Raw genomic sequence first — 138,745 nt, forward strand, 5'->3', positions numbered from 1 at the left:
TCTCCAGGCATGTCGTGGTTACGATGGATGCCTCCAAGACGGGCTGGGGCACCATATGCAATGGGCATGAAGTCGCCGGCTCTTGGACTGGCCCGCGGCTGCATTGGCACATCAACTGCCTTGAGTTGTTGGCAGTACTGCTCGCCCTGCGGAGGCTCCATCCGTTGATCCAGGGCAAGCATGTGTTGGTCTGGACGGCCTATGCTCCTATGCTCCTGTTGCATGTCACAACTCGCCCGCCGTCACCTCCTCTGGAGTCAGCAGCGCCTCAAGTCGCTGCAAGCCACTCATATACCGGGCGACCTCAACACCGCAGCGGACGCGCTGTCGTGACAGGTTACGCTCAGGGGAGAGTGGAGACTCCACCCCCAGGTGGTCTAGCTGATTTGGAGTCGATTCGGTCGAGCACAGGAAGACCTGTTTGCTTCCCAGGAATCACTTTGCTCCCACTGCCCACTTTGGTATGCCCGGCCAAACTGAGAATAGATGCTAAGGATGGCCGTAAAATATTTACATGTCCCCAACAAGCGATGTCTTTCATAAAGTCAATGGACTAAGTTATTTTGTGGTACTCACGTTGCAGCCAAGTGGACCAACTCATTGAACATTCACTTGACCATCTGAGGAAACTGAGCACCTTTTTTGTTTCTTTTTGTTCTGGTCCCACCTAGCGGCTAGAGTTTGTTTTGTGTAGTAACACTCCTTCGGGACAGTGTTGTGGATGAATCTGCATGTTCTTTGTGCTTATGCCTCCTATTGGTTGGAGTTTGTTTTGTGGAGTATTTTTTGCAAGACATTGGAGTGATTAGGTCATTTGTTGCACTCATGTAACAGATAAATGGGCCGGCTCACTGAACATTAGTTTGACTGTCCAAGGAAACTGAACGGCCTTTTTATTTTTTTTATTTTTTTTGCTGGTTCCGCTAGGGGCTGGAGTTTGTTTTGTGGAGGAACACACCTTCGGGACATTCCGCCTATTGGCTGGAGTTTACTTTATAGATCGTCTTCTGTTGTGTAATTCTGTCTCACAAAATTATGTATAGAAACACCGGACTTGAGCAATCTGATGGCAAAGTTGTCGCGGGGGCTCTTGTAGGCGTACATGGACTGTGTGAGTTTAGAGGGATGGACGCCAGTTGGCGCTGTCATGTGCGGGGTTATTGCGCACATTTTTCTTATTTTTGTTTGTTTGGTTCGGGAGGAAGTTTGGGGTTTGATTGTTGCTCTAATGTTGGAATGTGGTCTTTATAATTTTATTTTTGACACACAATCTATTTTTTCTGTTATGTCAAAATGTCAAATGTTAATATGAGTGGATTGTCTCTCTCCACGTGGAATGTGAATGGATTGGGGCACCCCATAAAAAGAAGGAAGGTTATTTCTCTTCTTAAACATAAGAAATATGTCATAGTGTTTCTTCAAGAAATGCATCTTTCCCCGCAGGAAGCTGAAAAATTTGGGAAGATATGGGGTGGACATGTTTTCTTCAGTGCTGGCTCAAGTAAGAGCAGGGGAGTCATCACACTGATAAGTAAGCATCTACAATTAAAATATCTCAAACAGATTAAAGATAAATTAGGATGAGTCATTGTTTTAGCAGAAAGGGGCAGAGTCTTATTTTGGCTAACATTTACGCACCTAACGTTGATGATAAGGGCTTTTTTATAGATCTTAAAGGGATGTTGCAAGTCACGGGCACCCCTCAAGATATAATATTGGGAGGAGACTTTAATCCTTTGATGGACTCAAAAGATGGTCATTGATCACTGTGAAGCAAAAGTGTGTAAGCCCTCTAGAGCGACATTGACGCTTCACAGGATGTGCAGAAATCTTGGTCTTACAGATATTTGGGGACTTTTGAACCCATCTGTTAGGGACTATAAATAGTTTTCATCAGTCCATAAGATCTAGTCTAGAATAGATTTTTTTAAATATCTAAATCCCTCATTTCATCTGTTGTTGACTGCTCAATTGGAAACATCTTAGTCTCAGATCATGCCCTGGTGAGTTTAGAGGTGTTGCCAAGTATGGAGAAAAGGAAATCATATAGTTGGCACTTTAATGTATCCTTTTTGCAAAATCCTGAACAATCCTGAATGTTAAAGGCTGAAATCAATGTTTATATGGAGACCAACTGGTCCTCAATGTCCTCTGTGGGCGTGGCTTGGGAGGCACTTAAAGCGGTTCTTAGGTGCCAGATCATACAGTATGCCTCATTCACCAAAAAATCCAAAGCATGACAACTTGTGGAGTTGGAAGGGAATATTAAAAGCGCAGAGGTAGAGCTGAAGGGGTGATGGCGGGAGGTGTGGTGCATAAGCTTTTGCTATACGCAGATGATATTTTATTATTCGTCTCCGACCCTACTAGATCTATGCCTTGCCTCCATAGAATTATTCATTCCTTTTCTAAATTCTCGGGATATGGAGTTAATTGGTCTAAATCCGAAGCTTTGGCTCTGACAGCAGACTGCCTAGTCACTGCTTTTCAGCCGGGCGCACTTCATGGCCCAAACAGGGCATTAAGTATTTGGGTATTTTATTCCTAACAAATTTGTGATTTAGTTAAGAGTTAATTTTGACCCTTTAATAAAAAGATTTTTGAGCGATGTGGACAGGTGGGCTTCATTACTTTTATCTATGATTAGGAAGGTTAATGTTATTAAAATGAATTGTATTCCAAAATTCATCTACCTGCTACCAAGCAATTCGATAGCATAGTGAAGTCCTTCATTTGGAATGGTAAATGTCCCAGATTACATTTCAGTAAGCTGCATAGGCCGATTGACAAAGGTGGGCTAGGCCTACCCAAGATTTTGTTTTATTATTATGCTTTCGGTCTCAGACATTTGGCTAATTGGTCGCTTCCACCTGAGAGAGCCCTTCCCTGGTTTTGTATTGAACAGGAAGTTCTTGCCCCTATTCCACCATTGCAAAGCCTTTCTATCAAACTAACCGGAGAAGTTACACCCCGTTATCTCGCATTTGCACTTGGTATGGACAAAAGTGTCCAGAGTGTTTAATTCGGACATTTATTTAAATGTTGCCTCGAGCATATGGCTGAACCCAAAATTCTGTATTAATAAGTCCCCTTTCTGCTGGTCAGAGTGGATTGTGAGGGGGGTTACTACACTCGGTGACCTATGTGACAGTGTTGAGATCCTTTGAAAATTTGGTTCAACATTTTGGGATTCCCATATCTCAGTTTTTTAGGTATTTACAGCTGCGCCACCTGCTCTGTACTATTTTTGGTAGTAGCATACACCCCCCTAAAGCGGCAAACACTCTGGGAGAGGTGATTACTGCTTTTGGAAAAGGTCATGAGGCATCAGTGTATAAATCCCTGCTAATTCAGTGTCTGGGGGAATGAAGCTTTAACTTCTATCAAGAGATTATGGGAGAAAGATTTAAACTTGGTATTGGAGGAAGGAGTGTGGGCTAGGATTCTAAAAAATGTCAAGTCTGCATCTAGAGATGCAAGGGTGCTCCTTATGCAATTCAAGATTTTACATTGATTCTATTGGACCCCCTCTAGATTGTATAGGCTTGGTCTTAAAGACACACCCACCTGCTGGCGATGCCAATCAGAGGATGGAGACACAATCCATATCTTTTGGTGGTGTGTTAAGATCCAAAAATTTTGGTTGAAGGTTTAGAGTTTTGTGTGTGACATATTGGGCACTCGGGTTTCATTTTGCCCCAGACTCTGTATTTTGGGCAATGGGGCAGTCATCGATGTAGACACATAGACACATAAAGAGTTGGGTCCTAACCAGTGTCATGGTTGCCAGACAGATAGTTTTAAGAGGATGGAGGTCGGCTGGAGCACCCCCATTTCAGGAGTGGTGCTGGGAGATAGGGAGGGTGGTGGCTTTTGAAGAAGGGTCATCTAGAAGACTGGGGAAATTGGACTTGTTTGTGGGGAAATGGGGCAGATATCTGACATTTTTGGAGGACTCTCGGGAAGAGGCAGTGGAGAGAGAGGTGTAGTTGTTAATATGTGTGATATTTATGTTTTTTGTGTGTGTGTGTGTGTGTGTGTGTGTGTGTGTGTGTCTATAAGTATGTATGACCACTGGGATGTTGTTGAGGGCCAGGGTGGGGTTGGAGATTGGGAGGGGTAATAGTGGGGTTAAATATTGATTCTGTGTATATATGTTTTGTTTTCTTGTGTTTACTATATGAATCAAAAATTTGTTTTTATCAATTCATGTATTTATTAATTCCTTCAAATAAATGTAACCTTATTGCATTACTTTATCTCTGTGTCTGATTTAGAACTGGCATTCAGGACATTATGATGGTTGTGGTTCGGCTCTGCTCCTCTGCTCGAATGAATGTGGTTCGAGGCACCGGTGTTCACACGGATACAAGACGTCTTATCAGAGCGAATGGACAAATAAATAACGAAAGAAAGGAAAAGACAGATATTCGAAAACATGTCATCTGAGCAGGTAAGTGCCATATCTTATGCTGTTGTTTTGACTTAATTGAAACATTGATGTTTTTAAATAAATTACATTACAAAAGTTAGACAACATTCGTTAACATTAGACACAATGACTGCTATTCTGATAAGGTCAAACATTGTAAAGTATTTATAACTGCAGGATATTCTGGCCAAACAGACCACGGTAGGAATTAATTTATAGATTGTCATTGTTACCAACCAGTGGTCAACATAATTTCAATACTCACATGTCCTTGGCAAGCCCAGGACTAAAGGATTTATTTATATAAATTTTTGACTTTATAAAGAAAAATACACACGTGTGCTAGCAAGTGAAAAGTTCTGCACCGATTACAGTATAATTATTGCATTTTACTACACACACACCCACACACACACACACACACAGACGTGTGTGTATAAAAACCATAATCAATAAAATATCTTACCTGTTGAGTAAGAAAAAAGCCATCTCTGGGTCGCTTTTAAATCCTTTCAGATCTCGGAGTGAAAAGTCAAGCCGATGTTGATTCAGGTTTTATTACGGACTCTGTCGCTTTCCCTTTGTGCTTGTAGACTCTGCTCTGTTTGGGGTTTCTTTGTTTTTACAAAGTGATTCTCTGGATGTTTGCCGTTTTGAATGATCCATGTTCATTTTTTCTTGTTCGTTGTGACAACAAACTTTCAGCTTCAGGTACTCCCACACATGCGCTACAGTAGCCGGATCTTATTTTCTCTGTGTACGGATATGACGTCAACACACACGGGCGAATGGCATATGTATGCAATTTCCCACGAAATCCGTCCCGACAGCTCTAAAATATTTATAATATAATTATAAATTATAAATTTATGCACTCTCTTATTAATAACAATTTGTTATTTTTTAACAACAACAAAAAAAAAGTTACACAGTGTAGCTTTAATTGCATTTCATGTATACACAGGATATGAGCTATTTTCACCATCTAAGTATATGGTCCTTTTGAATTCAACACAGATTTTTTTTTACTTTAAGATCTTATGTAAAGTCGAACTAAACTTAATTTAACTAACACTTTATTTCTATAATTTTTTTAAATTTTTTATAAAGACTAGCTTGCCCTAAACACAGAAATAAGGAGCCATCCATGGTCTTACCTATGCCTGTGGCATTGCATTGTAAATCTAAGAGAAAGTACATAAAGGGGTATAAAGTCTGGACCTCCAAGACTTTTCGACAAATTATGGACAAAGTTTTCCTCCCGTCTAATATACAGTTGAAGTCAGAAGTTTATATACACTTAGGTTGAAGTCATTAAAACTCATTTTTTAACCACCTCACAGATTTAATATTATCAAACTTTAGTTTTGGCAAGTTGTTTAGGACATCTACTTTGTGCTTGACACAAGTAATTTTTCCAACAATTGTTTACAGACAGATTGTTTCATTTTTAATTGACTATATCACAATTCCAGTGGATCAGAAGTTTACATACACTAAGTTAACTGTGCCTTTAAGCAGCTTGGAAAATTCCAGAAAATGATATCAAGCCTTTAGACAATTGGCCAATTAGCTTCTGAATTGGAGGTGTACCTGTGGATGTATTTTAAGGCCTACCTTCAAACTTAGTGCCTCTTTCCTTGACATCATGGGAAAATCAAAAGAAATTAGCTAAGACCTCAGAAAAAAAAACTGTGGACCTCCACAAGTCAGGTTCATCCTTGGGAGCAATTTCCGAATGCCTGAAGGTACCACGTTCATCTGAACAAACAACAGTATGCAAGTATAAACACCATGGTACCACACAGCCATCATACCGCTCAGGAAGGGGACACATTCTGTCTCCTAGAGATGAACGTAGTTTGGTGCGAAAAGTGAAAATCAATCCCAGAACAACAGCAAAGGACCTTGCGACGATGCTGGAGGAAACAGGTAGACAAGTATCTATATCCACAGTAAAACGAGTCCTATATCGACATAACCTGAAAGGCTGCTTAGCAAGGAAGAAGCCAGTGCTCCAAAACCACCATAAAAAAAGCCAGACTACAGTTTGCAAGTGCACATGGGGACAAAGATCTTACTTTTTGGAGATGTGTCCTCTGGTCTGATGAAACAAACATTGAACTGTTTGGCCATAATGACCATCGTTATGTTTGGAGGAAAAAGGGTGAGGCTTGCAAGCCAAAGAACACCATCCCAACCGTGAAGCATGGGGGTGGCAGGATCATGTTGTGATGGTGCTTTGCTGCAGGAGGGACTGGTGCACTTCATATATTGAAGCAACATTTCAAGACATCAGCCAGGAAGTTAAAGCTCATCACAAATGGGACTTCCAAATGGACAATGACCCCAAGCATACCTCCAAAGTTGTGGCAAAATGGCTTAAGGACAACAAAGTCAAGGTATTGGAGTGGCCATCACAAAGCCCTGACCTCAATCCGATAAACAGTTTGTGGGCAGAACTGAAAAAGCATATGCGAGCAAGGAGGCCTACAAACCTGACTCAGTTACACCAGTTCTGTCTGGAGGAATGGGCCAAAATTCCAGCAACTTATTATGAGAAGCTTGTGGAAGGCTACCCAAAATGTTTGACCCAAGTTTAACAATTTAAAGACAATGATACCAAATACTAAAAAAGTGTATGTAAATGTAAGGGGGTTCAGTGGAAAGGAGGAGGCGAGAACCGGCTTGACAGCTTAAATAATAATTTAATAAACAACTTAAACAAACACACAACCAAAAACCACACAGTACAGCTGCCTGCAATTCTCTCTCTCTCAAACTGTCGTCCCCGGCCGCCTTTATCCCTCGCGCGCCCCATCAGGCTGATTGGGGACCGGGTGTGTCTCATTCCAGCCTGGCCCTGCCCTCCTCGGCTCTACAGTAAACTTCTGACCCACTAGGAATGTGATGAAAGAAATAAAAGCTGAAATAAATAATTCTCTCTATTATTATTATGACACTAAATGCTGGGTACTTAGTTGCTGCTTTTCTTAATTATTCGGTAATTAATGTTTTTTTTTATTATTACATTTTAGTTTTGTAATTAAATAAATTAATCTGTTGGAACAATTACATTTTTGAAATTGTGCCAATTGAGCGAGTATTTCACACTGTATATCATGCTGTGGCCAGTGGAAGGCTAGTCTTATATTCCCTCAGCCTATACGCATTTACTGCTTTTTTAATGCAGTGTGTATTAACACATGAATCAATCGTGTTTCACTCAACCGAATGTTAAATGTTAAATGTTTTAACACAGAGCAGTTCTGATGCAAACTGATCCTAGAGAAGTAGTTAGGGGCAGCTTTAAAACAAAGAAATTTGGATGCACAAACAGTCAGCGATCATTCCACATTGTATTTAATTGTATAACCATGCCGTGGCCACGGGAAGACTTCTCCTGGCTTAGGCCTGTGTTATATTATACCACGAAAATGTGTGTTTACACATTTTTAAATGCAGCATTTACATGAATCAATTGCGAGAATCAAAGTTTCACTAATCTGAATGTTACATTTTATTTTTTTACATTTTATCCCTTTTTTCTCCCAATTTGGAATGTCCAATTCCCACTACTTAGTTGGCCCTAGTGGTGGCATGGTAACTCACCTCAATCTGGTTGGTGGAGGACAAGTCTTAGTTGCCTCCGCTTCTGAGACATTCAATCCGTGCATCTTATCACGCGCATGACACCGCGGAGGCTCTGCGATCCATGCACAACTTACCACGCGCCCCATTGAGAGCGAGAACCACTAATCACGACCACAAGGAGGTTACCCCATGTGACTCTACCCTCCCTAGCAACTGGGCCAATTTGGTTGCTTAGGAGACCTGCCTGGAGTCACTCAGCACACCCTGGATTCGAACTCGCGACTCCAGGGTTGGTAGTCAGTGCCAAATATTACATTTTTGACAAAATGTTGCCTTACGAGGACACACCTCTTAACTCTTGATGTGATTGTCATGACGACTGACAATGGCAAAGTGTATGAGGGCTGCTCATGTAAGCACTAGTGCACAACATATCAACCGCTGCAAATGATGACTACAATTGGATTTCACTGAAGCGTTCAGATTTATATTCCTTTACTAGCAATAAATCTCAGGGTGGGCTAAAATGATTCTTGTTGTGCTCTGTCCATCTCTGATAAGCATGGCTCATACTCACTAGAACTACAATATTCATCATGCGCACACATACTACAGTCTCATTGTCTCTCTGATAATCAAGCCTCACACAGTCTAGAACTACAATACCTATTATGCGCACACATATTACAACTCATTGTGCTTCTCTGGTAATCAAGCCTCACACTCTCTAGAACTACAATGCCCATCATGCACTACGCCCCCTCCCCAAAGTTTGCACACTTTTACTGCTGACTTTTCACAATACAGGGAAAGGAGAGGTGTACAAAAGCAACACATTACTTATTTAAAAAATCAACTCAGATATTATGGTCTAAAATAAAGAAATATCGCATTACTTTACTCGTTACTTGAAAAAGTAATCTGATTATGTAACGCGTGTTACTTTAAACGCATTACCCCCAACACTGGTCATATTTCATCAACATTATATCATCATCATCAACAGGTGATCATTAGTGATTGCTTGTCATACATTTCTGATATAGCTTAATAATTGTGAACTGCTCTGCAACAGCTGGAAACACTCACAAGCCCCCACATGCATGGAGAAAATACAGTGCAGCATTTTCACTCTGAAAGACGCAGTGCATGCATTTATTTAATCTAATTATTTAAATTGTATTCTTTTGAAGTATGATAATCACGTTTGGTCATATCGCAATTCCCATCTTTCCGCTCCCAAATTTAAGACCTCTTTAAATGATAATTAAGACTTTTGTTGTATCATTTAAGATATTTAAGACTTTTTATGACCTTAATTTTTGGAAAACTGAATTTAAGACTTTTTAAGGATCCGCAGGAACACTGAGTTCCCCACACAAAAGTGTTTTTTGGGACAGTCCTTAGTTTTTCCCTACTTATTAATTTACTTGTTTAATGAACTGTAATAAAACTGTTATAAAAGCAATATCACACTCACAATCATGCTGTATTGTCCATCTATCAGTATAGCTGTGATTACTTGCAGCCATCTGTGCTATTTTTAATTGTTGGTGTATGCAAACATGCACAAGATGTATGTCTCTGACCAATTTGATGCTTTTCCAGCGATGTGCATCTCAGCGCATGATGATACTGTACAGCGTGTGTGTGCACGTCTTGTTACAGTGTACTTTGGAATATGTGTTTGTGTTTTTTTTCCGGCTCATGCTAGCGTGGATTGCTTGTGAACCAGTCACAATACGATTCAAGCTTTGCAAAGGAACTGTTTTTGAAGTAGGGGGCAGTTAAAAACACTTGGACCCGATCGCAAAACAGTAAGTGAACAGATTCATTCATGAATATTTCAAATGTCATGACTGTGTGATAGTTTATGGTGCTGAGCGTTAACAGCTGTGCTTGAGATGAACAGTTTAATATATTCAGATGCAATGTGTTGGATGTGCGTTATGTGTAAACCCTGAAATTTAGTTTTATAATGTTGAGGGTCTTGTTCATTCTCTTCCGACTGAGTTTGCTGTATTTGAGGGGCTGCACAATGTTAGCCAATCACAACAGTGGGCATTTACACTGAATGTTTAAAGAGGCACTTAGGCCAAAACCGAGCATTTCAGACAGAGGGCCAGAGACAGGGTGGAAAATTATCATATACTACTATATTATTACTTTTGGTGCAAAAAAATTACTAAAATAATCAGGGAAAATAATACACATAAAAAAAGAGTATGTCATGACCCCTTTAATATGTTTGCCATGATATATTCATTTATAAACAACTATTCAGAGTTTTCTACTGAAAAATTGCTGTTTTAGAAGTTAAGTCATGGGAATTTTGCATCAAGTAGGGTTTATTTAGAGTACTAACTATTGCAGAAGTCTGAAAGCGTTGTCATACTGTATCTATGTTTGTACTTATCAGAAATCAAAAGACTGGCTAACTTAAATATAAATTACGAATACTGCACTGTAATTATATAATATTTGTATAATGCAAGCACATGTTATGGTAATACAGATGTACAAGTAAATTACAGACAATGGATCTGTTCCAAAACTTAGTGAGCTGCCTCTGGAAGCAGCATTAGAAGGCATCATAGGTGCACTCCAAACATGAAAGCTGTTCCAAAAGGTTGGTATACCTTCTTTTAGCCACATTTTAAGGCAATGTGATGCGTGGAGTAGCCGCCTATGAAGATCATTCCAAATCAGTCTCTTATGAGACTGCATGTCAGGTATGACACTGAGGCAGCTCACTAGGTTTCAGAACAGACCCTCTAAATTGAACTAAAATGATTAATTATCTCATTTTAATTTATAATTTAGTTTAATAGTTTAATATCCCAGATTATGGTTTATAATACATAAGGATATAACGTCATGGTTACTTGTGTAACCTCCGTTCCCTGATGGAGGGAACGAGATGTTGTGTCGATGTAGTGACACTAGGGGTCACTCTTGGGAGCCCGAGACACCTTCGGTCTTTGATAAAAGGCCAATGAAAATTGGCGAGTGGTATTTGCATGCCACTCCCCTGGACATACGGGTATAAATGGAGCTGGTATTCAACCACTCATTCAGGTTTTATGCTGAGGAGCCGATATAAGGTCCGGCCATTTCAGCGGGTAGTTCAGCATTGTGGCAGGAGGGACACAATGTCTCACAAGTAACCATGGACACAAGTAACCATGATGTTCCCTATCTGTCACTCACTCGATGTTGTGTCGATGTAGTGACACTAGGGGTCCCTATACGAAACGCCACAATTGGCTGAACTGTGTTACATGAACTGGTGGTGTGTGGAGGCTTAACCCAGTCGTGGCCTCTTTTCCCCTTCTCTTTTTTCCACTCCCTAAAAAAGAAGGGGTATTATCCGACTGGGCCACCAGGTCTAGTCGGGGAGTGTCCCTCCCAAGGGGAAGACACAGTGGAGACCACACCTCGCCCAAAGAGAGGGGGGGTATTTAAGTGGAAGGATACGTCACACGGTCTTTCCAACCATGTGGAGAGTCTTCAAGGTAGATCCTGCCCAATGGGGGAGGAGTTACTAAAAACATGGAGACTGGGGCAAAGGGGCTGTGCCCAAGGAAGACGCAGTTTGCCGACAGGGAAACGAATTAGCGGAAGATATATATCACATGGGGTTAGCCTTACAGGGAACTGCCACATGCAGAGCACTTACCCCAGAACAGGACTCTTATTTAGCATGTGTACTGGGCCGGCAGCGAATCTCTCTGAAAACTCGACTGCCACAGGGCTCAGAGGAAGTCAACCAGGGAACAAACTTGTGAACACTACTGGGAATTAATGGCGCACGTCTTCAGCTTAAAAGGAGGTGGAAGGTGCTATGTGCAAGCGATACACCCGGCCGGCTATTCCGGGCTTATCCACTTGTGTTGTGTGCCACTACCTGGGACGAAACCGGTTCCACCCGGAGGTTGTAGTTCCTTGCAAAGGTGTTGGGTGTTGCCCAGCCCGCTGCTCTGCAAATGTCTGTTAGAGAGGCACCTCTGGCCAGGGCCCAGGAAGCCACTACACCCCTGGTAGAATGGGCTCGTAGCCCTACCGGAGGCGGCATGTCCTGGGCGAGATATGCCATTGTTATGGCGTCAATGAGCCAGTGGGTGATCCTCTGCTTGGAGACAGTGCTTCCTTTCCGCTGTGCACCAAAGCAGACAAAGAGCTGCTCAGAGATTCTAAAGCACTGCATGCGATCCAAATAGATGTGTAAAGCGCACACCGGACACAGCAACGACAGGGCTGGGTCTGCCTCCTCCTGGGGCAGTGCTTGCAGGTTCACCACCTGGTCCCTAAAAGGGGTGGTGGGAACCTTGGGCACATAGCCCGGTCGGGGCCTCGGGATCACGTGAGAGTAGCCAGGACCGAACTCCAGGCAAGTTTCGCTGACAGAGAACGCTTGCAGGTCACCTACCCTCTTGATGGAAGTGAGCGCAGTCAGGAGGGCAGTCTTCAAGGAGATTGCCTTAAGCTCGGCTGACTGCAAAGGCTCAAAGTGGGCTCTCTGTAGACCCTGAAGAACTACAGAGAGGTCCCATGAGGGAACGAGGTGCGGTCTGGAGGGATTCAGCCTCCTGGCACCTCTTAGGAACCTGATGATCAGGTCGTGCTTCCCTAAGGACTTACCGTCGACTGTGTCATGGTGTGCTGCTTTGACAGCAACGTACACCTTCAATGTGGAAGGGGACAGACTCCCTTCCAACCTCTCCTGCAGGAAGGAAAGCACTAATCCGACTGCGCATCTCTGGGGGTCTTCGTGTTGGGAAGAACACCACTTAGCGAACAGACGCCACTTAAAGGCATACAGGCGCCTTGTAGAGGGGGCCCTAGCCTGAGTGATCACGTCTACCACTGCAGGTCCACCATCCAGGGACCAGACATGGAGATTCCAGAGATCTGGTCGCGGGTGCCAGAGGGTGCCCTGTCCCTGAGAAAGAAGGTCCTTCCTCAGGGGAATTCGCCAGGGGGAAGCTGTCGTGAGGAGCATGAGGTCCGAGAACCACGTCTGGGTGGGCCAGTAGGGTGCTACCAGGACGACCTGCTCCTCATCCTCCCTGACCTTGCACAGGGTCTGTGCAAGCAGGCTCACTGGGGGAAACGCATATTTGTGTAGGCCAGGGGGCCAGCTGTGTGCCAGTGCATCTATGCCGAGGGAAGCCTTGGTGAGGGCAGTGGGAGGATTCTTGGGAGGCGAACAGGTCCACCTGTGCCCATCCGAATCGACTCCAAATCAGCTGGACCACCTGAGGGTGGAGTCTCCATTCTCCCCTGAGGGTAACCTGCCATGACAGCGCATCTGCTATAGTGTTGAGGTTGCCCGGGATGTGAGTGGCTCGCAGCGACTTGAAGTGCTGCTGACTCCAGAGGAGGAGATGGCGGGCGAGTTGTGACATACAATGAGAGTGCAGACTACCTTGGCGGTTGACATATGCTACCGTTGCTGTGTTGTCTGTCCGAACTAACACATGCTTGCCCTGGATCAACAGCCGGAACCTCCACAGGGCGAGCAGAATTGCCAACAACTCGAGGCAGTTGATTTTCCAATGCAGTCGCGGACCCGTCCAGAGGCCGGCGGCTGCGTGCCCATTGCAAACAGCGCCCCAGCCCGTTTTGGAGGCATCTGTCATGACCACGACGTGCCTGGAGACCAGTTCTAGAGGAACACCTGCCTGTAGAAACAAGAGGTCGGTCCAAGGGCTGAAAAGACAGTGACAGACCGGCGTGATACCCACGCAATGTGTCCCGTGGCACCATGCCCATCTTGGGACTCGAGTCTGGAGCCATTGCTGAAGCGGCCACATATGCATCAACCCGAGCGGGGTGGCCACCGCTGAGGATGCCATATGACCCAGGAGCCTCTGAAAAAGTTTCAGTGGGACCGTTCTTTTCTGTCTGAACACCTTCAAACAGGCCAGCACCGACTGGGCGTGCTCGTTCGTAAGCCGCGCCGTCAAGGAGACTGAGTCCAACTCCAAACCGAGAAAAGAGATGCTCTGAACCGGGAGGAGCTTGCTCTTTTCCCAGTTGACCCGAAGCCCTTGTCGGCTGAGGTGTGAGAGCACCAGGTCCCTGTGTGCACACAACATGTCTTGAGAGTGAGCTAAGATTAGCCATTCATCAAGATAGTTGAGAATGCGAATGCCCACATCCCTTAATGGGGCAAGGGCAGCCTCTGCGACCTTCGTAAAGATGCAAGGAGACAGAGACAGGCCGAAAGGGAGGACTTTGTACTGATACGCCTAACCCTCGAATGCAAACCACAGGAAGGGTCTGTGTCGAGGAAGGATCGAGACGTGGAAGTACGCATCCTTCAGGTCTACCGCCGCGAACCAATCTTGATGCTGGACGCTCACCAGAATGCATTTTTGCGTCAGAATCTTGAACGGGAGACTGTGTAAAGCCCGGTTCAGTACTCGCAGGTCCAAGATTGGCCGCAACCCACCGCCTTTTTTCGGTACGATGAAGTAGGGGCTGTAAAACCCTTTCTTCATCTCAGCTGGAGGGACAGGTTCTATCACACCCTTCCGTAGGAGGTCCGCTCTTGACCAAGGTGAAGTGAATACCTCTGAACCTGGGTGGGCGCCTGGCGAACTGAATCGCGTAGCCGAGTCGGACGGTCCGGATCAGCCATCGTGATGGATTGGAAAGCATGAGCCACGCGTCCAAGTTCCGCGTAAGGGGGACCAATGGGACAACGTCGTTGGACGTACCGGCAGGTGGGGCCTCGTGGCGGGGCCTCGCTCGAGATGCCACACCATGTCGTGGCTGTGCTAAGTCTAGGGTCATCGATGCACTTACCTGGCTCCTTGTGACCACCCCGGAACAGCCTAGGATGGGGGAGGAAGAGGCCTGTCCTCATAACCCTTGGAGACTGCCACATCGGGGGCGGCTGTGTGCCACAGCTGGGCGCTCAGGGGTGGAAAGGCCACCGCTGGAGCGCCAATCCTGCAAGAAAAAACCCATGGACAGTAGTCGTGGTGACGACCGTACACACCGGGTATGTGACCCAGGGAGGAAGGAAGCCGCTCTTTTGCTGAACTGTTGGGTACCACAGCCACTTGGGCATGCGGCAAAATCAAACAAAAAGGCAACAAAAGATTTTCTGCCCAGCCCTCCACCGGGGGATGGAGTGGTCTTTTTACCAGCTCCAAGTGAGTGGGTTCCCTCGTACCCGAGTCGCCCATCTCAGGGGCGCTTTGAGGACCTCCGTGGGTTCTTAGGTGCCAGCTGTGAGACGGGTGGCGTCTACTTCCTGTGGTGGGCTCCACGCCGGGGCCGGACCGAAGGGGCGGGCTGCGGCAGAGCCGGTATAGTCACCGCAGGGGGATGCCCTTGGTGATGAGCAGATGGGGTGTGGGATCTTGAGCCACGCTGGGGCAGGATGTGCCGGGTTGCCTCCGTCTGCTGCTTCACCGCCGAGAACTGCTGGGCAAAGTCCTCGACGGTGTCGCTGAATAGGCCCATCTGGGAAATGGGGGTAGCAAGGAACCATGTCTTGTCAGCCTCGCCCATCTCGACCAGGTTGAGCCAAAGGTGGTGCTCCTGGACCACTAGTGTGGCCATCGTCTGCCCGAGAGACCGTGCCGTGACCTTCGTCGCTCGGAGAGCGAGGTCGGTCGCCAAGCGAAGTTCCTGCATCAAATCTGGGGTGGAACTACCCTCGTGCAATTCTTTCAACGCCTTGGCTTGGTAGACCTGCAAGAGAGCCATGGCGTGCAGGGCAGAGGCGGCTTGTCGAGCAGCGCTGTAGGCTTTAGCCATCAGGGATGATGTGAGCCTACAGGGCTTGGACAGGAGCTTAGGGCGTCTGCGCTAGGTGGCGGCGCTCTGCGGTCATCCACGCTAGGTGGCGGCACTCTGCGGGCATAGGTGCACCGCGAGCGCCTTATCCACTGGGGGAATCGCCATGTAGCTCCTGGCCGCCCCGCCATCGAGGGTAGTGAGAGCGGGGGAAATGCGGAATCGGGGCCGGGCAGTAAAAGGTGCCTCCCACGATTTCATCAGCTCCTCGTGCACTTCCAAGAAGAATGGCACTGGCTACTTTGAGCGGTTCAGGGGAGAGCGGAGGGTTCCACTCTCACCTGATGCTCGCGGCCGCCCGGGAAAGCATGTCTGTCATTTTGGCATCGGCCTGTGACTGGGCAATCGTCCCCGAAGGGGGAAGCCCAGCTGAGGCTTCTGCATCCAACTGGTCAAGCCCGCTCTCCGATGCTGCGCATGAGAGCTCATCATCTTTGCGGGCTCTCCGAACAAGAAGCCAGACTCGCTGTGAGACGAGCAGGCGAACTCATCCGGAAGCCCGATTGGGGCAGACGAGCATGCCGGGGAATGGGAGGTCCGCGGGGGGATAAACGGCGGAGACGATCCCATTGGGGTCCCCAAATCGCCCCCAGTGCTAGCCGCGCTGGCCTCATACCCATAGGTAGAAGGACCGAGGCAGGGAGCCACTGGGGTGGCTTGATTTCTTATGAAAGCAAGCCGCGACCGTAATGTTGCCATGGTCATGTTCATCCACAAACGCTGCCTCCATGTGGGTTGTACCCAGACACGAAAGACAGCGATCATGACCATCCGAAGTTGAGAGATAACGACCGCAACCAGGAATAACACACAATCGGAAAGGCATGTTTAAAAAGACGTTCCGTGTGTGCCGCTCTTTTAGAGAAATATATGCTCTTTTAGAGGAGAAAAAGTCCTTTCGGAAAATATACTCTCTTGTTTTTCTGCCGAAGCGCCCAGGGGCAAATACCACTCGCCAGTTTTCATTGGCCTTTTATCAAAGACCAGAGGTGTCTCAGGCTCCCAAGAGTGACCCCTAGTGTCACTACATCGACACAATGTCGAGTGAGTGACAGATAGGGAACTTCATTTAATAACGGTCCATGTATGTTTTGTTAGTTTGATTTTCAATTTTAAAAGAAATAAGGAGAAATGAGAAAACAATGCGTTTTTTAATTAAAAAAAAAAAAAAAAAACGGATAAACAAGAATTCGGCTTGATTTTTCTTTTTTTGAGTTGTGGGTAGGAAATTGATAAACAGCTTGAATATTTGATTTGCACATGTAGGTGGGCATAAAATGGCCCTTTCCACTGATTGATCAACCTGCACCCTCATCAGTACTTCCTCAATGCCATGCGACAGAATAAATTTTATTGCAACTTCATATTATCTCTATCTCATCAAACAACCGGACTAAGAAGTGCCTTTGACACAAACCGGATAAGTCAGGGCAGGGTCTAGACAGGAGTCCGTGCCAGCTTTCTCCTGTGTAGGCATGGGTACGGCACTGTTTTAGAAATCGCCTATTGATGTCCCTCGCATCTGCATGTAAAATTACCCCTTAGTCTACTTCTCATAATGTGTGCGAAGCTGCGCAACCCAGTGTGGCCCACAGTGAGGAGTGGATAATGATTTCAATTATACTATCTCTTAGTATCCACCAAACTTGTGACCTGTTTTATCCCTTGTATACCTCAGATCGGTAGCGACCCGGAACCTCATTAAACCCCCTGTACCTCACAATGCCGCCATCTCTTCAATATTCCTCAATCTATCTGTTATATATAGTGTAAAGTAAAAATACAATTGCAAAATATACTGTAACGCAGTTCAGTGGAAAGGAGGAGGCGAGAACCGGCTTAACAATGAGATAGAGATAATATGAAGTTGCAATAAAATTTGAGCAGCCGATCAAACACTTTGAGAATCCGTTCAACTGTAATAATGGTGGACTTTTATTCTGTCACATGGCATTGAGGAAGTACCGATGTGGGCGTGGGTTGACCAATCAGTGGAAAGAGGCTTTTTATGCCCACCCACATGTGCAAATCAAATATTCAAACTGTTCATCCATTTCCTACTCACAACTCAAAAAAACTAAAATCAAGACGAATTCTTGTTTTTCCCTTCTTTTTTTTTTTTTGGTTTTGTTGAAAAAAATGAAAAAATGTATTGTTTTCTCATTTCTCCTTATTCCTTTTCAAATTGAAACTCAAGATGGCGCCGAGTATGGCTGCTGCGTTGCGAGCTCTGACACAACATTGCAGTTTTTTGTTTGTTTTGTTTACAGTTCTTATGTTTTTTGGCTTGGATGTTGTCTGCCTTATTGTCTAGGATAGACAAATCCCCTTCCGGGATGGCTACAAGTACCTCCCCCGCCCACCATTTGGCAAATCACACCACTCTTCCGTTCTCCTTCTGCCTGCTTACAGGCAGAAACTGAAACAGGAAGCACCCACCCTCAGAATGATCCAGTGCTGGTCGGACCAATCAGATTCTATGCTACAAGACTGTTTTGATCACGCGAACTGGGAGACATTCCAGTCCGCCTCTGATGATGACATCGAGGTTTACGCTGATAGCGTAACTTGTTTCATCAGAAAGTGCGTAGAGGAAGTTGTTCCGACCAAAACAATACGGATTTACCCCAACCAGAAACCATGGATTAATAGTGATGTTCGTGCAGCACTTAATGCGCGGACCTCAGCTTTTAATTCTGGGAACGCGGAGGAGCATAAACAAGCCAGTTATGCCCTCCGCAACACAATCAGAGCAGCAAAACGCCAGTACAGGGACAAGATTGAAGGACAGTTCAACACCACCGACTCTAGAAGCATGTGGCAGGGAATTAATATCATCACGGACTACAAAGGGAATAAAAACTCCGCCATGAACACCGCTGCCTCTCTCCCGGATGAGCTTAATACTTTTTATACTCGTTTCAAGGGAAATAACACCGCCCTTGCAGAGAGAGCTCTCGCGGCCGAAGCTACAGAGGTTAGTTCACTCTCTGTCTCTGTAGCGGATGTAACCTGATCCTTCCGATGGGTGAATATCCGTAAAGCCGCAGGTCCAGATGGCATTCCGGGCCGTGTCATCAGAGCGTGCGCAAACCAACTGGCTGGTGTTTTTACGGACATTTTCAACCTTTCCCTCTCCTTGTCTGTAGTCTCCACATGCTTCAAAATGTCCACCATTGTGCCTGTACCAAAGCAATCCAAAATCACTTGCTTAAACTTGCCATCATCAGCAAATGCTTTGAGAGGCTAATCAGAGATTACATCTGCTCTGTGCTGCCTGCCTCACTGGACCCATTGCAGTTTGCTTACTGCAACAACTGCGCCACTGATGATGCCATTGCAATCTACACTACACACTGCTCTCTGCCACCTGGAAAAAAGGAACACTTATATGAGAATGCTGTTTGTACACTACAGCTCAGCATTCAACACCATACTGCGCTCCAAGCTTTATGTGAAACTCCGGGTTCTGGGCTTAAACAGCTTGCTGTGCAGCTGGATCCTGGACTTCCTGTCAAGCAGATGCCAGGTGGTTAGAATGGGCAGCAACATCTCCTCATCACTGACCCTCAACACCGGAGCCCCGCAGGGCTGTATTCTCAGCCCACTCTTGTATTCCTTGTACACACATGACTGTGTGGCAACACATAGCTCCAATGCCATCATTAAGCTGATGATATGACGGTGGTAGGTCTGATCACTGACAATGATGAAACAGCCTACAGAGAGGAGGTGCACATTCTGACCCATTGGTGTCAGGAGCACAACTTCTCCCTCAATGTCAGCAAGACCAAGGAGCTTGTGGTGGACTTCAGGAGAAAAGACAGAGAACAAAGCCCCATCACCATCAATGGAGCACCGGTAGAGAGAGTCTGTAGCTTCAAGTTCCTCGGTGTCCACATCACTGAGGAACTCACATGGTCCGTCCACACTGAGGCCGTTGTGAAGAAGGCTCATCAGTGCCTCTTCTTCCTGAGATGGCTGAGGAAGTTTGGAATGAACCACCACATCCTCACACGGTTCTACACCAGCACTGTAGAGAGCATCCTGACTGCCTGCATCACTGCCTGGTACGGCAACAGCACCGCCCTCAACCGCAAAGCCCTGCAAAGGCAAAGTACGAACTGCCAGACACATCATTGGAGGTGAGCTTCCCTCCCTCCAGGACATCTATACCAGGCGGTGTGTGAAAAAAGCTCAGAGGATCATCAGAGACTCCAGCCACCTGAGCCATGGGCTGCTCTCACTGCTACCATCAGGCAGGCGGTATCGCAGCATCAGGACCCACACTAGCCGACTCCATGACAGCTTCTTCCCCCAAGCAATCAGATTTTTGAACTCTTGATCTCTCACGATCAATATACATCAGCACTGCACTTTATTAATCTTATTACCTCACACCGGACTGTCATAAATTATATTCTCTCTTAACAACACACTGGCAACTGACTATCAACCGACAGCCTGAATGTCAATACAGTACAATACAACCTACTGTATATTTTATATATACTTTAAATACTATTTTTATTGTATGTGTATTCTATATTATGTTTTATGTGTATTCTATATTGTGTGTATTGTATACTGTACATTGTATATTATTATTGTGTTGTGTAATTATGTGTATATTAGATATGTAAATTGTGTTGTGTAAATCTGATGTTTATTGTAAATTGGCATATGTCTCATCACTGTCAAGACTGCTATGTTGCTCGGAACTGCACCCAAGACTTTCACCCACTTTTGCACTTGTGCATATGGTTGTGTGACAATAAAAGTGATTTGAATTGATTTTGTGTCTCCATCTTCTGATTGACATCACCAGCAGGTGGGTGTGTCTTTAAGACCAAGCCTATGCAATCTATAGGGGGTCCAATAGACTCTATGTAAAATCTTGAACTGCATAAGGTGAACCCTTGCATCTCTAGATGCAGACTTGATGTTATTTAGAATCATTGCCCACACTCCCTCCTCCAATACCAAGTGATACATTGGTTAATTTGAATTTGGTTTGGATATGTGTTACCAGGATGGTGTGCCCATTAAAACACAATAAATCCAGCTCTTAATTCCATGATCATTTATTTTCATTTTATTTTCACCCACCAAACATGGAGTTAATTAATTATTTGCTACAGCTGGTGGGACCCAGTTCCTCACAAGACACATCACGTCATCTCATCAGGTGAGAATTCTCAACAGCTGCCCCCAAATAAATAAACATGTTTACCCCATAGAATTCTACACAATTATTTGCTTGAGTCATCTGAAAACTAAGACAGGACTACAAGACAGCTAACCGGATGGATATAATGTTTCCCACCAATAAGAACTTCAGCAACCCTTATCCTGCCATCAGAACTTGGCAAGATCTTTGTAACAGTCCCAGTAGGCCAAAATCCACGAGGGAGTTGGAGATCAACAACTTTAACTACAGCAGCACATGAAATTGGATTCCTATCATGTCTCCACATTTGACGGCTTTGAAGACAAGGAAGATAATCCTTGATGAAACTTGACCAAAATCTGTCAGCAAGAACCTGGCTGTGCCTCCACTTTCTGCGATGTAAGAAGTTCAGAATCCGCATACATCACTTGGAGAAGAGAAGCATCTCACCGCCCCATCAAAAGTATATATGGAGTGATTGGATTGGTGTCAGAAATGTTGGGTGACACATATCCAGGAATTTTTGAGTTTAGCATCTCCTCCACTTCAACAAGCACGATATGTAGGACTTCCTCTATAAGTACTTGTGTACCCAATGTCACCCGCAAGGCAGCTTTAATAGATCTTAATTCTCTCTCCCAGCAACCAAATGTGGGGAATGTGGAGGATTAAAGGTGAATTTAATCTGCTGTTGGGCAAGCATTTCCTGAAGGGTAGGACTAAGTTGACTGAAGGCCATGAAAATTAGTCACCTGATCAGATGTAAGTTCATAAGGACGACCTCTACAAGCTATAAAGCGCCGGAGGGCCAGTAAGAAACTATCTGTATCCAGACTGGATAGAAGCTCTAGGTGAACGCATCGTGTTGTCTGGCATTTAAAAAGAAGACCCCACCTCTTCTCATGCCTATGGCCTACACTGATGCTCAAAGGGCCAAAGCAATCATTCCTGTTGACCAGAAGGGGGGACTTATAAATGCGGAGTCTTGAAGGAGGAAGATCAGCCATCTTAGGAACTGAGGGAGAACCTTTCCACCTACAGCACTCATGGCATGATCATTGGACTGTCTTCACTGCCTGCCATCCATGCAAAACCCAGTACTTCCTTCGGAGTTGGGCAAAAACCCTTTGCAGTCCTGGGTGACATAAGGTTGAGTCCAAATCTGCAATCAGAAGCTTTGTAATTCAGTTCTTAGGGTCCAAAACAATTGGGTGGATAGTTTCTGGCTCCAGGTTTTCACTATAACGGAGGCAACCCCCCACTTTAATAAGACAGGTAACAGTGTCATACTCAGGTCCCAATTCAGCAAGACTACTTTGTGGAGAAACATCCTGACCAACTTTGAGTAGCTTGTACTCCTCAGGAAAATCTTCTTCCTGTGCTTGAGGAAGAAGAAATAGCTCCGCTTGATTTTGACTGAGCTTATTTTCTAATGTTGAGTCTGACGAAAAGTTCTCAATGGTGTATGCAACTAGTTCTGACCAGGTGCTGAATTGAGAATAATCAATCTTGGAAGGGCTCACTGAAACTTGTGCCTGGCCACAAAAAAGAGGTTTCCTCAATTCCACTGCCACATCATCAGAAGATAAACTTGGATATTTTGGCCAATGGTGAGGAGGTGAGGAAAGGAAAGGGGGTCCTTGAAACCAACAACTAGTGGGAGACTTTGCCAGACTTTGTCCCTGGTAATGTCATCTGCCGGATTATTTCCAGTGTCCACATATCTCCACTCTTCTGGACAAGTATAATCCAAGATCTCTGTGATGCGATTAGCCACAAACACCTTATAATGGCAAGAATCAGAGCAGATCCAGGTCAGTACTGTAGTTGAATCGGACCAGTGTAACTCTATGAATGGGCACAGAAAGTTCCTTTTGTAGAAGATTTGCTAACTGAGATCCAGACAAGGCAGCACACAATTCTAAGCATGGAATAGAGATGGTCTTCTTTGGTGCTACTCTAGATCAAGCCACAACAAGGGAGATGAGAACTTCATGGCCATCTGAAAGATGAAGATAGGCAACTGATCCATAGGCCTGTTCAGATGCATCACACAATATGTGAAGCTCTCGTGACTGCCTCCTCACTTGATCCCACTGAACCATACCACCGAGGAACTTGGATTTTGTATAGGTCTGGTAGCTCTTTTTCCTATGCCTGCCAGATCACCCTAATGCCTTCAGGAATGTCTTGATCATCCCATCCACGAGCAGGTTTTATCCACAACTGCTGGAGCAGAATCTTGGCATGTGTAGTAAATGGAATGATAAAACACAAAGGATCATATTGACGAGCGAGGATGCAATATAAAATTTGCAGTGTAAGGATCTTACATACCACTGGGTGATGTTTATATCCCAAGGTGTCCTGCACACAATGCCAACTCAGCCCAAGAGTGCCCTCACATGGGTCGTTTCAATCATGACTCAACCACAAGTCTGTATGAGGCGAGCGTGCTCCTGCAGGTAAGTGCTCAACCACCATGACATTATTACCGGCCCATTGTTGAATCTTGAAACCTTCTTCACTCAGAGTGGAAAGCAATTTTGTGATCATCTCCTTAGCCTCACAAACAGTAGGAAAGCTCTGCAAACAATTGTTCACATAAAAGGATTTAAGGACTCAAGCTTGAATTTTTCAGCTGATAGGCTTTGAACATGTCTCTGGAGTGCGTAGATAGTACAACAAGGATTAGATGTTGTGCCAAATGGTAAAACATGCCATTCATAAACCTCTGGTGGGGCATTTCTAGTCATATTCCGCCACAGAAAGCGTAACAAAGGCCTATCAGAGGGCAACAAGCGAACTTGATGGAACATGGCTCGAATATCCCCACTGATTGCAATTTGGTGCTCTCTGAAATGGAGAAGAACTCCTAGTAAGGAAGGACCTAAGGTAGGGCCAGGTAACAGATAAGAATTCAGGCTTTCATTCTGGTATTGGTAGGAGCAGTTAAATACTAAACGATGTTTACCATTATGTTCCACTAGGTGGTGTGGAATATACCAAGATTCATCAGTGAGAGCAATTTCTCGTGGAGTCAACTTCTTTACGTATACAGCTTCCACAAGCTTTTGAATTTCTTGATCATATATTGCTGCACGTGCTGGATTTTTTGCAAGCTGGCGCTCTGTATGGAGCAATGCTGGCATTACTGCTTGCTGGGGAGCATTCAGTCTAGGTGCGTGTTTGGCTCGAAATAGAGGAGTAGCATATCTTTCAAAACCATTGATCTCTTGGCGTTCTGTTTTCTGTTCCAGGCACTCAAAAGCCTCTTGGTCTTGCCTTGATGTAAAGCAGCTCTTGAAGTCTGGGAATATGGAAAGACATCCATTTGCCACAACCTTTCTACATCCTCCTGCAACTGGTCTTTGGTAGAAGAGGCTAAGAAGTGACACTGGGAAGTAGAACTGATCTCTTTCATCATAGAAGTGGGTCCCTGCAGGGATCCTGCATTCAGGTCCAACATCTCTGCAGCAGAGGAGAGGAGCATGGTTCTTTCTGAACCTTCACTGAGGATGGCGTAAGTCTCCAAAGCCTTTCCCTGGTGACTCAGAATAAATTTCACCACCTTTAAGAGCACAGAATTAAGGCCACTTGGTCTACTCAGATAGAAAACCCCAGAGTCAGGTTTACGAAAATTTACCTCATGCAAGATTCCTAAATGATGGTCTTTGCAAAATGGGCAGCTTTTCTTTAAATCACACTTGGATGAGCAATGTGTCCGACCACATCTCCAACAACGACCATTATCCAGGATCCATTTTCTATTAGCTTCTGCATCAAACTGCTGGAATTCAGGACACTGACTTAGGTGATGAGCTTGATTACTACAGAAAGCTCAAAATGGTCTAAGATCTACTAGTTGTATACCATGTGAGCTGAATCATTCTTCCCTTGGAATCCAATCCAATGGAATCCCTAGAATGGATAGCTGGAAGGCTCTGAATTGAAGCGATCTCCCGCAACACTAGTGATGAGGCTGACCATATATTTTCTGAAGGGCTTTTAAAGCAGTGGTATAAGGCTGAGGATGATGAGCATATGCCAGGGCTAGATGTCGAGCAGTATCCAGCTTTAAGTGGTCTAGGAGTATATGATATTTATATTGTTCTGTTTGCTCAGAAGACAACAGATTTCTCAATGCCATATTCAACACTGCAAATTCTTGAGGATCATCTCTTTTGAAATATGGAAATGAATGAAGACGTGGAACTATAAAGATCAAGATAGAATTCTTTAAAAGCATTATTAATATCAATGGCCGAGGTAATAATTTCACCACCAACAGATTTCACTGAGGGAATGGTAGAAAAAGACTCTCTCTGCTTTATATATCTAGCCAAAAGCTTTCCTGCTTTGTCCCCTGACTCAAAGTATGACTGTCTTGCCCTGAATAGCCAAAACTCCACCTTTCGTGACAAAATAGTATTATATCTGTATTTCAATCGGGTCAATTCTCTGAGGCTATCAGACGACATTCGGTATTTCAGCTCTGCCTCGGCACTTTTAATATTTCCTTCCAAGCCCATGAGTTCTCATGCTTTGGACTTTTTGATGAATGAGGCATGCTGTATGATCCAACCCCTAAAAACCGCCTTAAGTGCCTCCCAAGCCATGTTCACAGAGGATACTGAAGACCAGTTAGTCTCCAAATAAACATTAATTTCAGCCTTTAACATTTGTTGGAATTCAATATTTTGCAAAAGGGATACATTAAAACACCAGATTTCTTTTTCTCCGTTTGTGACAATACCTCTAAACTCACCAGGGCGTGATCTGAGACTAAAATGTTTCCAATTGAGCAATCCACAACAGATGAAATGAAGGGCTTAGATATAAAAAAAAATCTATTCTAGAATAGATCTTATGGACTGATGAAAAAAAAATGTATAGTCCCTACCAGATGGGTTCAAAAGTCTCCATATATCTGTAAGACCAATATATTTACACATCTTGCTCTAGGGGGCTTACATACTTTTGCTACACTATGATCAAGGACTGAGTCCATCAAAAGATTAAAGTCTCCTCTCAATATTATATCATGAGGGATGCCAGCTGCTTGCAACATCCCTTCAAGGTCTATAAAAAAGTCCTGATCATCAACGTTAGGTACGTAAATATATGGCAAAATCAACCTTTGCCCTGAATTTCAGCTAAAACAATAATGACTCTTCCTAATTTATATTTAATCTGTTTGAGACATTTGAATTGTAGATGCTTACTTATCAATGTAATGACTCCCCTGCTCTTACTTGAGCCAGCACTAAAGAAAATTTGTCCACCCCATATCTTCCCAAATTTTCTGCTTCCTGTGGGGAAAGATGCATTTCTTGAAGAAACACTATATCATATTTCTTACGTTTAAGAAGAGAAATAACTTTCCTTCTTTTTATGGGGTTCCCCAACCCATTCACATTCCATATGAATAGAGATAATCCACTCATATTAACATTTGACATTTTTACATATTAGAAAAAATAGATTGTGTGTCAAAAACAAGATTATAAAGACCACTTTCCAGCATTAGTGCAACAATCAAAACCCAAACTTCCCCCCGAACCAAACAAACAGAAAAAAGAAAAACGTGCGCATTAACTCCGTGAACGACAGCGCCAACAGTCCATTCCTCTAAACTCAATCAGTCCATGTACGTCTACGGAGTACCCGTGACAACTTTGCTATCAGATTGCTCAAGTCCGGTGCTTCTATACAAATTTTTTGAGACAGAATTACATAACAGAAGAAAATCTATAAAACAAACTCCAGCCAATAGACAGAATAAACACAAAGAACGTGTAGATTCATCCACATACTGTCCCGAAGCCGTGTTACAAAACAAGCCCCAGCCTCTAGCGGAACCAACACACACACACACACACACACACACACACACACACACAGACACAAAAACTTTCAGTTTCTTCGGGCAGTCAAATGAATGCTCAGTGAGCCAGCTGTTCCATGAGTGCAGCAGATTACCTAATCCATCCAATGTCCTGCAAAAAAAAAATATTCCACAAAACAAACTCCATCCAATAGGAGGCATAAGTACAAAGAATGAGCAGATTCATCCACAACTGACCCTAAGGAGTGTTATTCCACAAAACAAACTCCAGTCGCTAGGTGGAGCAATCACAAGAAGAAACAAAAAAAGGTGCCCAGTTTCCTCGAACAGTCAAGTGAATGTTCAGTGAGTCAAGCTCATTAGGGAGCACCATGAAAATCACCAAAATAACTTACTCATTCCATTGACTTTATGAAAGACATCGCTTGTGCGCATGTAAATACTTTTCGGCCATCCTTAGCATCTATTCTCAATTTGGCCAGGAACATCAGTGCAAAAGTGATCTTCCATTGATGTAAGAGTTTCTTGCATTCCTTGAATCGATCATCGAATGATTCTCTCGTCGAATTCGCAAAGTCTGGGAACAAGAAAATGCTGTGGTTCTTCCAAGAAAGCTTTCCTTTACTGTAACACAAGATCTTTATTGGATGATCTAACAAATTTGGCCAGAATTGATCAGGGCCTGTCTCCCTCTGTGGATCTCCGAGCAGGGACTCTGTGAGCTTGCTCGATTTCCAGCTTATGGCCTGTTATGTCGAGCAGACTCAGGAAGAGCTCCTCTAGGAATTTCACCATATCTTGGCCTTCCTCGTTCTCAGGAATTCCAACAGTTCGGATGTTGTTTCGCCGATTACAATTTTCAAAGTCTTCCAACTTTTCCCAGACGCACTACAAATCTGCCTTGGTCGCTAGCGGATTAGCAGCTAATTCCCTCTCCAATGACTCCAGATAATTGATCCGTTTCTCGACATCTGACAATCTTGTAACCAACTCAGAGAATTTCGCCTCCATCACCGTAATCGATCAACATATTACAGCAAGATCCTCTAGGTCCGCTACAACCTTCGTCAGCAAAATAGACATGCTCGCCAGTTGACGTTGAATTTCTCCCGCCGCACTGTCCAGATTGAGTCCCTGGTCTGCGGCCTTGTCAGGGGTATCAGCTTGAGCACGTAAGTGTCTTTTAATGTCACCAGACCCCGAGGATTTTGAATTCTTTGATATATTTTCTTCATAGAACAGTTATGAAACAGAGTGTATCGAATCTCACCGGTTCAGGACACAAAAATAATTAAAAACTAGCAAAGTGCGCAGAGCTCGCTGTTCACAAGTCCGACCCCCACATGGCGTCACGCGACTCTCCGGTTTACCATATTTTTAATGACACAACATCCTTACTTTTGGTGTAATTGTAATAAAGCCATTCTTTTGTGTCAAACCACATTATTTTACTTATCAACATTAAACCAAAATTACTTTTGATTTTACTTGTGTAACATTGCTGCTGGCGCTGGCAATGACAAAGACAATGGAGTGAAGAACCCAAGTGCAACTGTATTAACAAAAGTGAGATCCAATAACCCTAACTACAAATGTGAACAAAAAACATGAACTTACTTTAACTTGATTTGACATAAACTTGTCTTGACAAATCAAACAAGGTTACATACACACAATACCTGACAATGGACAATGGCAAACATGAGGCTTAAATACATGGAAAAGGGTAACAAGACAAACAAGTTAACCAATGAAAAGACAGAACTGATAACAAGTTAACTAGACAATAAACCAATGAATACAAGACACATGAACATGGAGGGAAAACATGAAATCACATGACCATGGGACCACATGACAAGATCACATGACAGGAACAAACATGGCATGAAACAAAAACACATACAATCCTGACAACTTGTGACCCTATTAACTTATTTAATACAAATTACTGGTCTTTTTGTGCATGATTCATCAGTGCACATTACTCTAAAGAAAATATGGAAATATCTTCATAATCTTTCATCAAAATGTTATACGACTTTTCAGAGGATGTCACCATGTTTCAAATAACTATTTTTCCAAAATCCTCAAACACACATTTAGTTCTGGCTCTATTCTGTTATCGAACGCCCACTTTTCATGATCCAATCATACAAACTACACTCACCTCTAGAATCACTCAGAGTGTTCATTAGATTAGAGCCACAGTCCTACAACACTCCTACTTCCTCTCTTATTACAATCTCACAGTTTTGTTTTTACCCACCATCAATTCCTAATTCCACTTTCTCAAACATAACACAGCAAAACTGCCATCATTACCAGATAGCACACGTACATCTCTGAGATGTCTGTTTTAGATCTTTTCATCTGGAAAGCATCACAGTCTAATTAACATCTGCTAAACATCTTAAAAAGATCAAATTTATAAACATTCTAAATTGAAAACATCTCAAAGACATCTGATAAATGTCTTATTGACATCTGAGACATACTTATTGACATACAGTACTGTGCAAAGAAAGTCTTAGGCACATAAAATGTTTCCTAAAAATATTTGTCTTAAGATGGTTATTTATATCTGCTACTTTAGTGTGTCCATAGGAAATACACATTTTATACTCCCAAACATTCCTTTTGCAAATAGAATAGAATAGAACAGAAGAACAGGGAGCCCTGCAACAGATGTCATGGCCCTAACAAAGCCCCCCACTGAACATCGGGTCAGTCAGGGATTACACGAAGAGACAGAAGTAATTGAGAATAAATAAATAAAAGAACTGTGGTGAATTATCCAAGGAGCTTGGAACATCCTATCTGCCAACAACCAAGAAAAACCGTGTCCAGGTGTAAGTAGGAGAATTTGTGCTGTTTTTATGGCAAAAGTGTTCACACCAAATATTAATTTAGCTTTTTTTCTGTTTACTGTACTTTGTATGACGTTAATTGATTAATGAAAACTATATATGTCAATATTTTTTTAAGAAATCCTCACTTTGAAAATGTTTCACAAGTGCCTAAAACCTTTGCACAGTACTGTACATCTTATAGACGTATTGCAAATGAGCAAACAATGTCTTCCAGATGTTAACACAATCATCAAATAGATGTCTGTGTGGTTGATGTACATGTGCTATCGGGGTTGTCTGTCATTTTTTGTTCCCAGAACGTGTTATAGAGGGAAATGCAGTATCTGTCTAGTTTAGTGGTGAATGTTGAGTGGACACTGTCAGCTGAGAATGTTTTCACATTCATGTTTTATTTGATTGCAATCTAAAACAAATTTTTCTGAGATATTGCATGTTTAGCTTATCATCATCAAACCTTTTATTTGTATCTTTTACTTTGATTAGTTAAATGTTTAAAAGTTGTCTCCGGACACACAAAAATTGCCTTAACTCGTGATATGGCTGATATGAGTTTAATGGAAGACCTGTAATTACTTTTATATGATATTTTTCAGCCTTATCTAACAATACACGTTAGTAAGTTGGTAAGGTTAGTTAGCAGTAAACCACAATAAAAATGTAAAATAAAAACTAAGGCTGTCGATTTAATATGTTAATTTAGTGGGATTAATTGTATAAAAATAATGTGCTAAAAAAATCTATGCAATTAATCATGTCTCCTGACCTGTACTTAAATCCTGTAATAAAAGCATCTCTTTTCCTACCTTTGTGTTTTTACGAGGCGAGTCAGCAGGGAGCAGTCGGTGCGCCTCAACAAACCTGCAGAGCAGTCACAGAATGAGAGCCATGCAAACAGGATGCATTCTTGACAGCTGGACGAAGAACAACTGACTGCAGGGATTTCCAGACACGAACTTGAGGCAGCATCCTAAAAACGCAGCATTTATGATGCTGTTGGTGGAGAGACCACTCAGGACACCATGGAAGTTACAGTCAGTGAGTTATCAATGCTAACTTACAGTATCTTGCTAGCTAGCTAATGTTTACAAATGATATAAACTCAATATTGTAGATAACTAGATAACATGATACCTCAGTTTGAGCTTCCCTCTTGCGTGTGAAATGGGCGGGGTGTGTGAAGTGGGCTATGCTGCAGAGTTATTGGACTGATGGTGGGAACGCAGATCGATTTTGGTCTTGTGGCTTGAGGTCCAAGGCTATTGGCCCTGGCTGGCCAGTTGATAGCCCTGGCTCGCACTGGCCCGATTGTGGAAAATTGGTTACTGAAACCACATAGGAATATTACATATTGTGGTCAAAAACGCTTGTGACCACATCGCATTTGAGGTGTAAATGCTAATCCGTCCTGAAGTGCCTCGGCAGTAGTGAAGCACCGCCCCTCACCTGTCTATCAACTGCTGTGCTATAACAAGAGTTTAAAGTTTGCCATTTATGAGCGGCTTTAAAAGGAAATAACCATCAGATCTGGAAATTTAAAAAAAACGGATACAGGGGGCCTGGGTAGCTCAGTGAGTATTGATGCTGACTACCACCCCTGGAGTCACGAGTTCGAATCCAGGGCGTGCTGAGTGACTCCAGCCAGGTTTCCTGAGCAACCAGATTGGCCTGGTTGCTAGGGAGGGTATAGTCACATGGGGTAACCTCCTCGTGGTCGCGATTAGTGGTTCTCACTCTCAATGGGGCACGTGGTTAGTTGTGCATGGGTCGCGGAGTGTAGCATGAGCCTCCACATGAGGAGCCTCCGCGGTGTCATGCACAACGAGCCACGTGATAAGATGCAGGGATTGATGGTCTCAGAAGTGGAGGCAACTGAGACTTGTCCTCCACCACCTGGATTGAGGTGAGTAACCGCGCCACCACGAGGACCTACTAACTAGTGGGAATTGGGCATTCCAAATTGGGAGAAAAGGAAAAAAAAAAAAAAAATGGATACATACATTATCACAAGAGCTTCACGGATCTTCTTTAGTGTGTCTGATATCAACACAGATGACAAGCACGAACATCTGAAGCTCCTTTAATACAGGTAATACACTAAAATAATGGATAATTCTGCTTGACATGTTGCGTTTGTGCTTAGATTAAATTTCAGTCACATCTGGGAGAAACTTTCTATGGCCAACTTCTTTGGCCACATCCACACTAATACATTTTTGTTTGAACACACTTCTTTTTCTCTACTTTTTGGCCTTTCATCCACACAGCAAAAACTGAGCTTTTCAAAAACGCTCTGCCAAGTGGATACATTTTAAAATGGCGTCTTTGTGTTGTAGTGTAGATGGGGAAGATGGAGATATCTGAAAACGATGACATATTTGTTTTCAAGTGACGCAGTCATGTAATTCATTTAACCCAAAACAATCAAGATGGCGGCCCACACTGTAACGCCATTATTGTGCCTGTTATTCACTTTGAGAGCATTATTAAAGATAAATGTTACTTTGTACAACCTTCACACTGCATTCCTTCATAGCAGACGCAGTTTACATGGAATTGGTGATAAAACACAAGGACAATTGCATTTCAGCCTGTACATGGAATGGTGATTTTTCGCATGCGCATTGAGAGGATTTAAGAGTTTTTATGACACTTTAGTGTGGACGAGCAACTTTTGGAAAACTCTTGAAAACAGTTGGATGGAGAGCGTTTCAAAAATGAAAATGCAGTTTTCAAATGTATCCAGATTAATGTGGATGTAGTCTTTTCTGACTTTGTTGTGCTTTATTATCATGCAGTAACACACTGACATAATGATTGATGTATGTTGTCATGAAACAGAGATCCTCTCCTCCAAATCCACTCATGTGATCACAGGTGACACATTTAAGTGACCAGGTGTAAACAGCTATGTGTCTCACCTGACCACATGTGATCAGATCACCCAAAATGCATCTTAATACTAGGTGTCTAAGAAATTCTTGAATAAGAAGTTCTAAGCCATAAACCAAATCAAACAGCAAGAGATTAACCACGGCATTATATTTGATTCAAAGTAAAAATGTATGTGAAAATTTGAAAAAAAAAAATACATATTTCTTTCCCTTTTCTCTCTCCAGGATTATTGGTAGTGTGATTTTTAATTGGGCATTTAGCTATTAAACACAATTTTATTTATAAATAATGTTTAAATCACACTGGCTCGAAAACCTCAGGGCTCATGGAAATACATAACCATTGTATTTCTCAATGGAGAAAATGAATAGAATTTTTACCTCCGGAACCCTACTGTTGATGCGCTCTATATCAGTCTATCACTACTAATTAAACCATATCCAGTGAATAGGATATACTGTATATTATATATAATATACTCTAGGGGACTACATTCTCGGTTTAGGATCTCCCGTCTGTTTTATTCGTTCTCTTACTCTGTCCTTCCTTCCTGATTTTCCTCATTCATTCGTTCCTCCCTTCATTTTCCCCCTCTCCTGCTGTCATTAGTTACCATGGAGATGTCTCTGTGGCATTATTGTTGGGAGGCATTATTGTTCACTTCCATGAAAAGACTGAGGAGGGGGGATTTGGGGACAGATAGAGGGGGAGGAGAGAGGAGGACTGGAGGAGGGGTCTGTAGTGTCAGCGGACGAGAGCCGGTGCGAGAGATCATGTTCCTAGTTTTCCCTCAGACTTATAAGATGTTTTTTTATTTTAATGTGTGAAGTGAGCTGTGTGTGTATCAACACGTATGTTTTTACTGCTCGTGGGAAAAGGAAACCGGGTGTATATGGCACAGAGATAAGCTGGTGAGTTTTATTCATTTCATGAGGCTGGTGCATTTATAATGTGATTTATGGTTGATGTAAGTGTGTAAATGTTTATTTGTTTGTAATGGGCTTTAATAGTATGAAGCTTTTGCATTACACACATTGGTAGAGCATTATGAATATGTTCTAGTACTAGTATTCAAGCCTGTTGAAATATACATACTCATCATTCATGTTTTATTGAGAGATTTGTGCTGGGCTGGTTTTAGACTGGAGTATAATGTTTTTAGCTTTATATTTATGTAAATGCTCATTCTGTCTTGAACTAATAAGATAATAATGCCTGCTTTCATATGGCAAGGGGTTGTTCAAATCCCAAATCCTAAATATTAAACTTCGGAGTGTAATATGTCCTATTTGAGCTACAGACATGAATGATACCTCAAATCATGCCGCTTGTTAGGGAAAGGTGTACTTCTTTGCTATCACTTTTCTAAGTAATCAGACTGGCCGACAATTGAGTAGGTAAAAAAAATCCCATAGACTTCCATTAAAGGAGGGAGCTGAGTCAAATATAGAGACCAGAATATCAGGGAGACTTGGGTGTGGGCTCTTTTGACTTCAATTTAAAGCCTTATTTTAATCAATATTTACAAATCGTTCTGGTCTTGGATGCTGATTGGTCAATACAGCGTTCCTGTTGTGCTGAAATACACAATACAGTAGCAGCTACGACGTGAAACACCTGTTCATCTACTTTAGCTACTGTGTATAACACTGTACAGCACACATTCAAACCAACTGTTAACCTTATTTCACATGTCATATTTTAATGAAAATGTGTCTTCTTAATATTTTTTAATGTAGAAACCTTGGTTACACGTTATTTTACAGTGTCCTTGTTACAGTGTAATTACACAAGTAATTACTGATTATTACTAATTAACAACATGTACTTACAATAGGCTTAGGGTTTGGTTTAGGGTTAGTTGCTTGTAATGATGCATAACTGACTGTTATTACTATAGTTGATACATTTAATATGTGTAACAAGGACACTGTAAAATAAAATATCACTGAAACCTTTATGGTTGTTGAGGCCAGGGGTGTCATATACCTAATTTTTTTGAGGGGGCACCAATGGGCACGACGCCTTTGGTTGAGATTGTGCTATATTGTGAACATATCTTCTGCTGTGTATCATGCCTAACATTGTCTTTTAGCTGTGACTATGAATTTACAATATAGCACAGCCTCTTGTAACTTATTGCTTAAATATTTGGGTCAATGACTTGACCCTGATTTTTTTTGTCCTGATTTATTAAATTATTCAAAACATAGATGCAATTCACACAAAACAATGATAAACATGGTTTTAATTACTGAGTTCAAAGTCATTTTGATATTTTTTCTGGGGCTTGAAGTCAAAAATATAATGTGGTGTAACCCAGAGAAAGTAAAATAAATACAGTTATTATTAAAAAATAAATAAATTAAAGTCTCATTAAAAGCTGACATTTTTGAAAAATGAATTGTTGGCATTAGAAGTAAAAAGAAGTTATAAACAGCCAAGCAACGGTATACTGTTTGTGAACATTCAGACACCCGCCACACTGCTGTGGGAGGTGTTTAGAAGCACATTTAAATATGAGGACGCTCAATAAAACTTAACTAAACTTAATTAAAACATTAAAATGTGTTATGTTCAGTAAAATAAGTTATTTTAACAACTCTATGATGATTTAAAATAATATATATGCAGTAAATTGTGTAATTTGTCTTGTTTACATTCTGCATTCGGCCATTATATGCACCTATTACACTCTGTTATTGTAATTTATGATGACACTGATACTACTAAAAAGATTGGTGTATAAAAGAGTGTTAATATTCATAATACAGACAAAAGAATGATGATATGTGTTACTTTGGGCAGATGTGTGAATGACTTTCGCTGCAGATGGCACATGAGTGAATGAGCACTTGAGAGTATTTGAGTAGATTTGATTCATTTTGTAGACTAATAAAAAATAAAAAAATCACATGATATTTTCTTACAAAATGTCTCTACATCGTACAGATGTAGGTAAGTTAGCACCAGCTCGCTAATAACTAAACGGCAGTGTTTATTGACTCATTTTGACTGACTGATCAACATAAACAGAATGGGCTGTCGGAGTCAAGGTAGGTGGAGCTTCAGGTCACACCTACTGATGACGTGGACCAATGGCAATAAGAAGGTGTTTAGCAGTCGGTTAGAAGTTTTACTAAAAGTTCAACCAGGTGAGTTGTTACGAACCACCAAAACGAACGCAAAACCACCTTAGTTTTGGCTAGATTTTGTTCTAAATGATGTCATACCCGTTCGTTCTTCGATTTCGTATTGTCATGATTCACTGTTGTTTTGCCTTGTGTTTTGCCCCTGTCATCTGTTTCCCCTGGACTACACTTCCCATAATTCCCTGCCCTCATCACTGCCAGCTGTTCCCCATTGTTCTCGCCTGTGTTTCATTCACTCATTAACCCCTGTGTATATAATGCTCTGATTTCTACCCAGTCATTGTCAGTTGTTATGTGTTTCCCTCCCGTTCATATGTATCGAGTTCCCATCGTGGATGTTTTGTTTGTTTTATTCCCCAGTTCTTAGTTCTGCCGTGTTCCAGAGTTTTCTATGTTAATTTGTACTACACTTTGTTTCTTATTAAACTTCTTAAGCCGCACCTAGATCCTGCTCTTGTGATTCCCTTTGAAACGTTACAGAACAATTGACTGCACAAATGGATCTAGTGGCTATGTTCATTCAGTCGGGAGGACTTACCCATTATGGAGTATTCCCGTCGTTTCTGCACCATTGCCTCACAGATTTTGCAGACTCCCATCTCAAGTCAATATACCGGATTGGTTTAACAGCTCATCGATGGAGGGAATTGCCTGAGATGGGAGACCATACATGGAGGGAGTACATGAGATTAACCCAGGAAACACTCGCTTCTGAGGATCCTCCTCTTTCTGTCCTGATCCCAGCTTCCGAGCCTTACACGCCTGAGTCTGCTCCATGCCATGTCACAGCCACGACTAAGTCTGCTTCACGCCATGTCACAGTCAAGTCTGAATCTGCTCCATGCCATGTCATAGCCAAGCCTTCCGCGACTCCTTGCTCCAAGCCTCCCGCGGCACCTGTCTTGAAGCCTTTCACGGCCCCTGAAATCAAATTCATGTTTAAAATTAAATTAAATGTAACAATAAAATCATTTTTAAATGCAACTTTAATAAGGACATGAAGCATATCAGAAGTCAATGGTCACTTGTCACAGCTGCTGATAATTGGCAAGCACGGCACAGTGGTACATGCCCAGGAAGGAAGCGGGTAACTGCGATGATATCAACAGAATGAGGCAAAGATTACTTGCAATACCTGGAAAACCAGTCTAAAATGTGCAGTAGATATTCTGACATATCAGACCGCTAGATGGTGTCATTGACCAATCAGAATAGAGTATTCCAGAGACCCGTGTAATAAGTGATTTTATCACACTAAAATCATATTAACACACATATTTTTATGTCTTGTGTCTATACTTTTGAAACAGTGATTATTTTAACATTTACGGATTGGCCCCATTCACTTCCATTGTAAGTGTCTCACTGTAACACTGTTTTTTTAAGAAAAGTTTTTAGTGGTAGTCAACATTATGCCACAAATGCTGTCGATTGAGTTTAACTTGTGTTGAACCTGGAATATTCCTTTAAAGCAATTGTTACGGACCTGGAATTGGATTCCCTTCCCTGCTTATTTACTTGTGAGTCACTCAAGAATTCAATATTTGGTGACAGAATTGTTTTACAATTTCAGGGTATTATGTAATTTCATGACTAATTATTACTGAGATAAGATCCCAGTTATAGAATGCCAATAGATTTCAATTGTATTTCTATCCACATTTTTCATTTAAAAACATCTGATCATGATGAATAGAGTCACGCCATAGGAAAATTTCCACATTTGACTTGAAATTGCTAATAAATTCAAATGTAATTTTGAAAAGATTATTTTACTTATACATAATAATAAAAAATTGCCTGTGTAAGTGTGTGCGCACATGTGTGTGTGTGAGTGTGTGTGTGTGTGTGTTCTCCATGGGCGTTGTGTATTAAGGGCCCAATGGACTACTGATGTGTTTATCAGAGGTGTAGCCAGGACATACCACCACACACACACACACACACACACACACACACACACACACACTGTGAAGACAGCAGGTTTTACAGATAGGAGGTTCTGGTGCTATATCTCTCATCATCTCACTGCTGACCCATTTCCCATTCTACACATCTAGTGTGTGTGTGTGTGTGTGTGGCAGTGAGATGAGTTTGGTGGATTGGTGCTCCATGCCCCATACTGAGAGACACATGCACTTACACACACCTGCTTCATTTTCGCAGTCTAATTTCTTTATCATTTTCATGTGCACATTGACCACCAGCATCATTGCACTTCAGGATCGCTTGCTCTCGTTCAAATCTAACCCAAATAAGGAGTATAAACATATGTTTAAAGGTGCAGGATGTGATTTTCAGTAATAGCGTGAATAAAATATAAGTATTTACCTGACAAATATCAATGAAATGTGTCTTGAATCAGCACTAGACTCCGTATACAGCACAGAAGAGTCAAGAGAGTGACTCGTGTTTGTCAGTCATTTTGCACATTTGTTTTTGCTGACATTGGATTAGCTGACATGTCTTTGGAGGGCGTGGTTTTGGAGAGAGGGTGTGTGGTTGGCATCAGTAAAGTAAAAAAGTTGAAGTTGGCAAAACGGCTGAAATGGTTTACAGCACCTTTAAATATGTATTCATGTGTTTAATGTATGTTTATTTATGTATATGAGTAACTTATGACTAATTTTCAAATAACCATTTTCAATATGATTAGTTTAATCCTTTCTTTTTTGTTTTGTTGGGCTGTCAGTAAATGAAGCTGCTGTCAGCTGATCCTCATGATACAGACACACACACACACATTTGCTTCTCAGAGATTGTGTGTGTGTCTAAAGCCCTGTTCGGACAGGATTAGTTTTCTGGAAATATGTCTGTAAAGTAATTATTACTGCGGATGTCTGTAATGTTTACTTACAGTTCGCATGGGATTATCAATGCCTGTAGAAATTGCATCATTTACACGTTGTTTTCATGTCTAAACTGATTACTTTTGCAGCAATTATATTAAATATTAGCTCTGGTAAATATAACATTACCCCACGTCCCCATATAAAATGAATTCCTTCTAAATAAGGCTTTGGATACCAAACATTTTGGCTTTGGCATGATACTATGTAATACTACTATTACTAATTCGATACAAACAGACAGTAGGTAGACTGTTGAAGAAGCGTGATTTATATAACCTTTAACAGAAAAGTACAAGAAATCTGTAATGTACAGGCTGATAAGGCCCATCTTTAAATCGAGCAGGACAATAGAATAAACAAGTAACTACCGTAAACTAGACCTATCTACAAATGCTGTTAAAAATGTATGAAAATGTCACTCGGAGGTTTCTTAGAGCCGTGAGGCGCTGCAAGGATGGGTGGAGGTCGCATGTTACTGAGGAGATGGAGTCTACCTCAGCGGCCCGTGATCACAAATCGCTCTTTTATTACATCAAAAAAGTAACCTGCAGCACCACACCTATTACCATCATTAGGGGAAAGAACGGTGATCCAATCTCCGACCCCCAGGAACAGGTTTGCATATGTGCTGATCATTTCTGTGAGGTCCTGGGGGAGGGGAAATCCCACATCCTACATGGGACAAAGTGGGGATGACCCTGCCGAGGCTGCGGTGCCTCAAATATCGGAGAAAGAAGTCACCCCCTCTGAGTGGTTGGCTGAGGTGCCAACTGTTGAGGAAGTACTGAAGGCGATCCAGAGTCTGAGACCAGGAAAGGCACCAGGCAGTGATGATCTCCCAGGTGAAATGCTGAGGGAGGGTGGCGTTTGTGCACAGACTGCCCTATATGACATCATAACAACAGTCTGGACCACTGGACGGGTTCCGCAGGATTGGAAGGATGCCCTGGGTGGTCCACCTCTTTAAGAAAGGGGACCGCACAGACTGTAACAACTACAGGGGCATCTCACTTCTCAGTGTGCCGGGAAAGGTCCTGGCAAGGATTATTCAATATCGCCTCACTAGGCATGCTGAGGAGAGGCTTGCGGAGCCCCAATGCGGTTTCAGAAAAGTGCGGTCCTGCACAGATGCCATATTTTCTGTCCGTCTGCTACAGCCGAGGTGTAGGGAATCCCAACAAGACCTACATCTCTGCTTTATTGACCTGGACAAGGCCTATGATACCATCAGTAGGCCTTGGCTCTGGGTTGTTCTTCATGCTTTTGGAGTCCCTGACCCTCTGCTCACGATCATTAAGGACCTTCATGATGGTGAGCGGGTCCGGGTAAAACCACATGACCGGGAGTCAGAGCCATTCCCTGTAAACCTGGGGGTGCGACAGGGATGTCCTCTTGCTCCCACATTATTTAACATCTATTTTGACCACGTAGTTCGTGAAGTCTTCAATAGCTGTACCGGAGGAATTTCCATCTGGTACAGATACAATGGGAGGCTGATCGATGCCCGGGTGCTGTCAAGGGATGGCTCCCTATTGCTCAACCATGTTATGTATGCCGATGATCTGGTAATTGCTGCTCACTCAGAGGAGGAGTTGGGGGTGCTGCTGTTGAACCTGGAGCTTGCCACTAAGAGGTGGGGCCTTACCATCAGCCCCACCAAAACTAAGCAACTGCCTGGGTATTTTGTACCATCGGACACTCCACCCCCCCAACTCCCAATTGGTGATTGAGTGGAGAGTTTCCCATTCCTGGGCAGTGTGCTCATGACTGGCTCTGGTTTAGCAGCAGAGGTCTCACTCTGAATCAGTCGAGCAGCATTATCTTTTCATTGGTTGCATAATGTTGTGTGGAAGCTACCTGGTCTGTCGCTCTGCACGAAGCTTCAGGTATTCTCGGCCATGGTTGTTCCCTTCTCGGCCATGGTCATCTTCTCTACGCTTGCGAAACGTGGACCCCGTTAATGGAACATCTTTGCCGGTTAGAAACATTTATGCTGACCTGCCTACGATCCATCCTTGGTTTAACCAGGCTGGATTGTGTGAGGAGCTCACAAATCCTTGAAAGATCTGGACAAAGTCCCATCAGTGAGCTCCTCCGGCAGGCAAGGTTGCGTTGGCTGGGCCATGTAGCCCGCATGCCCAGCCACCACATGCCTAAACAGCTTTTGTTCAGCCAGATTGAGGGGGCTAAACGGGCGCAGCATGGGTTAGAGAGGAGATGGAGTGATGTGGTACAGGAGTATCTGGAGCTGAGTGGACTTGCTGCTGACTGGTACCAGCAGTGTCAAGAGGAGGAGGCTCGTGAAGGACGCTACTGGGCATTTGGAGGCAGTCGCCCTCCAACAACAACGGAGGGCGGAGGAGCGACGCTCACAACAACGAGCAGAGCGTCGGGTGGCTAATGCACAGCAAGTAGGCACAGTAGGGGGTACAGTTGGTCCATCAGCCAGTCGTCTCAGTCAGTTGACCTGTGGCATCTGGGTCTGCCCCGTGACCTCCTGCCAGCGGGCTTTCGACACTTCACGTGGCCTCAAGGTGCACATAGCCTGGCACAAGCATCGTGGCCACTTAGTGGGGAATGGCGGTTGTTGTTGTTGTCGTGTGAACAGGGTGTGCAAAACCTACTACTTCAACCAGTAACATTTTGAAATTCAGTTGTGACAGTATATATTAATATTATATCCCAACAATTATTTATTGTTGTCCAGATTGTCATTATAATATGATACAGTATTATTATTATTACTTTGAGGATTTGTTGGATACAATAGTAATGTAGTTCTGTCTTATTTACTTTCACCTGGAGCTTATATTCTAATGCTACAATGTATTGTTCATCATGTTGCAAAAGGCTGTATTTTATGTAGGTGAAGCATCGTAGGCAACATTCATTACAGTATTGTAACAGTAAACATACAAGCCATGGCGGCTCCTCAGCATACTAGAGCATTAAAAAAACAAAAACAAAAAACAATATTGCCGTTTATCAAGCGTTGAAACTTTGCTTGGTGCAGAATAATCTGGAATAATGTTAAAAATTGTAACAGTCACCTCTTTGCAGCCTGAACTTGTTCATAATGTTAAATCTTTGTGACACCTGCGCTAAAAACTGTCTAGATGCAGTGCAACGAATGAAACAGAACGCAGGTGTCTTGACATGTGTTTTTGAAATATGAAGTTATTTTTAATTTGACACAGTGTCTAAAAATGTGCCGGTCCTACATGAGACACTGAAGAAACAGCGAGACGCGGTACAGCAGTCAAGGACGTTCGTAAAGCGCGTTTACATAGAAAAACAATGGAAAAACAGAGTAGAAGCATGCAAAAACACGTTCCGTGTCAATGGCCCCTCATCCTTTTGCGCATATCTGTGTGAGCACGTGTGGGCAAAACAAGTTCAGAAGGCCTGTATATTTTTTTCATAAATTACAAACCCGAACCCAGAGTCTTACTGACCCGAACCCAGAGTCTTACTGACCCGAACCCAGCGGCTTCGTGAACCGCTCTGAGACCGCAGACAACAGCGTACCCAGAACAACATGTCACCCCTCAAGCAGTTTTTGCAGAGCTTTCCTACTTTGCGTGGTCTGTGTGGTGGTTAAAACCGCTACTGACAACAATGCATTTACTTTGCTCAAATGGACATACATGAATCTTGTAATCTGATTTGGAGATTATTATAGTAATTATCATTTATTAAATTCCTTTATTGATCATGCAATGAATATTCATGTTTAAAGGAAAATTCTAGGTTCAATACAAGTTAAGCTCATTCAGTGCCATTTGTGACATAATGTTGATTACCACTAAAAATAATTTAGACTCGTCCTCCCCTTTTCTTTAAAAAAAGCATAAATGGAGGTTACAGTGAGTCACTTACAATGGAACTGAATGGGGCCAATTTTTTTTTAAGGGATGTAAAGGCAGAAATGTGAAGCTTATAATTTTATAAAAGCACTTTTAAAAGAGTTTTAAAAGAAGAATTCATGGTCAGAGTTTGGTGACGCCATGCGAGGTTCGGACGTGTGAATGGCGAGCTCTGCACACTTTGCTAGTTTTAACACTATTAATGTCATAAACTGGTGAGATTCAATACACTCTGTTCCATAACTGTTCTAGGAGGACAATATGTCAAAGAATTCAAAATCCTCGGGCTCTGGAGACATTAAAAGACACTTATGTGCTCAAGCTTTGTGGATGAATCTGCACATTCTTTGTGCTTATGGTTGGAGTTTGTTTTGTGGAGTATTTCTTGCAAGACATTGGAGTGATTGGGTCATCTGTTGCACTCATGTAAGAGCCGGCTCACTGAACATTCATTTGACTGTCTGAGGAAACTGAGTTGCCTTTTTTTTTTTTTTTTTTTTTTTGTGCTGGCTCCGCCTAGCAGCTGGAGATTGTTTTGTGGAGGAACACACCTTCGGGACAGTTCTGTGGATGAATCTACATGTTGTGTAATTCTGTCTTACAAAATTTGTATAGAAACACCGGACTTGAGGAATCCGATGGCAAAATTGTAGGCGTACATGGACTGTTTGAGTTTAGAGAGATGGACGCCATTTGGCGCTGTCGTACGCGGGGTTAATGCGCACATTTTTCTTGTTTCTGTTTGTTTGGTTCTGGGGGAAGTTTGGGGTTTGATTGCTGCACTAATGTTTGAATGTGGTCTTTATAATTTTGTTTTTGACACACAATCAATTTTTTCTGTTATGTCAAAATGTCAAATGTTAATATGAGTGGATTGTCTCTCTCCACGTGGAATGTGAATGGGCTGGGGCATCCCATAAATGAAGGAAGGTTATTTTCCTTCTTAAGCGTAAAAAATATGATATAGTGTTTCTTCAAGAAAATCATTAGTGCTGGCTCAAGTAAGAGCAGGGGAGTCATTACACTGATAAGTAAGCATCTACAATTAAAATGTCTCAAACAGATTAAAGATAAATTAGGAAGAGTCATTATTGTTTTAGCAGAAATTCAGGGGCAAAGTCTTATTTTGACTAATATTTATGCACCTAACATTGATGATCAGGGCTTTTTTATAGATTTGAAGGGATGTTGCAAGCTGCTGGCACCCCTCATGATATAATATTGGGAGGAGACTTTAATCTTTTGATGGACTCAGTCCTTGATCATAGTGAAGCAAAAGTATGTAAGACCCCTAGAGCAAAATTGATGCTTCACAGGATGTGTAAAAATCTTGGTCTTACAGATATTTGGAGACTTTTGAACCCATCTGGTAGGGACTATACATTTTTTCATCAGTCCATAAGATTTATTCTAGGATAGATTTTTTTTTTTTATATCTAAGTCCCTCACTTAATCTGTTGTTGATTGCTCAATTGGAAACATTTTAGTCTCAGATCATGCCCTGGTGAGTTTAGAGGTGTTGCCACATATGGAGAAAAGGAAATCATATAGTTGGTGCTTTAATGTATCCCTTTTGCAAAATCCTGAATTCCAACAAATGTTAAAGACTGAAACACATACCAACTGGTCCTCAGTATCCTCTGTGGGCATGGCTTGTGAAGCACTTAAGGTGGTTCTTAGGGGCCGAATCATACAGTATGCCTCATTCACCAAAAAATCCAAAGCACGAGAACTTGTGGAGTTGGAAGGGAATATTAAAAGTGCCGAGGCAGAGCTGAAGCGCCGAATGTCATCTGATGGCCTCAAAGAAGTGACCCGATTGAAATACAGATATAATACTATTTTGTCGCGGAAGGTAGAGTTTTGGCTATTCAGGGTGATACTCTGGGAGTGATGATTACTGCTTTTGGAAAAGGTCATGAGCCATCAGTGTATTACTCCCTGCTAATTCAGAGTCTGGGGAACGGAGCTTCATCTTCTGTCAAGAGATTATGGGAGAAAGATTTAAACTTGGTATTGGAGGAGGGAGTATGGGCTAGTATTCTAAAAAATGTCAAGTCTGCATCTAGAGATGCAAGGGTTCACCTTATGCAATTCAAGGTTTTACATCGATTCTATTGGACCCCCTCTAGATTGTATAGGCTTGGTCTTAAAGACACACCCACCTGCTGGTGATACCAATCAGAAGATGGAGACAGAACCCATGTTTTTAGGTGGTGTGTTAAGATCCAAGAATTTTGGTTGAAGGTTCAGAGTTTTATGTGTGATGTATTGGGTGCTCAAATTTCATATTGCCCCAGACTCTGTATTTTAGGCGATGGGACAGTCATCAATATAGGGGATAAACTTGTAAAAAAATTGGGTCCTAACCAGTGTTATGATTGGCAGACAAATTGTTTTAAGGGGATGGAAGTCGGCTGGAGTGCCCTCATGTAGTGCACGGAGATGGGGAGGGCGGCAGCTTTCGAGGAAGTGTTTTGTAGAAGGCTGAGGAATTGGGATTCGTTTGATGGAAAATGGGGCAGCTATTTGGTGTTTTTTGAGGGCTCTCAGGGAGGGGCAGTGGAGAGAGAAGTTTAGTTTTAAATGTGTGTGATTATTTTATATATATATATATATATATATATATATATATATATATATATATATGTTATTTTTTTTATTTTTTTTGTCTATAATCATGTGTGACCACAAGAATGTTTGTTGAGGGTCAAGGTGGGGCTGGGTATGATATATATGTTTTGCTTTTCTTTGTTATCTATATGAATCAATAAAAAAATGTTAATCAGAAAAAGAAGAATTCATGTATTTACATTTACATTTATTCATTTGGCAGACACTTTTATCCAAAGTGACTATGTTAGCTGTAAATTTGTTTAAATCATCGTTTTTACTGTCCTTTTAGGGTGTACAGCGTTATGTTGCAATGGCAACAAAGTTGAAAAAACTGGAAATAACTTTACACAGTACGTGATTTTATCACACTAAAATAATCTTGTGGCTATACTTTTGAAACAGTGAGTATTTTAAAGTTTACGGATTTACCTCATTCACTTCCATTGTAAGTGTCTCGCTGAAACCCAGATTTTTGCTTTTTTAAGAAAAGGAGGGATGAGTCAAAATTTATTTTTGTGGTAATCAAAATTATGCCTCAAATGCTGTCGATTGAGTTTATCTTGTATTAAACCCGGAATATTCCTTTAAATCATGTATCAATGCATTATGAGACCGCTAAATGTTAACATTGCTTTCGCGCTTCACGCGGCACTCTCTGAACTGTGCTGACGTAATATGCTTAATACTGAATTAAATCTGTTATACCGCTGTACTTTTTTGTAACAGTATACCACGCAACACTAGTCTAGATTTAGGAGAATTTTTCTGATTTTTTTCTGCAATTCTTTCCACTCAGCATTTCTGTAGCCACTGTGATGTTTATTAAATAATTCCTTGTGCTCAGATACTATAGATGAGAGCAGCTCAACATATATCTTAACACTGGTTCCCTATCTTTGACACTAGGGGTCACTCTTGGGAGCCTGAGACACCTCTGGTCTTTGATAAAAGGCCAATGAAAATTGGTGAGTGGTATTTGCATGCCACTCCCCTGAACATATGGGTATAAAAGGAGCTGGTATGCTAAACCACTCATTCAGATTTTCTCTTCAGAGCTGAACGGTCATGCTCACTGAGCTGAATTCTCACGACTATTCATTCACCTCTGCTGGATCTGATGCCACATTTCAGCGGCTTCTCCCTCTTCTGCACTGGTGCACTGCAGAGAACGCCCTTGGGCGCTTCGGCAGAAAAAAGAGTATATTTTTCTGAAAGAGTATATTTCTCTAAAAGAGCGGCACACACAGAACGCCTTTTTAAAGACACGTCTTTTTAAAGATTCCTTTCCGATTGTGTGTTATTCCTGGTTGCGGTCATTACCTCTCAACTTCAGATGGTCACGATCGCTGTCTTTCGTGTCTGGGCGCGTCCCACACGGAGGCAGCGTTTGTGGATGGTTCATGTTCTCACTGCGAGAACATGACCATGGCAACGTTGCGGCCACCCCAGCGGCTCCCCGCCTTGGTCCTTCTACCTACGGGTTTGAAGCCAGCGCGGCTAGCAATTTGGGGACCCCAATGGGACCGCCTCTGCCGGGTATCCCCCCGCGGACCTCCCATTCCCCAGCACGCTTGTCTGCCCCGATCGGGCTTTTGCCCAGTCACAGGCTGATGCAGAGATGACGGACATGCTTTCCCAGGCAGCCGCGAGCATCGGGCTAATGTGGAACCCTCCGCTCTCCCCTGAACCCTCGCAGCTCAATGATTGGTTCCTGGGCTCGCGGTGCCACTCAAAGCAGCCGTGCACTGCTTCAGTGCCTTTCTTCCCAGAAGTGCACAGGGAGCTGACAAAATCATGGGAGGCAACTTTACCACCCGGTCCCGATTTCTCAGTTCCCCAACCCTCACTACCCTCGATGGCAGGGCGGCCAGGGGCTATACGGCGATTCCCCCGGTGGATAAGGCGCTCGTGGTGCACCTGTGCCCGCAGAGTGCTGCCACCTGGCATGGATCCCCAAAGCTCCCGTCCAAGCCCTGTAGGTTCACGTTGTCCCTGACAGCCAAAGCCTACAGCGCTGCTGGACAAGCCACCTCTGCCCTGCACGCCATGGCTCTCCTGCAGGTCCACCAAGCCAAGGCGCTAAAAGAACTGCACAAGGGTAGTTCCGCCCCAGATCTGATGCAGGAAATGTGCTCGGCGACCGACCTCGCTCTCTGAGTGAGGAAGGTCACGGCGCAGTCTCTCGGGCGGACGATGTCCATATTAGTGGTCCAGGAGCGCCACCTTTGGCTCAACCTGGTCGAGATGGGTGAGGCCGACAAGACACGGTTCCTTGCTGCCCCCATCTCCCAGGCTGGCCTATTCGGCGACACCGTCGAGGACTTTGCCCAGCAGTTCTCGACGGTGAAGCAGCAGACAGAGGCTATCCGGCATATCCTGCCCCGGCACAGCTCAAGATCCCGCACCCCATCTGCTCGTCGCCAAGGGCATCCCCCTACGGTGACTGCACCGGCTCTGCCGCAGCCTGCCCCTTCGGCCCAGCCCCAGCATGGAGCCCACCGTCGTCAAAGCGCCCCTGAGACGGGCGACCCAGGGTCGACGAAACCCACTGCATTGGAGCTGGTAGTAAGACCACTCCATCCCCCGGTGGAGGGCCGGGTGGAGAATCTTTTGTTGCTTTCCATTTGATTTCGCCACATGCCCAAGTGGCTACGGTACCCAACAGTTCAGCAAAAGAGCGGTTTCCTCCTTTCCTGGGTCACATACCCGGTGTGCACGGTCGTCATCATGATCACCGTCCACCTTTTTTCCCTTGCAGGATTGGTGCTCCATCGGCGGTCTCCCTGCCCCTGCGCACCCAGCTGTGGCACAAATCCGCCCCCGATGTGACAGTCTCCATGGGTTGCGAGGACAGGCCTCTTCCTCCCCATCCCAGGCTGTTCCGGGGGTGGTCATAAGGAGCCAGGTAAGTGCTTCGATGTCCCTAGACTCAGCACGGCCACGACATGGTGTGGCACCTCGAGCTTCGCCCCGCCGCGAAGCTATCGCACCTTCCATGGAAGGGTGCGATAGAACCTGTCCCTCTGGCTGAGATGAAGAAGGGGTTTTACAGCCCCTACTTCATCGTACCGAAAAAAGGCCAATCTTGGACCTGCGAGTACTGAACCGGGCCTTACACACTCCCATTCGAGATGCTGATGCAAAAACGCATTTTGGTGAGTGTCCGGCATCAAGATTGGTTCGCGGCGGTAGACCTGAAGGACGCATACTTTCACATCTCGATTCTACCTCGACACAGACCCTTCCTGCGGTTTTCATTCGAGGGTCAGGCGTATCAGTACAAGATCCTCCCTTTCGGCCTGTCCTTGTCCCCTCACGTCTTCACGAAGGTCGCAGAGGCAGCTCTTGCCCCGTTAAGGGAAGTGGGCATTTGCAATCTCGACGATTGGCTAATCCTAGCTCACTCTCGGGACATGTTGTGTGCACACAGGGACTTGGTGCTCTCGCACCTTGGCCGATTAGGGCTTCGGGTCAGCTGGGAAAAGAGCAAGCTCCTCCCGATTCAGAGCATCTCTTTTCTCAGTTTGGAGTTGGACTCATTGACAGCACGCCTCACAAACGAGCACGCACAGTCGGTGCTGACCTGTTTGAAGACGTTCAAACAGAAAACAGCGGTTCCACTGAAACTCTTTCAGAGGCTCCTGGGGCACATGGCATCCTCAGCGGTGGCCACCCCACTCAGTTTGATGCATATGAGACCGCTTCAGCACTGGCTTCAGACTCGAGTCCCAAGATGGGCATGGCGCCGCGGGACACATCGCGTGGCCATTGCGCCGGTCTGTCACCATCTCTTCAGCCCTTGGACCGACCTCTTGTTTCTACGGGCAGGTGTTCCCCTAGAGCAGGTCTCCAGGTGCATCGTGGTCATGACAGATGCCTCCAAAACGGGCTGGGGCACTGTTTGCAATGGGCATGCAGCCACCGGCTTATGGACGGGCCCGCGGCTGCGTTGGCACATCAACTGCCTCGAGTTGTTGGCAATTCTGCTCACCCTGCGAAGGTTCTGGCCGTTGATCCAGAGCAAGCATGTGTTAGTTTGGACAGACAACACGGCAATGGTAGCATATGTCAACCGCCAAGGTGGTCTGTGCTCTCGTTGTATGTCACAACTCGCCCGCCGTCTCCTCCTCTGGAGTCAGCAGCACTTCAAGTCGCTGCGAGCCACTCACATCCGGGGTGACCTCAACACTGCAGCGGACACGCTGTCATGGCAGGTTACCCTCAGGAGAGAGTAGAGACTCCACCCTCAGGTGGTCCAGCTGATTTGGAGTCGATTCGGACAGGCACAGGTAGACCTGTTCGCCTCCCAAGAATCCTCCCACTGCCCGCTCTGGTACGCCCTGACCGAGGCACCTCTCGGCATAGAACGTGCTGGCATACAGCTGGCCTCCTGGCCTATGCAAATATGCGTTTCCCCCAGTGAGCCTACTTGCACAGACTCTGTGCAAGGTCAGGGAGGACGAGGATCAGGTCATCCTGGTAGCACCCTACTGGCCCACCCAGACGTGGTTCTCGGACCTCATGCTCCTCGCGACAGCCCCCCCTGACGAATTCCCCTGAGGAAGGACCTTCTTTCTCAGGGACGGGGCACCATCTGGAACCCCGACCAGACCTCTGGAATCTCCATGTCTGGCCCCTGGACGGGACGCGGAAGACCTAGACACGATCACTCAGGCTAGGGCCCCCTCTATGAGGCACCTGTATGCCTTTAAGTGGCATCTGTTCGCTAAGTGGTGTTCTTCCTGACGGGAAGACCCCCAGAGATGCGCAGTCAGATCAATGTTTACCTTCCTGCAGGAGAGGTTGGAAGGGCGGCTGTCTCCTTCCACCTTGAAGGTGTACGTTGCTGCTATAGCAGCACACCATGACACAGTGGATGGTAAGTCCTTAGGGAAGCACGGCCTGATCATCATGTTCCTGAGAGGCGCCAGGAGACTGAACCCCTCCAGACCATGCCTCATTCCCTCATGGGACCTCTCTGTAGTTCTTCAGGGTCTACAGAGAGCCCCGTTTGAGCCTTTGCAGGCAGCTGAGCTTAAGGCAATCTCCTTAAGACTGCCCTCCTGACTGCGCTCACTTCCATCAAGAGGGTAGGAGACCTGCAAGTGTTCTCTGTCAGCGAAACGTGCCTGGAGTTCGGTCCGGGCTACTCTCACATGATCTTGAGACCCCGACCGTGCTATGTACCAAAGGTTCCCACGACCCCTTTTAGGGACCAGGTGGTGAACCTGCGAGTGCTGCCTCAGGAGGAGGCAGACCCAGCCCTGTCGTTGCTGTGTCCGGTGCGCGCTTTATGCATCTATTTGTATCACACGCAGAGCTTTAGGATCTCTGAGCAGCTCTTTGTCTGCTTTGGTGCACAGCGGAAAGGAAGCGCTGTCTCCAAGCAGAGGATCGCCCACTGGCTCAGTGACACCATAGCTATGGTATATCATGCCCAAGACGTGCCACCCCCGGTAGGGTTACGAGCCCATTCTACCAGGGGTGTAGCGGCCTCCTGGGCCCTGGCCAGGGGTGCCTCTCTAACAGACATTTGCAGTGCAGCGGGCTGGGCAACACCCAACACCTTTGCAAGGTTCTACAACCTCCGGGTGGAACTGGTTTCATCCCAGGTAGTGGCATGCAATACAAGCGGATAAGCCCAGGATAGCTGGCTGGGTGTATCGCTTGCACATAGCGCCTTTCACCTCCTCTGAGCTGAAGATGTGCGGCATTAATTCCCAGTAGTGTTCACAAACTATGTTCCCTGGTTGACTTCCTCCGAGCCCTGTGGCAGTCGAGGACTCACTGCCGGCCCAGTACACGTGCTAACTAAGAGCCCTGTTCTGGGGTAGGTGCTCCGCATGTGGCAGTTCCCTGTAAGGTAACCCCATGCGATGTATATCTTCCACAAATTCGTTTCCCTGTTGACAAACTGAATCTTTCTTGGGCAGAGCCCCCTCTGCCACAGTCTCCATGTTTGTAGTAACTCCTTCCCCATTGGGTAGGATCTACCATGAGACTCTCCACATGGTCGGCAAGGCCATGTAACATATTTTCCACTTAAATATCCCCCCCTCACTTTGGGGCGAGGTGTGGTCTCCGCGATGTCCTCCCCTTGGGAGGGACACCCCCCGACTAGACCTGGCGGCCCAGTTGGATAATCCCCCTTGTTTTTTAGGGAGTGGAAAAGGGGAAAAGAGGCCACAACTGGATTAGCCTGTCTCTATCTTTTGGGTAGTCGACTTGTCCCCAAAGGGCCGTTCGACACTCATAATTATGTTGGGGGAGGTTACGTGTTGGCCTGGTGCGCTGGCTACGAGGCACACAGTTGTCTGCCCATCACACACCGCCAGTTCACGTAACAAAGTTCAGCCAGTTGCGGCATTTTGTATAGGGACCCCTAATGTCACTACATCGACACAACGTTGAGTGAGTGACAGATAGGGAACGTCCTGGTTACTTGCGTAACTTCTGTTCCCTGATGGAGGGAACGAGACGTTGTGTCCCTCCTGCCACAACGCTGAACTACCCGCTGAAATGGCTGGACCTTGTCTCGGCTCCTCAGCATAAAACCTAAATGAGTGGTTGCATAGCTCCTTTTATACCCGTATGTCTGGGGGAGTGGCATGCAAATACCACTCGCCAATTTTCATTGGGCTTTTATCAAAGACCAGAGGTGTCTCGGGCTCCCAAGGGTGACCCCTAGTGTCACTACATCGACACAACGTCTCGTTCCCTCCATCAGGGAATGGAGGTTCTGCAAGTAACCAGGACATTACTAGTTGTTCTTCTTTAGGTGATTAAAGTTGAATTGCTACACTGTAACCTTTGGTGCATTGGTGCCACCAACAGAATGGATTTTGTAGCTGCCAGTGGCTTATCACTTTGATCGGTCATTTTTCTTCACAGTCCGAAGAAAAAAAATCATAGGATTATTGGCAAATAGCACCATAGAAATACATTTCTCCTAATGAAAAGTCTGGCTTTGTGTAATAGGCCTTCAAACTCAACCACTTTCTCTCTTTCTCTGTTCATTTATTTTTTCCATTTAAAGTCAACATGAAATGGCGCACATGCTTTATTTAATTTAAAATCCTTAATGAGACATTTTTTAAAGTGCAACTGGATATTCAACAAGAAAAAAAACAATGTAGGGTTGGACTTGATTTTATCCATGGAGAATTGATTGGATGATGAAATTGCTCTCTATATGACGGGTGGTAAATAAAAGAAGAGGGTTTGGTGACGTCAGCTGAAAAGAAATGTCCTTCAAATATTATTGAAGTTATTGCATTTTGATGAAAGATTACCAGGAATGTGTGTTAAGAAAGTAAATAGATTTAGTATTGATTTCATGCTGACTTTAAGTGATTCACACACACACACACAAACACACCCACACCGCTGCTTTTGAACAGGTTTGGCAGGTACAGTTCTCTACTGCTGAAAACAGCAGGTGCAGTGGTAGCTCACACAATCTCACCTGTGACAGGTGTGTATGTGCGTGTGTGTGTGTGTGTGTGTGTTTTACATAATCATCAGTCAGCAGGGAGGAGGTTAAAAGACACAAACACACTTTGAGTCAGACCTGAGGTGAGAAGCATGTGAACAGGATTACAAACAAACGCATAAAGTAAGGTTAGTGCTCCACAGTCACATCTACATATTTGTGTTTTTCTGCAGTTCAGTTGTTCAACTCTTTCTTTCTGTAAATGTTTGCTAACCCAGAGGAAATTTTTATTTTTATTTTTATTTTACTTTTTTCAACTCCGCGGTTGCTCTTTCAAAGCTCACAAGACTTAATGGTGGTCTTATGTTTCATTTAAGTATCAACATTGTCTCAGATGGTTCTCCTAAAATACTTTGGATCTAATCGAATCAACTGTTGTCATACATTAAGAGAGTTTGTGGATAGTATACCTCAAATCATTTGATCATGGAAGAATATGATAAGAAATGTTCAAATTCATATTGAGATCTCTGACTTTTGCTTGCAAATTAGTTTGAGACATTGATGAGATCTCTTCTGAAACTCTAGAGGAGACAGACGAGATTACTGAGGTGTTTCTCATGAGAAAAATCTACCTAAGCAAAAGTCTACATTTGCTGCCCATTTAAACTCATTACTGTCTAGAGAAACGATGGAAATATTAAAGAGATCTTCTTAGTGTTTTTTCTTTCCTATAAGAAGTGCACTTAAGTGGCAGATACTCAAACTTGCTGCCATATTGTAAAAAGACAATATTGGGTTACAGTTATAACTACTAGGGCATTAATTTAATGTGATTAATTGTATAAAAAATAATGCCTTAAAAACACTAACACAATTAATTATGCCTCTTGACCCGTATATAAATCCCATAATAAAGGCATGTATTTTCCTACCATCGGAGCAATTCACACTTGAAGTACATGTAACTTTGTGTCAGCAGGGGGCAGTCAGCGCGCCTCAACAAACCTCACAAGCAGAGCAGACACAGAATGAGAGCCGCTCAAACATGATGCATTCTTGACAGCTGGACATGTGGATTTTATATATATATATATATATATATATATATATATATATATATATATATATATATATATATAATTATTATGTATTATTGATATTTAATTATCTGTAAATACTGATATATGCAATTAATTGCGATTAATTTGATTAGTTAATCATCATATCACATAATTTATTTGATTATAATAATTTAGTTTATAATTATAATTATTTTAATCAATTGGCAGTCAGTTGACATTTTATAATGATGTAGTGTTCAGAATTAGATATAATCCTGAGATTTGTTTAATTTATGAACTTTTTTGTACTGTGTTTATATTTGTCATCAAGACAAATGCTCATGAAAATGTTCAATCATTTATGGCGATTCTGTGAGCTTTATGGTGAAGGCCGATCGTCTTACAGTTGGAGTTAAAATTATCTCTGTATTGATTGTCCAATTGTTGGCTGCTGTCTCTCTGGTTGTGATAAAGGTCGAGTCCTTCCTGGATTTTTGCCTGTTAGAGCAAAAGAGTGTGTAAAATGTAATGAGGTGAAACATGGTATAATGAGGCAGTATGGTAATTACATTGTGTAAATAAAAAAATAAAAAAATAAAAATAAACAATAATAATAATAATAATAATAATAATAATAATATATATATATATATATATATATATATATATATATATATATATATATATATATTAAATGTAATAATTCATATAATTAAAATGCATTGCATTATTGTGGCAAATGAGTAAAGCATTGATTAGACAATACAAAAAGTGTCTTTAGAAGTCAATATATTGTTCAGTTGCATATCATTAAACATAAGCCTTTCACTGGCCTACAGTCCAAAGTAATCTATTTTGCAACTGAATTCGTCCATCTGTCCAAGGTAGGTTTATTGTAAGGACTTTTCTAAGGACTCGTCTACTGTGTCAGACAGACACTTTGAGCATCTCACTTTGGTTTTGTTGCGTCAAACACAGCGTTTTTAGGTCGCAGTGCCAAGTTGGTCAATGTAGTTTGAAAAACATGTCCTGAGACTTCTGCATTTAGACTTGCGGGTCTTCCATCTGTGTTTGAACGCAAGAATGTGTCCTCATCTTGTGCTGTCTGCTGTCAGTAAGTTGCGCTTACTGCCCCCTGCTGACTGAAACTCATAAAAACATGAAGGTGGTATTTCAAGCTTGAATTAACACCTTAAATCAACAGCCCTAGTTAAAATGCACACTGCTTCAACAGGATAGCTAAAAACTTTATATGTGTAATCTTGAGACTGATAAAATCACTTGCTTATCTTGTCTGTGCAAATTTACATCCAGTCTTTCAACTGCTGTCATGACCAGAAAATGCCAGTGAAGCCAATTAACTTTCACATGATATGCATAAGAATACCACAAAGTAACGTGATGTAAATGTTCACACACAGGAATTACGTCAGAAATGCATAACGAGAAAATTCATCCACCTAGAAAAGTAGCCCCACCAGTAAAAGGATGATTAAGGGTGCCTGGGTAGCTCATCGATTAAAGACACTGACTACCACACCTGGAGTCGTGAGTTCGAATCCAGGGCGTGCTGAGTGACTCCAGCCAGGTCTCCTAAGCAACCAAATCGGCCTGGTTGCTAGGGAGGGTAGAGTCACATGGTGTAAATTGTGGTCCTCTATAATGAGGTTTGCTCTCTGTGGGGTGCATGGTGAGTTGTGCGTGGATGCCGCGGAGAATAGCGTGAAGTCTCCATATGTGCTATGTCTCCACGGTAACACGCTCAACAAGCCACGTGATAAGATGCACGGGTTGACAGTCTCAGACGCGGAGGAAACTGAGATTCGTCCTCCACTACGCGGATTAAGGCGAGCCACTACGCCACCACGAGGACTTAGAGCACATTGGGAATTGGGCACTCCAAATTGGGGAGGAAAAAAGAAAATCAGGAAACATAAATAAATAAATAAATAAAGGATGATTATGTATATGTCACAGTCTGTCTTCCTCATTTCTTCAAGGACTCTTATTTTGAAGTTTTCCACTGGACTACATCACCCATAGTTCACTGCCCTAATCACTTCCATCTGTTCATCATCATCCGCACCTGCTTTCCATTCCCTCATTATTTTCCCTGTGTATATATACCCTCTAGATTTGTTCATCATTTGTCAGTCCTTGAAGTGTTACGTTAGCATGTTGAGCTTGATCGTTTTTTTCCACTCTATTATTATTGAAGGATTAAAAGAATCTACTCCTGCATCTCCTCTCTTCCTCTTCCACTCCTAGACACCCAACGTTACAGTATACAACTCAAATAATACACATTTTTGAACAGAAGGATTAATATGCTTCAATAAATATTTGAACTTCGTATTTCTGCTTTTAAAGCCTCTGGTACAGTAGCCCCATAGACTTCCATTGTTAGTGCATCACTGTAAACATAATTTTTGTTTGTTTTTACAAACTGATGGATGAGCTGAAAGTAGTTTTTGTGGTAATCAACAATCACAGATGCAGACACTGTAAAATGTATCACATATAGTACATGCCTTTATTTTCATGATTTTATTTCTTCTGTTTTGTGTTTTTGTTCTTCTAGAGTTGTCCCCACCAGTGTACCGACTGCAGTACTCAATAGACTATCTACAGAAAAAGCAAGCCCCCCTCCCAGACCATGCCACGCCCAGCTCCCACAGAGACCCCACCCCCACTCTTCAGCCACGACCAGAAAGCCCACAGCACATAAACCCCACGGTATTGGACTGGATGCGCTCTGTTGTTCACCAAATTTTCTTGTGACAAATCAATTAAAAGTTATTTTCTTATATGGAATATTTCACCCAAATATGACAATTCTGTTACTGCACTTACAAAAATCGAGAGTTCGTGGCAAATTTGCCACTGATTATTTTCACATGAAAATGAGCTTTGCAGCAAACTCTTCGTTGTCACCAAAGGTTTGCTGCAGGTTCACCACTACCGGTGACAAGCTGCAAGCTTCTGGCAAACATTTGTGGTGAATCACAAGCTCATTTGCTTGTGAAAATAATGAGTGGCACATTCATGTCAACAATGACAGTTCATAGTGACCATGTCTGCAAAGCTCCAAAAAGGACACATTAAAGGAGCATACAACTTCCGTGGGATATTCCAAGCCATATGATAAGTTTGTGTGAGAGAAAGGCCAAAATTTAAGTCGTTATTCACAGAAAATCTTCCCCTTCGTCACAGCTCTCAAATAAAAAATGGCAGTGTTAGATGTGTCACATCAGTGATGTTTGGCCATATTTGATTTGCAAACTTTTGTGAGTGTAGGGGAAGATTTTCAGTGAATAGCGATTTAAATTCAGTGTGTTCGGTGGTTGTATATACTTCTCAAATGATCATTTTATGATGCTGTTTTCTCCATTTTGGAGCTTCACAGACATGTTCACTTGGTTTGAAAAGAGCAGCATGAAGATTCTTTGTGTTATAAAGAAAAAATAAGAGCATGCGGGTTAGGAACGACATAAGGGTAAGTCAATAATGACAGAACATTATGTCTTTGGCAAAGTATCCCTTTAGTGGTTCTCTCCTTGAATGTACAGCACGTATGTGTGTTTGCAAAGAGCGCTTGCATGGATATTAATGTGTGTGTTTCATAGAGGGCAAAACAGACAGAGGAAGGAAGTGCAGAGCGCTCAGACTATCTGCTTCCTGAATACAGCTTAATTTATTAAATTACATCATAATGGTATTACATTCGGTTAGATGCATCTCATCAAATATACACTCTACAAATGTATACTAGTTTAAGGCATGTTATAACCGTTTATGAAGATACACAATCCATCTTTTTGTTTTTGTTGTGTATGTAGTTGTATCTAGTTGTGTAACCACAGCACTTTTCACACAGTCATCTCCACTTCCTGTTCTCAAATCAGGAAGCTGCCAGTTGATTTCGGACAGCTGAAGTGTCTCCATCTTTCTTTTATAGTTTGTTTGTTGTCTGTTTCTTTGTTTGCATTCATATTGCACGAGTGGATTTGGATTGATCAGTATGGAGGGTGCCTCTCTGGGGTGTGAATGGAGGAAATGCAAGTGGTTCATTGTGACAGTGACTAATCTTGTGTGAACATTCTGTCTGTGTCACTTAGTGCCCCCTAAGCCTGTGCACCTGCTGCAACGGGGTCACATCCCCCCAGCGTCCTCTTGCCCACTCCCAAACCCTCCTCCAAAACCAGGAGCGAGTGTGGGGTAAGTCATCGAGAACATCCAGAACTCCAGGTAAGTTTCAAGTGTGTGTTTTAAAGCAGTGATACTGACCATGTTTTTGTTGTGTTTTAGATTGTCTATGTTATTAGTGTTGTTTACTACATAGCAAGCATTATTATTACTATTGCTCATAGTTAGCATCAGTGAAGTATACAATCCCCTAGCCCTAAGTAATAGACTATGACGCATATCTCGTCCCAGCTATTTGTGCTACAGACATCAATGATGCCGTAAATCATGCGGCTGTGACCAAATTTACATTATTCATCTGGCAGACAATAAAATAGGTTAAAAAAAAAAAAAAAACATAGACTTACACTGGTGGCCAAAAGTCTGGAATAATGTACAGCTTTTGCTCTTATGGAAAGAAATTGGTACTTTTATTCACCAAAGTGGCATTCAACTGATCACAATGTATAGTCAGGACATTAATAATGTGAAAAATTACTATTAGAATTTGAAAAAAATATTCAGAACTTAAACTACTTCAAAGAGTTCTCATCAAAAAATTATCCACATGCAGCAATGACAGCTTTGCAGATCCTTGGTATTCTAGCTGTCAGTTTGTCCAGATACACATTTCACCTCACGCTTCCTGTAGCACTTGCCATAGATGTGGCTGTCTTGTCGGGCACTTCTCACGCACCTTACAGTCTAGCTGATCCCACAAAAGCTCAATTGGGTTAAGATCCATAACACTCTTTTCCAATGATCTGTTGTCCATTGTCTGTGTTTCTTTGCCCACTCTAACCTTTTCTTTTTGTTTTTCTGTTTCAAAAGTGGCTTTTTTTTTTTTTTTTTCAATTCTTCCAATAAGGCCTGCACCCCTGAGTCTTCTCTTTACTGTTGTACATGAAACTGGTGTTGAGCGGGTAGAATTCAATGAAGCTGTCAGCTGAGGACATGTGAGGCGTCTGTTTCTCAAACTAGAGACTCTGATGTACTTATCCCCTTGTTTAGTTGTATCTGGGCCTTCCACATCTCTTTCTGTCCTTGTTAGAGTCAGTTGTCCTTTGTCTTTGAAGACTGTAGTGTACACCTTTGTATGAAATCTTCAGTTTTTTTTGGCAATTTCAAGCATTGTATAGCCTTCATTCCTCAAAACAATGATTGACTGACATGTTTCTAGAGAAAGCGGTTTCTTTTTTGCTATTTTTGACCTAATATTGACCTTAAGACATGCCAGTCTATTGCATACTGTGGAAAACAAACACAAAGACAATTTTAAGCTTCATTTAACAAACCAAATAGCTTTCAACTATGTTGATATAATGGCAAGTGATTTTCCAGTACCAAATTAGCAATTTAACATGATTACTCAAGGATAAGGTGTTGGAGTGATGGCTGATGGAAATGGGGTCTGTCTAGATTTGATCAAAACTGACTTTTTTCAAATAGTGATGGTGCTGTTTTTTACATCAGTAATGTCCTGACTATACTTTGTGATCAGTTGAATGCCACTTTGGTGAATTTCCTTCCGAAACATCAAAATTTGTACATTATTCCAAACTTTAGGCCGCCAGTTTACATTAAGGAGGGACCGAGCCATATCTATAGACAAAAATATTAAAGAGACTTGGGGATGGGCTCTTTTGATTCAGGCCATTAAGAAACCACCTAGCAACTACCCAAAACACCTTATCAACCACATAGCAAAATGCTCAAAACCACTCAAAATACCTTTGCAACTGTATAGCAGTAACCTAGCAACAACCCAGAACACCCTGGCAACCACATAGCAAAATGCTCAAAACCACTCAAAATACCTTTGCAACTGTATAGCAGTAACCTAGCAACAACCAATATCAACTGCAACTGCATAGCAACATGCTCAAAACCACTAGAAACACCTTCACAACTGCATAGCAACACCTTATTAACAGCATAGAAACATCTTAGCGACAATCTAGAACACCCTAGGAACCTCAATTCGATTCAGTGAAAAACAATCATCTCAAAACCACACGAAACTCCTTTACAACCACATAGCAATGCCTTATCAACCACCCAAAACACCTGATCAACTGCAGAGCAATACTCTTGCAACCATCTAAAACACCCTAGGAGCCTCATTGCAACACATTAAAAAGCAATCAGAACACCTTAGCAACTGTACAGCAATTTCCTAGCAAACACTCTGTGTGCTCAAAACCACACGGAACACCTTCACAACTGCATAGCAATGCCCTAGCAACCACTCAGAACACCCTAGGAACCACATAGAAGCGAAACACCTTCGCAACCACATAGCATTGCCCTAGCAACACTCTAGAATCGTGGCAGCAAGTTTGGCACAGGTAAACACCACACAATTTTTCTTCAGGAAATGTAAAATTCTAGCATCTTTATGTGTAACACATGTATTGCTTTTTTAATTCACTAAGAGTTTTAGTAAGATACTAAACCTTTTTTGTTGTAACTTAATCCATGAAGTATTATTGTATTTTTAATCTTAAGGTTTCCATTTGTGGGTGTTTTGCTAAGCCTCCAGTGGTATGTCAACATGGAGTCTCAATCTACTCCACAATCTGACATGAGCGGTCAGCCTCAGGTCACGGGGTCAAAAGCACAGGATTCTGGGGAGTTATGCTCCATGGGTGGGCTTGAACTGAAACCCTCTGATATCACAGAACTTTTGGCTTTGCCCAGCTTAAACTCCTTACAAGTAGACTGTGTGAATGACATAGAAATGACAGATGAACTTCAAAAAGAGCATACAAAACATAGCAGCAGTGTTTTGGAGAATAATCATAGTGATTTACATGGTGACCACAACGATGAGAGCAGTAACCATAGAGACACGGAGCCCGAGGGACCCCCACTCGAGGACCCCTGTGAGTCTCAGGATCATGAAGGGACGGAACAGAATGGAAAGATCCCGAATCGTGACAGTGGGATTGATAGCCCCTCTTGTGGGGCAGAGGGGGAGGTGTTCCCAAACGAGGACCCTATTGAGGAAGAGGACCGGAGTGATAGCATTGCCACGGAAACGGAGAGTATGTCATGTGTCACCACTAGCAACAAACGGGACTCAACGCAGGATGAAGACAGTGATTTGGATGAAGGGAGCGGTGAAGATCCAGACAGCCTGGAACACAAAGTAAGAATATTGATTAATACAATGTTCTTAAGGGGGTTTTGAAGAAATTGCAGTTATGTTGCTAACAAGTTACTAGATAAGGACTACAACACTTTTCTGATTGGTTTGGCAGGTACACTCACATGCTTGTAGTAGCTGTAATTCTTATTTAGCAGCTTGTTAGCAACATAATTTTTTTTAAAACACAGCGGCTTCAAAATTCACGTTTGAGGTATGACTGTGTAATTTATGTTGTAGAAAAATATGTCCAAGTATCTTCAAGTAAAGTTACCCCAGACCACATTAACAAAGGCGAATTAACCTTCCGCCTTCGACCTACAAATTGATGTCATGGCTAAACAGCTCTATTCAAGCTAGTCTTGTGTAGCCTGACCCATGACTGCAGCATAGGTCTGGGGTCTATAGCTGCTTCAATTGGCCAAGAACCACCCATTTAGACAGGAAACTGACATGTTATGCGACCAATCACAGTCAGTTTTGTCATGACGGGGTGTTTAGGGGTGGAGTTATCAGAAATGTATCATATCATAATAAAAGACAGACATAGGGAAATAAATAATTTATATAATGGCGTGCAGGTCTCTGCAGGCAGCTGCACAGAAAACAAATGGGAAAATAGAGTAAAATATCTGTATAGAGTCTAAGTACAGCACAGAAGACCTAATTTTAAATGAATATGAATTTCACATACATAACTAAGTAAACAAAGTGGAATATGCAGCTCTGCTCATGGATATCCGCTTTACATTCTGCTACGTGCCTCAATCGAAACTCTGAATATCTTTAAAAATTAGATGTCACTAACCTGGTAAACTTGGGCAAATTCTGTGATTATTTTGTCCTCAAAAGCACTCATTGTATCAACACAGAACCTTGTGAACATGACTTAGCATCCAGGCAAACTGATAAAATGAAATGTGCGCGTCTCCTTGCAGAAGTTCCGTCGAACCAGCCAATCAGATTTGCACTGATTGTTCGAGAAAGCCTTTTCCAGTTTTATGTGCTATAAGCATCAGACGGTTAGTACACTGTGACTGTGGGCATGCCATCTGAGGCTGAGACTATATTCAAGCTTGTAGTACCACCTTCATATTTTACGAGTCCCAGTCAGCAGGGGCCAATGAACTGAACTCCAGCTGTACAGGCAACAAAACACACTTAGTGACAGCAGACAGCACAAGATGAGGACATGTTCTTGCATTCAAACACAGCTGGATGCAGCACTACTCAGAAAAACACGTCTTGAGACCTTTGCACTCTAAGTTTCAAACTACATTTTACTTGACACACCATCCTAAAAACGCTGCGTTTATGAAAGACTTAAATCTCCAAAACTGTTTGTCAAGATTTTGATCAAATAACATTTCAAATCAGCCATAACATCTGACGACAACAATGGTATAATAAATGGTGCTTCTTTAGCTCAAATCATGCTAAAAATGCAAGTTTTCTAGCTGGTCTAGAAAATAACCCGTCTCATCCTTATAGCATATAGGTATGGTGACACTTTAATATTGTTTAAAACAGTCAATTTTTAATTAGTTAAGCTATTTTTATCAATGCCTTTTGTTATTTGTAATGAACATTTCTCTCATGTATCATAGAGACTAAATGTGTTGACATTTCTCAGATGATCATATGCATCAGTTATGTGTCATAAATACAGTATGAGGAAGTGAACATTTGCTATTTTCTCACTGTGTGTGTGTGTGTGTGTGAGTGTGTGTGTACAAGAACAACATTAAACTCTCATAATAAAGCATATTACATTTATACACAGTTTACTTTTATATTAATTTCACAGAAACCATTGTAAAAATAACTATCTATCTATCTATAGAGCTGTCAATTGATTAAAATTTGTGTAAAATGGTCTCAGACGCAGAGGCAACTGAGATTCGTCGTCCGCCACCCAGATTCAGGCGAGTCACTACACCACCAGGAGGACTTAGAGCGAATTGGGAATTGGGCATTCCAAATTGGGGAGAAAAGGGGAGAAAGAAAAAAGTTGTCAAATAATTATGTGAAAATGTTGATTAATAAATCAAATGAATTGCATATATTTATTTTTGCCATGAAAGGCCCCCAAATAAAATAATTTAAGATATATTAATTAATTATAAATATACCTATTTAAATAATTATAAATATAATATATACAAATATAATAACTGTATATAAAATATAATAAGATGATTCAAATACATTGCATTATTGTGGCAGATGAGCAAAGCATTAATTAGACAACACAAATAGAGGATTTAGAAGTCAATATATTGTTTATTTCCATATCATTAAACTTAAGACATTGGCCTACAGTCCACAGCAATCCATTTTACAATTGAATTCATCAAACTGTCTGAGATAGACGTATTATAAGGGCTTGTCTAAGAACACATCTACTGTACTGTATGTACACATGCGTCAGACTGACACTTTTAAAGTCTCTCACTTGAGGCGTCACGTCATAAACACAGCATTTATAGGATGCTGTGTCAAGTTAAATGTAGTAAAAAAATAAAACCTCGAGACCCCTGCATTGCCAGCTGTGTTTGAACACAAGAATGTGTCCTCAAATTGTGCTGTCAGTAAGTGTGTTTGTTTCATGTACTGCTGGAGTTGTGCTCACTGCCCTCTGCTGACTGGGACTCCATGCTTGAATTGCTCCAATGGTAGGAATATTCCTTATTATGGTCAGGGGACATGATTAATAGCGTACATTTTTTAATGCATTATTTGTTATATAATTACTTACACTGAATTAACACAATAAATCGACAGCCCTAGTCTGTATTGAATTATTAAACATGTGCTGTGTCTATAGTGAATCGCTAAAGGCATTAAGCGTCTGTAATTAAAAATGCTCACCTGACAGCATGCAGTTTTACATCCCAACAAGGGTGAGGCACTGTATAACCTTCTGTGACACGTCATCTTACCCAACAAGTTCCCCTGCTTCCCGACTCACACGTTTTCATGGATGAGAGGAAGCAGGATATTTTCTGGGATCGCTAATACATTTACACACACACAAACATGCTGGCATTATTCATTTTCAGTCATTAGACATGCAGAAGTATAAAGTGCTTCAAAAGAAAGCAGCAGTTCATCACGGTAGGTGACGCTGAAGGGTGTTTTGTGTCGTTAAGGCGTGACAGGACATAAGCTTTGTGTCTGCTCAGCAAGAATCGCCCTACACACCTAGATATTATGAGCACAATACATACACACACCCAGATACACCCATAATACACACCAGAAACTGTCAGTCTGTTCTCGTTCAGTGAAGGAATGCTCATCCATTGTGCAAAAATACACACACACACAAAAGCTGTCTGCACAAACAGAAACACCTCTCGTTTCCTATGTTTCCTGCCAGTGACGTACACGTGTGTTCAGAGGAAAGTGTGTGTGTGTGAACAGCTGACATGTTGATGTGTTTTAACAGTTTTATTAATCGCTTTGGCTCAATTCTCGAAAGATAATTTTCTTTTTTTTTTTTTTTTAGTTTCTTGTTCACACCAGATTTGTATTTCTTATTCATTTAAGCAAATTGCACGTGTTTTGGCAAAAGAGTAAGTACAAATGTCTACAATTTGCACAATAACTAAATGCACATGGCTTGCTGATCAAAACTGATGAGCTGATTCTCAGTGAAATTGTCATACTCTTCACAACTTCTAAACATTCTTTCATCGTGTGAGCCATCACATGGAAAATTAGCCATTCAATTATCAAAATTTGTCAGACATACATGTATATTCCACAAATATCTATGACATGGAATGTTTGTGATGTCTGCTAAATCTCAGGCCAGACCAACAAGAGTGACAGGATGTCCACCAAGAAGATGGGAACTTGTAGTGTTACGTACTGTGAGGAGGTACAGTTTATTGTTTTTTACAGAACTACCGCAGGTTTTTTCATTGTTGCGGTTTTTTTTTTTCTCTTTTTTTCATGGATGTCATTTTGTGGCAATTTTCTGTTCACTAGATATGACTTTACATGTAAGAAATGTGTAAAAATGGACATGCAAATGTGAATTTTCTGTTTACATGTAACACATTGCTACAAAAATAAATGTACTGTATAAATACAAATGTGCATATCCTTTTTCTGTGTACTATAGTATTGTACAGTATTGACTTTTGATCTCGGTGTGATACACAGTAACATTCAGCTAGACAAAACTGACATTCTTGTATAGTACAGTAAGCAGTCAGTGTAAACAAAAAAGTAGAACAAAAATGAAATTTGTATATAACAAACATTTCCAGGGTTGACTGCCATGGTAAAAAACATCTCAACATTTTGACCAGTAGAGCTCACATGATGACAAAAAAAAAACCTTTTCATTTTAGTGACATTGGCCAATTTACTGACACAATAACTACTGTAGGTTTTGAAGCATGAATTAAATGTTTTGGGTGAGTTACTACATTTTGCAGACATGCAATAGAGTTGTGATGTCCCATAAAACAGTTGTGACAATTGCACTTCCAGTTTAGAGAATGTTAAGACTGTTTCAAAAAACAAGCCAATGCGATTGAGAAAAACTGTAATAGATGTATTATCACAGGATGTGGTATGAGCTGCTCATCACAAATGAGCGTGTGTGTACGCTGTTATTTTTGCCTATGAGTGATAGATGCTATTTGTGTACTGTGCATTTGGCTGATTGACATTAAAGCATGAATATTTAGAATAATAAACATCTATAGAGAAGATATAGAGAAGTTTTTCATGTTTTGCAAGGTTCAAATTGCAAACTGTCAGACCATATTGATAAATCTCACTAAAATATGTCCAAAAATAAATAAATAAATAATGAAATTGTATTTTGTACAAAGGTAATGAAGCTTGACATTTTTAAGACCATTAATATTTTTTTGCATTGTGACATTATTTTCATGACAATTCAGCACTTTTTTGTTACTGTAATGCATCCAGTTATTATTATTTAATTTTGTTTATTTCCTATTATTCCCAATAGTGATTCTCATTCTCAGTTCTCATTAGAGTCCAGATTCCTGTAGTCCCGCATAACCAGAAAACTGTCATGACTAACAGATTACACCTAACCAGCAGCCATCTAGAAAAGTTGTTCCACCTAAACGATTTGGACTTGACAGCTCATAACAAATATTTTTTCCTCTATGTTTTATGTAATCACTTTAACAAAAAACAAGATTCATATTTCTGCTTTTAAACTCCCTGGAACACTTGCCCCACAGACTTCCATTGTACCAGTGGAAAGTGTATTTACTGTAAACATAATTTTAGTTTATTTTTATAAGCTGTTAGATGAGTCAACATTTTTATCTGTGGTTATCAATGGCCTGCCACTGTCGATAGAGCTTAAGTTGTAATTCAAACAATATTGTCACACTAACCTAGAATTTAAACAAAATTCACATGACAAATAGTGACATCATTTCCAACCATTTGGTATTACATCATAGAAAAGAACAGAAAAAACTATAAGTTTATACCTCTCAAAAACAAATAGAAATAGACGTCCAACAATTTTACTGTATTATTAGAATGATCATGGGGGAAATGCATTATTTGTCTCCCACTTGAAGCCTGCAAATCCCTCTGACATTTTACCCTTTGACTTGATTGCTGTGGGCCTAAAGACAATAATTTTTAAGGCATGATTTTCAATCGTAGCATACATTAAAACCGCACAATGATGACTCAAAGACATTTAGATACTACTAGATCTTACACAACTGACCATGACAATCTTTTGTGGTGGAGTGTGTGGTGGACATCAAGGGCTTTGCCTTTTATGTCAGGGAGAGAACTTTTCTGTTAATATTGGTAGTTATTTCTCATTGCCAGTACCTGTTACTTACGGTGTCCCACAAGGTTCTGATTTAGGGCCTCTTTTGTTCTGTATACAAGCTTCCATTCTGCTCTATTTTTCAAAAGTGCAATCTTTCATATTATTGTTACACCAACGACACATGATTTTGTCTGCCAGTCAGATCAGACTGTAGTTGCACCCTTGGTAATCTTTTTAACTGTCATGCTGATATCAAATCTTGGGCTGAATTACATTTCCATCAGCTCAATGAAAAGAAACTGAGGTAATTGTTTTCGGTTCTCCTGCCTTAGTTACCACTGTTGGTAATCGGATATGTCCCTTTACTGCTAACCTGCCTAATAATGTCAAAAATGGCGGTGTCATTCTGGACTCCTCTTTGGCCTTTGACAAGCAGATTAGTGCTGTCGTTAAGCGCAGCTTTTTCTTTTACTCAAATTCCAAGATAAAAATAGTTATCCATGCGCTTGGTTAGATTATTGCAATCCTTTTAATGACGTACAGTACTGTCACATTTACCAACTTAATTGTTCAGTTTTCAGTATATTCTTAAATATGCTATTGGAAACACTCTTTTATTTTAATTGTTTTTTATATTAATATAAAATACATACAAATTAAATTTAAACAATGTAGCCTTCAAGTGTTTCTTAATTAAACATTGCTCCAATATTTTAAAGTAATTATTCAAGAGCCAGTAATAAAATAGAGAACTGAGTAAACGTTGCTTTGTTTTTTCAGTAATAGCAGCAATTAAACAATATAGCTGCGAGCAGCAATTAACGGGGTTCAAGCGGTTTAAGGCCTTTAAGCACATGCGTAAAAATTTATTTACAGGCAATTTACTAAGGAAATACATGGTTTTTAAAGCTTTTTAAAGCTCATAGCACCACCTATGGTCTGATCTCCATAAAAGTCTGCATGCTTGTTTAGAATCATATGTTGAATGTTCTCAGCTAATTTTCGTGAAGTTTTGAGTTTTTGTTTAGGAATTATGGGCTTATTTGTACACTTGACACTGTTATAGCTACCAAAGGGTAAAGAGTGTCCGATTTCTTTCAAATTTCTCACAGACCTCTATGGCCAGGAGTCGAACAGGCCCACCGAGTTTTGTGCCGATCTGCCTCCGTTAGCCTTGTCTAATAGGTGCTCAAACTTCATTAGCTGATGGCGGCCATGTTTTTTGAGATACACCAATGTCCTCATAGACAGTCATGGCACCTTGGACAAAGACACTGCATTTTCAACTCAATCAGACTAACGGTTGCGTAGTTAGAGCTGTTTTCATGTTTTTTTCCTGTTATAGCGCCACCAAGTGGCCGAACTCCGCATTTTTTTACTGTGACCTCAGATTGAGCTCATACACATGTGTACCGAGTTTGGTGAAAATATCTTATTTCGTTCAGGCGTTATAGCCATTTTAGTAAAAATGGCCTGCCCTTTTCGAACGTTTTGGCACCCCTTAGTGACCGTGAGTTGAAACTTATTTGATAATTATTGATAATCAGACTCCAGAGTATATTTCTGCACTGGTTTGCTTCCGATTGGGCGAAAAACCTAGGACTAGTTCGCAAAAGTAGGTTTTTAACATTATCTGAAATATTTACCGAACGTTTTGACAGACACCAATGCTTCTTGAGGCAAAGTTGAATGAGAAGAGCTATCAGGTGATATATATTACTTGTGTTTTTTCACAACACTGCATTATATACAACCATTAACACCTATAAAAATCGTGATAGCACCACCTAGTGGCCGATTTCTTTTTAAAACTTTGAACAACCCTCTCAGACCAAGAGTCAAATAGGTCCACCAAGTTTCGTTCCGATCGGTCACTGTTAACCTTGTGTAATAGCTGCTGAAATTTTATTGGCCGATGGCGGCCATGTTTTTCAACATACATGAATGTCCATATAGACAATGATGGCAGCTGAGACAAAGACAATGTATGCAAATTTTGAAGTCAATAGGATTAACGGTTTCATAGTTACAACAGTTTTTTTGGTATTATAGCGCCACCATATGGCAAAATCGCACCTCTTACATAAGCATGCCAAGTTTGGTGAAGATATCTCATTTCCTTTAAGAGTTATAGCCATTTACGTAAAATTGGCCATTCCTACTTCCGATGTTTTCGGATACTGTAGCTACCTCGAGTCGAAAGTTCAAACTTTTTTTGATAACTTTTGATATTGAGACTCCATAGAATTGTTTGGCGATCGGATAAAAAAACCTAGGACTAGTTCGCAAAAGTAGGTTTTATGAAAAATCCAAGATGGCGGAAAATTTTTCGGAAATTGGAGATATACGTTTTGTTTGGTTTGAGCCAAGGATTCCAATGGTATAAAGCACTTGAGTCTATGACAAACGGTATAGGAGTTATGAGCAGTTTCGCGTTTTTGATCGCTGTGGCGCACCTTATTGACCGATTTGGCCAAGTCCGTGTTTCTGAGTAGCAAGCAATACTACTACCATCTGACCAAATTTCAAGTCTCTAGGCCTTACGGTTTGCTCTGCCCGATCAGTTTTATGGCGGAATAATAATAATAATAATAAAAATCGTAACAATTACAATAGGGTTTCAGCGCTAAGTGCTTCAACCCCTAATAATACAAATCGTAACAATTACAATAGGGTTTCAGCACTAAGCGCTTGAACCCCTAAAAATCTTAACAATTATAATAAGGTTTCAGCACTAAGCGCTTGAAGCCCTAAAAATCTTAACAATTACAATAGGGTTTCAGCGCTAAGCGCTTGAACCCCTAATAATACAAATCTTAACAATTACAATAGGGTTTCAGCACTAAGCGCTTGAACCCATAAAAATCTTAACAATTACAATAGGGTTTCAGCGCTAAGCGCTTGAACCCCTAATAATACAAATCTTAACAATTACAATAGGGTTTCAGCACTAAGCGCTTGAACCCATAAAAATCTTAACAATTACAATAGGGTTTCAGCACTAAGCGCTTGAACCCCTAATAATAAAAATCGTAACAATTACAATAGGGTTTCAGCACTAAGCGCTTGAACCCCTAATAAAAAAAGCATAATATAAAAACATTAAAAAAGTAATCTAATGCAAAATAAATCTACTTTAAATTATTGACATAATCTTTTCTGTGTTATCATTAGATATACATAAATACTGATTCGATAGAGTCAGAGTTTGACTGAAAAGCAAACCTGTCATTGAAATGTATTGGGCTTACAGTCACTGGAGTTATCCAGCCGAGGTCAGTGAGTGCTTTTCATTTTTTCTTGCCAATATTGCTGATTTACTGTACCATGGGACACAAGCTAATGGGAATAGAGTTCAACAGTGCCCACTTTTTCAGCTGTCTGGGTTCTGGAAGTATTTTTACCATACATTTTTTGAACATGCTTTTCATAAAATCCTTCATAAAAGAGTTGTGTGCCATGAACCAAAGCAACCAGCTCCGAGGTGAATCACAGCATTACAAACTTTGATTTTAAGCAAAATTATTTGAAAAGCAGACAAAAAGACAAAGATACTTAAAAGGTCTGTGTACTTAAAGGGATAGTTCACCAAAAAATTAAAATTCTCTCATCATTTATTCACCCTCATGCCATCCCAGATGTGTATGACTTTCTTTAATTTTCTGAACACAAATGAAGGTTTTTAGAAACATATTTCAGCTCTGTAGGTCCATACAATACAAGTGAATGGTGACCAGAACTTTGAAGGTCCTAAATCACTTAAAGGCAGCATTAAAGAAATCCATAAGACTCCAGTGTTTAAATCCATATCTTCCAAAGTGATATGATAGGTGTGGATGAGAAATAGATCAATATTTAAGTCCTTTTTTACTATAAATCTCCACTTTCGCTTTCTTCTTCTTTTATTTTTGGCAATTCACATTCTTTGTGCATATCGCCACCTACTGGGCAGTGAGGAGAATATATAGTAAAAAAGGATTTAAATATTGATCTGTTTCTCACGCACATCTATCATATTGCTTCTGAAAATATGGACTAAACCACTGGAGTCTTATGGATTACTTGGATTACTATTCTTCTAAAAATCTTTGTTTGCAAAATTCCAATATGTACAAATATATAAGTAGTTTAAGGGTGAAGGCAGACCGACTCGATTGCAAAAAGGATTTACTTCCGGAACCAGACTGTTGAGCTCTATAGAGCGCACACAGACATATGCATGTGGGCATTAGAAAACAGCCAGCTGTAGTCAAACAGCGCACAGGTACTGAATTGAGTCAGTTCTTTTAACATTGGTGGCCATTAAAATATTGAACTGGGCAGAGATTCCGTATCCCCCCACCCAGTTTGGGAACCACTTGTATAACAGTTAAAACACTGAAAGAAACATTTGATTTTGTTAGTTGGTGAAGAAAGTTCCAGTTCTATTGAAACAGTACCAGTTGAAAGTTTGGACACACCTGACCGAATTTGTTTCCTATGATTTTAGAAGCCTTTTGATCCAAACGGATATACTTAAATGCTTGAAAACAGTTTTGCAGATGTAAATTGTGTCTACATATGAATTTGTTTGAAAAATTAAAAATGCAATACATTATCTGAAATGGATGAGTTGAAGAGGATAGTGAAAAGTTCCAACATACAGCACATGTGAACTCCTTCAATACTCATGAAGTTGCTTGAAAGAATGAATAGATTGTGCAGAGATTAAGCATACTTTGTTTTGTGTTATTTCATTGTTTTGATGACTTTTCATGCTCATGTTAGGAGTTTTTTAGGCTGTTGTGGGTTTTAAGGTCCTTCAACACAAGCATCAAGCACCACATTGACCTCTTTCTCTCTCTGTGTCTCTCTCAGGGTTTGCAGTGTGACTCTCAGAAGTTGTTGAATATTGCTAAAGAGTTGCTTCAAACAGAAGAAGCATATGTCAAAAGACTCAATCTGCTGGACCAGGTGACAAAACACACACACACACACACACACACACACACACACATGTTGGTGCAGCTATCATTATGAGGACTCTCCATAGACATAATGATTTTTATACTGTACAAACTATAGATTCTTTCCCCTAACCCTAACCCTAAACCTAACCCTCACAAAAAACTTTCTGCATTTTTACATTTTCAATAAAACATTGTTTAGTATGTTTTTTAAGCGATTTAAATTATGGGGACATAGAAATGTCCTCATAAACCACATTTATAGCATAATACCCTTGTAATTACCAGTTTGTAACCTAAAAAAAAGTCCTCGTAAACCACTTAAACCTGCCCCCCCCCCCCCCCCCCACACACACACACACATTCACACTCACACACACACACACACTCACACACTTTTCTCCAATTTCTCCTTTATTTGACAGATTACTCATGTACGTTGCATTATAGCTCACACACTGTTTTTCTTGTGTTCATATTACTTCCTGTTTCCTCCTCAGTCTGTTTCATCTCCTGACTTTGGTTCTTGGTTCAAACTGATCCTTTAGCCTTTCTCTCTCTCATCTGTGTATGTGTGTGTGTGTGTGTGTGTGTGTAGGTGTTCTGTGCTCGTCTGACAGAGTCAGGCATCCCTGCTGATGTCATCACAGGAATCTTCTCCAACATCTCCTGCATTCACCGTTTTCATCATCAGTTCCTGCTGCCTGAACTACACACACGCATCACACAGGAGTGGTGAGAACACACACACACACACACACACACACACAAAACTTTGTGTTGCCCTGTTTATCTACTTCATATCTCATGTCCGGTCTGAAATGTCTGAAATGTAAAATAATGATAATAATTATAATACATGTATTTATAATATTTTATAACTATTATGATCATTAGAATTGTAATAAACTAATCACCTCCTCCCCTTCTGCAGTTGACATTTAATTTATATTTGTATGTTATATAAATGTTTTAACATTATGTTTATATGAAAAATACCAGTACTCGGCTACTTCTAACGTCTTGGACACCAAGAGTGCCCAACGCAATTTGCGTACAATGAGTACGTTTACATGGGCAGTTATAATCGACAGACATGTTCACAAGTCCCTGATGTCCAAGTCCAAGTCCAAGTCCAAGTCAAGTTTTTTTTTTTTTTTGGTAATAGTTCTTTATCTGCAGCTGGTTAGTTTAATAAACTCTGAATAAGACTAATTCAATTCTGAAATATTAAAGCTGACTACTTTAAGGGATTGCCTTGTTTATTTATTTGTGTCTAATAAAGTACGTAAGGTTTTACTTGAATCATGGATTTTATTTTTATTCAGGAAATAATCAGTTAACTAACCATTTATTTATTTATTTACATTAAAAGAGTACAGATTTTACACAGAAGGAAAACTAGCTTTGTCCGTAAATCGTCCTGGTTACTTTCGTAACCTCCGTTCCCTGATGGAGGGAACGAGACGTTGTGTCGATGTAGTGACACTAGCGGTCACCCTTGGGAGCCCCAAACACCTCTTTGGCAAGTGGAATTTGCATGCCACTCCCCCGGACATACGGGTATAAAAGGAGCTGGCATGCAACCACTCATTCAGGTTTTGTGCCGAGCCAAGACAAGGTCCAGGCCATTTCAGCGGGTAGTTCCGTGTTGTGGCAGGAGGGACACAACGTCTCGTTCCCTCCATCAGGGAACGGAAGTTGCGAAAGTAACCAGGACGTTCCCTATCTGTCACTCACTCAACGTTGTGTTGATGTAGTGACACTAGGGGTCCCTATACAAAATGCCACAACTAGCTGAACTGTGTTACGTGAACTGGCGGTGTGAGACGGGCAGACCATTGTGTGCCTCGTGGCCAGTGCACCCAGCCGTCATATAACCTCCCCCAATGCTCTTACGAGCATCGTACGGTCCCCTGCACCTCGGGGACAAGTCGACTGCCCAAAAAATGGGGACCAGCTGCCCCAGCCGCGGCCTCTTCTCTTTCTTCTCCCCAAAAGGAAAAATTGTTCAGCTGGGGGCCATATAGTGTCCGCGTCGGGGTGGTGTCACTCCCAAGGGGGAAGGGACCACACCCTGCCCAAGGGGGAGGAAATTGTGTGGAAATACGTCACATGGTCTTACTGAGTATTGTCAGCAGTGTCTCATGTGGAGAAGTCCCCGTGGTAGGTCCTAACCAGGGGGGGAGGAGCTCTACAAACACGGCGACCGGGGGCAGAGGGGCCTCTGCCCAAGGAAGATGAGAGTTCACCAACGGGGGAACCGTCTCGCGGAAGATACATAACACAGGGTTACATATGGGCAACCAGCGCATGTGGAGCACCTACCCCAGTACAGGGCCAAGTTAGCACACGTACTGGGCCGGCAACGAGTTTCCAGGCACGTGTTGCCAACAGAGAACACCTGCAGGTCCCCTACCCTCTTAATGGAAGTGAGCACAGTCAGGAGGGCAGTCTTCAAAGAGAGTGCCTTTATCTCAACTGACTCCAGGGGCTCAAATGGAGTTCCCCATAGGCCCCGAAGGACCACGGAGAGGTCCCACAAGGGTACGAGACGCGGTCTGGGAGGATTCAGCCTCCTCGCGCCTCTAAGGAACCTGATGACCAGGTCGTGCTTCCCAAGAGACTTGCCGTCAACTGCATCATGGTGTGCCGCTATAGCGGCCTTGTACACCTTCAAGGTGGAGGGGGACAGCTGCCCCTCCAGCCTCTCCTGCAGGAAGGAAAGCACTGACCCGACTGCACATCTCTGGGGGTCTTCGCGTCGGGAAGAACACCACTTAGCGAACAGATGCCACTTCAAAGCATTCAGGCGCCTCGTAGAGGGAGCCCTAGCCTGAGTGATCGTGTCTACCTCCACAGGTGGTCCCGTCCAAGGGCCAGACGTGGAGATTCCAGAGGTCTGGTCGTGGGTGCCAGATGGTGCCCTGTCCCTGAGAAAGAGGGTCCTTCCTCAGGGGAATTCGCCAGGGGGGTGCTGTCGTGAGGAGCATGAGGTCCGAGAACCAAGTCTGCGTGGGCCAGTAAGGTGCTACTAGGACGACCTGCTCCTCGTCCTCCCTGACTTTGCATGATGCAAGGTCTGTCCAAGGGCTGAACAGGCGGTGGCAGATCGGCATGATGGCCATGCGATGTGCCCCATGGCTCCATGCCCATCTTGGGACTTGAGTCTGAAGCCAGTGCTGAAGCGGTCTCATATGCATCATATGCATCATGTGACTGCCGCCGAGGATGCCATATGCCCCAGGAGCCTCTGAAATTGTTTCAGTGGGACCACCGTTCTCCGCCTGAACGCCTTCAGACAGTTCAGCACCGACTGCGTGCGCTCACTCGTGAGGCGTGCCATAATAGAGACTGAGTCTAACTCCATACCGAGAAAAGAGATGCTCTAAACCGGGGAGAGCTTGCTCTTTTCACAGTTGACCCGTAGCCCCAGCCGGCTGAGGTGGCTGAGCACCAAGTCCCTGTGTGCACACAACAAATCCCAAGAGTGAGCTAGAATCAGCCAGTCATCAAGATAGTTGAGGATGCGGATGTCCATTCCCCTTAGCTGGGCAAGGGCTACCTCTGTGACTTTCGTGAAGGCACGAGGTGACAGGGACAGTCCGAAGGGGAGGACCTTGTACTGGTACGCCCGGCCCTCGAAAGCAAACCACAGGAAGGGCTTGCCTGGAGGTAAAACCGAGACGTGGAAGTACGAGTCCTTCAGGTCTACCACCGCAAACCAATCTGGATGCCGGACACTCGCTAAAATGCGTTTTTGCCCGAGAGACCGCGCCGTGACGGTCGCCGAGCGCAGCTCCTGCATCAATCCCGGGTCAGAACTACCCTCATGCAGTTCTCTCAGTGCCTTGGCGTGGTGCACTTACAGGAGAGCCATGGCATACAGGGCAGAGGTGGCCTGTCCAGCGGCATTGTAGGCCTTAGTCGCCTGTGACAATGTAAGCCTACAGGCCCTGGATGGGAGTCTTGGACGGTTCTGCCAGGTGGTGGCATTTTGTTGGCACAAGTGAGCTCATCATGCACCTCTGGGAAGAAAGGGACCGGGGCAGGGTGCGGCCGTGAGCAGGGCTCCGAGCCCAGGAAACAATCGTCAAGCCAGCTCCACGTCGGCCTGCGACTGGGCGACCGCACATGAAGGTGGGAGCCCAGTCAAGTCCTTGGCGTCAGACTGGACCAGCCCACTCTCCGATGCTGTGATCGCCGAATGAGATCGCGAACTCGCCCTGAGACGAGCCGGCAGTTTCATCCCAGCGGGGTGAACGAGCGTGCTGGGGAATGGGAGGTCCGTGGGGGGGTCACCCGGCGGAGCAACTTCCATTGGAATCCCCAAATCGCTCCAAGTGCTAACCGACGCGACCTCAAACCCGTAGGTAGAAGGACCGCGGCGGGGAGCCGCTGGGGTGGCTTTCCCTCTGAGGAAGGAAAGCCGCTACCGCAACGTTGCCATGGTCGTGCTCTAGCAGTGAGAAAATGACCCATCCACGAATATCGTCTCCATGTGGGTAGCGCCCAAGCACGTAAGACAGCGATAGTGGCCATCGGAAGCGGAGATGTAATGACCGCAACCAGGAATTATACACAAACAGAAAGAAATCTTTAAAAAGACCCTCTCTGTGAGTGCCACTCTTTTAGAAGGAAAATATACTCTTTCAGAGGAAGAATATACTCTTTTAGTCTGCTGAAGCGCCCAGGGGCATTCTGTGCACTCTACCGGTGCAAGAGGGGCCGCTGTAATGTGCCATAAATCCAACAGCTTTGCAGAGGTGAATTCATCTCGCTGAAACACAACCGCTTGGCTCCGAAGAGAAAATCTGAATGAGCAAGCCAACTCCTTTTATACCCGTATGTCTGGGGGAGTGGCATGCAAATTCCAAAGATCAGGGGTGTTTGGGGCTCCCAAGGGTGACCCCTAGTGTCACAACATCGACACAACGTAGAGTGAGTGACAGATAGGGAACATTAGGGCTTAAAAGACCTTTTTGTTTTGTTGATGTTTTTCCCCTTTTTCTCCCAATTTGGAATGCCCAATTTCCAATGTGCTTTTTTAAGTCCTCGTGGTCGTGTAGTGATTCGCCTCAGTCTGGGTGGTGGAGGACGAATCCCAGTTTCCTCCACGTCTGAGACCATCAACTCACGCATCTTATCATGTTATCACTGCCACGGAGACATAGCACGTGTGGAGGCTTCACGCCATCCACCGCGGCAACCACACTCAACTCACCATGTGCCCCACTGAGAACGAACCACATTATAGCGACCACGAGGAGGTTACACCATGTGACTCTACCCTCCCTAGCAACCAGGCCAATTTGGTTGCTTAGGAGACCAGGCTGGAGTCACTCAGCATGCCCTGGGATTCGAATTAGCGAGCTAGTGAACTCCAGGGGTGGTAGCCAGCGTATGTTACCACTGAGCTACTACTCTTCTCCCTCTACACCAATGACTGCATCGCCAAGGACCCCTCTATCAAGCTCCTGATGTTTGCAGACGACACTACTGTCATCGGCCTCATCTGAGATGACGATGAGTCTGCATACAGAAGGGAGGTTGAACAGCTGGCTGTCTGGTGCAGTCAAAACAACCTTGAGCTGAACACGCTCAAAACGGTGGAGATCATTGTGGACTTCAAGAGGAACACCCCAACACTGACCCCCCACATCATTCTAAACAGCACTGTGGCAGCAGTGGAGTCATTCAGGTTCCTGGGCACTACCATCTCACAGGACCTGAAGTGGGAGACCCACATTGATTCCATTGTGAAAAATGGCCCAGCAGAGGTTGTACTTCCTTCGCCAGCTGAGGAAGTTCAACCTGCCACAGGCACTGCTGATACAGTTCTACTCAGCAGTCATTGAGTCTGTCCTCTGCACTTCAGTAACTGTCTGGTTTGGTTCAGCTACGAAATCAGACATCAGAAGACTATAAAGGACAGTTTGGACTGCTGAGAGGATTATTGGTTGCCCCCTGCCCCCTTCAAGAACTATACACTTCCAGATTGAGGAAAAAGGCTGGAAAAATCACTCTGGACCCCACTCGCCCTGCCCATTACCTTTTTGAACTGTTGCCTTCTGGCTGACGCTTCAGAGCTCTGAGCACCAGAACCGTCAGGCACAGGAACAGTTTTTTCCCCCAGGCTATCCATCTCATGAACAGTTAAAACTGCCCCATTGAGCAATATCTATGTGCAGTACACAGTTTAGTCTTTTTTATATTTATCCAACACATCCAACCTCTTCTGCCATTTCATTCCTCTGAAAACAAAAAACAAAAAAACATTTGCACTGTACATAACAGGTTTGTATTTGCACTGTACATAATAGATAACAGATTTGTATTAGATTGCTCTACGTATGTGTATGTGTGTATGTATGTATGTGTGTGTCTGTGTGTGTATGTACGTATGTGTATAATTATTTTGTATTATTATCTATGTCTTGCTGCTGTTTTTGTATTGTTTTTGTATGGTTGTACACTGGAAGCTCCTGTCACCAAGACAAATTCCTTGTATGTGTAAGCATACTTGGCAATAAAGCTGATTCTGATTCTGATTCTGATCATGTGGCACTGAGAAAACTGAATCATTTAAGTGAATCGTTTTTTTTTTTTTTTTTTTTTTTTTTTTGGATAGTTCATGTAAATGAACTGGTTTAAATGAACTATTCTCTTATATTTAGCATTGAGAACTCTGATTCATTTAAATGATTCAATTCTTTTGGACGGTTCATGTGAATGAATGAATTAACGTAAATTATTTACTGATTCACTTGAACCCCACACAGCCTTAAATAGACTTTTCTTCTTCTTTTTAAATGAATTATAAACTGTAGTACTGTTTATCACTATATTTTGATTCAGTTATAAAAAATAGGGTGTTTTCTAGTTTATTAGCTTTTATTTGATATACATTTATGTTTAATTTAATATTGTCACCCTATTTGTTTAAACCCTTACAAAAAGTAACCATGATTTTACTATAGTAATATTGTAGTAGACTGTAGTAACCATGGTTAATTTTGTGGTTACCATGGTCTTGCTGCAAATACCATAGTTCAACTATAGTTACTGTAGTAAAACCATGGTTAATTTCCATAAGGGAATGTCACCCTTAATAATTACTAGGGTAATCTGTAATTCAGAACTGATTTCAGAATTAAATGAGATCATATGATTGTTAAATATCTAAAAAACATTTTTGTCTTTAAATACCTTTTGCTAGTAGCTTGTAGTGTAGCTAACTACTTGACTGTATTTTATCTACTTTAAGTTATGAGTAGCATGAGAAGACACAGTTTCAACATAGCTTCCCCAACACTGCTTGTGTAGTTTGTGTGGTGGTAAGACACTTAAAAAGTTGCTTTAAAGTCATTGAAAAAATGGCTCAGAAAGTGAAGTTAAAAGTATAATTTGCTTGCAGATGCCATCTTCCATTTGGGAGATTTTTGCAGAGTGTGTGTGTTGCTTTGATCTTTAAACAGTTTAGCAAGTGTAGATTTTTTTTCCTTAAAATAAAATAAAATAAAATAAATACCAATGCTATTGTAACCACCATTTAAAACATGTGTGTGTGTGTGTGTGCGTGTCAGGAGCTGTAATCCTCGCATTGGGGACATCCTGCAGAAATTAGCCCCGTTTCTGAAGATGTACGGCGAGTATGTGAAGAACTTTGATCGGGCTATGGAGCTGGTGAGCACATGGACGCAGCGCTCCACTCACTTCAAAAGTGTCGTACAAAACATCCAGGTCAGAGCCTGTGTACTACACACTACAGATGATTTCACTTCCTGTATATTAGACTGTGACTTTGGGTCTGTTCCAAAACTTAATGAGCTTCATTACTGTCTCATGCCTACATAATCAGCTGTCTTCTATGGAAACATTCAGGTAGCAACTGTGTGTGTCTTTCAAATAGCGCTCCTCACGAGAGACTCATCTCATAACTTGAAATGCGCTGATGCCCAAAATTCTGGACTCACTGAGCCGAAAATGATTATTTTAAATTAATCTTTGTTGGAATATTTAAATTCTAAATGTTATTATTAGGGATGCACCAAAAATGTTTAAAAAAATATATAAAATAGAGGAGACAAAAAAATATTAAATAAAACCTTTATTGTTAACTACTCTACTGGATAACACAGCAGCAAAATGAACAGTAATTCCAGTGAAAATGAAGCCAGTTCATTTTATTTTTCACATTGTAGTTGGACCTGGAATGTGGAATGAATTCTTTAGTGGATCTCATTTGTACTCAGTCAATTTATATTATTGTAATTTGTTATACACTCACTGAGCACTTTATTAGGAACACCTGTACACCTACTTATTAATGCGATTATCTAATCAGCCAATCGTATGGCAGCAGTGCAATGTATAAAATCATGCAGATACAGGTCAGGAGCTTCAGCCATCAGAATGGGGAAAAAATGTGATCTCAGTGATTTGGACTGTGGCATGATTGTTGGTACCAGACGGGCTGGTTTGAGTATTTCTGTTACTGCTGATCTCCTGGGATTTTCATGCTCAACAGTCTTCAGAATTTACTCAGAATGGTGCCAAAAACAAAAAACATCCAGTGAGCAGCAGTTCTGTGGACGGAAACGCTTTGTTGATGAGAGAGGTCAACAGAGAATGGCCAGAATAGTTCGAACTGACAAAGTCTACGGTAGCTCAGATAACTGCTCTGTACAATTGTAGTGAAAAGAATAGCATCTCAGAATGCACAACATGTCAAACCTTGAGGAGGATGGGCTACAACAGCAGAAGAACACGTCAGGCATTTTATTAGGACCATAGTCCTAGCCTAAATAAAATGCTCAGTGAGTAAAAATATAATAATAATAATAATAATAATATAGTTACATTATACATTAAAACAATTTCAGTCGTAATATCTTAACTTTAAACCCCTCTGGCTTTTATTTTGGCGGAACACTCCAGTATGAACTTAGAGTTTCTGTCTGTAGGTGAGTTCACAGTAGTTTTATTATGCTTCTCATCAGGTGAAATGCTCATTCTCAATGTATGTTTAAAGCAAACTGAACTGTCAAGCATCTTCATCTGAGATCATGTGGAGCACTCAAATATTGTGTGCCACAGCGCTAAAAACAGCAGCGCAACACAAGCCATGTGCGTGCTGTGTGTGTGTGTGTGTCAACAACAGTGCAGCGCTCATTTACTGAAGTGCATACACACTGTCTATTTATTAATTAAATGCATCTTTTGTGATTCACAAAACTATTGAATGGCTTTAAGAGACTTTGAATATAATGCGTGAGCCATATGGACTAATTTAATGGTGCTTTTATGCTTCTTTAATGTTAAACTGGAGCTTGACTGTAACGGCTATGACTCACAATAACACACATTATCTGAGCACTGGAAAATGCTCATTAATGCGCTAATGACCAAAAGAGCGATCACTTCACTTCTGGGGATGTGAACTTTAAATTACAATACAAACAAGAATTTTCTACCTGTGAACAGTTTCTGTTCAAATTTTCAGCCAATATTTTCAACCTTTTTATGCCACTTTCAGCAGCCAAAATTTTGGTGCATCCCTATTCGCAACTGATTACAATACAGGTGACCTGAGAGGAATGATGCAGTACTCTAATGACCATAAATATACATAGCATATGCACATTTTGGGTGAAAGAGTGGATTATAGAGTGGATTATACTGTAAGTATATTCTTGAATACATCTTAAATGTATTTTTCCACCAAGCGAATCATGGTGCATTCTGGGATCGCCTACCCGGAGAAGGATGCATACGATGCTACGTTAGAATTTGTCCGAAATAAGATATTTTTTGAGGCAGCATAATTAAAGTACCTACCTAATGGAACAGCCTTCACTTTGGAAGCGTGCTTATGATGTCTTAAAATATCACCTCCGTAGACAGCTCACTAGGTTTTCGAACAGACCCTCTGTCTCAAAACTGCTCTCTGAAAACCTGTGCGTGTGTGTGTGTGTGTGTGTGTTTGTGTGTGTGTACAGAAGCAGGATGTGTGTGGTAACTTGACGTTGCAGCATCATATGTTGGAGCCAGTGCAGCGTATTCCCCGTTATGAGCTCCTTCTGAAAGATTACTTGAAGAAACTGCCGGACAGTGCTCCAGACCGAAAAGACGCTCAGAGTGAGTTCAAAACATGTTAAAAACACATAAGTGGTGTGTGTGTGTTTATGTGTGTTGTTACTCTGTTACTTCCCCCTCTCATACTATAAAACTACAACCACACAGTCAATAGAAATGCTCTAATTTATTTGCATTTAGCGAAGTTTATTGTGATGCTGAAATGTTACCTCAGAGGCTTTCATTGTAAATGCACTACTGCATGCATATGTGTTTCCTTTTTTACAAACTGACCTGTTAAGTCTAACTAACCTGGAATACTCTGTTTACATCAATTAAGGTGTGTTAGGCATGACACGAATAGGACTCAAACCCCTAAATGAATAATATGAATTAATTAGGGCTGCCAATCAATTAAAATTTTTAATAAAATGAATGACATAACATGCCAAATCCAATTAATTGCATATACACTATATTGCCAAAAGTATTCGCTCACCCATCCAAATAATTTAATGCAGGTGTTCCAATCACTTCCATGGCCACAGGTGTATAAAATGAAGCACCTAGGCATGCAGACTGCTTCTACAAACATTTGTGAAAGAATGGGCCGCTCTCAGGAGCTCAGTGAATTCCAGCGTGGTACTGTGATAGGATGCCACCTGTGCAACAAGTCCAGTCGTGAAATTTCCTCGCTACTAAATATTCCACAGTCAACTGTCAGTGGTATTATAACAAAGTGGAAGCGATTGGGAATGACAGCAACTCAGCCACGAAGTGGTAGGCCACGTAAAATGACAGAGCGGGGCCAGCGGATGCTGAGGCGCATAGTGCGCAGAGGTCGCCAACTTTCTGCAGAGTCAATCGCTACAGACCTCCAAAGTTCATGTGGCCTTCAGATTAGCTCAAGAATAGTGCGTAGAGAGCTTCATGGAATGGGTTTCCATGGCCGAGCAGCTGCATCCAAGCCATACATCACCAAGTGCAATGCAAAGCGTCGGATGCAGTGGTGTAAAGCACGCTGCCACTGGACTCTAGAGCAGTGGAGACGCGTTCTCTGGAGTGACGAATCACGCTTCTCTATCTAGCAATCTGATGGACGAGTCTGGGTTTGGCAGTTGCCAGGAGAACGGTACCTGTCTGACTGCATTGTGCCAACTGTGAAGTTTGGTGGAGGGGGAATTATGGTGTGGGGTTGTTTTTCAGGAGCTGGGCTTGGCCCCTTAGTTCCAGTGAAATGAACTCTGAATGCTTCAGCATACCAAGAGATTTTGGACAATTCCATGCTCCCAACTTTGTGGGAACAGTTTGGGGATGGCCCCTTCCTGTTCCAACATGACTGCACAAAGCAAGGTCCATAAAGACATGGATGAGCGAGTTTGGTGTGGAAGAACTTGACTGGCCTGCACAGAGTCCTGACCTCAACCCGATAGAGCACCTTTGGGATGAATTAGAGCGAAGACTGCGAGCCAGGCCTTCTCGTCCAACATCAGTGTCTGACCTCACAAATGCGCTTCTGGAAGAATGGTCAAAAATTCCCATAAACACACTCCTAAACCTTGTGGAAAGCCTTCCCAGAAGAGTTGAAGCTGTTATAGCTGCAAAGGGTGGGCCGATGTCATATTAAACCCTATGGATTAAGAATGGGATGTCACTTAAGTTCATATGCGTCTAAAGGCAGATGAGCGAATACTTTTGGCAATATAGTGTATCAATATCTGCTTAGAAAAAGAATTGAATATAGACATAATTAAAATAATTCTAAATATACTATATTTTGTCCAGCTGTCAAGAAAGTGTCATGTTTGAGCAACTCTCATTCTGTGTTTGCGCTGCTTGTGAGGTTTGTTGAGGCAGGCCAACTGCCCCCTGCTGACACACCTCGTAAAAACATGAACTCTGTATTTCAAGCTTGAATTGCTCTGGTGGTAGGAAAACATGCACTTTTTTATGTAGTTTAAATCAAAAGTCTGGTGGCATGATTAATTGCGTAAATTTTTTTAACATGTTAGTTTTTATTTAATCTGACTAAATTAACGTGTTAAATCGACAGCACTCTAATTAACTGGATAATTGACCAATATCCCAGGAAACTGATTTCTTACATGGCTGTGCTAGTTATGTGTCCCTCATATCACCTCATAATTTTAACTCAACATCAATATTTCAATATTTACAGTATGTCCATGTCCATTTAATTGGCAAGTAGCCATGTAATAAGCAGAATAATGTTTAGTCAAGTGGTTATTATCGCAATATAAACCCCTTCGTGGGTCACATGTAAGGTGATGAGCATGTATAATTGCTATTTTACTTCGACTTTAACCCTTCTGTGGTCTAGCAGAACTTTTGGACTCATTTAGAACCATTTTGAAAAACAGGTCAAAATGACCCACAAGACCAAGAAAGGGTTAAATGTGGCTCTTCTAATCAGAATTTGATGTTTGAACTCTTCCTGTGTCTTTCAGATGCTCTTGAGTTGATCTCCACCGCTGCAAACCACTCCAACGCTGCCATCAGAAAAATGGTTCGAGTGATATTCTTCTTTCTTCCTTCTATGTCTCACTCTATTTCTATCTATTTGTATTTCTATCTGACAGACAAGACATAATATTTCCATTTCCAGTCTGTGTTTTCCCTTGGGTGAAAGTGCTCGATATCACTCTCACTTCTCTATCTGTGTGTTTCATGTGGCCAGTCACAGTTCTTCTTCTCATTTCATGAGTTTGTGAGAGATAAGGCAAATAATGACATATGCGTCTCTCTCTCTCTCTCTCTCTCTCTCTGTGTGTGTGTGTGTGTGTGTTTGTGCAGGAGAAGATGCACAAGCTGTTGGAGGTGTATGAGAGGTTAGGTGGCGAGGAGGACATTGTTAATCCAGCTAATGAACTCATTAAGGAAGGACACATCAAGAAGATGTCTGCTAAGAACGGCACTGCTCAGGACAGATACCTCTATGTGGTGCGAACATCATTTAGACATTTAAGACTTTTTATCAATCAGGAGTTTAAGGGATCAGTTAAAGGGATAGTTCACCTAAAAATGAAAATTAACACCCTCATGCCATCTCATATGACTTACTTTCTTCTGTGGAACACAAAGATATTTTGAAGGGTATGTGAGGTGTTCTTGTCCATACAATGCAAGTGAATGGGGTCCAAGTGAATAAAGTAAGCATAAAGTTAATCCATACAAATCCTTCTGAAGTCATATGATTGCTTTGGGTGAGAAACAGGTCAAAATATTAGTCCTTTTCCCCTTTACATCTTGACAACTGGCTCAACTGGAACACAGTGCAGGCTTTAAGATGGTGATACTTTGACACTGCACACGGTTGCCAGGTCCTTAATATGGTACGATTATACATCAATAAGACATTGCATTTTCATTTTCTAGTGTTTACCATTAACCCATTGGGCAACCACGGTACATTTTAAAAGTATCCCAAAAAAACTCAATCCATGACTCTATCATTTTAACTCTTATCTGAATTTCCCAAATAGCCCAACTGGGTGTAATCACTGTGAACCTGGCAACACTGTGTCTGGTTTGTGTACAGCACTCTGCACATGCATCAAGTGCAAGGAATGTGCCAAGGAGACTGCAGATGTCGAGATCTATAGTAAAAAAAAAAAGGAGTTACATTTTGTTCTGTTTCTCACCCGAAACCGATCATATTGCTTCAGAAAATATGGACTAAACCACTGGAGTCATATGGATTACCCTTGTGCTGCCTTTATGTCCTTTTTGAAGCTTGAAAGTTTTGGACCCCATTGACTTATATTGTATGGATTTATTCACATGTTTGGACAAAAGCACCTCATACATCCTACAAAATATCTTCGTTTGTGTTCAGCAGAAGAAAGAAAGTCATACGAGAGAGCATGAAGGTGAGTAAATGATGGGAGAATTATAATTTGTTGGTAAAATATTTCTTAAATATATATTTTTTTTCAAATCTAAAAAGATTTGAAACTGATTTGTTTTTGAATCATGGTTTTTGACTTCTTGAAACCAAATCTTAAAGGGATAGTACACTTAAAAGGAAACATTTTAATTTCTCACTTAGCCACCTTCATGTTGTTCCAATCTAACTTTCTTCTGTGAAACACAAATGAGAAATTTGCCAAAGTTCTACCTTTTTCCTTACAAGTAAAGTAGATGGTCGCACCGTAGTGTCATGCCACGTGGCGGCTAGGACAGGGCACAGGTATCAATCATGGGGCACATCGATGCAGTTCAGGTTGCAGACAGTACACACAAAAGATAGCAAGGTTTTTACCTTCTTTAAGAATGAAGAATGCTAAAGTAAATAATCTATGTCCTTTGATAATGATTTGGATTGAATTTAATGGAAAATATGTGAGTTGCGCTCCGTGGTGTGGCAGAAATTTGAGCAGCCTCCTGAGTTGTAACTGGGTGCCGCTGACAGTTGCCGAGTGGCGGTGGCGGTGTGCGTACCTTCATTGAAAACAGTTGTTTTGAATTTTAGAACGCACCATCTGGTGTGCGACCCCCTTTATATTGCCAAGCTCCAAAAACGACAAAAAAGCAGTGTCAAAATAGTGAATATGACTTGTGCAGGTCTTCTGAAGCAATACAATAGCTTTGTGTGAGAAACACCCTGAAATTTAAATATGCACTGAGTGTTTTTTTTTTATGTGTGTGTGTGTTGTTGTTGTTGGATAGTATTTTTGTGAAATGCCTGTATTTGATAATGCATGTGCAGAATGAAGATGCTATTAATGTATTTGTGTGTGTGTGTGTGTGTGTGTGTGTGTGTTTGACAGTTCAATAATATGGTGCTGTATTGTGTGCCCAAGCTGAGGCTGATGGGACAGAAGTTTAGTGTCAGAGAGCGAATCGACATCGCAGGAATGGAGGTATGACTTCAGCCGTATGTGTGCATGTTTATGTGTGCATGTTTATGTGTGTCATAATGTGTTTATTTTCTCTCAATGGTTGAAGGTTCAGGAGAACGTCAAGCAGAACATCCTTCACACTTTCACCATCATCGGTAAACAGCGATCTCTGGAGCTGCAGGCCAGGTGAAGAACCAGACAGTAAACGTCATATGTCCATAAAACACACTTTACATACAGTATGTTTATAGATTGCATAAGAGTTGTTGCAATGTAGACACTCTGAATGTGTTTTTCTTTTGTTTCCAGAACGGCTGAGGAGAAAGACAACTGGATTAAAGTGAGTTCTTGTGTTTGCACAAACACGCACAGTTTACAGTCTGAATATCATTGCATTACATACATAAATATCAAAGCGTCATCTGAGCTTTTCTCAGAACTTTTGCAATGACTTTAAACCACAAAATGTCACAATATGTTTTGTCACCATTTTCAACACTATATCTATTGATTTATGATTTCAAACCTAACAAACGTATTTTTGTGAAAAGTTTTGCTTGATAAGTGTGCTGGTGCTATTTTTCTTTAACCTCCTGAGACCCCCATGTGATTGATGTGTGCATTTTCCATTTCCCTTTTTGATTTGTAACTAGTAGCACCTAATAAACAAGCAAAAAAAATTCTAGAGCAAATAGTTTATGTTTCCAGGAGTGTTGATTATTCATGTTTTTGAGACATTACAGACAATAGATCAGAAATTAGCATAATTAATTCTGATTTAAAGTAATGTCCAACATCATCCAGTCACTGCCAACCATGTTAAAATAAAATGATACATTATAAATTCTGAATCTATGTACTGATTATCATTGTCACATGTCTGTCAAACATGTTGAGTGATCCAAACATCATCTGCAGCCTGAAACTGAACTTTTGATCTGATTTTAGGAGTGAATGCACTTAGATGCATAGAGAGATATAGGATGCTCCCTTGCTCCCTATTTAGTGAATGACTTAACCTCCAGTGTTCTGTCTGACTGCACTGGTCTCAGAACAGTTTGAAATGCACCTTAACTCTATATAAAGCCTCTGAAAGCAACATTTTCCAGCTTTTGGATGAACTCATTTATTCTCAGTGTGATAATGCACAGTAAATATAGGAATGCATTTACTAATGTTAATGAATAGAATCATATTGTACAGTGATAACAAAATAAAATATTATAAAATGTATTTTAAAATGAAGCTAAATGATCCACAGATGTGTTAATGTTGAAACATGTTTTTTCTACTTTTGAGGAAATGCGGTGTGAGATCCACATATGTGGACATCATGTTTATCAGCGTGCTGACTCGTGAAAAAATTTATTTTCTTTTTTAAATGTGGCATATCAAACAAAACTTTAGTCTCTCCTCTTTACAACCAAACAGGTTTTGGTGAAAAACCGTAAAGATATTTCTTACCACAGGCACTTTTGTTGACGCTGCTTCTGTAGGAGCGCTTCACAGAAATCAACGGTGTGCTGTTGTGTCACGTGACTCTTAAATGACAGTCTAGAGTCTTGTGAACAGTATTCAGTCGGTTTGTATTCATTTAAATTATGCATTGCGTATAGCGAAGTCAAAATAGCAAGTCCTCGCATGAGGCCGTGTGGTCGCACGAGGTTAAAATAAATGACACTTGCCTTGATATTTTGAGATGGAATTCTTTTTAGTGTTACTGTATTCATGTTACATGTCAATTAAAGAGATGACAGATAGACACACAGACAAAAGACAACTTTCAAACAGTATGAATCCAAAACTCAACACACTGTTTGCTGGTGTCAGTCTTTATTTCCGACCTTTTCAGTTCAGATACAATGTCAGTCATCAGTGTTTGGCATAGTTATAGCTTTAACTGTAGTTAAATGTCTTCATTACTGGTAGTTCACCTCTGTCTCTCTCTCTCTCTCTCTCTCGTGTGTTTGTAGGTGATTTTGGCCACGATTGAGAAGCACAAGCAGAACAGTGAGACGTTTAAAGCATTCAACAGCTCCTTCAGCCGTGATGAAGAGCACACACCTGACCCACCAGTAATACATCAGTCATTGCTCACTCCATTCACTTCAACTGTTACAGACTAGCAATCAATAGTGCGAGAATAAGAAATTGTTTGTGAAAGAAATTATATTTTACATGAAAATGAAGCCTATTTGGGATGATAAAGATGCATTTTGACAATATTTTCATGACAATTAAGAACAATCTCATAACTGTAATGCATATGGCTGATTTAAATGCTATATTTGTTTGTAATTCTCATTATTCTCAATGATGATTTTCATTAGGTTCTCATTACTGTAATTTATCTGCATTACAATAATTTGGCACAATGCAAAAATCTAAATGTCTTAAAAAAGGCTTCATACAAATGTAATTTCTTTTTTCATCCTTTTGATCTCTTGTAGTTCTTTTAGGGCTGAAAATGTATTAAAAGTTTTAATCAAATTAATTAGATTATGTCTCAATTAATCGTATTTATAGCAATTAATCGCATATCAATATTTACAGAGAAAGGCCCCAAATAAGGATAATCTAGTATATAGTAATTAAAATACAATACAATACAAATTGGCTTTAAAAGTCAAAATATAGTTTATTTTATTTCTATATCTTTGAACTATTATTGACCTACTTCTGTCTGCATTATTTTTAATTGTTGGTCTATGTACTCATGTGTCAGACGGACACTTTTGGAGTGTCTCACTTTGGTTGCATCACGTCTCACTAATATTCATTGTCTTTAGTCATAAACGCTGTGTTTTTGGGACACTGTGTCAAGTTACACGTAGTTAAATCTAGTCTAGTTAAACTATAGTTTGCATATACAGCTGGAGTCGCGCTGACTGCCCCCTACTGACACAGATTCACAAAAACATCAAGCTTGAATTGCTTTGATTGTAGAAACATTCCTTATTACAGAATTTATGTATGGGTTTGGGATATTAATTGCGTAATTTTTTTAATGCATTATTTTTCATATGATTCATTGCACTGAATTAACCTGTTAAATCAAGAGCTCTATTTTCTTTATGACTGTCATCCTGTGAATTCACTTGACTAAAACTGAATGTCAAAGACTGATGACTTTGTTGTATAAAACAGATTATGATGTCAAACACTCATGTCATTTCATCTTTTGAACACAGAGCCCAGTGATTAACACAAACACATGTGAGACAGACGGAGCCCAGCATGAGCGGGTGAGACACACACACACACACACACACACACACACACACACACACACACACACAGAAGATCTTCATGTGGATAGATGACACTGTGTTAACCTGTGTGTGTGTGTGTGTGTGTGTGTGTGTGTGTGTGTGTGTGTGTGTGTGTGTGTGTGTGTGTGTAGAAGAGTTCAAAGAAGAGAGAGAAGGAGAGAGAAACATGTAAAGGCTGCAGCGAGACCTTCCATTTCACCAAACGCAAACACCACTGCAAGAACTGCGGTGCGGTACGTGTGTCTGTGTATCAGTGTGCTTGTATTGTATATACAGTATACTGACAGATAATTTCAGCTTTATGTTGTACTTGTACTTATTTGAACTTAAAGTTAATTGCTATTGTTGTGCTGATTTGGATGCTCAAAAAACAAGCTTTGATACTTTTCGAGGGATTAAATCTACGATTGGCCTACTTATAGTTGACTGCATATTGAGTTGGAAAACATCAAACAAATGACACACCTTTCAGTGCTGAAGACTACCATATTTAATATCAACATGAAATCAAAATTGACCCTATTGACTTTATTAAAGCAAAAGTTCACCCAAAGATGAAAACTCACCCTCATGTCGTTCCACATCACTGTCTATCTTCTGCAGAACACAAAGGAAAGTCACTGAATGACTCATTGGCTGAATTCAATTCCATAACAGAACATAGAGATTCACTTTGACACTTATTAAAGCACCCATCAACACATTTTTATACAAATTTGGGGATATTACATAAAAAAATGCTAGATGGAAACACCAAGATATAATGAATACTGTAAAATCTCCAAAATGTGCAAAAACAAATTGTACGCTCGCTTGAGGTGAATAAATTAGGATTGAAACACATTTACTGAATATATTCTTATAGAATTTATACAGTTATATAGATGCACATTAAAAAAGTCATGTGACTTTGCCTCAACAAGAGATGTGAATACATAATTAGCTCAGAGAATATCATTAATATCATGTCAGATGTTGCTGTGGTTATTGTGAAATAAAAATGATTGTGTATTATTACCTCCCAAAACTGTGTGACACACTTTCACTCCAGTAATAAGACATCTGTCGCTGAATGCTAGCAAACATCATGTTCATCAGAACGTTTTGTCTGCATGCTCTAAACCGCAAGTCATTTATTACATGCAATTAAAGAGACAGTGCCTACAACTTCCATTTTTATTTCTTTTTTGCACCAATTTCAGCAGAAGTGACGATTTATTTCTCTTAAACACATGGAAACTATGCTTTATTCACAAATTGTTTTTGCAATATTCTAATATTTTGCATAAATTAAATTCTTAATTTGGATGGAATCATGACTATTTTGTATGATAAACAGACCATAATTTAAGTCCTTATTTACTATCAAATCAAATCATTGTAAACAGAGCACAAATCCAATATGGCAAAACGTCGCTAGCATCAAACCTCAACGTTTGGTCATGAGACGCACAAGAACCAGTGAGGTTTAATGTTATTGATGTTTCGCCATATTGGATTTATGCTCTGTTTACATTGATTTGATTTGACTTTAGAGCGAATAACGACATAAATCACAGTCTGTTCGTCATGCAAAGTGATCGTATGGCTTCAGAAGACTTGGAATATCAGAATCAGAACCAGAATGAGCTTTATTGCCAAGTGATCTCACGTACACAAATAATTTTTTTTGGTGATAGGAGAAACAAGTGCACACAGAACATTACAGTGAGACAGAATATAAAACAAGGTAATAAATAGACACAGAATAAATAGAAATAGACTATGATGCACGTGTCGCATGCACTACTCATATGACACTTTTGGGTGCTTTATTAAGCGTAAAAGTGAGTCATTATGTACTGTCATTGTACTGAAATCAACCAACGAGACTTTTATTAAATTATTTCCTTTTGTGTTCTGCAGAAGATAGAAAATCGGTATCACTTTCTATGAAGCCCATATTTAGAATGGATTGTAAAGTCATTATAATGCATTAGTAATGTCTAATAAAACACCTTATAATATGTTATAAGTTCTCATAAATGTAACCACAATTATAATGCATTATTATTATTAAGTTTTATCTTAGATTATAATGCATTATAACACAAGCAACGTGCACTTTTATCTGCAGTAGTTATAATGTATTAAATATATTTGTAATATATATTATAGGTATGCTTTAAGTAAAGTGACAAAAGCAGTGTCTTCTTATAAACATCCATAAGATATTTTTAAGTGGTTATATGACATTACGAGTCATGCTGTAAGTTATGTGCATTACACATGCACAACATACAAAATAACACACATTCAGTGTAAATTTTGAGATATTACGAAAAACACTTGTAAAGCTACAAGGTTAAAATATATAAGAAACTCTCAAGAAAAAAATATGTATGTTGATCACACATGTAAACACACCCAAAAATAAAACAATCATCAAACTGATTCTATACTGGACTCTATTCAATAAACTTTAATATTCGTGTATCTTATTTGGAGACTTATTTTATAAATAACTTCCATTATATAAGTTTGACTTGTAATGTATTGTATGTTACAAGTTTATGTTATGGCTGTTCATAAGAAAATATTACTTTTGTAACTTTACTTAAGTAAAATCACTTCATAAAGTATTTTGACCATTTACACTATACAGCACTTATGCCATTAACTTTATTAACTTCTGCTGTGTTAAAATGAGATTATGAGAAGTTATAACTTATTATGTGGTGCATTATGACACCTTACTAATGCATTATAAATACAGGCTTCATAGAGTGTTAACAGAAAATAATTTGGGTTTGGAACAACATGAGGGTAAGTTATTGATGACGGAATTTTAATTTTGGATGAACTATCCATTTAACCCTTTATGCTCTGAAAGATTTCCTGTTTCAGTAGGCATACCCAAAATTAAAAGCTTATAACTAAAATAACGCCTGCGTGCATTGTAAAGTAGAGCTTCTAAACTTTCAAACGATACCTATTTTGTGTTAGTCAGCACTGTAGGTAATTATATTTCTTTCTTGCGGGCCTGCGGGCGGGCCCATCTGAGCTTAAAGGGTTAGTAGATGTTCCTAGTGTTATTGTGCATGATGCAGTGACAATTACTGCCTGTTATTTCAAATCAAAATATAATTTTTTTGTCTAAATGTAATAAGTTTGCCTCTAAAAGGACTTTCCTTTTGGCCTGGTGTCACTGAGGCTACACAGGCTATTAGTTAATGTTCACCAGTAGCCAGATAGCTATTTAGTCATTGTTTTATGCTACTGTTGTAGGTAATGCAGCCTGTGTAAAATTTTGCCAATAGTTAATGTAGTAATTTAATGCTGGTAAACATAATAAAGGTTACGGCAGTAATTACATTCCATTCTGGTATGACACGCCTACTTTTCACCATCCGATCGATTCCTGATAGAGAAAATCAAGTCCCGCCCTAGATTATTTTCTAGTTTCACTCTGAAGTATGTAGCATCACTGACAGAAAATGGTTTGTGAATACTTTTTCATGCTAAAACAAAAACAAACAAAACCACAATACACAACATAGAAAGCAATAATTTGAAGATTTTCTGACTGGGAATGGTTTGACATGTGTGCTGTTGCTTGTTGTTGTGTCTGTAGGCCATCTGTGGGAAGTGTTCAAAGTTGTTGGAGAGCAAGAACTCTCGCATGTGTAAACAGTGTTTTGAAGCCCTGCAGGCAGCTGAAGGGACATCAGGGGGCAGCAGTGAGTCCAAGAAAAAAATTGAGGTAAAACAACTTAACAGTTAATAAAGTTTGTAATGAGACACAAAGGGGTCTTTCTCAAGTGGCTGCTTACCAGCCTGAAAAGCCGAATCCTTCATTGAGCTGCATTCACAAAGCATTTTTCCCCAGTCTTATTGGAGACATTTGTGCCATAGAAAGTATACCTGTTTAAATCTATTGGATTGGTATCTGACATAAAAATGGAACTACATTAAGGTAATTCACAATGTTTTGTTCAAAAGCAAAATGTATGTTCTGTAATTGAAATCAAATGAACTGCACAGCTAATGTTTAGGGTCACAGAGCCAGTGCGCACACACTCACACACACACTGTAATTACTCACTCATATGCTTTACTTAGTAAGCGTCTGCCCTGTCGCAGTCATATGGAGTCAACTAATCCTCTCTCACACACACACACACACACCCACACAAACACAGAATAAGTCCCAGACTGCTATTTTAAGACACGTTGTTAGAAACACAAATCAACAAAAGTGATTTGATTTGATTTGAAAACAAGGGAGATATTTAGATTAATGGCTTTTTGACTCTTCACAATCCTTTTATTTATTTATGTTTGTTTATTAAAATTTTTGTCAGTCATATAGAAATAGTTTTCTATTAACAATCAGAATATTGTTATTTTGTTCTTGTGTTAGACTACTACTGATACTGTATGTCAGCCAGACATCTGCCAATAACTTTGTTTCCCTTTGTGTACTAATCTATCAACGGCTTTGTCAATGGATAATGTTTTTTTTTTGTTTGTTTTTTTTTTTGAGGTGGAATTATCTGTAAAAATTCAGATTATAAAATTACAGGCTCAAATTTTCAGATTAAGAAGGAACTTTAGAACTCCAAATCAGGGACTAAAAATGAAATGTTTTTCATTTCGGTTCGTTCTGAGCAAAAACTGTCTTTTTTCATTCCGGTTCAGAAGTTTCACAGTCTCCTTTCCAAAAGGTTACTGGTTAGAACGAAATTTAAGAACGGTTTATAACGTTCTTTTTAAAATGACAGTACTCTGCGATAAGGGGTGGGTGAAATACCAATTGCAGTGTTGCCAGGTCTCAAAGAGAAACAAGCAACCTGATCTAGAAAAACAAGCCCAAAATAAGCCACTTGCCTCAACAAAATAAGCAAAAATAAGCAGTTAATTATTTTCCTTTGTGGTGGATTAATCAGCATAGAAATCATAACCCGGCAGCATATTTAACAATAATTCAGACTTGTAAACAATTGAGAAATATACTTTTTACATCCAATAATGTTTTCATAGTATCTGGATTAGCTGTGCATGTATATGTAGTAATTATACATAGTTCACATTCACAGAATGCTTCATCCACAATGGGCATTTAGACAAAGAAATGTGTGATGCAGCAGTTTTCTGCTCATTCAGGCAACATGAAGTGGTGTAGTTTCAAAAATGTACAGTGATATACCCTTTTAGCCTTTAGTTTCATTAAAAAATTATCGGGACAAAATTAACTGGTTATAACAGCATTTGAAAATAATGTTTTCACTCCGAAACAATTGAAAATCACTTTGTTCTGGTTTTCCGGCTAAAAATGTCGTTAGTTTTCAGTCAAATTCGTCGATGTGTCTATAGAACATGACATATGTATATTTGGCCATCATGGTCTGAACATGATTTGAACCAAATTTTGGAGAAAACTTGATGAACACTAGAAGGAGTTAGAAAAAGTAGATTTTCAATTAAATTCAAAATGGCGGACTAGAAGAATGGTAAAATTGGTATCATTGTTCTCGGCATGACCCACGTAATCTAACAAGACTAGTCACATGACAATAGGTCAAAGTACTCAAAAGTTATAAGTGTTTTTATAAATGTCATTATATCTTTTGATGGCAATGTGACACTGGCACCAAACATTTTGAGTACCTTCAGAACATGGTCGTGATGACACACACCAAGATTCATAACGAAACGCTAATGCATTTGTAAAATAAAGCATTTGATGACAGAACGGCCGACACTCAATATGGCTGACCTAGAAAAATTGGGAATCATTCGTATCATTCTGTATGCCCAACAAAATCTAAATAGACCAGTCTCATATTTCATGACCAATATGGGTATGATATTTACCAAATTTTGTTTCAATACATCAAAGCGTTGCCAAGATATAGCTTCATGACCTCTTTGGCGTGCTCGCCATCAAATCCGGTGATGTGTTATACAAGGAAATTTTGGTCTATCAAACAGAATTTTATTAGTTTTGTCATGAGTGTCTCGAGATGATTCATGCCACATTTCAAGCGAATCAGACATACGGTCTTGGAGGAGTTAAAAAAATGGCATAAAAAATTTCAAAATGGCATAAAATCTAGTGGGAGGAGAAATGATGCAAGGAATCCTTTTAGGATGGTTCAAAAGTTATGCACGTGCCATTATATGTTGGTGCGCCTGTATTTGTCGTGGGCAAAACGTCATAGCACTATCGGGGATGTTGATCAATCTCTCTTGGGCCCCCTCAGCCCCTGAAAGCTGTCCCCTTTTCCCCCCTTATGGGTGGCCATATTGAATACATCAAACGTTCACAGTGTAGGCTGAAAAAAGTATGTGAACCCCTAGGCTAATGACATCAACAAAAGCTAATTAGAGTCAGGACTTGGCAAACCTGGCATCCAATTAATGAAATGTGATTGGAGGTGTGGGTTAGAGCTACTTTGACTTATAAAAAGCACTCAAACATTCTGAGTTTGCTATTCAAAAGAAGCATCTGACGTGGACCATGCCTTGCAAAAAAGAGAACTTAGAAGACCTATAATCAAGAACTGTTGCTTTGCATGAAGCTGGAAAGGGTTACAAAGTTATCTCAAAGAGCTTAGATATTCATCTGTCCACAGTTAGACAAATTATCTATAAATTGAGATGATTTAGTATATGGCTACTCTCACTAGAAGTGGCATCCAGCCAAGATGACTCAAAGGGCACACTGCAGAATGCTCAGTGAGGTAAAAAAGAAGCCTAGAGTGACGGCTAAAGACTTGAAGGAATCATTGGAACTGGTTAACATCTCTGTTCATGAGTCTACTATATGGAAAACATTAAACAGGCATGAAGAAAGCCACTGCTTTCCAAAAAAAAAAAAAAAAAAAACATTGCTGTGGGCCTAAACTTTGCCAAAGATCACCTTGACACAACAATGCTAATGCTTGGTTGAGGTTATCGCTGCCAAAGGAGGATCAACCAGTTATTAAATCCAAGGGTTCACTTATTTTTTTCTACAGCACTGTGAGTGTTTATTGGGATGTGTTCAATAAAGACATGAAAGATTATAATTGTTTGTGTGTTGTTAGTTTAAGCACATTGTATTTGTCTATACTTGTAACTTTAATTAAGATGAGATCACATTTTATGACCAATTAATGCAGAAAACCAGCTAATTCCAAAGGGTTCACATACTTTTTCTTATCTGACACCCTACTCTCTAGATATTGATAGTTTATATCAGCATTTATAAACACAAGTGTGTGTGTGTGTGTGTGTGTGTGTGTGTGTGTGTGTGTGTGTGTGTGTGTGTGTGTGAGTGTGTGTGTGTAGGCAGGTTTAAGTGGTTTACGAGGACTTTTTTTTAGGTTACAAACTGGTAATTACAAGGGTATTGTGCTATAAATGTGGTTTATGAGGACATTTCTAGTGTCCCCATAATTCAAATTGCTTAAAAAACATCCTAAACGATGTTTTATTGAAAATGTAAAAATGCAGAAAGTTTTCTGTGAGGGTTAGGTTTAGGGGAAGGGTTAGGGTTAGGGGATAGAATCTATAGTTCATACAGTATAAAAATCATTATGTCTATGGAGAGTCCTCATAATGATAGCTGTACCAACATGTGTGTGTGTGTGTGTGTGTTTCAGAAGCAGCAGTCAGTCGCACAGTTGTCTCTACGTGCAGGAAAAGGTGAAGAGTTGGAGCAAGAGCTTGGTGGCCATCACTAAAGCAAAACCTCTGGTGCTTTACCTGCAAACTAGCACACAGGTGTGTGTGTGTGTGTGCGCGCGCATGTGTGTGTGCGTGTGCGTGTGTGTGTGTGTGCGTGTGTGTGTGTGTGTGTGTGTGTGTGTGTGTGTGTGACCTGTGAGATTAGGGTCAGGTGGATTTCAATGACCCTGTCCTGACCTCAGATAAATTATCTGTAGCCAATGACATATTGGATAATGCTTGTGTCATGTGTGTCTGTCTCTGTTTTAATAACTCTTGTGTGAAGGCTCAAGGGTGTAGATTTGGCTTGATCATTGGGGGGTTGCAGCGTGAAGCATTTACATGTTTCCATTGATCATTGTATAAATATTGGGGGGGTTGTACTTGCTTGTTTTAATTATTGGGGGGTTACCTCTCCCCCATCCCCCTGGAATCTATGCCCCTGTGTGTAGGTGTCCTCACAATTTAGCTAAGTGTACAGGTCATTTACATTTTACACTATTTACATGGCCATTAAGCACATTCTTAGTACAGATAAGAAATCTCTTTTTCATTCCTATAACGCAAGTGAGACGTGAGATTCACCCATAAAAGCTCTTTTATGCTAATGATTATATGATTGTAAGGATACAGTCCTGTATTATTTTTATCTCATAGGACACTCAAGCTGTATGTCTACCTGTATGTCTCACTTCAGTGACATCATCAGAGAAAGAGGTCAAACATGAGTTCAGACTGATTTGTGACTTTTGACCGACAGGATGGAGTTCCTGTCACTATAAAGGGAGGAGCCACCAAGATATCAGTCAGCCCAAGTGAGAGCTGTAGGAGCCAATGAGATGATTTCTCTCACCTCAGGCCCCTCCCCCTTTATAAAGAACTCCTGTTACTTGAAATCACTTTATCCTTAGCACTTTTGGTCTTACTTTTTTTTATTTGCCTTCCGTCTCATTATCTATGCTCATAATTACACAAGCACATGCACACACACGCACACACACACAGTTTACACCGTTATTTTGGTGTTTTATCAATGCACTGTTCCACATGAGAGCTGGCAACTGTTTGTATTATATTGGATGAATGTTTATGGAATATTACAGTATATGATGAATGTTTTTTATTTGTTTCCTTCCAGATCTGATAGTAGTTTTAGTTAAAGCATTAACTTGCTGTTTGCTTGTGTACTCTCAGTACTGTCACACCTCCATTTTATTGTTTTTCCTGCTGATTTTTAAAGATGAAATCAGAGAATAAGCACATACACCAGTCATGCAATGAAATACACAGGTCTGAATGTTAAGCCAGTGATAATGGGTAAATGTCATAAAACATGTCAAGAACATGTCTGGATCATATTTCACCCAAAATCATAAAGAAAGAAAAAAGAAATTAGATTTTGCATAAAGAAAAAGAAGCCTGTATTAAGATGTTTTGCATTGTGACATTATTTTCAGAACAGTATGCACATTTGACCTCCCAGTTCTCATTACCGTAATGTGAAAAAAGGTGATATTATGTATTTGTACATATTATGGTAGTATTTGTTGTAGTTTTCTTAATTTATGCTGATTTGATAGTTGTAAATACAGTTATTACAATAATTGTACCGTATTAGAGTTACTGTAAAACTAATGGCGGTATTACAATAATGACAAACTAATGAAAATCTCCTTTAAGTATAATGATAATTACAAAAAAACTCAAAAGTAACCCATCCTGATGCATTAAGGACATCTTAATGGTTCTAAAATAGGCTTTGTTTACTTTGTGCAAAATATCATTTCTTATATTTTCTTTGGATTTTGGGGGGAAAAGTGACCTGGACATGTTCTCACCATGAAGCTGTCAAAAGTTTGTTTGTTATAATTTTGACCTTTTAATAAGGATGCCCTACTGTATTTTTATTTGTATTTTATTTTTTGGTGGGCAGACAGCTTTGGCAGGCCACTGATTATTACGCCATACTACTTTTGACAAGGGGAAATTAAGTGCCCCCTTTTTCTTTGTCACTTTTCTTGTGGTCTCTCTACTTTTTACAAAATATCAGACTAGTTCTTGTGCACAAGTATTGAAGTACTGTACGTCTGCACACTTGCAGTGAGATCTTGTTGGTGAATCATGCATCTGCTCGCCCTTAAATATTGTTTAAACCCTCGCAAAAGAACCAGTATTACTATTATTAAATATGTTTACAAAAGGTGTCCTATAGCTTATCAATTAATAAAAAGTATCTGGTCACTAGAGTCTTCATTTATCTACAGCACTAAAAGAGCATATTTCAAGACACTGAATGTGGCATTAGTTGTAAATGTCTTTCCACTATTATTGCTTTTATGAGCATCAGATCTCATTGTGGTTGCTTTACCAAAAGGAACTGGTTTCTTACACATGACACACAATATTCCAGCATATGTGAAATCTTCATGAAGTTCCTTAAAATACCTTCTTGTAATAGGGAGGTGCCGATTGCAGCAGCTTATTTTATCATAGATAAAGATGGATGCATTGAGTAAGTATTTCCCGTGATGTAAAAATCTTGTGATTTTCTCCATTGCATCATCTTTGGAAAAAAAAAAAAAAAAAAAATCTCTTACCCCAATAGAGTTTATGGGCACAGTATGGGTACTGTGTCAAAAGTTTACTCAATTGAAAGTCAAAGTATCTAGCCAATTCTTTTCTTAGCTTTATAAGTAGACTGACGAATTCTACACAAAGAGATTTTCTCATTAAAATAACTTTTACACACTAGTTTTGTAAAGTAACTTTCAAAGTTATATAAATTCAGATTCAGATTCAATATAAAAAAAGCATGCAATAAATGTAAGAATTCTTCAACATTAAAAAATTAAACAATATCTAAATGGATACATTAATATTACAAAAGCAAGCAATAAACATACAAATGATGAACAATCAAATAAGCAGCAAAAGACAATAGAACTGAAACAAGCAATAAATGTAAGAATAATAAATAAAAACATTTGGAAAAAAAAGAAATGTAAAACTGAACTGTTAAATGCTCACATGCTGTTTATTGTAGAGTCCTTTTCTTCGATCTCCTTGTTTACATTTACGTTTATTCATTTAGCAGACACTTTAATCCAAAGCGAATTACAAATTAAGAATACAGCAAAAGTGATTCATCCTAATGAGGCAATAACATGAGAAGTGCTGCAATACAAAGTATTAAATTGCTCAGAGAAGATCAATTCAGCCGACACCTTGTCTTTTTCTTCATTTGGCAAACCAGACTCAGCCCAGATCTCAGCTGATTTTGGTTGACCAGACTCAATGTTCAGCCAAATGAATGTCTGTCTTTGTTTTGTTTCTTTTGGCTGACCGGACTCACACCAGACTTCAGCCAAATGCTATTTCACACAAAGGTGTTAAAATTTCAAGTCAAGTCATTTTTATTTGTATAGGGGCTTTTCACAACACACATCATTTCAAAGCAGCTTTACAGAAAATCATGCATTAACAGAAGATAAAACTGTAATACTATAAAGTGTTATAGTCATCATTGTGTAGTGTGATAAAATACGATTGTGAATTGTGTTTAAAAATAAGTAATTAAATAATAATTGTATTTAGAACCCCGGTGAGCAAGCCGAAAACGACTGTGGCAAGGAACACAAAACTCCATAAGATGTTGGTTAATGGACAAAAATAACCCTGGGAGAAACCAGGATCACTGTGGTGGCCAGTTCCCCTCTGACTAAACAGAATGAATATAATGCCAATATTAGTTATGTATAGTGCAAGTCATGGTTTAAAATTATTAAACTAAGTAAGTGTTAAGGGTCAGTGTTTAAACAACGATTTTGTATGAACTGTGAGATTAATGACTAATGTCCTTGAAGTTCAGCCTGGATTAACTGCAGATGTTCACATTGATGCAAATCAAAATGATTAAGGTACTGATTCTGACTAATTCTAATGGAATGAATGTAATTTAGTTTAATTAAATGTGCTGTACACAATTTTAGGCATTCTAGAATTTCCACAAACTGAGCCGTTGGATTAGCCACGCCCCCTCTTTCCAAATCCCAGCACTCCAAAGATACCAAATGAGATTTATCGAGACCGACACATGCAGAAACGGCAGCAAAATAGTGCCCTCAACTGACATCTGTTATGAGCAACATGGCATAAAAGTGGCATGTTTTGGTTCTGGCAGTTTCAATATCAGAACCAAACCAGAAGTGCCAAAAGTAATCAATCAATCAAATCAAAATCAAATCACTTTATTGTCACACAGCCATATACACAATTGCAATGGTGTGTGAAATTCTTGGGTGCAGTTCCGATCAACATAGCAGTCGTGACAGTGATGAGACATGTACCAATTTACAATAAACATCAGATTTACACAACACAATTTACATATCTAATATACACATAATTACACACAACAATATACAAATAATAACATACACTGTACAGTATACAATACGCACTATATAGATAAACATTATTCAATAAAAAATTAAAAATAAAAATATATAAAGAAGTATATATATATATATATATATATATAGAATGTACAGTATTGTGCTGTATTGACATTCAGGCTGTCGGTTGATAGTCAGTTGTTAAGAGAGAATATAATATAATAATAATATAATTTATGACAGTCCAGTGTGAGATATAAGAGTAAGGGTAATAAAGTGCAGTGCTGATGTATTTTAATCGTGGGAGATCAAGAGTTCAGAAGTCTGATTGCTTGGGGGAAGAAGCTATCATGGAGTCGGCTGGTGCGGGTCCTGATGCTGCGATACCGCCTACCTGATGGTAGCAGTGAGAATAGCCCATGGCTCGGGTGGCTGGAGCACCACCTTGTGTGAAAAAAGTAAGCCAGTAAGCCAGTAAGCCAGTAAAAGTAAGCCAGATTTGGCCCATTTATGTTGCTATCTGGGTACTAAGGAGCTGTAAGCGATAGGTATGCAAAAATGTGTCCTACTCCCTGAAAGAAATTACTGAAATGTGTCGTGAGATATCTCACGGTCTCTGTGACAGCTCTAGACTCTGTAAACAGCAAACAAAAATGTGTCCTTGGGCCACGGTCTCTGATGCTTTCTGCTTGTCAATCATTTTGCACATTCTCATAGTATTGCAGTTGCAGTGAATTATAGAGGATTAATGCCACTTTTATGCCACGTTGCTCATAACAGATGTCAATTGAGGGCACTATTTTGCTGCTGTTTCTGCATGTGTCGGTCTTGATAAATCTTATTTGGTATCATTGGAGTGCTGGGATTTGGAAAGAGGGGGCGTGGCTAATCCAACGGCTCAGTTTGTGGAAATTCTAGAATGCCTAAAATCGTGTACAGTACATTTAAAAGAACTAAATTACCTTCATTCCATTAGAATGAGTCAGAATCAGTATCTTAATCATTTTGATTTGTGCCACCAGAGGTCACTATGTAGCCAATCTTGGCTCTACCGGCATGCCTTCCTGTTGAGCTCTCATTCTCTGTGGGTACCTCCAGTACTTCCTCTTTCTGGCTTCAGGGTACTGTTAGATGTCAAAGTAACATCTACTCCAAACCCTGCTTTTACTTTCACTTCCTTTTCTGCTCTTGAAATCTTTGCAAGGCAACATTGAAATCCCTTTTCAAATTATCAGCGTTTTGAGACTAGACTCTGATAATTCTTCTGCTTTTAATGGTCATCATGTAATAGAGCAAACCAATACTGTATCTTGTGAGAAGTGAAAAAGTCTTTCCAATTGAGTTCTTAAAGTGCTAGGTACTCTTTCATTGCTCAGGTTTCTCTTACTGCTGGGTTTGTTAATAATTGGGTCAATCGGTCCCAAGTTCAATGTATGATATATATGTTTAATTTCACCTGATTACAACTTTAATAGGCTTGGTAAAAAGAATAAAGACTATTTATAATGTTACACCTGCTGTAGGATTAACAGTCAGATTTTAAACAATTCAAATCCTTTTCAAGTGTCATTTCCTCATGTCCCCAGAGCTGCACATCAACCATCTTTGACAAAAATAAGTGCTAAATCATTGGATTTCTATTCATTTTGTTATTCATTTGTGCTAAATGTGTCAGTTTAACACTGATAGTGGAGATTTTTGTGTGTCCCTTGAGTTATGATGATGTCATGATACAGTGACATTTAATTGAAGATATATGTTAGGAAATAAAATTACACACACTGGATGGGGGATCAGCCATTCTACAAAATTATTTTGTAGTTATTTGAAGTTTGTAACTGTTTTGTTTTATTTATGTTTTCCTTTATTTTGTGCTGTTAGTCATACAGTATATAGTCAAGCATAACATGCCCACCCTGTTACAGAAAGATATAGGTCAAATGAATGTCATTTTATAATTGTAATATATTTATGTAAACAGAAATAAAATCATCAATATAAGTGTACCAATATGTTTGCTAGATATCATTCAGAAATCATGAAGTGGCTAATTTATCTACTAAATGTCCACTATGTTATTTTCCACCCTGATCCTGCTTGTTTAATTGGATAGAGTCACTTAGCTTGACTGTTATGAATTATAAAATCTCCAATTATTCATAAAAAAATATTGTATATCTTGATGAACAGAAATTTAAACAAAAAATAAATAAATAAAAAATGTGCTGTTGTCCTAACTTTGTAATTCTGGTTCTGTTGACTCTATCTCCATTAAAAAGTTGTGTTTTATGTCACTAGACGGCAGCAAGTACTTAAAAAAAATATTTTTTTTCTCTATCACCATCTGTCACAAAAAAAAAAAAAAATCTGAAATGTAGGTGGCTTCTCATACATTATTGCCTAAATAACTTTTAATATGTTGTAAATTATCACATTTATTTTTAGACAAAATACTTATTTGTCATATTTTGTTTTGTTCAAGGAGATTAAATCAAATGTTTTTTTAAACTATCTAATAAATGAAAGGACAGTATTTGGGGTAAAAAGGGCCCACGTTGCAGGTTCTAAAGGCCCCTATAAATCACTTTTTTTTTTTTTTTTTTTTAAGAGGAGTGAATAGAAATACTCTCATCATTTATTCACCCTCATGTCATCAAAGATGTGCATGACTTTCTTTCTTCTGCTGGACACATTGCATTGGATTACAAAGTATCAAACAAATGATGCTAAAACTTTTCTCATGGCTAACTTCACTATATAACTAAGCAACTGTTGTCAAGGTGAGTTTTACTGTATGTAATGTACATGAAGTCAGTTCAGGAGTAATCACAGGTGGAGTTCAGCACATTAACGTTTGGTAAACACAAAGTGTCACAATACTTTCAACACTTTAGTTTTGACATTTTAATCCTAACGAAACTTCTTTTTGTCAAATGTTTTGCTTGACAAACAGAACTGATGTCACTTTGCTTAAATGAGTTCACATATACTATATAGTCTACTCAAAAAAAGAGTTAATAATGTTGACATATTATAAAGATGTATCATTTGTCAACATTATGAACAATTTTGAACAGCACACTATATAGTAAATGTGAACTCATTTAAGCAAAGTAAAGTCAAACCCATGGGTGGGGTCAGTGAGCATCAACATGAGTTTTTCTTTATATTTTGAGTGAAGATAAGTCAGTAAATGTACAGTTGACAGTAGTTATTTGGAGTTCAAGCACTTGTTGAGTAACTGCACACTGCTGCGTGTCGTGCTGTAGGCGTCGGTTAGACCACAATGACAGCTTTAACTTCCTCATTAATCCTGAACAGTGTCTGTCTGTCACTCAGCAACTGTCTCCTGTACGCTTGACAGACAGGTGTCTGAAGTCAATGGCTTTCAACAATGCATCTGTCCGCTCAGAATCAGCAGTGGGAGACTGGAGGATTGAACACAATCAAACAGGTTAACAAAATGTGTTTCTGAGTGTTTGGTTAGTTTTGAGTTGCTGTACCACATTTCAGTAGTTCTTTCAATACCATAATCATCTAGCACGACGGTTTGATATTTGTGCTTTGCAGTTTTATTAATGCACGTCATTATTGTATTTGTTTGAATTTAATCACAATTACTGATTTTAAAACCCCTTATTTAGTGCATCAGTTCCGTATTTTGTCCTGTTTGTAGGCGACTATTCCTACACATCAGTATATAAACTATAGTTGTCTTACGATGACGCAGTAATAAAGGTTGTTTGTTTGTACGAAGTGTTTCACTTTTATTAACAGTATGAGCTGTAGATTTGTGCGCATGTGTGGTGGATTGAGTAAATGACTGATCGGAAACGCGCTGTGTGATGCGATGATGCGCGCGGTCTGTGTCTCTTTATATGGTGTTTTTTCTGTTTCTGGAATTGTTGAGGTTTGAAGACGAAAGAAAATGTTGTTGTGGAATTTCATTTCAAGGTCTAGACTGGTGTTTTCAAGACACGCAGGACTCTTCATCTTAAACTATTTTAAACAACATCTACTTCTTGTATAATTATAGGCTACAGTTTTCATGTCCTCATATTAATTAAGATATTACAGATATAATTAGTCACAATGCTGGGATTCTTAAGTGCACTGCAAAAGGATGTAAGCGATTTGAACAGTTCTAGAAAAGCAACATTAGCATAACAGCGTTCTCGAACTGACCACTGTTTACAGAGACAGAAAGGCCTATTTCAATGTTAGGAATAGGGACATTTTCTGCTTGTCATTTCATTAAAAAGTCACTTACAGCACCTTTATTGATTTTCAGCGATATCTTATAAACTTTTAAAGACAGAACAACCGTGAGCTCTGAGGATGTTCATCCATGGTAAAAAAAAATAATAAAAAAAATTATGTTGGCTTCAAACAGTGAGCTCAAACTGTCTTTAATTAGAATAATTTTTGTGAATTATATCCTCCAAACTAAAATTCAAATAGCATCATTTGTAATGATGGTAGATTTTAAAAAGTTGAACTGTGTTCACAGGACAAAAGGTGTTTTTCTTGAATCTTAACTCAGGGCAAGTTGTCACATGTGTTTCATATGTTGTCATTTTATGTTATGTATTCATTACAATATTTGTTAGCCAAAACAATTATTTGATAGGCCTATTTTTGTACATTTTTGCCCTTTCATGAATTGTTTTACTGTTTAAAATTTGCTCAAAAGTCCCTTTAACCTATTTATTGGCAAGTTCTCATAGTGACAACTTGCCCCATATAGTGTTAAAACATGCTCCACCTTTACACCATGCACCATATGTTTTTCCTGAGCAATTACGATGGAACATTTCTATTGCTTTTTTTTTTAGTAAAGACTTCAAAGTATGTGGCTATAAAGAAATTGACTTTCAAAACTGAATATAGCGTGAGAAATATTCACTTGGGTTGAAGGTCAACAACCCAATACATTTTAACCTAAAATCTTAATGCTGAAAAAAGTGTCCATGGTATTTGTCGGATTCAACTTTACAGTTTGAATCTGGATGAAATGACACAGAAACAGCATCATTCACTTTCAAGTTTCACTTCCTCAGCACTACTTGTACAAAATAGTACAGTATGGTGGAGGAACAACAGTAAATGTATTTACAGTTGAAAAAAAATTTGATGTCATTTAAACAAGGAAACAGAACTTTGTACAGTGCAGAGGAATATGACATTTTGCACACACAAATTGATCTATTATTTACTTTTGGTCTACATCAAATTATAAATCTTAGGCTTTGTTCTTAAAAATAGTAAATTGTGTTGTAGGTCTGTGTGCACCGCTACTGTCTCCTGTCATTGGCAGTCTGAAGCTTGTGTCTGGAGATGGCACCAGTGTTGGTACAGTGATGACACTGCAGTGCCCGTCCAGACACCGTGCAGTGAGCGGCAGTCACATCTCCTGTGTGTGGAGCAGCAACAGCACACACTGGATTGGAGGCACACCAGAGTGCAAACGTAAGACAATCACAAACATTGTTACAGACACTTACAAACTTTATTCAGCTCAGATGAAAACAAAGTTATATACTAATGTGAAAAACCTTGTGAACCCTTCATGAATGATCTAGATTTCCATATGAATGGCTCTTCCCATCATAATCTTGATTTTTGGCCATTTGGCCACATTGATCAAACACTAATTATTAGTGAAGACTTAAAAAAAAAAATATTTACTAAACACAACACACAGTATATTACATTGCTATGTCTTTGTTGAGTAAATGTTTCACTGATGAAAAATATATGATTTTAGAGCACAAAAAGCCCACATTATCAATTAGACTGGAAAGTGTTACAGAAGGGTTTCTAAATGCTTTTGATAAATCTTTGAGCCTTTATCAGTCTAATGTCAGGCATGTCTTGCACTGTTCATGGGCTCACAATAAGACAAAAACTCAAAACCTCCTAAAAAAAAGACTGGTGTTCATGAGTGAATAGGAAACAGGAAGCCACTGATCTTCATGAAAACACTGCTGCTCATCTCAAGTTTACTACAGGCCAACCGAATGTTTCGCTGCACCAAAGTGCTGTTGCCACAGGAGATCAGAGTTTTTAGTAAATGTGCACTATATATATATATATATATATATATATATATATATATAGATATATATATCTATATATATCTATATATATATATATATATATATATATATATATATATATATATATATATATTAGTGCTGTCAATCGATTAAAATGTGAGTAATCACATATATATATATATATATATATATATATATATATATATATATATATAGATAGATATATAGATATATATATAAATATGTTTGCTTTTTTGCTAAGAAAGGCCCTAAAATATAGATAATTCCATATAAATCCTACATAATAATTCAAATAATTCTCTCTCTCTCTCTCTCCATATAATATATATATATATATATATATATATATATATATATATATATATATATATATATTAGGGCTGTCGATTTATCATGTTAATTCGATTAATTAATCCCTGGCTGATCGCTCCATGCACAGTATATGTGTCATCAGCACAGCCGCACCGCCTAGATTTTCTTGGCTGTGCGCATCGCTGGTGCATGCGCCTGCTATTGACTGTTCTAAAAGATAATTATTTATCACAAGATAATTTATTTATCACATGTTATACATTTGCACATATACAGTGAAATAATTTTTTTTCCACATATCCCAGCTAAGCTGGGGTCAGAGTGCAGGGTCAGCCATGATGCAGCACCCCTGGAGCAGATAGGCTCAAGGGCCCAACAGTGGCATCTTGGCAGTGCTGGGGCTTGAACCCCCAACCTTCTGATCAGTAACCCAGAGCCTTAACCGCTGAGCCACCACTGCCCCCAGAGTATCACAAAGAAGTTGTAATGGGCATCCGTCAAATGCGTTCCGATCCAGAACACGCAAAAAGTATACCTGGGCCTTAATAAGGATATTCCTGAGCAATTCAAGCTTGAAGTACCACCTGTTTTCTCCAGGGGGTAGAAAACAAAACTCACTGTAGGCAACGAGCAGCTTATACAGAGAATAAACCACACTTACCGAGAACAGACAACACAAGATTAGAACACATTGTTGCATTGATGAAGGGCAATTCTGAACACAGGAATCTCAAGACGTGTTTTTCTAAGTTTCAGACTTTGTTAAACTTGACACAACAACCTAAAAATACAGTATGTTTATGACGCGACACTACCTAGGTGCTCCAAAAGCAACCATCTGACACAGGTGTACATTGACGCATCCTTAAACAAGCCCTCATAATAAATCTCAGACTGATTGACAAATTGCAATTGCAAAATGGACTGTTGTGAACTGATTGGCTTATGTTCCATAATATGGATATAAACAATATACTGCATTCTAAAGCCACTTTTTGTATTGTCTTTTTTAATGCTTCACTTGTGTGCCAAATAATGTAATGCATTTAATTATCTGTATTATCTTTTTTTAATAATATATATATTTTATTTATAATTATTTAAATATAACTATTTATAATTATTTAATCATTATATATTGAATTATTGGTATTTGAGGGGCTTTCTCAACAAATATTTATGTATGCGATTAATTGCAATTAATTGCGATTAATTAATCAGCATACTATGTAATTAATTCATTTAAAAATTGTAATTGATTGACAGCCCTTATATAAAAATAATAAAAATATATTGCATTATAATGGCAGACAATTAAACTGTTGATAAGACAATACAAAAAGCAGCATAAGAAATACATTTGTTTTATTTCCATATCATTGAACATAAGCCTACAGTCGACAGCAATCCATTTTGCCATTGAGTTCGTCAGTCTGTTGTATTTTTACAGGACGTGTTCTTGCATTCCGTCTGCACTGTTTTTAAGTATATTGTCGGTCTGTGTACATATGAGTCAGACATACATTTTGCAGCATCTCACTGGTTTTCAGAGTTATAAACAGAGTTGACACTGTGTCAAGTTAAAAGTAGTGGAAACTTTGAAAATCGTGTCTCAAGATTGCTGTGCTTTGTCATGTTTCATCCAGCTGTATACATCCTGTCTGAGCAACTCATTGGCTGTGTCTTGTTTGGAAGGATGTGTCCTCCGGAGGTCACATTTGTCGGCCGCATATGTCATCGAGGCTATCTCGTTTCATTTTTTTTATTTTATTTTTATTTTTTTATTGGGAATGCAAAAAAGGTTAACAATTGTATAAATGTAAGTGCATATACATAAAAGGCATTGACAATAGATAAAAAATAAGAAAAAGATAGCCTTGTTGACGTATGCGGCCGACCAAATGAGACAGCCATTCTGTGTCTGCTCTGCTTGTGAGTTTTGTTGCAGCATGCTGACTGCCCCCTGCTGACACGGTTCGTAAAAACCATCCTGGTTACTTTTGTAACCTCCATTCCCTGATGGAGGGAACAAGATGTTGTGTTGATGTAGTGACACTAGGGGTCACTCTTGGGAGTCCCGAACACCTCTGCTTTTTGAAAAAAGGCCAATGGGAATTGCCGAGTGGAATTTGCATGCCACTCCCCCGGACATACGGGTATAAAAGGAGCTGGTGTGCAACCACTCATTCAAGTTTTGTGCTGAGGAGCCGAGACAAGGTCCGGGCCATTTCAGCGGGTAGTTCAGCGTTGTGGCAAGAGGGACACAACGTCTCGTTCCCTCCATCAGGGAATGGAGGTTACGAAAGTAACCAGGACGTTCCCTATCTGTCACTCACTCGACATTGTGTCGATGTAGTGACACTAGGGGTCCCTATACAAAATGCCACAACTAGCTGAACTGTGTTATGTGGACTGGCGGTGCGAGATGGGCAGACCGCTGTGTGCCTCATAGCCAGCACACCAGGCTGCCACGTATCCTCCCCCAACGCTCTTATGAGCATCGGATGGTCCTTCGGGAACAAGTCAACTGCCCAACAAACAGGGACAGGGTAGCCCAGCCGTGGCCTCTTTTTCTCTTTTTTCTCCCCAAAAAGAGTGGAATTTGTTAACCGATTGGGGGCCATAAATGTCTACATCGGAGGGGTGTCACTCCCAAGAGGAAGACACCGTGGAGACCACACCCCGCCCAGAGAAGGGGGGGTATTTTGAGTGGAAATACGTCACATGGTCGTACCGAGTCTTGTCACAAGTAAGTCATGTGGAGGAGTCACATGGTAGGTCCTACCCGAGGGGGAAGGAGTTTCTACAAGCATGGTGACCGGGGGCAGAGGGGCCTCTGCCCAAGGAAGATGCAGTTTATCAACAGGGAAACGATTTAGTAGAAGATATATCACATGGGGTCACCTATGGGGAACCAGTGCATGTGAAGCACCTACCCCAATACAGGGCTTAGTTAGCACATGTACTGGGCTGGCAGCGAGTTTCTCCGCAAACTCTTCTGCCACAGGATTAAGGAGGAAAGTTATCCAGGGATCACAACTTGTGAATACGACTGGGAGTCAAAGGCGCATGTCTTCACCTCATGGGAGGAGAAAGGCGCTATACGCAAGCAAGAGGCAGCGACAGATTAGCATGATGACCACGTGATGTGTCCCGCAGCGCCATGCCCATCTCGGGACTCAAGTCTGAAGCCAATGCTGAAGCAGTCTCATATGCATCAACCCGAGTGGTGTGGCAACCGCAGAGGATGCCATATGCCGCAGAAGCCTCTGAAAAAGTTTCAGTGGAACCGCTGTCTTCTGTCTGAACGCCTTCAGACAGTTCAGCACCGACTGTGCACGCTCATTCGTGAGGCACACCGTCATCGAGACCGAGTCCAACTCCAAGCCAAGAAAAGAGATGCTCTGAACCGGGGAGAGCTTGCTCTTTTCCCAGTTGACCCGAAGCCCTAGATGGCTGAGGTGCCTGAGCACCTGGTCCCTGTGTGCGCACAGTAACTCTCGAGAGTGAGCTAGGATCAGCCAGTCGTTGAGGTAGTTGAGTATGCGGATGGCCACTTCCCTGCCTCTGCGACCTTTGTGAAGATGCGAGGGGACAAGGACAGGCTGAAGGGGAGGACCTTGTACTGGTATGCCCGGCCCTCGAAAGCAAACCGCAGGAAGGGTCTGTGTCGAGGTAAAACTGAGATGTGGAAGTATGCGTCCTTCAGGTCTACCGCCGTGAACCAATCTTGATGCCGGACGCTCGCTAAAATGCATTTTTGCATCAGCATCTTGAATGGGAGTCTGTGCAAGGCCTGGTTCAGAACGCGCAGGTCCAAGATTGGGTGGAACCCACCGCCTTTCTTCGGTACGATGAAGTGCTGTAAAACCCTTTCTTCATCTCGGCTGGAGGGACAGGCTCTATTGCGCCCTTGCACAGATGGGTCGCGATCTCCGCACGCAAGGTAGTGGTGCTCTCGCCCTTCACCGAGGTGAAGCGGATGCTGCTGAACCTGGGCGGGCGCCTAGTGAACTGAATCATGTAGCCGAGTCGGACGGTCCGGGTCAGCCATCGCGACAGGTTGGAAAGCGCAAGCCACGCATCCAAACTCCGGGCGAGGGGGACCAAGGGGATAATCACGTCGGACGTACTGGTGGGTGGGGCCTCACGGTGGGGTGGAGCCTGAGGCGCCACATCGCGGGGGCTCAAGCCCCGTGGCCGTGCTGAGTCCAGGGACATCGAAGCACTTACCTGGCTCCTGATACCCACCAAAAGATTGGTCAAGGAGGGGGGAGGAGGAACATCATCCCCGCAGTCCTTCGGAGCCAACCTGGTGTGGGCATGTTTGTGCCACAGCTGGGCGCGCAGGGGATCCGCCGCTGGACCACCAAACCTGCCGAAATGGGACGGTGGACGGTGGTCATGGTGACGGCCGTGCGCACCTGACATGTGGCACAGAGAACAAGGAAACCACTCTTTTGTTGTAGTTTTGGGTACCGCAGCCTCTTGGGCATGCGGCGAAAAGTGAAACAAAAGATTTTCCTCCTGGCCCTCCACCGGGGGATGGAGTGGTCTGTCTATCAGCTCTGTAGAAGCGGATCTCCTTGTCCCTAGGTCGCCCGTCTCAGGGGCGCTTCGAAGCCTTCCTAGGGTTCTTGGCGGCCGGCCATGAGACGGGTGGCGTCTGCTTCCTGCAGTGGGCTCCACGCCGGGGCCGAGCCGTGGGGGCGGGCTGCAGTGGAACCGGTGCTGTTGCTGCAGGACAGGATGTGTTGAATGGCCTCCATCTGCTGCTTCACCACCGAGAACTGCTGGGCAAAGTCCTCGACGGTGTCGCCGAGAAAGCCAACCTGGGAGATGGGGGCATCAAGGAACCGTGCCTTGTCGGCCTCTCTCATCTCGACCAGATTGAGCCAAAGGTGGCGCTCCTGGACAACCAGGGTGGACATCGCCTGCCCGAGAGACTGCGTCGTGAACTTCGTTGCCTGAAGAGCGAGGTCGGTCGCCGAGCGCAGTTCCTTCATCAATCCCAGGACAGAACTACCCTCGTGCAGCTCTTTTAGTGCCTCGGCTTGGTGAACTTGCAGGAGAGCCATGGCATGCAGGGTGGAGGTGGCTTGTCCAGTGGCACCGTAGGCCTTAGCCGTCAGGGATGACGTAAACCTACAGGCCCTGGATGGGAGCTTCGGGCGTCCGCATCAGGTGGCGGCGCTCTGCGGGCACAAGTGCACCGCGAGCGCTTTATCCACCTGGGGGATCACCGAATACCCCTTGGCTGCCCCACCATCGAGGGTAGTGAGAGCTGGGGAGCTGAAAGATGGGGATCGGGCAGTAAAAGATGCCCCCCACGATCTTGTCAGCTCCTCATACACTTCCGGGAAGAAAGGGACCGGGGCCGGGCGTGGCTGTGAGCGGTGCTCTGGGCCCAAGAACCAATCATTGAGCCGCGAGGGTTCAGGGGAGAGCAGAGCGTTCCACTATAGCCCGACGCTCGCGGCTGCCTGGGAAAGCATGTCCATCATCTCCGCGTCGGCCTGAGACTGGGCGACCACACCCGAAAGAGGGAGCTCAGCCGAGGCGTCTGCATCAGAGTGGACAAGCCCGCTCTCCAATGCTGCGCTCGATAACTCATCGTCTTCCCGTGCTCTGAACTCCGAACTCGCCGTGAGACGAGCCAGCGGTCTCATCCGAGAGCCCGACTGGGGCAAGCGAGTATGCTGGGGAATGGGAGGTCCGTGGGGGTTTACCCGGCGGAGGTGCTCCTATTGAGGTCCCCAAATCGCCCCCAGTGCTAACCGGTACGGCATCATACCCGTAGGTAGAAGGACCGAAGCGGGGAGCCACTGGGGTGGCTTGCTTTCTTACGAATGCAAGCCGTGACCGCAACGTTGCCATGGTCATGTTCTCGTAATGAGGACAAGACCCATCCACGAACTATGTCTCCGCGTGGGCAGCACCCAGACATGTAAGACAGCGATCGTGGCCGTTAGAAGCGGAGAGATAACGACTGCAACCAGGAATAACACACAAACGGAAAGGCATCTTTAAAAAGACATTTCCGTGTGTGCCGCTCTTTTAGAAAGAAAATATACTCTTTTAGAATATACTCTTTTGCTCTGCCAAAGCACCCAGGGGTGTTCTCTGCACTCCACGGGTGCAGAGGGGGAGAAGCCGCTGAAATACTCTGTAAATCCAGCAGTTTTATGTGAACGGTAAAGAGAACTGAGTTTGAATTGAATTCAGCTTCAATGAATAGAACCGCTCAGCTCCAAAGAGAAAATCTGAATGAGTGGTTACATACCAGCTCCTTTTATACCCATATGTCCGGGGGAGTGGCATGCAAATTCCACTCACCAATTCCCATTGGCCTTTTTTCAAAAAGCAGAGGTGTTCGGGGCTCCCAAGAGTGACCCCTAGTGTCACTACATCGACACAACGTCGAGTGAGTGACAGATAGGGAAACAAAGTTACATGTACTTCAAACTGGAATTGCTCCGATGGTAGGAAAATACGTCAGTGAGAAAATGACATAGTTGTAATATGACTTGAAATAGAGCAATTAATAAAAACAAAACAATTATAACAAAAAAAATTTTTGTTTGAAAAGTGTACTTGTGCTATTTTTCTTAATATTCTAATGATCATTATTAATGTAATTTCTTAAGTGTTCAAAATCCTTTTTTGCCAGCTGTATTTAGAAAAAAGCTCACTTCATAGTCTCCTGCAATTGCAGTGTTTTCTTAAAATTAACACCAAATGAACTATTGGTAATAGGAAAGGGCAGATTACACAATTTACTCTAGGGATTATTTAAGTGTCATCTGCTCCAACTTCTTTTAAAGCTGTAGTTCAGAGATGTTTTAACCCTCGTGTTGTTGTTTTCTTTCTTCTGTGGAACACAAGAGAGATGATATAGGCAGAAGGACAGCCTCTGTCAACATTCACTTTTATTGTATGGAAAAGCTGCAATAAAGTGAATGGTGACTGAGAATACATGTGTGTTTAACATGTGTTGCTGTCGTACTCTCACTGTGCATGTGGTTATGTTTGTGCAGCTCTCTCTCGGTTTGAGGACGAGGGCTTCCGCTTGGCTCTTCTTATATCCTTCATCAGCACGGCCATTGTTCTCTTCATGAGCATCATCTTCATCACTTCCTGTCTTGTCAGCCTCGTGAGGCAAGATGAGAGGAAAAAGATGAAGAGGTGAGAGACAAATGAAACCACACACAGGTGTTGTCTCACAACCTTGCAAAACAGCACCCTAACTGAAACAGGACCTCCGAATAGTTTAAAACTGAACATTTACTTTGTCAGTCCAAACCTGTTTGACTTTCTGTCTTCCGTGGAACACAAATGTTTAGCAAAATGTTCAGGCTGTCCTTTTCCATCCAGTGGAAGCGTATAGTGACCATAGGCTCAGGGATGTAATCTCACTTTTTGTGGATTATCAAAATTTCACACCCAGATTTGAATCTGTGTATAGTTGAAACAAATGTGTCTATTACAGGGCAGATAGAAAGAGACAGGATTCCAGTCATAACTCAATTTTGACCTCTGAAGGGCAGTATTATTGTTTGACTAATATTCCCTGATTACCAATTTCGTATATAATGTAGGCCTATGTGTAAATATATTTTGTAGGTTAACTTTTCTATATTAACAGATTTTTATTTTTTTTTTAAATCAAAAATATAATTTAATATGACTGAATCAACCTGATTACAATAGGTTACACCAACTTAAGTTATTTTTCAAGAATATATCAGGTAAAAATAGAACCTTAATATAAAAACATATATTTAATCTAAAGAGTAACAAAAATATACATATTTTAAATTCTGCCCACATGAGGTGACATTTTATCCATTTTGGCCATCAAGCTAAAATGAGTGGCCTTATACAAATATGCTATAAATACAAATACAATTACACCAAAGAAAACTGTGGAGGGGAAGATTTTCAGTGAATAACAACTTAAATTTGTATCTGTTCCTCACAAAAAGCTATTGAATGATTTCAGAACACTTGGAATATAGTGCAAGAGTCATATGAAGAACTTTCACGGCACTTTCAAGGTGCTCTTTGGTACTTTATGGTGTTTTTATGTCCTTTAAAAGCTTGAAAGCATAGTCACTGTCTATATTCACTGTATGGAAAAAGACAGCCTGGACATTGTGCAAAATTTCTCCTTTTCTTCCATGGAAGAATAATGCCAGAATATAAACTGTTCGGTGAATTATCCCATTAAATGAATTATTTGAGACTCATAATAGGTAGCCTGACATTAGCATGGATCATGTCTATATACACAGATGATCCAAAACATTATGACCACTCACAGGTGAAGCAAATAACATTGATCATCTCCTAACAAGGCCACACGTCAAGGTCTAAAATGGTAAGCGAACAATCAGTTCTCGTAGTCAATGTGTTGAATGCAGGAGAAATGGGCAGGAGTAAAGACCTGAGTGACTTTAACAAGGGCGAAATTGTTATGGCCAGATGACTGGGTCAGAGCATCTCTGAAACGGCAAGGCTTGTGGGGTGCTCCCAGTCAGCAGTGGTGAGTACCTACCAATGGTGGTCCGAGGAGGAACAAACAACAAACCAGCGACAGGGTGTTTGGCGCCCTTGGCTCATCGATGCGCAAGGGCAACAAAGTCTATCCCATCTGGTCCGAACTACTGTCACAAGTCACAGAAAATGTTAATGATGGCTACGGGAGGAATGTGTCACAACACACAGTGCATCACACCCTGTTGTGTATGGGGCTGTGTAGCTGCAGATCGGTCAGAGTGCCTGTGATGAACCTTGTCCACCGTCGAAAGTGCCTACGATTGGCATGCGAGCGTCGGAACTGGACCTTGAAACTGTGGAAGAAGGTCACCTGGTCCAATGAGTCCCATTTTCTTTTACATCACATGAATGGCCGTGTACGTATGCACCGTTTACCTGGGGAAGTGATGGCACCAGGATGCACTGTGGGAAGATGACAAGCCGGTGGATGGAGTGTAATGCTCTAGGCAATGTTCTGCTGGGAAACACTGGGTCCAGCCATTCATGTGGACATCAATTTGACACGTGCCACCTACTTACACATCGTTGCAGACCAGGTACACCCTTTCATGGCAATAGTATTCCCTGATGGCAGTGGCCTCTTTCAGCAGGATAATGCACCCTGCCACACTGCACACATTGTTCAGGAATGGTTTGAGGGACATGATGAAGAGATCAAGGTGTTGCCCTGGCCTCCAAATTCCCCAAATCTCAATCCTATTGAGCATCTGTGTGATGTGCTGGACCAACAAGTCTGATCCACAGTGGCTCCACCTCGCAACTTACAGGACTTGAAGGATCTGCTGCTAATGTCTTGGTGCCAAGACAGGACACGTTCAGGGGTCTTGTAGAGTCCATGCCTCAGTGGGTTGGCATTGTTTTGTGGCACTCGGAGGACCAACAGCATATTAGGCAGGTGGTCATAATGTTTTGGCTCATCAGTGTATAATAAGCACAAAAATACATTGTTTTTATATATTTTGTACAATATTGGGTGTACTATTCTTTAATTATCTGGATACACATAGCTGCCTACAAGTTCAGTATTTTGAGATAGAGCCAGTGTCTGTAAAGATTGTACTACAACTTTGGTGAACTTGAAATTGATGAGAGAAACATAAGTAAATTAAAACGACTAAAGATGGTCGTGTGTGACCTGTGTTTGTCATGTGCAGGGCGAGAAAAAGGGAGGAGGCAGAGTTTTGGCAACAAATAGACATTGAGGGTCTGGAGCAGCAGACAGAGGGGTTACACAAACACAAAACCAGAAACAACAACAACAACAACAGCACCAGAGGAGAGAGACAGCACACAGGAACATCCACCACAGTGGACAACCAAACATTTACCTACAGTGACCTGCACATTCCCTGCAGGTATTGCCCAAACACTCCAAGTCATTTCTTAAAGTGTTCCCAACCCATTTTGCTTCCATAATGTTATACAGGGTATTCAGTGAGAAAAAAATTTAGGGCAGGACTTGATTTTATAAAAATAAGAGGGATTGTAACATCATCCGAAAAGGAAAGGTGAGCAAGTTATTATATTTTAAAGAACAGTTGATCCTTCGGGCTGTCCAGAGTGTGTATTTAGTTTATGCTTAAAATGTAAAAGTCCCTGGATAGAGTACATAAATAATCATATGAACAGTGGTGGCCAGTGCATTTTAAGTCTAGGCCTTCAGTGCAATTCAAGCCATTAAGGAAACACAGTTTCACAATGAATAAGACACCATATGCCTATGGACACCATACATTACATCGCAGCCAACTAACAATACCAACTGACATTTTAAAAACACGTCCACACATGAAAATTGAAACGACACTTAATGCTCAAGCAAAGCCTAATTTTAACTGCAGCATGATTGTTTTGTGAAATGAATGTCTCCGGAACTGACATTTAAAAATAATAATTTTTCATATGAATCTACCAAGGATGTCTATAACACATGGAAAAGGCAATCTAATAATATGTGCTATTTAAATATGGCTTGCAATATATTTTGTTTCGTCAGGGTACACAGTTACTTTTCAAAACTTGATCCCACACTGAATGCTCCAGCAGCCTAATTTACACTTAGAAAACTCCTGATGTTGCTATAACAATGCAAAAAGCACTTACCAATTTACTTGAAGTAAAAATCAGCCCTCCTTTCCTGTTTAATTAATCAAACGCACGATCATGCAGAGCATCTCAGGTTTTTAAATACATAAGGATCTCATTCTTAATGGCAATATGAGCAGTGATGACAGCTGACTCGTCAGACAGCTTGATTTTACGCTTTTTGCTCTTGAATTACGTACATCACTTAAAGCGTGATTGCGTCACTCAAGGCCAGCTAGAAGGCTTTGACCGGGACATATCCTAAAGATCACACCCACCAAGAACAAATAAATCAATCTGATTGGCTTATGAATCTGACAATCTGACATTAGATTCCTATTCACTGCAGTGTTGAGGGATTCTGTGGAAATTTTGATGGCTTAGGGGTGCAGCTCAGACTCAAGCGCTGCTTCGGCTAAGGAGCATGGCTTCAGACATGTGATGTGAAAAGGCAAAAAGGTGAATGAGAGTAAAAGGATGAAAAATATTTTTTTAGGCATGTTATGCCAGCAGAGAAGGCTTTGCTGGCCCTGAGAAATCGCCACTGCATTTGAAAGCTTAAAACATGAACTTTTCACAGAACTCCATCACTTTTGCATTTATGTTACATAAAATAACAAGATAAGACCTTAAAACCTCTGCATCTAAAATTTCTTAAGGAATGTTTAATATATGTACAAATAATCTATATAAATAGCATATTAGTCTTTATGCATTTAAAATTTTAGCGAATAAAAGTGTACAATATCACATCACTATCACGCTGTTGGTTGAAATAACGCAAAAGATCTATGTTGATTAGACGAGAGGCTCTAAAGATGTCATTTTGGGTCCCGTCCAGAAGCTATGTTTCTCTGGGAGTTTACTGGAGCTTCTTAAGTGCTGTTTGCATTGGATCTGCATCTTATTTACTATTGGACATTTGGCTTTCAATCAATGTATTTTTGGCCCACATCCTCTGTATCTGTTTCTGGTGTCTGTATGTGTTGGGCACTCAACTGGGCAGGAGCTCACAAAAAAGGGCAATAATTGATACGGTGATGTGCATGGTTGACAGCGTATGAAATGTACAAGCATCGCTGTCGAGAGCAGATGAGTGTTTTTAGCTTCTAGTCCACTCCCACTAATGAAACAGTGGGAAAGGTGTGTGTGATCACAAAATAGACTGTATTTGTGTGAATAAGCACATGTTGAGTGTTTAGCTGCGTTAGAGCGCTACTTGCATTTCAGATCTGTATATTGTGATAGAAGGTGATATTTTCTTTTTCCTACTTGCTGCCATCTAATGGAGTGAAATAACACTTTTAACAGGGACACAGAGCAAACAGAGACTAAATTACAGGCTTTCAAAGACCGGATAAAAAAAAAAAATACATAGTTTACTTGGGGGTTTCTGTAAAACGAGACCAATATTTTGCAATTAGTCCACTCTATGTGTGTAAGGTGAGATTTTAAATTTGGAAAAATAGCAGGCGGCAGCCAAAATATACAGCAGAGCTGAAGGGATTAAATGCATGTACACTTACAGAAATCCATGGCATCAGAACATTGGATGTAGCTCTAGTATTACATCAGAACATGACATGTACACATGATTGAAAACATCACATGACCATTTACAGATGGACCTAAGCACACGCACATACAGTCTTAATTATGAAATACTGCTGTACGATCAAAGAGTTCTATTCTTTAATATGAATATAATATGAATAATATGTTGTTTCACAGGTGTCATCAGCAAGCCTCCAATTCTCAGAACATCCAACTCTCCCTAAAACCCAATCCACCAGCTGACAACCCTACAAACACACACATCACCCATATACCACAACACTGTCCATTACCTCTCCACTGTAACAGCTGTGTGCTCACTGTGGAGGACAGACACTTCTATAGGATGCTACATAAAGACCAACGTTGGAATGGACAGCACTTATTCAGCCCACCTGCAATCTCTATATGAGGAGGTCATATAAGTGAGACACCTCATAAAGACTAAGGAGTCCCACAAGACCCTACTGAGAATTTAAACTTTTTGTTTTAATAATTGCAAATGTGTGTTGCTCAGCTGTGTTCAATTTAATGCTGTATTGTTTACTCTGTGCATGAAATAACATTTTATTATACTGCATACTGCCTTCAACATAATATTTACTGTATACTGCATGCTAATTTCTGAAATAGTATGCAATGCAGTGTACATTAGGCAACAATGTCTTAATTAAATGTTTTTAATTGTTTAATATTGTTATCCATGACCTATGCCACATTCCTTTAACATTAAAGATGCAGATAAAATTGTTGCTTGTTTGAGTGGTATCATCATCAAATGTCGTATGTAAGGGCACTCCAGATAATATAATGTATGACAGCTTGCTTTAACATGCCCCCCAAAATTAATATTAACTCACAATAAAATGTCTATAAGTGAAACTTTTTATAATGATGTCATGATTATCTCAACTTTTCTTTGAATATAACACTTTTTAAAATATACAAAATAATCATACAAAAAATAGAGGATAAAAAAACAATGTACAATACAAAGTTAAAGGCATACTGTGGGGGAAACTACAGGGTTGGGAGGGTTACTTTTGAAATGTATTCCACTACAGATTACAGAATACATGCTGTAAAATGTCATTTGTAACGTATTCCGTTAGATTACTCAAGGTCAGTAACGTATTCTAAATACTTTGGATTACTTCTTCAGCACTGGTAGATTTTTTCACTTGTTTTGACTATAAAAACTCTGACAGTACAGTAAGACAAAATACACATGTTAAAAATACATTCTCTGAAAAACCTAAATATCTTACGCAGTGTTGTTTCTAAAATAAGATAAATCTAATTGAGCTTGTTTTAAGGATTTTTAGATATTTTTACAGGAAAACAATACCAAAATTATTATCAAGAATACGTTTTTTGCCCTAATATCAAAGGTCTTACTAGAAAAAAAGAAATTATGATCCACCGTGAATTTTCTTGATAAAAAAATATGATTGTGTCTGGTAACATGTGCATGTAAAATGGCTAGAAATAGCATTTTAGCTTAGCGTAAAGCTGACAATTTACACAAGGTTTAATTCTATTTCTTCTGCTCCAAACTTACTTCAAACTTACTTCTCTGTCTGCTCGTATGAATGTAACACATCATAAGAAAGTGTTTCACTGCTGTTCAAATGCACTTTGGATCGCATCATTTATATGTATAAATGTTTTCCATCTGAAAAGACTAAATATTAAATGATACAAATGACAATAAAATGCAAAGTAATCTCTTCAGTAATCAAAATACTTTTTGAATGTAACTGTATTTTAAATACCAATGATTTAAATTATAATTGTAGTGGAATACAGTTACTTATATTTTGTATTTTAAATACGTATTCCCGTTACATGTATTCCGTTACTCCCCAACCCTGACTGTATATTAAATACTTTTGAAAGGAAGGGTATATATATCCCTATAAATGTATATTTCCTCATGTGTGTAAGCAAACGGACAAGCATCTTTGCCATTTTTCACTGTTTCACAGCAATTCAATTATTCTACGGCCTGTTGTGTCTCATTGACAGGATTGGGAAGGTTACTTTTTAAAAGTATTCTGCTACAGATTACAGAATACATGCTGTAAAATGTAATTTTTAACGTATTCTGTTAGATTACTCAAGGTCAGTAATGTAATCTAAATACTTTGGATTACTTCTTCAGCACTGGCAAATTTTTTCACTTGTTTTGACTATAAACAAGTAAATAAAGTATGAAAATTCACTTCTGTGTATATATATATATATATATATAAAAACATTCTTATGCAGTTTTTCTACTCAGTAAATTTATCTTGTTTTAAGGATTTATAGATGTTTTTACAGAAAAAACAATATTTATCATTAAGAATAACATTTTTGCAGTACATCTTTGCTTTATTATCAAAGGTCTTACTAGAGGAAAAAAGTTATGCTTCAACGTGCATTTTCGTCATAGAATTTATTATAAAATATACTCGTGCCTGGTAACAGGTACCTGCTGCCCCAGCACCAAAGACAACAGAGATGGAGCCTCCGGTAGTTCCCAGCGCCCTTGGCCCAAGGGCAAGATCACTGTACCGAGGCGCTCTCTTGCGGGAGGCCTCTTGCTAATCCGGAGCAGCGTTCCTGACATCTCCGGCATGAATCGGGAACCAGTGCCCACGGATGTGTTTGCACTGGCTGTCAAAAGAACCCATGTATGTTGTGTGTCACAAACCAATAAAAGTTGCAAGCCCCTATTGCGCTGGGGCACAAACATATTCACAATTGAGCTCTTTTCTAAATCATGCCTCAACACACAATGTGATGCTTCCCAAAGGGCGAGCAGCACTCAGCCAACCATAGACACAGAAGGGCCCCTGTGTCATCTGACTCATTACACATATGCGTGGTGCCATCTTTCAGGCATTTCCAGCTGGATGAGGACAAGGCTACTTGCTACAGTTTGCAAGGTGGCTGCCTTGTTTCAACTGCATTTTTTTCTCCACAGTAATGGTGCAGGACATGCTGGTGCTCCACTCAGAGATAATAAGTCTCCTCACAAAAGATGTGCAGAGATGATATCGATGGACGATGTGCACAGCAGATTTTACAGCCGCTACTTCATAGTCATCCAAAAGGAAGGCGGATTTCCATTTAGTTTCCATTCAAAATGATTACTCAGAAACAAATTTTCTCATATTCGTCCTATGGATCGTTTTTTGTGTCAGTCGACCTGAAAGACGCTTACTTTCATATGTGCGCATAACCCCTCATTACAGGCCATTCTTGAGATTCCCCTTCAAGGGGACTGCTTACCAATTCAACGTTCTACCCTTCGGCTTGTCCCTGGTCCCTCGCACATTCACGAAATGTGTCGATGTGGCGCTCTCCGCTGAGGCTGAGTGGTGTTCGTGTTTTGAATTACCTCAACAACTGGTTGCTTTTAGCACAGTCCTAGGGAAAAGCTTGCAAACACAGAGACCTTTTGCTTGCACATTTGGATTGTTCGGGATTCAAAGTCAACTGGTCGAAGAATCCTCGAAGTGAATCTCGACTCAGTCTCTATGCTGTTGCACCTGACAGAAGAGTGCATTCATTACATTCTCTGGTGTTTGAACATATTCATGCTGGGAAAATACTTTTTCATTTCCACTTTTTAAACAGTCCCTAGGCCTTATGGCCTCCGCAGCAGTGGTCACTCCACTGTGACTACTGCTAATGAGACGTTTTCAGTGTTGGCTTAGATCAAAGATGCCTCATCATTCATGGTGACACAGTCTCTTACGTTTTATGGTATTACACCACTGTTTAGCCACGTTAACCATTTGGAAAATGCCAACGTTCTACCAGAAAGGAGTGGTACTCGGTCAGGTATCCAGATGCAAATTGGTCATGGCAGATGCTTCAAACACAGGCTGAGGAGTCCTGTGCGATGTCCGTCCAACCTTTGGCACCTGGACAGATGCACTAACAATCTGCCACGTACATTTTCTGGAACTATTTGCTGTATTTCTAGCACCGATGGCTTTTCAGCCAGATGTCCAGGGTTTTCATGTCCTGATCCAACCCAACAACACAGCAGTTGTGGCATACAATAATCGCCAAGGGGGAGCTCAATCGTGCCCAATGTTGAACTTGTTGCATAATCTCCTTCTCTGGTGCGAGAAACATCTCCAATCAATCCATATGATGCACGTTCCAGGTTATCTGTGTCGTGGCACAGATTTGCTCTCGCGAAAAGGCATTATACAAGGAGAATGGAGACTTCGCCCTCAGACAGTTCTGAGGATATGGAATTGGTTCAAGAAAGCCGAAATAGAGGGAGGTCATGTGGCGCACTTTGCTAGTTTTAATACTTTTTATATCATAAACCGGTGAGATTCGATACACTCAGATTCTTGACTGTTCTAGGCAGACAATATGTCAAAGAATTCTTGGGCTCTGGACAAAGGGCCGCAGACCGGTGACTGAATTTGGACGGTGCGGTGGAAGAGATTCAGCGTCAACTGTCGAGCATGACGGCAGTGCTGATGAAGGTTGGTGCTGACTGGGAGGATCTTGCTGTAATACGTAGAAGGAGACAGGCCCCGATCAATTCTGGCCAAATTTCTGAGATCATCCAAAAAAGATCTCATGTTGCACAAGGCGAGGAGTAAAGGAAGGCTTTCTTGGAAGATCGTCATGGTTACTTGTGTAACCTCCGTTCCCTGAGATGTTGTGTCGATGTAGTGACACTAGGGGTCACTCTTGGGAGCCCGAGACACCTCTGGTTTTTGATAAAAGGCCAAAGAAAATTGGCAAGTGGTACGGATCAGTGCTTTCTGACATACGGGTATAAAAGGAGCTGGTATGCATCCACTCATTCAGGTTTTATGCTGAGGAGCCGATATAAGGTCCGGCCATTTCAGCGGGTAGTTCAGCGTTGTGGCAAGAGGGACACTACATCTCGTTCCCTCCATCAGGGAACGGAGGTTATACAAGTAATCATGACGTTCCCTATCTGTCACTCACTCGACGTTGTGTCGATGTGGTGACACTAGGGGTCCCTATACGAAACGCCACAATTGGCTGAACTGTGTTACGTGAACTGGCGGTGTGTGGTGGGCAGACTACTGTGTGCCTCATAGCCAGCACAACAGGTCGACACGTAACCTCCCCCAACATAGTTATGAGTGTCGAACGGCCCTTTGGGGGCAAGTCGACTACTCAAAAGATAGAGACAGGCTTAACCCAGTCGTGGCCTCTTTTCCCCTTCTTTTTTTCCACACCCTAAAAAAGAAAGGGGATTATCTGACTGGGCCGCCAGGTCTAGTCGGGGGGTGTCCCTCCCAAGGGGAAGACACTGCGGAGACCACACCTCACCCAAAGAGGGGGGGGATATTTAAGTGGAAGAATACGTCACATGGTCTTTCCGACCATGTGGAGAGTCTTCAAGGTAGATCCTACCCAATGGGGGAGGAGTTACTACAAACATGGAGACTGGGGCAGAGGGGCTCTGCCCTAGGAAGACGCAGTTTGCCAACAGGGAAACGAACTAGCGGAAGATATATATCGCATGGGGTTAGCCTTACAGGGAACCGCCACATGCGGAGCACCTACCCCAGAACAGGGCTCTTAGTTAGCGCGTGTACTGGGCCAACAGCAAATCTCTCCGAAAACTCAACTGCCACAGGGCTCGGAGGAAGTCAACCAGGGAACAAACTTGTGAAAACTACTGGGAATTAATGGCGCACGTCTTCAGCTCAAATGGAGGTGGAAGGTGCTATGTGCAAGCGATACACCCGGCCGGCTATCCCGGGCTTATCCGCTTGTATTGCATGCCACTACCTGGGACGAAACCGGTTCCACCCAGAGGTTGTAGAACCTTGCAAAGGTGTTGGGTGTTGCCCAGCCTGCTGCTCTGCAAATGTCTGTTAGAGAGGCACCCCTGGCCAGGGCCCAGGAAGCCGCTACACCCCTGGTAGAATGGGCTCGTAGCCCTACCGGGGGCGGCATGTCCTGGGCGAGATAGTTATGGCGTCAATGAGCCAGTGGGTGATCCTTTGCTTGGAGAAAGCGCTTCCTTTCCGCTGTGCACCAAAGCAGACAAAGAGCTGCTCAGAGATTCTAAAGCTCTGTGTGTGATCCAAATAGATGCGTAAAGCGTGCACCGGACACAGCATCGACAGGGCTGGGTCTGCCTCCTCCTGGGGCAGTGCTTGCAGGTTCACCACCTGGTCCCTAAAAGGGGTGGTGGGAACCTTGGGCACATAGCCCGGTCGGGGTCTCAGGATCACATGAGAGTAACCCGGACCGAACTCCAGGCACGATTCGCTGACAGAGAACGGTCACCTACCCTCTTGATGGAAGTGAGCGCAGTCAGGAGGGCAGTCTTCAAGGAGAGTGCCTTAAGCTCGGCTGGCTGCAAAGGCTCAAAGTGGGCTCTCTGTAGACCCTGAAGAACTACAGGGAGGTCCCATGAGGGAACAAGGCGTGGACTGGAGGGATTCAGCCTCCTGACACCTCTTAGGAACCTAATGATCAGGTCATGCTTCCCGAAGGACTTACCGTCGACTGCATCATGGTGTGCTGCTATGGCGGCAACGTACACCTTCAAGGTGGAAGGGGACAGCCTCCCTTCCAACCTCTCCTGCAGGAAGGAAAGCACTGATCCGACTGTGCATCTCTGGGGGTCTTCGCATCGGGAAGAACACCACTTAACAGACGCCACTTAAAGGCATACAGGCGCCTTGTAGAGGGGGCCCTAGCCTGAGTGATCGTGTCTACCACCGCAGGTGGAAGACCGCTTAGGTCCCGTCCAGGGGCCAGACATGGAGATTCCAGAGGTCTGGTCGCGGATGCCAGAGGGTGCCCCGTCCCTGAGAAAGAAGGTCCTTCCTCAGGGGATTTCGCCAGGGGGGAGCTGTCGTGAGGATTGTGAGGTCCGAGCACTATGTCTGGGTGGGCCAGTAGGATGCTACCAGGACGACCTGCTCCTCGTCCTCCCTGACCATGCACAGGGTCTGTGCAAGCAGGCTCACTGGGGGAAACGCATATTTGCGCAGGCCAGGGGGCCAGCTGTGTGCCAGCGTGTCTATGCTGAGGGGGGCCTCAGTCAGGGCATACCAAAGCGGGCAGTGGGGAGAATTCTTGGGAGGCGAACAGGTGCACCTGTGCCTGTCGAATCTGACTCCAAATCAGCTGGACCACCTGAGGGTGGAGTCTACACTCTCCCCTGAGGGTAACCTGTCGTGACAGTGCGTCCGCTGTAGTGTTGAGGTTGCCCAGAATGTGAGTGGCTTGCAGCGACTTGAAGTGCTGTTGACTCCAGAGGAGGTGACAGCGGGCGAGTTGTGACATACAACGAGAGCACAGACCACCTTGGCAGTTGACATATGCTACCATTGTCGTGTTGTCTGTCTGAACTAACATGTGCTTGCCCTGGATCAACGGCCAAAACCTCCACAGGGCGAGCAGAATTGTCAACAACTCGAGGCAGTTGATGTGCCAATGCAGTCGCGAACCCGTCCAGAGGCCGGCGGCTGCGTGCCCATTGCAAACAGCGCCCCAGCCCCTTTGGAGGCATCTGTCGTGATCACGACGCGCCTGGAGACCAGTTCTAGAGGAACGCCTGCCCGTAGAAATGAGAGGTCGGTCCAAGGGTTGAAAAGATGGTGACAGACCAGTGTGATGACCACACGATGTGTCCCGTGGCGCCATGCCCATCTCGGGACTCGAGTCTGGAGCCAGTGCAGAAGCAGCCTCATATGCTTCAACCCGAGCGGGGTGGCCACCGCCGCGGATGCCTTATGCCCTAGGAGCCTCTGAAAAAGTTTCAGTGGAACCGCTGTTTTCTGTTTGAACACCTTCAAACAGGCCAGCACCAACTGGGCACGCTCGTTCGTAAGGCACGCCTTCAAGGAGACTGAGTCCAACTCCAAACCGAGAAAAGAGATGCTCTGAACCGGGAGGAGCTTGCTCTTTTCCCAGTTGACCCGAAGCCCTAGTCGGCTGAGGTGTGAGAGCACCAGGTCCCTGTGTTCGTACAACATGTCTCGAAAATGAGCTAGGATTAGCCAGTCGTCGAGATAGTTGAGAATGTGAATGCCCACCTCCCTTAACAGGGTAAGGGCAGCCTCTGCGACCTTCGTAAAGACACGAGGAGACAGGGACAGGCCGAAAGGGAGGACTTTGTATTGATACGCCAGATTCTATCGCGCCTTTCGTAGGAGGGTAGCGATCTCCGCGCAAGGTAGCAGCGTTTTCGTCCTTCACCAAGGTGAAGTGGACACCGCTGAACCTGGGCGGACGCCCGGCGAAGTGAATCACGTAGCCAAGTTGGACGGTCCGGAGCAGCCATCACGATGGATTGGAAAGTGCAAGCCACGCGTCCAAGTTCCGTGCAAGAGGGACGAAAGGGACAACATCATTGGACGTACCGGCAGGTGGGGCCACGCAGCGGGGCGGAGCTCGAGGTGCCACACCACGTCGTGGCCATGCTGAGTCTAAGGACATCGAAGCACTTACCTGGCTCCTTGTGACCACCCCCGGAACAGCCTGGGATGGGGGAGGAAGAGGCCTGTCCTCATGACCCATGGAGACTGTCACATCGGGGGCGGATTTGTGCCACAGCTGGGCCTTCAGGGGCGGGAGACCGCCGCTGGAGCGCCAAACCTGCCAAATAGAGTGGTGGATGGTGGTCGTGATGACGGCGTGCACACCGGATACGTGACCCAGAGATCAAGGAAACCACTCTTCCTGAACTCTTGAGTGCTGCAGCCACTTGGGCATGCAGTGCAATTAAATGCAAAAGGTAACAAAAAGATGGAGAGATCTGCTTACCAGCTCCAGAGCAGCGGGTTTCATCGTCCCTGGGTCACCTGTCTCAAGGGCGCTTTGAAGCCTTTCACAGGTTCTGGGCGTCCGCGAGACGGGTGGCGTCTGCTTCCTGCGGTGGGCTCCACGCCGGGGCCGGCACAGGAAGCTGAAAAATTTGGGAAGATATGGGGTAGACATTTTCTTTAGTGCTGGCTCAAGTAAGAGCAGGGGAGTCATTACACTGTTAAGTAAGCATCTACAATTCAAATGTCTCAAACAGATTAAAGATAAATTAGGAAGAGTCATTATTGTTTTAGCAGAAATTCAGGGGCAAAGGTTGATTTTGGCTAATATTTATGCATCTAACGCTGATGATCAGGGCTTTTTATAGATTTTAAAGGGAGGTTGCAAGCCGCTGGCACCCCTCATGATATAATTTTGGGAGGAGACTTAAATCTATTGATGGACTCAGTCCCTGATCATAGTGAAGCAACAGTAATACTTCACAGGATGTGTAAAAATCATGGTCTTACAGATATTTGGAGACTTTTGAACCCATCTGGTAGGGACTATAATTTTTTTTCATCAGTCCATAAGATTTATTCTAGAATAGATTTTTTTTTTATATCTAAGTCTCTCATTTCATCTGTTGTTGATTGTTCAATTAGGAACATTTTGGTCTTAGATCATGCCCTGGAGTGTTTAGAAGTGTTGCCACATACAGAGAAAAATAAATCATGTAGTTGTGCTTTAATGTAGGCTGAAATTAATGTTTATGTGGAGACCAACTGGTCCTCAGTATCCTCTGTGGGCGTGGCTTGGGAGGCACTTAAGGCAGTTCTTAGGTGTCGGATCATACAGTATGCCTTGTTTATCAAAAAATCTAAAGCACGAGAACTCGTGGAGTTGGAAGGGAATATTAAAAGTGCCGAGGCAGAGCTGAAGAGCCGAATGTCGTCCGATGGCCTCATAGAATTGACCCAATTAAAATATAAATATAATACTATTTTGTCACGGAAGGTGGAGTTTTGGCTATTCAGGGCAAGACAGTCATATTTTGAGTCAGAGGACAAAGCAGGAAAGCTTTTGGCTAGATATATAAAGCAGAGAGAGTCTTTTTCTACCATTCCCTCAGTGAAATCTGCTGGTGGTGAAATTTTTACCTCGGCCATTGATATTAATAATGCTTTTAAAGAATTCTATCTTGATCTTTATAGTTCCACATCTTCGTCTACTGATGAAGATATTAGAAACTTTGTGGAACCATTAGATCTCCCTAAATTGATGAATGAGCAAAAAATTATCTTGATTCTGAGATAACCTTGGAGGAGCTTGGTGAGGTAATTAAGGCCTTGCCTACAGGCAAGGCACCAGGCCAGATGGCTTTGCCACTGATTTTTTAGATCTTATGTTACAGAACTGGCTTCACTTTTGCTAGAAGTTTATATGGAAACTTTAAAGAATGGAAGCTTCTTAAAAAGGACAAAGATCCAAGCGAGTGTAAGAGTTATCGTCCAATTTCCCTGATCCAGCTAGATGTTAAAATATTGACAAAAATTCTGGCTAACCGATTAAGTAAAGTTATGACATCTCTTATACATATAGATCAGGTGGGGTTTATTCAGGGCTGTAGCTCTTCTGATAACATTAGGTGTCTCATCAATATTATGTGGTCAGTGGCAAATGATCAGACTCCGGTCACGGCCATCTCACTTGATGCTGAAAAGGCGTTTGATATGGTAGAATGGGATTATCTTTTTAAGATTTTGGAAATGTATGGGTTTGGGAATACTTTTATTCGATGGATTAAGTTGCTTTATAGACACGCGGTAGCGGCGGTACAAACAAATGGATTGATATTAACAAATGGATAAAATCTCTCCCTGTACATGTCCCCCTCTCTTATTTCAAGCAATTTGATAGCATAGCGAAGTCCTTCATTTGGAATGGTAAACGTCCCAGATTACATTTTAATAAGTTACATAGGTCAACTGACAAAGGTGGGCTAGGCCTACCCAAGAATTTGTTTTATTATTATGCATTTGGTCTCAGACATTTGGCTCATTGGTCACTTCCACCTTAGAAAGCCCCTCCCTGGTTTTGTATTGAACAGGAAGTTCTTGCCCCTATTTCACCATTGCAAAGCCTTTCTATTAAACTAATCGGAGAAGTTAAGCTACACCCCATTATCTCGCATTTGCACTCGGTATGGACAAATGTGTCCAGAGCGTTTAATTCTGACATTTATTTAAATGTTGCCTCAAGCATATGGCTGAACCCTAAATTATGTATTAATAGGTCCCCTTTCTGCTGGTCAGAGTGGATTGCGAGGGGGGTTACTACACTCGGTGACCTATATGAGAGTGGAGTGTTGAGATCTTTTGAAAATTTGGTTCAACATTTTGAGATTCCCAGATCTCAGTTCTATAGGTTTTTACAGCTGCGCCACCTGCTCTGTATTGTTTTTTGGGAGTAGCACACACCTCCTAAAGCGGCAGATACTCTGGTAGAGGTGATTACTGCTTTTGGAAAAGGTCATGAGGCATCAGTGTATTACTCCCTGCTAATTCAGAGTCTGGGGATCGGAGCTTTAACTTCTATCAAGAGATTATGGGAGAAAGATTTAAACTTGGTATTGGAGGAGGGAGTGTGGGCTAGGATTCTAAAAAACGTCAAGTTTGCATCTAGAGATGCAAGGGTGCGCCTCATGCAATTTAAGATTTTACATAGATTCTATTGGACCCCCTCTAGATTGTATAGGCTTGGTCTTCAAGTCACACCCACCTGCTGGCGATGCCAATCAGCAGATGGAGACACAACCCATGTTTTTTGGGGGTGTGGTAAGATCCAAGAATTTTGGTTTTAAGGTACAGAGTTTTGTGGGTGACGTGTTGGGCACTCAAATTTCATTTTGACCCAGACTCTGTATTTTGGGAGATGGGGCGGTCATAAAATTGGGGGTTAAACACATAAAAAATTGGATTTTGACCAGTGTTATGATTGGTAGGCAGGTTATTTTAAGGGGATAGAAGTCAGATGGCGCGCCCTTATTCCCGGAGTGGTGTGCGGAGATGTAGAGGATGGCTGCTTTCGAGGAGGGGTCAAGCAGAAGGATGGGGGTTAAGAATTTGTTTGATAGGAAATGGGGCAACTATTTAGTGTTTTTGGGAGACTCTCGGGGAGGGGCGGTGGAGAGAGTAGTTTAGTTTTAATTATACTTGATTATTATATTTTCTTTTTAGTTTTTTTAGTTTAGTTTTGTTTTCTTCTGTTTTTTGTGTGTGTTTATTCCTACTATGACTACAGGGGTGTTCGTTGGGGGTCAGGGTGGTGTGGGTGATTGGGAGGGGGAGGGGTAATATTGGGGGTTAAATGTTAAATGTGATTCAATACATATATACATATATGTTGTGGTTTTTTCTTTGTGAGATGTCTATGAATCAATAAAAATGTTAACTGAAGAAAAAAGAAAGCCAAAATAGATTTATTTGCATCCCTGGAAACAACCTGTGGTACTCCCTGACTCATGCTCGGCTGGTCCTGAATGCTTTTACTCATAATTGGCCAGCAGGGTGCAAGTATATGTTCCCTCTGATCCACTTCAAGTATTGTGCAAAATACGGGAGGATGAGAAAACTGTTCTGCTAGTTGCGCCGGAATGACCCATCTGCCCGTGGATTCCAGAGTTAATAGAGCTTTTGGATGCCCACTGTGGAGGATTCCAAAATAGCACAGAAAAAGTACAATTATAGCACTTAAAATGTACTCAAGTACAAGTACACAACTTTTAAACTACTTAAAGTACAATTCCTGGGGAAAATTACATAATTGCAGTAACAAGAGTATTTGAAATTCGTTACTTTACACCCCTGCTAAACTCAAACTTAGAGTGAAACTGGCTTTATGAGACAGGCCTCTGAGAATAATCCTGTCACATCCTCTAACAGTAACAGCAGCCACTAGAGAAACCTCTTGCTCTTTTCTGTTGAACTTTCAGTCCTCACCTGAATTAGTGGAGAGGTTTCAGGAGATCTGTTCAGCTATTTAAGCAAAATTCAGTCTCATGCTCAGTCATGAATCTTCTCCCCAAACTTTCCAGACTGTATTCCTCCCTCTGTGGTTATTGCTTCCTCTGTTTGAAGAACCTTTATGTCTAGACTTTGCTGCCCCTTGAGTTACAAACTATTTTGTCAAGGAAGCCTATACCTGGGGTGCAATGTTTTATTTTGGTATTTGCCTCTGGATATTGTCCTGACTTATCTATTTATTTTTGAAAGCTGATATTTGCCTTAAACGTACCTTTGAAGCACAACTAGAAGTGTTAAAAGCCTGACACTGCCAATGTCCTGCTTTGCCTTTTTTTCTTCTTCTTGATCTCCTGATTAATAAAGTTTTGTTTTCCTCTCAAGTCTGTCTGCATTTGTACTCACTTCTACCTTGTGAAAAATCATATGATCTCACATAAATAAACTTTTCTTGCATTGCTGGAGTTGATTTTTGGTACTTATCAGCATTATGTGTGCACGTAAATACTCATTGTTAACAAATGGAAACTTAATTATAAAGTGTTATTGTATTTCTTATATTTATGTCCCTTTAACAATTTAATAACTATGCATCAGTCAGTCCCATATAAAGTTTGATTGAAATTAATATTCTGTAAACCTCCAAATCTCCAGCTACAAGCAATAAAAGATGTTGTAAAGAATATCATTGTGTTTTATTATTGCTTCAGATTAAAAAAACATTTAGCCACTTTATGATTGTCATACATTTAGAAATACATCAGAGGTCAGCAGCAGCTCTCTGAGAATACCCTCTAATGCAGTAGAATAATTCAGAGAAACAATCTGTTTAAAAAAGTCAAACGTTTATTCTCAAATTATGAGATAAATCACTGTTATTTTATTTTCAATTCACAGTCATAGTTTTGAAAACAGAAAAATGTGTACTACTTTACTCACACAATATAAATGGGTCTTTATACTTGAGGAATGAAGTAAGGGGGTCCCTCACAAGGGGACTGTCATATTTGGAGGTCATCGGCATCAAAACGTTTGAAAACCCCTTCTAATATATTACACCGGTAGTGTTTTAATATATGGGTGTTTCTTTAACTCCAGGCAACATTATGTACCATGTGTTGAGTTTTATTAAAAATAACAGATTTTTTTCCTTTTTAAAACTGAATTCAGCAGTTTGCAAGTTAATGTAATCCTGCTTAGAGGATAGTGTAAACGTTTGTGGCTCGCTGTCCTGGGCGAAGGGCTTGAGGCTCGAGGCTTGACCTGAGCACAAATACCCCCCAAAAGATGTCAGAAAGCGGGACAGCAAGCTGTTGTCTATGGAGTCTTGTATTTGAGACGAGACGAAGTATTTTATGATGCCTCCTGCATTTGAGATGAGACGAAATATTTATGATACCTTTTGTACCCCACAAAAGGAGCATGGAGCAATGAAATGAGTTTGAGGAAGGGGGAGGTGCTTGATGAGCCCTGTGAGAGGTGGGCAGAGGTGCCAAAGTATGATAGAATGAGTGGGGGTTGCTTGTAGAGGCAGCCTCACACTAGGGTCCACTCGGGGGATAGGAAACTGGGAGGTATAGAATAGGTAGAGATGGAGAATGAAAATTAGGTGAAGCACTGAAGAGACAGTGGCGGTTGCGGCCACATAGAAATGAGCTCTGTGAAACCTGAAAAGCGCTGGAGTGATTGCTATGCCTGAATGCAGGGACCACCAAGCCTGGAGGCTTGGTGAGTTTGATGGATGGGCACGTGCAGCGAACAGGTGAACCCTAGGGGAAGGTCCATTTAACTATGCTGGGGATGGAATGGTGATCTGGCGTGGAAAAGGCATGCGATGAGGAGGAATGTGAAGCTCTTTTTTTTTAATTAACATTTTTTATTGATTCATATATACACCACAAAAAAACCAACACATATACAATGAATAAACATTTCACATTCAAACCTCACTAATATCCCTCCCCATTCACCAACCCCACCCTGACCCCCAAAGAACACCCCTGTGGTCCCACATAAAACACACACACAATAAAAAAAATAAAAAAACAGAAAACAAAAAAGAAAAAAGAAAATATAATAAACATACATAATTAAACTAAACTACACTCACCACATCCCCTCCCTGAGAGTCCCCCAAAAATACTAAATAATTGCCCCATTTCTTAACAAATATGTCCCAAAACCCCAGCCTTCTACGTACCACTTCCTTGAAAGCAGCCACCCTCCCCATTTCCACACACCACTCCAAAAAACATCACACATACAACTCTGAACTTTCAACCAAAATTCTTGCATTTTAGCACACCCCCAAAAAACATGGATTGTGTCTCCATCTTCTGATTGGCATCGCCAGCAGGTGGGTGTGTCTTTAAGACCAAGCCTATACAATCTAGAGGGGGTCCAATAGAATCTATGTAATATCTTGAATTGCATAAGGTGAACCCTTGCATCTCTAGATGCAGACTTGACATTTTTTAGAATCCTAGCACACACTCCCTCCTCCAATACCAAGTTTAAATCTTTCTCCCATAATCTCTTGATAGAAGTTAAAGCTCCGACCCCCAGATTCTGAATTAACAGGGAGTAATACACTGATGCCTCATGACCTTTTCCAAAAGCAGTAATCACCACTCCCAGAGTATCTGCCGCTTTAGGGGGGTGTGAGCTACTCCCAAATATATTACAGAGCAGGTGGCGCAGCTGTAAATACCTATAGAACTGAGGTCTGGGAATCTCAAAGTGCTGAACTAAATTTTCAAAAGATCTAAACACTCCACTCTCATACAGGTCACCGAGTGTAGTAACCCCCCTCACAATCCACTCTGATCAGCAGAAAGGGGACCTATTAATACATAATTTAGGGTTCAGCCATATGCTCGAGGCAACATTTAAAAAAATGTCAGAATTAAACCCTCTGGACACTTTTGTCCAAACCACGTGCAAATGCGAGATAACGCGGTGTGACTTAACTTCTCCGGTAAGTTTAATAGAAAGGTTTTGTAATGGCAAAATAGGTTCAAGAACTTCCTGTTCAATACAAAACCAGGGAGGGGCTTGCGCCAGGTGGAAGTGACCAGTGAGCCAAATGTCTGAGACCGAATGCATAATAATAAAACAAAATTGGCTAGGCCTAGCCCACCTTTGTCAATAAAATGTAATCTGGGATGTTTACCATTCCAAATGAAGTACTTTGCTATGCTATCAAATTGCTTGAAATAAGAGAGGGGGACATCTACAGGGAGAGACTGTAACAAGTAGTTGAATTTTGGAATACAATTAATTTTAATAACATTAACCTTCCCAATCATTGATAAATGTAATTAAGCCCACCTGCCCACATCACTCGAAAACTTTTTTATTAAGGGGTCAAAATGAACTCTAACTAAATGACACAAATTTGCTGGGAATAAAATGCCCAAATACTTAATGCCCTGTTTTAGCCACTGGAAGGTGCCCGGCTGGAAAGCCGTTTCTGGGCAGTACGCTGTCAAAGCTTCGGATTTAGACCAGCTGACTCTGTATCCTGAGAATTTAGAAAAGGAATTAATAATTCTGTGGAGGCAAGGCATAGATCTAGTAGGGTCGGAGACAAATAACAAAATATAATTTGCATAAAGCAAATGCTTATGCGCCATACCTCCAGCCACCACCCCTGGAAAATCATCCTCCTTTCTTGTCGCGGCTGCTAATGGTTCCAGGGCAAGACAGAACAATAATGGGGAAAGAGGGCACCCCTGCCAGGTGCCCCTATCCAGAGTAAAATAATCTGAAATTAATCCATTCGTTTGTACCACTGCTACCGGGTGTCTATAAAGTAACTTAATCCATCCAATAAAAGTTTTCCCGAACCCGTATATTTCCCAATCATAAAAAGATAATCCCATTCTACCATATCAAACGCCTTTTCGGCATCAAGTGAGATGGCAGCGACCAGAGTCTGATCATTCACCACTGACCACACGATATTGATGAAATACCTGATATTATCAGAAGAGCTACGACCCCGAATGAACCTCACCTGATCTATATGTAATAAGAGATGCCATAACTTTACTTAATCGGTTAGCCAGAATTTTTGACAATATTTTTACATCTAGCTGGATCAAGGAATTTGGACAGTAACTCTTACACTCGCTTGGATCTTTGTCCTTTTTAAGAATCAGACTGATCCGGGCTTGCGTCATAGTTGGTGGAAGCTTTCCATTATTTAATGATTCCGTATAAACTTCTAACAAAAGTGGAGCCAGTTCTGTCGCATAAGATCTAAAAAATTCAGCGGCAAAGCCATCTGGCCCCGGAGCCTTGCCTGTAGGCAGGGCCTTATTTACCTCGTCAAGCTCCTCCAAGTTATCTCAGAATAAAGAATTTTTTTTGCTCAGTCTTCAATTTAGGGAGATCTAATGGTTCCAAAAAGTTTTTAATATCTTCATCAGTAGACAAAGATGTGGAACTATAAAGATCAGGATAGAATTCTTTAAAAGCATTATTAATATTAATGGCCGAGGTAAAAATTTCACTACCAGCAGATTTCACTGAGGGAATGGTAGAAAAAGACACTCTCTGATTTATATATCTAGCCAAAAGCTTCCCTGTTCCCTATATGTCACTCACGCTATGTTGTGTTGATGTAGTGACACTAGGGGTCACTCTTGGGAGCCCGAGACACCTCTGGTCTTTGATAAAAGGCCAATGAAAATTGGCAGCCCCGGCGTGGAGCCCACCGCAGGAAGCAGATGCCACCCGTCTCGCAGCCGCCAAGAACCCGTGAAAGGCTTCGAAGCACCCCTAAGACGGGTGACCCAGGGACAACGAAACCCGCTGCTTTGGAGCTGGTAAGCAGACCACTCCATCCCCCGGTCAAGGGCCGGGAGGAGAATCTTTTGTTACCTTTGCATTTAATTGCACTGCATGCCCAAGTGGCTGCAGTACCCAAGAGTTCAGCAAGAGTGGTTTCCTTGTTCCCTGGGTCACGTATCTGGTGTGCATGGCTGTCATCATGACCACCGCCCACCACTCTATTTGGCAGGTTTGGCGCTCCAGTGGCGGTCTTCCCGCCCCTGAGCGCCCAGCTGTGGCACAAATCCGCCCCTGATGTAACAGTCTCCACGGGTCATGAGGACAGGCCTCTTCCTCCCCCATCCCAGGCTATTCCAGGGGTGGTCACAAGGAGCCAGTTAAGTACTTCGATGTCCCTGAACTCAGCACGGCCACGACATGGTGTGGCACCTCGAACTCCACCCCGCTGCGAGCCCCCACCCGCCGGTACGTCCGACGAGATTGTCCCTTTGGCCCTCGCGCAGAGCTTGGATGTGTGGGTTGCGCTTTCCAATCCATCGCGATGGCTGATCCAGACCGTCCGACTTGGCTACACGATTCAGTTCGCCAGGCGTCCGC

At 41.6% G+C, this 138,745-nt stretch overlaps 2 protein-coding genes across 5 annotated transcripts; both read left to right on the forward strand.

Moving 5' to 3' along the window:
- Positions 1–33,402: 33,402 nt before the first annotated feature.
- Positions 33,403–99,826, forward strand: LOC127414901 (FYVE, RhoGEF and PH domain-containing protein 3-like). 4 transcript variants are annotated; one of them, XM_051653287.1, is made up of 19 exons: positions 33,403–33,535; positions 56,188–56,342; positions 57,725–57,854; positions 60,300–60,942; positions 71,591–71,686; positions 72,278–72,414; positions 79,266–79,422; positions 81,681–81,819; positions 84,225–84,283; positions 84,571–84,717; positions 86,547–86,639; positions 86,725–86,804; positions 86,928–86,958; positions 88,592–88,693; positions 89,810–89,863; positions 90,022–90,123; positions 93,504–93,632; positions 97,519–97,639; positions 98,240–99,826. In XM_051653287.1, the coding sequence occupies exons 4-18, from the start codon at positions 60,346–60,348 to the stop codon at positions 97,597–97,599; spliced, it is 2,004 nt and encodes a 667-aa protein (XP_051509247.1). In that variant the 5' UTR covers positions 33,403–33,535; positions 56,188–56,342; positions 57,725–57,854; positions 60,300–60,345; the 3' UTR covers positions 97,600–97,639; positions 98,240–99,826. The 4 variants fall into 4 exon arrangements, with proteins under 4 accessions (XP_051509247.1, XP_051509248.1, XP_051509249.1 ...); XM_051653288.1 differs by lacking the exon at positions 33,403–33,535 and adding an exon at positions 52,712–52,730; XM_051653289.1 differs by lacking the exons at positions 33,403–33,535; positions 56,188–56,342 and having other exon boundaries at positions 57,498–57,854; positions 98,280–99,826.
- Positions 99,827–105,184: 5,358 nt separating this feature from the next.
- On the forward strand, positions 105,185–121,448 carry LOC127414907 (sushi domain-containing protein 3-like). The gene is made up of 5 exons (XM_051653303.1): positions 105,185–105,430; positions 107,257–107,445; positions 115,406–115,553; positions 118,082–118,282; positions 120,744–121,448. The coding sequence occupies exons 1-5, from the start codon at positions 105,358–105,360 to the stop codon at positions 120,976–120,978; spliced, it is 846 nt and encodes a 281-aa protein (XP_051509263.1). The 5' UTR covers positions 105,185–105,357; the 3' UTR covers positions 120,979–121,448.
- Positions 121,449–138,745: the final 17,297 nt, after the last annotated feature.

The sequence above is a fragment of the Myxocyprinus asiaticus genome, chromosome 24 (genome assembly GCF_019703515.2).
Source record: "Myxocyprinus asiaticus isolate MX2 ecotype Aquarium Trade chromosome 24, UBuf_Myxa_2, whole genome shotgun sequence".
Classification (NCBI taxonomy): domain Eukaryota; kingdom Metazoa; phylum Chordata; class Actinopteri; order Cypriniformes; family Catostomidae; genus Myxocyprinus; species Myxocyprinus asiaticus.

What these genes read in the sequence shown, in the direction of transcription:
- LOC127414907 (XM_051653303.1), top strand. Translation starts at nt 105,358, where the DNA reads ATGGCTTTCAACAATGCATCTGTCCGCTCAGAATCAGCAGTGGGAGAC. An exon ending in GATTGAACACAATCAAACAG is followed by an intron (nt 105,431 to 107,256) that starts GTTAACAAAATG and finishes ATTGTGTTGTAG; the next exon opens with GTCTGTGTGCACCGCTACTG. An exon ending in GAGAGGAAAAAGATGAAGAG is followed by an intron (nt 115,554 to 118,081) that starts GTGAGAGACAAA and finishes TGTCATGTGCAG; the next exon opens with GGCGAGAAAAAGGGAGGAGG.
- LOC127414901 (XM_051653287.1), top strand. Translation starts at nt 60,346, where the DNA reads ATGGAGTCTCAATCTACTCCACAATCTGACATGAGCGGTCAGCCTCAG. An exon ending in TCTCTGGAGCTGCAGGCCAG is followed by an intron (nt 86,805 to 86,927) that starts GTGAAGAACCAG and finishes TTTTGTTTCCAG; the next exon opens with AACGGCTGAGGAGAAAGACA. An exon ending in AGCACACACCTGACCCACCA is followed by an intron (nt 88,694 to 89,809) that starts GTAATACATCAG and finishes TTTTGAACACAG; the next exon opens with AGCCCAGTGATTAACACAAA.